Source organism: Staurois parvus, unplaced genomic scaffold (assembly GCF_062004578.1).
Source record: "Staurois parvus isolate SC_StPar_1 unplaced genomic scaffold, SC_StPar_1.0 ptg001122l, whole genome shotgun sequence".
Taxonomy (NCBI): Eukaryota; Metazoa; Chordata; class Amphibia; order Anura; family Ranidae; genus Staurois; species Staurois parvus.
This window is the reverse complement of record NW_028318918.1, coordinates 572,578-716,756: the sequence shown is the minus strand read 5'-3', so window position 1 is coordinate 716,756 and position 144,179 is coordinate 572,578. Positions and strand designations below refer to the sequence as shown.

Below are 144,179 nucleotides of genomic sequence, written 5' to 3'. Positions count from 1 at the left end.
ACCAAAAAGGCATGGGCCACTGACACTACCAGTTCTATAAAACCAAAAAGGCATGGACCACTGACACTACCAGTTCTATAAAATCAAAAAGGCATGGGCCATTGACACTATCACTTCGATAATACAAAAAGGTATGGGCCACTGACACCAATGCTCCTATAATAGTAAGAGACATAGGGGTTGATTTTCTAAAACTGGAGAGTGCAGCTGTGCATAGAACCAATCAGCTTCCAGGTCTTAATTGAACAAGCTGAAGTTAGAAGCTGATTGGCTACCATAAACAGCTGCACCAGATTTTGCACTCTCAAGTTTTAGTATATCAACACCATAGATCAGAGGTCTCCAAACTTTCTAAAGAAAGGGCCAGTTTACTGTCTTTCAGACTTTAGGGGGGCCGGACTGTGCCTAGTGAGATTAAACAATGCCTCATCTTTGGTATTAGGGGGAGAAATAGCTGGTGTCAGTGGGAGGAATAGTACCCCATTTTTGTTTTCAGTGGAAGGAATTATGCCTCATCGTTGGTGTCAGTGGAAGGAATAGTGCCCCATTGTTGACGTCAGTGACAAAAATTATGCCTCATGGTTAGTGTTGGTGGCAAGAATAATGCCTCAAGGGCCTGATAAAGGAAAGCAAAGGGCTGCATCTGGCCCTAAAGCTGCAGTTTAGAGACCACAACCATAGACTTGTGTCTTTTGGTATCATGGAAGCAGTGGAGTCAGTGGCCCATACCTTTTTGGTATTTTAACAGTGGTGGTGTCAGTGGCCTTTTATATATTATAGAAGCAATGGTGTCAATGGCCCATGCCTTTTTGGTATTATGCGAGCTGTGGAGTCAGTGGCCTATACCTTTTGGTATTACATGAACTGTAATGTCAGTGGCCTATATCTTTTTTTGGTATATTAGCAGTGGTGGTGTCATGCACTTTTGATATTATGGGAGTGGTGGCATCAATGGCCCATCCTTTTTGGTATTATATGAGCAATAATATTATTGGCCCATGCCTTTCTGTATTATGGAAGCAATGCCATTAGTGGTTCGTGTCTTTTGGTATTATAAGAGCCATGGCTTCAGTGGCCCATGCCTTTTGGTATTATAGGAGCCGTGGAAACAGTTGCCCAAGCCTTTTGGTATTATAGGAGCTGTGGAATCAGTTGCCCATGCCTTTTGGTATTATAGGAGCCGTGGAATCAGTTGCCCGTGCCTTTTGGTATTATAGGAGCCGTGGAATCAGTTGCCCATGCCTTTTGGTATTATAGGAGCTGTGGAATCAGTGGTCCATGCCTTTTGGTATTATAGGAGATGTGGAATCAGTGGCCCATGCCTCTTGGTGTTATAGGAGCCATGGAATCAGTTGCCCATGCCTTTTGGTATTATAGGAGATGTGGAATCAGTGGCCCATGCCTTTTGGTATTATAGGAGATGTGGAATCAGTTGCCCATGCCTTTTGGTATTATATGAGCCGTGGAATCAGTGGCCCATGCCTTTTGGTATTATAGGAGCCGTGGAATCAGTTGCCCATGCCTTTTGGTATTATAAGAGCCGTGGAATCAGTGGCCCATGCCTTTTGGTATTATAGGAGCCGTGGAATCAGTTGCCCATGCCTTTTGGTATTATAGGAGCCGTGGAATCAGTGGCCCATACCTTTTGGTATTATAGGAGATGTGGAATCAGTGGCCCATGCCTTTTGGTATTATAGGAACCATGGAATCAGTGGCCCATGCCTTTTGGTATTATAGGAGCCATGGAATCTGTGGCCAGTGTCTTTTGGTACTATATGAGCAGTGAAGTAAGTGGGTCATGCCTTTTGATGTTTTAGGAGCAGTGGTGTCAGTGGCTTATGGCTTTTAGGTATGATAGGAGTGGTGGTGTCAGTGGCCCATGCCTTTTGATTTCCATATACGTAAAGGAATGTTGTTATGTGACTGTAAATGGTGTACCTTCTGTAAATTTTCGGTGGAAAGAAGGTCATGGAAATATCTTCCTTTACACGGTAGAGTGTCAGTCCTACTGATGAACGGGCCACATACACAATAGATATTTTAAATTTTGTACACTTATAGAAAACAGGATTACAAGTATATTATATTATAGGTTTATGATTCGGTTAACCATTCCCTGTATTCCTGTTCACATTTTATTATAGTAAAGCGTCTAAGCACATCAGCATTGTACAGTATCATACCTGCACCAGAGTTTGGCTCCACCACATGATGAAATTTCAGTACATTTGGAAGAGAGAGAAGATTAATAATTTAGAGTCATCAATTGGTGAAAAAAAAAAGTTAAGACTGAAGCACACCCCATTATCTTAGTCCATGCAAATGGAAATATTAAGTCTTTCTGCTTGGTAGAAAACCAGGGCTGAGTTAATTTTTCCCAGCTGACCCCAACCATCTGCTGTGCATGAGATGGGACCCATACAATCAATGAACATGCTGTAGCAATTACTTATTCCCCATCTCAGGGAAGGGAGAAAGGGGAACATTAGGACGATAAGTCAGAGGGAACGGAGAAATAAAGTCTGGGGGCGCACCAGAAATAAGAGCCATTTGTATGGTCACACAGTAGGAGTGGTGTCGATGGGATGGAAAACATTGAGTGCCCTCATCATCCACAGCTGTTCAGTTCTAGACATTAAGCCGCACTAGCAGTGACTGTCGGGCTCCGCTTGGAATGCCATCCAGCTTGGGACCTTTCCAAAGCCATTTCCCAAATTGCTGGAAAGCTCAAACTCTCAGTCGACTTTGCTGTTTTTTGCTTTCACATCGGAAGTTCATTTAGTTTGCTCCATTTTCTGCCAGTGTCACAAAGCCACCTCCATTGACAGAGAAGTATGATCATGTATGATATATTCTCAGACCACCAGAGGTACCATAGTGGAAGAGGTGTCATCTTAAATCTAAACTCCAGGCAGATATACAGTTGCAAGAAAAAGTATGTGAACCCCTTGGGATTACGTGGAGTTTTGCATGAATTGGGCATAAAATGTGCTCTGAACATCATCTAAGTCACAACAATAGAAGAACACAGTCTGCTGAACATAATACTACACAAACATTAGATGTTGCCATGGTTTAATTGCACATAACATGTAAACATTCACAGTGCAGGGAGGAAAAAGTATGTAAACCTTTGGACTTAAAAACTGGTTGACCCTCCTTTGGCAGCAATAACCTCAACATTTCCTGTAGTTGCAGATCAGACCTGCACAATGATCTGGAGTCATTTTGGACCACTCCTCTTCACAAAACTGTTTCAGTGTAGCAATATTCTTGGGATGTCTGGTGTGAATCGCTCTCTTAAGGTCATGCCACAGCATTTCAATCGGGTTGAGGTCAGGACTCTGACTGGGCCACTCCAGAAGGCGTATTCTGTGCTGTTGCAGCCATTGTTTTGTTGAATTACTTGTATGCTTTGGGTCATTGTCCTGTTGCATCACCCATCCTCTGCGGAGCTTCAGTTGGCGGACAGATGGTTGTACGTTTTCCTGCAAAATGTCTTGATAAACTCTGGAATTAATTTTCCCATCAATGACAACAATCCGTCCAGGCCCTGAGGCAGCAAAGCAGCCCCAAACCATGATGCTCCCTCCGCCATGTTTTACAGTGGGGATGAGGTTTTGATGTTGGTGTGCTGTGCCTTTTTTTCTCCACACATAGTGTTGTGTGTTCTTCCCAAACAACTCAATCTTGGTTTCATCTGTCCACAGTATATTTTGCCAGTAGTGCTGTGGAACATCCAGGTGCTCTTTTGCAAACTTCAAACGTGCTGCAATATTCTTTTTGGACAGCAATGGCTTCCTCCGTGGTGTCCTCCCATGTACTCCATTCTTGTTTAATGTTTTCCTTATTGTAGATCTGTCAACAAAAATGTTAGCATGTGCCAGAGATTTCTGTAGGTCTTTAGCTGACACTCTGGGATTCTTCTTTACCTCATGCAGCATTCTGCGCTGTGCTCTTGCAGTCATTTTTACAGGACGACCACGCCTAGGGAGAGTAGCAACAGTGCTAAACTTTCTCCATTTGTAGACAGTCTGTCTTACCGTGGACACATGAACATCAAGGCTTTTGGAGATACTTTTGTAACCCTTTCCAGCTTCATGCAAGTCAACAATTCTTGATCGTAGGTCTTCTGAGAGCTCTTTTCTGCGAGGCATGGTTCACATCAGACAGTGCTTCTTGAAACCAGTAAACCCAAAACAGGTGTGTGTTTTTTAAGGGCAGGACAGCTGTCAGCAACACATCCAATATCATCACACTGATTGGAGTCAAGGTTGGCTCACTCCTGGTTCCAATGAGCTCTGGGAGAAGTCATTAAGCTAGGGCCTCACATACTTTTTCCTCCCTGCACTGTGAATGTTTACATGTTATGTGCAATTAAACCATGGCAACATCTAATGTTTGTGTAGTATTATGTTCAGCAGACTGTGTTCTTCTATTGTTGTGACTTAGATGACGTTCAGAGCACATTTTATGCCCAATTCATGCAAAACTCCATGTAATCCCAAGGGGTTCACATACTTTTTCTTGCAACTGTAAAAGATACAAACAAATGGCAACTTCCCCATTCTATGACTGGCCTTTGCAGCAAGGAGCACATGGAAGGGCGACGTATGTCAAACAACAACAGAGGAAAATTTCCAGCTCAACTTACCAAACAGCCTGAAACCAACCGAATTGTCCTGTCTAACAGTTCACGTTAAAAACAGGGGTTTAATTTGCATGCATTTACAAATTCATGCATAAGCTGCAGAGCCTCTTCACAGCACCCCAATATTCTGCAGTTCCTATCTCTATAAATGTTTAGAGCCTCTATAGTAGAAACGCATGCAAACTCATCGGCCACTTTATTAGGTACACCTGTTCAATTGCTTGGTAATACAAATTGCGTGTGATCCAATCACATGGCAGCACCTCAATGCATTTAGGCATCTAGATGTGGTGAAGATGAATTGCTGAAGTTCAAACCGAGCATCAGAATGGGGAACAAAGGGGATTTAAGCGACTTTCAATTTGGCATGGTTGTTGGTGCCAGACAGGTTGGTCTGTGTGTTTCAAAAATTGCTGATCTACTGGGATTTTCACACACAACCATCTCAATGGTTTAAGAGAATGGTCTGAAAAAGAGAAAATATCCAGTGAGCGGCAGTTGTGTGGAGGAAAATGCCTTGTTGATGTTAGAGGTCAGGGGAGAATGGGCAGACCGGTTGCTGCGACATTCAGATGGTAGGGTCTGAAGTTGGCGTAAACAACATGAAAACATGGATCCATCCAACCTTGTATCAATGGTTCAGGCTGGTGGTGGTGGTATAATGGTGTGGATGATATTTTCTTGGCACTAGCAAGGTGTACCTAATAGAGTGGCAAGTGAGTGTATAATAATGGATAGATTGAGGGCAGGTAAGCCTGGAGGGAGCCCACTCCTCCTTAAAAACATAGGGGTGCACTGGACACTCGACATATAGCACAATGGCAGCCAAGTTGTCCAGTGCATCCCCTCACCAGTAAATCAACAGTACAAACAAATGGCCCCAATCTATAACTGGCCTATGCAGCAAATCTAAACTCCAGGTAGATATAAAAGATACAAAGTAATTTACAGGCATCTGTATTCATTTTTATATGTGAGGGTCAGGGGCGGACTGACCATTTGGAAACTCGGGCACTGCCCGAGGGCCCGGGGTCAGTAGGGGGCCCCATGAGATGGGCCTCACATACTTTTTCCTCCCTGCACTGTGAATGTTTACATGTTATGTGCAATTAAACCATGGCAACATCTAATGTTTGTGTAGTATTATGTTCAGCAGACTGTGTTCTTCTATTGTTGTGACTTAGATGACGTTCAGAGCACATTTTATGCCCAATTCATGCATGGTCAGTCCGTCCCTGGTTAACAGTCTGCCTCCTTGAGCTAAACTTCAGCTTTAACTGGAAAAATTGCTGCTCCAGGCTCCTTCCAGTACTGGACACATGACTAAATCCTAAAGTACTGATCACGTCTCTGCAGAAGGGACTTAGGTAACCAACATTCTGGTGAAGTTGGCCAATTGGTGGCTTTGACTGACCTCTCATGTTGACCTTCCACGATCATAAGACTGATGATCCCGTAATTTTCCTTTTAATGGGACATCTGACATTGAAAGGAGCCCAGAGTTTCAGCAGCAAAGGCATTTCATTGCTTATTGTTCTCCGCTGTGCTTTGGAGGGAAGACAGTTGGGAGGCACGGGTCGGGATTCTGGCATAGCTTCACTTTAAGATGCAAGATCCTCCATTCTTTTAAAGAAAAAAGCCGAGGTCTTTAGGGACTACAAAAGATAGAATACTTTATTTGTAGCGGGTCTTAAAACTTGCTGCTACAGTTATTTAAACTTTATCTTCCCTCCTCGAAGTGCTGACTGCCTGTACTGGCAGAGATTCTCATTTAGCAGTAAACAATGTACCCCGGTAATGGCAGATCTGAGGATTGCGTTGGGAAATGTTTCTCTCCGTATACACACTCGGCTGATTGTCAGCTCTCGCTGGCTCCGTGTCAGCTGCTTTTTTTGTCCTGCTCTAAGCATTGGGAGCCAATCAAGGGCCACAGGTGTGGAACGCAAGTGTCACAGAGGGGCCACTAAGAACGCCTCGGCCAAATTCATGAGCTTAAATGCTACTTGCTAAATAGACAAAAGTCTAATGGCTCCGGTATGAGGACGGTCAGCAGTTCTGATCAGGTCCCCGCATGACTCCGTGTCATAACACAAAATATGAAGGTCAGGACATTCTACGGATGATGATGATTGCCTCGCACACCAACAGTCTTTAATGAGACTCTGCTGCAATGGACTATGGGAAGAATAGAAGAGCCTGCTGTCATGTACCTGTATGAGGATCACAAGGTGATGATGGTGGCCTCTTGCACGCAGGGGCGGACTGACCATTTGGAAACTCAGGCACTGCCCGAGGGCCTGGGGTCAGTAGGGGGCCCCATGAGATGCCCCTGGTACTTTTTTCATAGGCTTTTTTGAGTTTGGGCAAGGACACAGGAGCCCCATGATCCCCTATTGCCCGGGGGCCCCATGAGTTGTCAGTCCGCCCCTGCTTGCACATTTTCTGTCCGAGCACACCTGGAAGTTGAGATAGGGTCAATGGAAAGGCACAATTGCCAAGGTGTAGACACCGTGAGTGAAACTTGGGAGCTCTGGAATCCAGTGAGCAGCTGATAGTAAACAATAAAAAAAAAAACTAAGAAAGGGCACACCAGCCTAGTGCATTACCTTTAACCCTTTTACTGCCAGGTCTGTGTGTCGTACGGACCTGACAGCGGGGTGGGGGGGTTGCAAAAACTCCCGTTGTGTGCCCATCTGCAGGCCCAGAACCAACATGGCATGATAGAAGCAGAGCGGACACTCGACTGCTCTCTTCCCCCTTCCCCTTCTTCTTGCTGACCCTGAAAGCTGCATGTAAAACATCACTTCCAGGTCCCCCCTGCAATGGATGTATTGCAATGCGATCTGAATTGCATTACATTCAGTGGAGCACCACTGTTACCATCTTACTGATACCGTCTGTTATGAAAAAGTGGTTCAGAAGTCACCCGATCACTTTTACAGGACTTTGATGGTGCCGCCACCTCAACGCCCAACTTAGTTTGCATGCTTTTCTGCTCCTCCAGCCTTTGCTAGATGGTGAGGCAATGTATTGCCTTCTCACCACCTACGTTACCTCCTTGAACCCCACACTAGCTTGCCACAAGCATGTGCATTGCGTGTTGTTCTGTCTCTCCAATCTAAGCATTGATAGTGTGATCTCTTGAGTACTGTCCGTGATACTTTTTTTTATTTGCACTAACATATATATATGTTATATATATAACATATATATAGTTACTAATCGTATATATAGTAGTAGTAGGGTATAGTACTGCTTGGACCTTGAAGAAGGGGACACTCCCCGAAAGCTTGTCCTCAAATTATATGTTAGTTCAAATAAAAAAAGTATCACGGACAGTACTCAATTGTTTCTGTCGCAAATGCACTAATACGGCTACAATCACCTCAAGCATAGTGCGATCTCTGAAACTTACAGTTGTGATGAGAAAGCGATAACTCCAATCTTAGTTGGATAACGCAGGCAGTGACTCAATCCAGATGACATCTTGTAGATCTTGTGAAGTTTATTCCATAAATGGAGAGAATCTTACAACAATGAACATCGGATCGGTCAGAAGATCATAATGTGATCTGCTTCTTGACATGAGGCTAGCAGGTGAAGTGCCTTACTGGGAAAAGGGGTGGGGCTATCCATACAGCAAGAACTAAACCAGAGGAAAGGGAGGAGCAGAGACAAAATACAAAGAACACTTAAAGGCATATGACAGTCATGTGAAACATGACACATGTAGTTGCGGGACGTTTGCAGAGTGGTCCCATCCACTTGAATAGGTTGCACTCTGCCAAAAGGGGCAGAGAATATAATTCCTTCCGTGGCTGCGGAGCAAAGACCGGTCATTGCTGCTCTCTCCAAGATGACTGGTCTTGTCTCCGCCCTTCCTGTAGTTTTCGGTAGTGAGTGGGGACTTCTGGGCACCTCCTACAGCTCTTCTCTTGCACAGGCTATGCCAATGATGATGACGCCACTAATTTTACAAGCTAAAATCCGGGTTTGCAAAGGCATTTGGTGCACAAAAAGTGGATTTTTAGTCTTTCTGGCAAATAAGGAATATAAAATTTAAAGTTTTTTTATGCAAAGAGTTCAGCTTCAAAGTACAGTTATCATTTAACATGGTTCTATTGGCAAATTAGGATGCCTTCTTCCATGCCCAACCTTCTCCCCTACATCTATTAGGGGAAGCCATGAAGTCCTTGGCTCAGGGGCAGACTGACACTCATGGGGCCCCCGGGCAATAGGGGATTATGGGGCCCCTGTGTCCTTGCCCAAACTCGCAAAAGCCTATGAAAAAGGTACCAGGGGCATCTCATGGGGTCCCCTACTGACCCTAGGCCCTCGGGCAGTGCCCGAGTTTCCAAATGGTCAGTCCGCCCCTGCCTTGGCTATAAAAAATTGTTGTCAGTCGAATGATCTATTACTAGGTATTTGGGCACCTGATCTCTGCTGAAGAGAACATCAAATTTCAGATGATTTTACCACTACTATGCGATAAAGGGAAGCAAAGATGTAAAATGTTCACCTAGCTTGCTGAATAAAGTGAAGCTGTATGTGTTTTGAAGTCAACACAACTTCCCCCTATTCATTAAACTAAGGGGTGCACTGATTCGAAATTGCATAGCTGTTCCTTTATTGAAATGTCATGTAAATTCTCTCTGTGTGAATGGCCAAAATTGAATGTTCTCAGGCTATATTCTCTTTGGATCGAATGCTATTTAAAAAAAAAGAAAAAAAAACTTGTATGAATGGCGAATGTATTGCATCAGTGCCACTAGAAGGAGCTGAGGAGCATACTTATTTACTGTGATCCGCAGCACCATCTATTGGCCATAATGCAGTTTTTTTTCATGAATAACATTCGATTTGCAGAGATTTTTTTCCCCCTTCGCACAGAACAAATTTAGATGCAGTTCTGATGAATGAACAGCTATGAAATGTTTTTATAAATACATCCCTAAGTGAACATTCACTTTAAGCAAACAATCTTTACTCTTTTAGTAAATCAGCCCCAGTGTGCATGAATTTAGTTCCATCTTGTGATTCTTTTAATAATTTCTGCTGACTGGCTTTATGTTTGTGCTTGATTTACAGTCGCAACGGTATGTGTTATTTTTATTTCACGGATTCCTGCTGACTTTTAAAACTTGCTCCAGGGCATATTTAGATGGCATGGAAGCCCTGTTTGTAGGTATTGTTACATGTTAGGTGCACATAATTTACAATAGTAGCTAAGTGTTTTTTTTTAAATATGTACATAAATTTACAAATTCTGCATTATTTACTGCTGTTGGAGGCTTTAGAAAATGCCCCTATTATGCCTCATGTTTTAAAGTGTTTGAAAAAAGAACTGTTAATGAACTTCGGGCCAACAACCAATCAGATTCACCCAACCATACAGCACAAAGCAACATACCTCTTAGCTTTCACCTTGGTACACCTTTTGGACACCTTTGTATGCCTTGAACACCTTTAGACACCTTGGACACGTTTGGAGACATTGTACAGCTTTGGAGACCTTGGACATCTTTGGATACCTTGAACACCTCTGGAGACCTTGGACACCTTTGGATACCTTGGACACCTTTGGATACGTTGGGCACTTTTGGAGACCTTGGACCCGTTTGAATATCTTGGACACTTTTTGAGACCTTGGACACCTTTGGAGACCTTGCACACTTTTGGATACCTTGGACACCTTTGCATACCTTGGACACCTTTGGATACCTTGAACACTTTTGGAGACCTTAGATACCTTTGGAGACCTTGGACATCTTTGGATACCTTGGACACTTTTGGAGACCTTAGATACCTTTGGACACCTTGGACACCTTTGGACACCTTGGGAACCTTTGGAGACCTTGGAAACTTTTGGGGACCTTGGACACCTTTTAAAACCTTGGATACTTTGGGATACCTCAGACACCCTTGGATACCTTGGGAACCTTGGACATGTTTGGATATCTTGGCCACTTTATGAGACCTGTGACACCTTTGGATATCTTGGACACCTTTGGATACCTTGAACACTTTTGGAGACCTTAGGTACCTTTGGAGACTTTGGACACCTTTGGATACCTTGGACACCCTTGGAGACCTTGGACATCATTGGAGACCTTGGACAACATTGGACACCTTTGGATACTTTGGATACCTTTGGATACCTTAGACACCTTTGGAGACCTTGAGCACATTTGGAGACCTTGAACAACTTTGGACACCTCCCCACATATATTAGGTTATTAGGTCCATAGCATTCAGTTTCCATCACCATGTCACAGGACCCACAGCTGAGGGTCAGGGTGAAAAAGGTGCTTCCATTAATACAACATTATTGTTCCAATGTCACTTCCATAGCTTTGCCCAGCCTAGCACATTCCCAGATGACACACCCATTGCCAGCCTTCCACCACTCCAAGGCCTTATGCACCCCGCTAGATGACCTGTGGAAGAAGGTCAGGGAAGATGGCAACTACAGCTATTCCTCCCATGTTCTGCACCACCTCTTCTGGGTCTTCAGTCTTGCAAATGGTCCTTTGGATCAGCTTTGCAGAAGAGTACAATTTAGCAGCTCTGGCGTATCTCACTCCTATGCCCTGGACTCTGCCTGGCTCCACCCACAGCTGACATTTATATGGGCACTAACTCCACCCATTACATCACCACAGGAGAGGTTTCCAGAACCTGGTATCTAACATCTGCTTATAACTCTCCCCTACCATGCCATAGCAATAGAGCCATCCAGTGGCAGGCAAGATAACTGCACCTGTCAACACACATGTTTCATGGCATGCTAGAAAAAAGTGTATTCCTTGATAATTGCAGCTTAATGACTATTAAATTTTAGATTCAATTAAAATTCTAAACTAGTGTGTGTCAGATTTAGATGAGAATAGTTCTAAAGACTATATAAAATCTAATTCAATTTTTTTTTTAAATGTGAATGGCCATCTTTAGGGAGATTTTATTTAAAAAAAAAATGAAGGATGTACTCATGTTGTGCAAGGTTGCCTTGTACTGTCCCTGAACACAATTGCCACCTACCCACTAACCTGTGGACCTGTGGTGACTTTGTGCCAGGCCCGAGCATGCTTTCCATGGGAAGATGTCACCTGATGTCACAAGCATCCATGCCCCTTTGTAGAGATCTCTCAACTTTTGAAGTTGAGAATGAGGGACACTTAGAGGAGACAGTGACCTATGGTGCAGTAAAAATTACATATCTACCGGCCCCTTGCTCTCCTTTCCGAACCCAATCCTCCGGTACCCCACAGCAGCTGGCGGGAAGGAGAGGAGGAGAGCTGGCAGCACTGCAGGCAAGGGTACATGGGGGGGTTGGAAAGTGAAGTGGGGTGGGAACCAGGAAGGTGGGGGGTGAAATGGCACAACTGTAACTGGGGTCTGGATAAGGTGGTACCACCAGTCCTCCTGTATGGGGCCCAGGCCTGCAAGGGGGCCCAGGCAGCTGGGTGAATTGGATGTGGGCAGGAAGGGTGAGTGGGACAGTTACTGGAACCAATCCCTTGTATGGCTCTCCCTGCAGCAGCTCAAAGCTGGCTTCTTCTCCTCCCCCCGGCTGGCTTTCAGCTGCTGCAGATAGAAACATACAGGGGATCAGTTCCAGTAATTTACCAGCCCCTTTAATTCCTGAATGAGCACAATGAGTGATTGGTACCGATCACTCACGGTGCTTATTCATAACTGAAACCTAGTAAACTGTGGAGCTTTTTTATGGGAATGGGGGGGCCTTGTTAGGTTGGCTGTATGGGGCCCTGTGGTTTGGGGGGCCCTTTCAGTTTGGCTGTAAGGGCCCTGTGATTTCTAACAGCAGCCCTGACTGGAACTGATCCCCCTGTGTGGCTGACCCTGCAGCAGCTGGCGAAAGGGAGAAGGGGAGAGCCGGCAGTGCTGCGGTCAGGAGGCAGTCCATTTAGGTTGTCTTATAATACTACTGTAGCACTACCCTCTTGAGGGCCACTGAATTATTTTTGGGTTGCTCCACCCAGCCAGGCAACACACATTTTCCACAGGGTCAGTAAAACAGTCCTTGAGCTTTGTTTTGTTGTTTTTATTAGAGGTTAACAACTTGGATGGGGTCTAGGGGTATATGGGATGCCCAAGGAACTGTAGAACACGAGGACAAACTTCCTAACAGTTATGTACAAAAAGGGTGGACTGGCAATAATAAGCACTGTCCCTTTTTCTCTATGTACCTCTTCAGACCCTGGATGAATCCTCCTCTTCACCCAGGTGTGCTGAGGGTATCCCAGAGCAATGGGGTCCCAAGAGCTTGCAGTTAAGCAGTCGCAGGTGAAGACTAGTTGGGTATTGCACCTGCCCACCCTCTCCCCTTATCCAGCCCAGGGGGTGTGAGAATACTCACACTATTCTCACCTGCTAGCGTGGTGGGTTGGTGTCTGCTTTCAGGCCTTACGCTGGGCTGGCTTTTTCCCTGCTAACAGGTTGGCCTCCCAAGGAGACATTGAGGCAGTAGAGATCCTCCCATCCAGCAACCAGCCTGTAGATAGGCTCCTCTCCCTTGGGCCCTCTCCCAGGCTCTACACTCCGCATTCCTCTCAATCCATCTTCCACCCAACTCCCCTCTCTCTCCCCAGGCTCTGTCATATTTGAACAGCAGACCCAAATACTCCTGTGCATGGGGATGGACTCAATAAAGGTTATGACCAGATCACAGATGTCCTGGAATGTGCACTTCTTGCTGCCCTCAGAGGACCGGGGAGGTCAAAATGTACTGGATAGAAAGAAAATAAACGGCGTATCGGCCTAGTGCATTACCTTTAAAAAAACATTAAAGCGATAAAAGTAGGTATTGTACTCACAAACGACAATTATGTCAAAGGCACATCAAGAAAGAACAGCTTTGTCCAATCCGCACTACGTGTCTATCTGCAGTGGGAACCTTGGACTTCCAACAGGCTAACGCGTTTTGAGGACTTGCCTCTTCCTCAGAGAGGGGCTCTGAGGAGGAGGCAAGTCCTCAAAACACGTTATCGTGTTGGAAGACTCACAGATGAAAGCAGGTTCACCCTGAGCACATGTGACAGATGTGAAAGGGTCTGGAGAAGCCGTGGAGAACGTTCTGCTGCCTGTAACATGGTTCAGCATGACCGTTTTGGTGGTGGGTCAGTGATGGTCTGGGAAGGCATATCCATGGAGGGACGCACAGACCTCTACAGGCTAGACAATGGCACCCTGACTGTCATTAGGTATCAGGATGAAATCCTTGGACCCATTGTCAGACTCTACACTGGTGCAGCCGATCCTGGGTTCCTCCTGGTGTAGTGGGTTCTGGGTTCTGGGTTCCTCCTGGTGCAGTGGGTCCTGGGTTCCTCCTGGCACATGACAATGCCCGGCCTCATGTGGGGAGAGTATGCAGGCAGTTCCTGGAGGAGGAAGGAATTGATACCATTGAATGGCCCCCACGCTCCCCTGACCTAAATCCAATAGAACACCTCTGGGATGTCATGTTTCAGTCTCTGAACATCTAATGTAATGGGGGAGTGGGGTGCTTTGGACATCTATTTCTTACAGATACAACCAGCCCTTTGAGGGCAACCATAATGCTGACTGCAGCCAAAAAATCCTGAAACTGGAAGGAAGACATTAAAGGGTAGATTTACTAAACCCGGAGCACTCCTGCATGGTGTGAAGGAAGCCTTGGGGGTTAGTTACTAAAACTAGAGAGTGCATAATCTGGTGCAGTTGTGCATGGTAGCCAACCAGCTTCTAACTTCAGCTTGTTCAATTAAGCTTTGAAAATAAAACCTGGAAGCTGATTGGCTCCCATGCACAGTGGCACCAGATTTTGTACTCTCTAGTTTTAGTAACTACCCCCCCCCCCCCCCAGGCTTCCTTCACACCATGCAGGTGCAACAGATTTTCTGTGCATTCCCATGCGTCGCATGTAGGACAGCCCATTCATCTCAACATTTTCAAAATTGCGCCCCACAAAACTGCCAGGCGCTGCAACACCATTTTTTTGCCGAGCGAAAATGCACGTTAGCAGAAACGTGGGGGTACCGTGAACAATTCACGGCACTGACATGCATCTGCTAAAAGGAGGTGCATTCTGTGTATGTCAGGAAGGCACACAATTTTGCGCACATTGCCGACTTGCACAAATGTGAATGTAGGCCTAACTCAAGTCTCAGGAAAGTTTTTCTTACTTCGGTGAGCAAGAAGTTTGCCCGTCTTGAAGTTGAAGCAGCTAAAAACTTTTCTTCTAGTCCTCGAGGTCCCTCTAGCGTTGAAGCATATCAATGTAGTGGAATAAAAGCAAGATTTACCAATTAACCCCTTCCCCGCAGGAGGCGCACAGCCATTCTTGCAAATCTTGGTTCTAGTTGCAGTCTTTTGTCCTTGCCTTCTCAATATGCAGTGACAGTGATGGGATTACCCAGCTCACGTATGACCGGAACTCTGCTGTTACTGCTGGTTCCTGTGTCATAGTACATTATAAGAGGCACTATGCATATTCAGATCCAACCTTTTCAGGACAATGGAGTCAATTTACTAAGAGTTAAATAACTGAAAAAGTGCGGTAAAATAACGCATGCGGTAAATTTTTTGCAAATGTGCAATTCGCTAAGAACTTTGCGGTAAATAACTCATATCGTTATTGCGGTAATTGCCGCATATTTTCATGCGGTAATTTATCGCACAGTGGCTGGTTGTTAAGAAAGCCAGCTGTGGAGTCCTTAACCAGTTCCACGCCACCCTGTAAATACTGCTACAGAGCGGCAAAGGTGCACAAAATTACATATATATATGGGGGCGCACTGCCATTCGCAGCCTCGGCTGTCAATCACCAGGTACCTGCCGGTGATTATTCAGCAGCACCCAGTAATCACCGAGTATTTCCCATGGGGGGAGAGACCTGTGTGTAAACAATACAGATCTTTCCCCTGTCAGCTCCTGCACAATGCACAATGCTTTGTATGGCTCTGCATAGCACATCCATCCAAAGCAGTGTGCTTACAGTAATACACACACAGCACACAGTTAACCATTTGATCACCCCAGATGTTAACCCCTTCCTGCCCAGTGCCATTACTACAGTGTCAGTGCTTTTTATTAGCACTGATCACTGTATTGGTGTCACTGGGGATGACAGGGACACCAAGTCAGTTCCCCCCCAGTGTCAGAATGCCTGCCGCAGTCCCGCTATAAGTCACTGATTGCCGCCATTACTAGTATATAAAAAAAAAAATTTAAATTCCAATATCTATACTGCCATTTGTAAACACTATAACTTTAACGTAAACCAATTCATTTACACGCATTGTGATTTTTTTTTAGCAAAGACATGTCGCAGAATACATTTTGGCCAATATTTATGATGAAATTAGATTTTTTTAAGTTTTTTTATTGGACATGTTTAATAGCAAAAAGTCAAAAATGTTTTTTTCTCAAAATTGTCATTTATTTATAGCGCAAAAAAATAAAAAATGCCCCTACCCGTAAATGCGAAATCACGTATATATACATGATTTTGCGCACCCCTGCCACCCCGTAGCAGTATATCTGCTATAGGGCGGACGGAAAGTGGTTAATTACACAGGTTCTGTGGCTAATTTAATGCAAATGAGGCACCAAATGAGTTTAATTACCACCTTAATCAGCCACAGAACCTGGGTAATTCATATGTGTTTGGGTTTAAAGGGATGAGGTGGCAACCCTACCAGCCCCCCATAATGCCCTAAAAATCTAACAGTGTCCCTCAGTGCCTTCCACCCTCTGCAGAGCCCACTAATATCCCACAATGCCCCTGCAAAGCCCCCAGCCTTCTGCAAAGTCCCTGGCCCACTATTTTGCATTCCCATATTTCTATTGTGTAAGTAAAAACTTTCTTTTATTGCCAGGTCATGGAAGGCTTCAAAAGAATACACTGGGCCCTGGTCTCAATGAGGATGGGAAACACTGACATGACAGGGACATACAGTCAGGTCCATAAATATTGGGACATGGACACAATTCTAACATTTTTGGCTCTATACACCACCACAATGGATTTGAAATGAAACTAACAAGATGTGTTTTAACTGCAGACTGTCAGCTTTAATTTGAGGGTATTTACATTCAAATCAGGTGAACGGTGTAGGAATTACAATAGTTTGCATATGTGCCTCCCACTTGTTAAGGGACCAAAAGTAATGGGACGGAATAATAATCATAAATCAAACTTTCACTTTTTAATACTTGGTTGCAAATCCTTTGCAGTCAATTACAGCCTGAAGTCTGGAACACATAGACATCACCAGACGCTGGGTTTCATCCCTGGTGATGCTCTGCCAGGCCTCTACTGCAACTGTCTTCAGTTCCTGCTTGTTCTTGGGACATTTTCCCTTCAGTTTTGTCTTCAGCAAGTGAAATTCATGCTCAATCGGATTCAGGTCAGGTGATTGACTTGGCCATTGCATAACATTCCACTTCTTTCCCTTAAAAAACTCTTTGGTTTCTTTTGCAGTCTGCTTTGGGTCATTGTCCATCTGCACTGTGAAGGGGCGTCCAATGAGTTGTGAAGCATTTGGCTGAATATGAGCAGATAATATTGCCCGAAACACTTCAGAATTCATCCGGCTGCTTTTGTCAGCAGTCACATCATCAATAAATACAAGAGAACCAGTTCCATTGGCAGCCATACATGCCCACGCCATGACACTACCACCACCATGCTTCACTGATGAGGTGGTATGCTTAGGATCATGAGCAGTTCCTTTCCTTCTCCATACTCTTCTCTTCCCATCACTCTGGTACAAGTTGATCTCGGTCTCATCTGTCCATAGGATGTTGTTCCAGAACTGTGAAGGCTTTTTTAGATGTCGTTTGGTAAACTCTAATCTGGCCTTCCTGTTTTTGAGGCTCACCAATGGTTTACATCTTGTGGTGAACCCTCTGTATTCACTCTGGTGAAGTCTTCTCTTGATTGTTGACTTTGACACACATACACCTACCTCCTGGAGAGTGTTCTTGATCTGGCCAACTGTTGTGAAGGGTGTTTTCTTCACCAGGGAAAGAATTCTTTGGTCATCCACCACAGTTGTTTTCCGTGGTCTTCCGGGTCTTTTGGTGTTGCTGAGCTCACCGGTGCGTTCCTTCTTTTTAGGAATGTTCCAAACAGTTGTTTTGGCCACGCCTAATGTTTTTGCTATCTCTCTGATGGGTTTGTTTTGTTTTTTCAGCCTAATGATGGCTTGCTTCACTGATAGTGACAGCTCTTTGGATCTCATCTTGAGAGTTGACAGCAACAGATTCCAAATGCAAATAGCACACTTGAAATGAACTCTGGACCTTTTATCTGCTCATTGTAATTGGGATAATGAGGGAATAACACACACCCGGCCAAGGAACAGCTGAGAAGCCAACTGTCCCATTACTTTTGGTCCCTTAACAAGTGGGAGGCACATATGCAAACTGTTGTCATTCCTACACCGTTCACCTGATTTGGATGTAAATACCCTCAAATTAAAGCTGACAGTCTGCAGTTAAAGCACATCTGAGCTGTATTGGGGGGGGGGGCTGTACTGGGGGGGGTAGCTGCATTGAGGGGGCTCTGTTGGGGGGCAGAGTTGTATTGGTAGCCTGAGCTGTTTTTTTGGGGGAAGATCTGTCCTGAGAGGGTAGAGCTGTATTGGGATTGCTATACTGAGAGAGAAGAGCTGTACTGGGGGGCATAAATGTACTGGGGGGGGTAGAACTTTCTTAAGAGGGTATAGCTGTATTGGGGTTGCTATACTGAGGGCGAAGAGCTTTACTGGAGGGCAGAAATGTACTGGGTGGTTAGAACTTTCCTAAGAGGGTATAGCTGTATTGGGGTTGCTATACTGAGGGGGAAGAGCTGTATTGGGGGACAGAAATGTACTGGGGGGGTATAACTTTCCTAAGAGGGTATAGCTGTATTGGGGTTGCTATACTGAGGGGAAGAGCTGTACTGGAGGGCAGAAATGTACTGGGGGGGGTATAACTTTCCTAAGAGGGTATAGCTGTATTGGGGTTGCTATACTGAGGGGGAAGAGCTGTACTGGGGGGCAGAAATGTACTGGGGGGGTAGAACTTTCCAGGGAAGGTAGAGCTGAACTGGGTGGCAGCGCTGTACTGAGAGAAGTGCTGATGGGGCAGAGCTGTAATAGGGGGGAGAGCTGAAGGGGCAGAATTTGTACTGAGGGAGGGGGCTGTGCTGTGGGAGGGAATCCATATTAGTAGGAGTGGGGAGAAAGGGAGTTTTTGCTTTGAGTGGAAGGTAATTTTTTTCTTGTACTTTATCTACTGACCTATGCTTTACGAAGTGAACTCCTGACCCCTGCACTCTGTGCACTACTTACTCCTGACCCCTGCACTTTGTGTGTTACATACTCCTGACCGCTGTGTTCTGTGCATTACTTACTCCTGACCCCTGCACTTTGTGTGTTACATACTCCTGACCGCTGTGTTCTGTGCACTACTTACTCCTGACCCCTGCACTTTGTGTGTTACATACTCCTGACCGCTGTGTTCTGTGCATTACTTACTCCTGACCCCTGCACTTTGTGTGTTACATACTCCTGACCGCTGTGTTCTGTGCATTACTTACTCCTGACCACTGCACTCTGTGCCTTAGACACTTCTAACCCTTGCACGCTGTGTGATATGCACTCAAACTTTAAGCCTCAGACTGTTAGCACAATTTTGACACACACACACACTTTGCTGAAGTGTGTTGCACACGCCGCCACGGTGCAGTGGCCTCTATTCTCACAGGTCTCCAGCCAGCTGCAGATGCCCTATCCTACACATTGCAAGGGGGCCCTCTGATGGGGACACCTGATGTAGGGAGGCATTCTGATGGGGACACCTAATGTATAGGGGAACTCTTGATGTAGGGGGCACACTGATAGGGACACGTGATGTAAGAGGACACTGTGATGGGGACTCCTGATGTAAGGGAGCTTTCTGATGGGGACACCAGATGTAAGAGGGTGCTCTGATGGGGGAACCTAATGTAGGAGGTATACTGATAGGGACACCTGATGTACGGGGCACTCTAATGGGGACACCAGATGTAAGGGGGCACAGTGATGGGGACACCTGATGTAAGATGGACTCTGATGGGATCACCTAATGTAAGGAGCACAGTGATGGGGAAGCCTGATGTAAGGGGGACTCTGATGGGAGCACTTGATGGAAGGAACACAGTGATGGGGACACCTGATGTAAGGTGGCTCTGATGGGAGCACTTGATGTAAGGAGCACAGTAATGGGGACACCAGACGTAAGGGGGACTCTGATGGGTACACCAGATGTAAAGGGGCGCTCTGATGGGGACACCTGATGTAAGAGGGACTCTGATGGGGGCACCTGATGTAAGGGCTACAATTTCTGGATGAACCCTCTGCGCACTGCAACACACCCTTTCTAGCAGATTTTTTAGTTCACCTACATTGCAATACATGTTTAAGCCCGCCAAGAGCATCAAAGTAATCCCCATATCCACTGTATCCATTTACATTTGGCAGAGCTCAGTAGGGACTGGCCATAGAGGGATTACTTTGATGCGGTTGGCCAGCTTAAACATGTATTGCTATGTACAGCATGTGAACTACAAATTCCTGTTTCTTTGCAAAGTTTGCTTGAAAAGGGTGGATAGCAGCGTGCAGAGGGTTTATCCAGAGCAGCGTGCAGAGGGTTTATCCAGAACTTTTAGTGTTAACATGCGGTCACATCCCTTGAGCACCTGATGGATTATAGAGATGTAGAAGCTTTTTGGATTTAAGCACCTATATAGTATATCTTACCTGATATAAGAGGGTATGCTTTTGGGGACACCTGATGTAATGGGGACTCTAGCAGGGACACATAATGTAGGGGGGTGTTCTGATGGGGACACCTGATGTAAGGGGGCACTCTGATGGGGACAACTGATGTGAGAGCTCTGATAGGGACACCCAATATAACGGGGGGAACTCTGATGGGGACACTTAATGTAAGGTGGTGGTCTGATGGGGACACCTGGTGTAAGAGGAGACTGAAGGGGACACCCAATGTAAGAGGGCGCTCTGATGGGGACACCTGATGTTAGGGGGCTCTCTAACAGGGACACCTGATATAAGGGGGCACTCTGTTGGGGACAACTGATGAAAGGAGGCACTCTGATGGGGCCACTGATGTGGTAGGGGGCACTCTGTTGGGGACAACTAAAGAAAGGGGGTGCTCTGATAGGGACACCTGATTGAAGGGGGACACTCTTATGAGGACACCTGATGTAAGTGGGTGCTCTGATGGGGATACTTAATGTAAGGTATGGTCTTATGAGGATACCTGATGTAAGAGGAGACTGATGGGGACACCCAATGTAAGGGGGATCTCTGATGAGGACACCTGATGTAAGGGGGCACTCTTATGAGAACACCTGATGTAAGGGGGCACTCTTATGAGGACACCTGTTGTAAGTGGATGCTCTGATGGGGATACCTGTTGTAAGTGGGTGCTCTGATGGGGACACTTAATGTAAGGTGTGGTCTGATGAAGACACCTGGTGTAAGAGGAGACTAATGGGGACACCCAATGTAGGGAGGCACTCTGATGGAGACACCTGATGTAAGGGGGCACTCTGTTGGGGACAACTGATGTAAGGGGACACTCTAATGGAGACACTGATGTAAGGGGGCACTCTCTTGGGGACAACTAAAGTAAGCGGGTGCTCTTATATGGACACCTGATGTAAGGGGCACTCTGTAGGGGACAACTGATGTAGGTAAGTGCTCTGATAGGGACACCCAATATAAGAGGGTGCTCTGATGAGGACACTTGATGTATGGTGTGGTCTGTTGAAGACACCTGGTATAAGAGGAGACTGACAATGTAGGGGGGTACTCTGATGGGGACACCTGATGTAAGGGGCACTCTGTTGGGGACAACTGATGTAAGGGAGCACTCAGCTAGGAACACCCGATATAAGGGGGTGCTCTGATGGGGACACTTAATGTAAGGTGTGGTCTGATGAAGACACCTGGTGTAAGAGGAGACTGATGGGGACACCCAATGTAGGGGGGCACTCTGATGGGGACACCTGATGTAAAGGGCACTCTATTGGGGATAACTGAGGTAAGGGAGCACTCAGCTAGGAACACCCGATATAAGGGGATGCTCTGATGGGGACACCTAATGTAGGGTGTGGTCTGATGAAGACACCTGGTGTAAGAGGACACTGATGGGGACACCCAATGTAGGGGGGCACTCTGATGGGGACACCTGATGTAAGGGGGCACTCTGTTGGGGACAACTGATGTAAGGGAGCACTCAGCTAGGAACACCCAATATAAGGGGGTGCTCTGATGGGGACACTTAATGTAAGGTGTGGTCTGATGAAGACACCTGGTGTAAGAAGAGACTGATGGGGATACCCAAAGTAGGGGGGCACTCTGATGGGGTCACCTGATGTAAGGGGGCACTCTGATGGGGACACCTGATGTAAGGGGGCACTCTGATGGGGTCACCTGATGTAAGGGGGCACTCTGATGGGGACACCTGATGTAAGGGGGCATTCTGATGGGGACACCTGAGGAAAGGGGGCACTGTGATGGGGACACCTGATGTAAGGGGGCACTCTGTTGGGGACAACTGATGTAAAGGGGCACTCTGTTGGGGACACCTGATGTAAGGGGGCACTCTGTTGGGGACACCTGATGTAAGGAGGCACTCTGATGGAGACACCTGATGTAAGGGGGCACTCTGATGGAGACACCTGATGTAAGGGGGCACTCTGTTGGGGACAACTGATGTAAGGGGGCACCAAATGTAAAGGGGCTATACTCTGCTATGCAAATTGTACACTAAAGCGGCTATAAATACGCCTTAAATAAAAAATAAAATAAAAAAAGTGAGCCTCCAGGCAGTTTAAGCCATAATGTGCTTAAACTGCAAAATATAAAAATATCTGATACACGGCGCACATTTCGGGGATATTCGTTGTACTACAAGTGAGTTTTATTATAAGCTTACCTGGGGGTAAAAGTGACAACGTGGAGTTTGTATCTATCGCTATAAATATTTTTCTCAGTATATATTTTTATTATACAGGATTTATATAGCGCCAACAGTTTGCGCAGCACTTTACAATATAACGGGAGACAATACAATTACAATACATTTTACAGTACAGAAGGAATGTGAGATATATATATTGGAATCTGAGTCTGGAAAACACGAGGTTCGGACCTCTGATGGAAGAACATTTGACAGACCAGACCTCCTTGAATGTGAATTGAATACCCGGGACATAGCAGTCCTAGCATGCTGTGCTGCACCTTTGCGCTTTGTTTGGTGTAGCACATGCTCGGTCGGCGTCCTTTGTTGCCAGGCAACGCTGTGTTGTGATCTGTACACTGGGATTCATGACGCCCTCTGACCTGGAAGTGGAAAGACAGGATTGTCTCCATTCTGCTTCCCTGCACCCTTCCATTGGGTCCCTTGATTTCAGCCTTCTCTCAGTAAGTGATCTGTGGTTTTTGCTTTGCATTGTTTATTTGGCTTTTTGTGTGAATGGTCATTTATAATCAGCAATTTATCAAAACTGGAGCAGCTGTGCACGGCAACCAATCAGCTTCTAGCTTTAGCTTGATCGGTTAAGCTTTAAAAATGAAAGATGGAAGCTGATTGGTTGCCGTGCACAGCTGCTGCACCTCCTGGCTGCTCCAGTCGTAGTAAATTCCCCTCGATGTGCGTTTTTGAGTAGTGGTTGCTAGGGGCAACGTGTTACGGAGGTTTACTCCCACCCGTATATGTTTACGTTTTTTTGTCTGCGCGACGGTGATGTCATGTGACCGACGGTGGGAATTTCACTGTATTCAGTGCCCGGTCATACTGGTGCGATTTGTGAATTGATATTGCACCTAATGAATGTAAATGTCAGTGTCTTCACCTGTGCGATTTGCTGCACCGCGATTTCTAAAGTAGTTCTTGCATTTCTTTTTTTCTGTAGTTTATTGCGATTTCACATATTAGAATATAATAGAAATCGCACTGAAAATCGCAAGAGATCATTAAAAATATTTACAAGTCGCAATAAAGTCTTCAGAAATTGCGCTAAAATTGCTCACAAATCGGGCAATTTTTAAATCGCAGCGGTATGACCAGTGACTACATGTTTGTGGGTGTATTCGGTCGCCTTGAGGGTTCATTCACACCATAAGGTGCATCTGAGTGTGCGTTTTTTTTTTTGTGCATTCCTGCGCATTTAGGGCAGCCTATATATTTCAATCGGCTGCCCTACACACGTGACGCACGCAAAAATCATGTCGAAGTTCTATACATTTAGAAGGCATGAACGTACGCAGATGCATGGGGGTGCTATTAGGAATTATTGGCACCCCCCACACATCTGGCAAATGCATGTGCATTCACGGCCGCCAAAACACACGATGCCACAATACCATGTGGTTTGGTACGGCATCATTTTAAGAATTAATGGCCACTATGGGCATCTGCCGACGGCAGCGCATTTTCGTACAATGTGGGAAAACACTGCGATTTTGCACACATTCCTGCCCCCAGGGGCGGACTGACCATTTGGAAACTCGGGCACTGCCCGAGGGCCCGGGGTCAGTAGGGGGCCCCATGAGATGCCCCTGGTACCTTTTTCATAGGCTTTTTTGAGTTTGGGCAAGGACACAGGGGCCCCATGATCCCCTATGTTCCCCTTACATCATGATCCTCAGAGTTCTCCTTTAAATCAGAATCAGCAGGGTTTCCCCTTACAGTGCAAGGGGTACCTCTTTTTTGATCCCCTATTGCCCCGGGGGCCCCATGAGTTGACAGTCCGCACCTGCCTGGACTACACCAGGCATGCACAAGTCCTGCGAAAGGGGGAATTGTGACTCAGAGAAATGCCAGTAAGGGCTCAGGGTTCATTCACACCTGTGCTAGTCCTCTGAAGAGCAATCTGAAGATCGTTTTTCAGCTTGGCAGCTAATTTTCCTGTTTTAACCTCTAAACGCCCGCACCACCGTACCGCGTTCACTTGAATGGGTCGCATTCACCCACCAAAATCGACAACAAGGGGTACACTACTATACTGACAGGAACATGCCCTGTGATTTCTAATGATAGCGTTTGTTGTTTTTATATTTTACGTTCTGTGTTTCCATCCTTCTATAAAGACATCTATGCAACTGTGAGAAGCCTCAGACTGAAGCTGCCATCCCCCCCCCCCGCCCCGCATACCTGTGGCATCTCAGGAATCAGGATTGAAGTTCCCATCATCGCACAAAGGTATGTTATGTGTGATTATATGAAATATTTCCCCCCCAATGTTTAAGCTGTACACTGACTACGTCACATTGTAGCAAAGTGTCATTTCTGCAGTGTTGTCAAATGAAAAGAGAGAATCAAATATTTACAAAGATGTGAGGGGGAGACTCACTTCTGGGAGATATTGTAAATACTTTTATATGTGTATAGGGGAATGCTGAGTACTTTGATGTAAAGGGGAACACTGCAGACTGTGATGTAAAGGGGAATTCTGATGTAAGAGGGTCTCTGGTCACCAGAGCCCCACTTAAACAAGAGTCCCCAGAGTTCCCCTTACATCAGAGTCCTCAGCGTTCTCCTTTAAATCAGAATCAGCAGGGTTTCCCCTTACAGTGCAAGGGGTACCTCTGCGAACTCTGATGTAAGGGGGACACTGCGGACTATGATGTAAAGGGGAAAACTGATGTAAGGTGGTCTTTGGTCACCAAAGCCCCCGCCCTTATATCACAGTCAGCAGCGTTCCCCTTTACATCAGGATCAGCAGTGTTCCCTCTTACTTCAGAGTTCCCCTTTACATCAGGGTCTGCAGAGGTCACATTGCACTGTGAGCCTGTCACACCTGCAACAGACGGCGGGCCGCCACGATCACCTCCAAGGTGACCACACCCTCCCCCGAGTCGTGCTCAATCACTGCAAGACTCGATTCGCCAATAGAGCCACTTGATCAGCTTCTGGAGACCAGGAGCCGGAGGAGGTAGTGGGGGGGATCTGTGTGCCAAAAGTTATGTCTGTTACCTGTCCCGTCTGGCAGCATCTGTTTTGGTGCCATCTGCACTAAGTTCACTGCAAGCAGCTCAGCTGTCTGTGACAGACCTTCATTTCCAGGACCCCTTGAGACAGCTGTTAAAAAAAAAAAAAAAAATCCTATAGACGGGCACCCCTTTAGGAAGGGCAGCTGTAGGCACATGCCTACAGTGCCTATTGGGAAATCCTGCCCTGATTATGAGGGAGTTTGCTAATAGATTTGCCGTAGGGAGTATTTATAAATGCACCTAGTTCATAAATCCACCATAGAGGGTATAATAAGGGCGCTGTGCTCATAAATTAGCAATGGGGATATTATAAAGGGCCTGGACTCATAGAGTGGCTAGAGGGGGCATTACAAGCGCTGGGCTCATAGATCAGCTATGGGGGTATGACGAAGTCCCTAGACTCATAGACTAACCATAGAGGGCATTATGAAGGTTTTGGGCTCATAGGTTTGCCAGTGGGAGTGTTTCTAAAGGTAATTAGTTCATAGATTGGCCATAGGGGGTATTATGAAGGTGTTGAACTCATAAATATGCCTGGAGATATTATGAGGGTTCTGGGTTCATAGATAGCTGGGGGGGGGGGGGTATTTTGAAGGTGCTGGGCTCATAGATCGACCGTAGGGACTATTACAAAAGTGCAGGGCTCATATATTGAGCTGAGGAGTAATATTAATTACAGGTACTATGGAGTCTCTGCGTTCATATATCATCCAAAAAGAGTATTATGAAAGTTCTGGGCCCACAGATTGACTGTAGGGGGGGCATTATTTATTAATATTTAATACATGTATTACAAAGCCACTGGGTTCATAGATCATCCACATGGAGTATTACGAAGCCACTGGGTTCATGGATCATCTACAGGGAGTATTACAAAGCCACTTGGTTCATGGATCATCTACAGGGAGTATTCTGAAACCACTGGGTTCATAGATCATCCACAGGGAGTATTACAAAGCCACTGGGTTCATAGATCATCCATAGGGAGTATTTATGAAACCACTGGGTTCATAGATCATTCATGAGAGTATTACGAAGCCACTGGGTTCATAGACCATCTTCAGGGAGTATTACGAAGCCACTGGGTTCATAGATCATCCACAGGGAGTATTACGAAGCCACTGGGTTCATAAATCATCCACAGGGAGTATTACAAAGCCACTGGGTTCATAGATCATCCACAGGGAGCATTACGAAGCCACTGGGTTCATAGATCATCTACAGGGAGTATTACGAAGCCTCTGGGTTCATAGATCATCCACAGGGAGTATTACGAAGCCACTGGGTTCATAGATCATCCACAGGGAGCATTACGAAGCCACTGGGTTCATAAATCATCCACAGGGAGTATTACAAAGCCACTGGGTTCATACATCATCCACAGGGAGCATTACAAAGCCACTGGGTTCATAGATCATCTACAGGGAATATTACAAAACCACTGGGTTCATGGATCATCCATAGGGAGTATTACAAAACCACTGGGTTCATAGATCATCCACAGGGAATATTACGAAGCCACTGGGTTCTTAGATCATCCACAGGGAGTATTACGAAGCCACTGGGTTCATAGATCATCCACAGGGAGTATTACGAAGCCACTGGGTTCATGGATCATCCACAGGGAGTATTACAAAGCCACTGGGTTCATGGATCATCCACAGGGAGTATTACATAGCCACTGGGTTCATAGATCATCCATAGGGAGTATTACGAACTCACTGGGTTCATGGATCATCTACAGGGAGTATTACGAAACCACTGGGTTCATAGATCATCCACAGTGAGTATTACGAAGCCACTGGGTTCTTAGTTCATCCACAGGGAGTATTATGAAGCCACTGGGTTCATGGATCATCCACAGGGAGTATTACGAAGCCACTGGGTTCATGGATCATCCACAAGGAGTATTACAAAGCCACTGGGTTCATAGATCGTCTACAAGGAGTATTACGAAACCACTGGGTTCATGGATCATCCACAGGGAGTATTACGAAACCACTGGGTTCATGGATCATCCACAGGGAGTATTACGAAACCACTGGGTTCATGGATCATCCACAGAGAGTATTGCGAAGCCGCTGGATTCATAGATCATCCACAGGGAGTATTACGAAACCACTGGGTTCATGGATCATTCACAGAGAGTATTGCGAAGCCGCTGGATTCATAGATCATCCACAGGGAGTATTACGAAGCCACTGGGTTCATGGATCATCTACAGGGAGTATTATGAAGCCACTGGGTTCATAGATCATCCATAGGGAGTATTACGAAACCACTGGGTTCATGGATCATCCACAGGGAGTATTACAAAGCCACTGGGTTCATAGATCATTCATGGGAGTGTTTTGAAGCCACTGGGTTCATAGATCATTCATGGGAGTGTTTTGAAGCCACTGGGTTCATAGATCATTCATGGGAGTGTTTTGAAGCCACTGGGTTCATAGATCATCCATAGGGAGTATTACGAAACCACTGGGTTCATAGATCATCCATAGGGAGTATTACGAAGCCACTGGGTTCATGGATCATCCATAGGGAGTATTACGAAGCCATTGGGTTCATAGATCATCCATAGGGAGTATTACGAAGCCATTGGGTTCTTAGATTTGCTAGAGATGATATTCTGATGCTGATATTATGAGCACAACCAATATTGACCAGAGGGGTATATAGATATTCGGTTCTGTATACACTAACAGCATTCTTTGGCCTTTTTTTCTTCTTTCTTTTTCCTGTTACATTTGTTACATTGTGTCTGATCTGTCACTTCCATCTGCTATGTCTTCTCACCGTCTACTTGGCAGGTCCCAGGCTGTACTGCGGGTGTGCGGGGGGGGGGGGGGGGGGATATTGTAGATGCTATTGATGGAGGTGTGATGACAGGGCATTGGTGAAGGGGTCAGATCACACCGTGTACAGAGAATGATATGGGCACATTAATTTCCGTACTTTTTCATTCTCATTCGGTGTGCCATCTAGTGATGGTGTGGTGCAGAGCGCCACTGAATAGGGCGCTGTATCTTCACACATGGTGCTGAGAAGATCAGAGATGCTCAGATTTTGACTTTGAAACACAAACTTATCCAGCAGTATGCCGTGTGTCTGCTAGCCCTGAAATTTGTATCACTGACACCCTACACTACCATAAAATAGGTTTTCATTTCTTTCATATTCCTTTCCTTCTGCAGAATGGCGACCACGGTTCTCGGTGTGGGCACAGGAGTGTTTGTGATCTCCGCCATCTGGGTTGTCACCTTGCTGCTGTGTGTTTTGTTGTCCCGCACATCTGGGGCGGCCCGGTAAGAGCATGCCTTGGGTTCTGGTTTATTGAACCCTTTAGAACATATTGATAGACCTAAGGCAGTGTGCAGTGCTGTTCTGCAATCAGCCTTTAGCATCAGTGGCCATCAGTGTGCTTCTGCCATCACAAATCTTCCTAAGAGAAGATGACCAGAGACTGTGGATGTGCTAGAGTAGATGGTCAGAGACTGTGGAGGTGCTAGAGACGATATTTAGAGAACCCAGACATGCTAGAGAGGATGGTCAGAGACTGTAGACGTACTAAAGTCTATGGTCAGAGACCATAGATATGCTAGAGTAGATGGTCAGAGACTGTGGAGGTGCTAGAGTAGATGGTCAGAGACTGTAGACATGCTATAGTAGATGGTAAGGGACTGTAGATGTACTAAAGTAGATGGTCAGAGACTGTAGACGTACTAAAGTAGATGGTCAGAGACTGTAGACGTACTAAAGTAGATGGTCAGAGACTGTAGACGTACTAAAGTAGATGGTCAGAGACTGTAGACGTACTAAAGTAGATGGTCAGAGACTGTAGACGTACTAAAGTAGATGGTCAGAGACTGTAGACGCACTAAAGTAGATGGTCAGAGACTGTAGACGCACTAAAGTAGATGGTCAGAGACTGTAGACGCACTAAAGTAGATGGTCAGAAACTGCAGACATGCTAGTGTACTAGGGATGATAGTTAGAGACCCCAGACTAGCTAGAGTAGATGGTCAGAGACTGCAGACATACTAGAGTAGGTGGTCAGAGACCGGGGATGTGTAGAGATTTAGAGACCACAGAAACACTAAATTAGATGATCAGAGATTGCGGACATACTAGAGTATAAGGTTAGAGACTGCAGACATATTAGAGCAGATGGTCAGAGACTGTGACGGTGCTAGTGTAGATGGTCAGAGGCCACAGAAATGCTAGATTAGATGATCAGAGACTGCATATTTGCTAGAGTAAATGATCAAAGACTGTGGATGTGCTAGAGACGATAGTTAGAGACCCCAGACATGCTAGAGTAGATGGTCAGAGACTGTAGATGTACTAAAGTAGATGGTCAGAGACTGTAGACGTACTAAAGTAGATGGTCAGAGACTGTAGACAAGCTATAGTAGATGGTCAGAGACTGTAGACGTGCTATAGTAGATGGTCAGAGACTGTAGATGTGCTATAGTAGATGGTCAGAGACTGTAGATGTGCTATAGTAGATGGTCAGAGACTGTAGACGTGCTATAGTAGATGGTCAGAGACTGTAGACGTGCTATAGTAGATGGTCAGAGACTGTAGACGTGCTATAGTAGATGGTCAGAGACTGTAGACGTGCTATAGTAGATGGTCAGAGACTGTAGACGTGCTATAGTAAATGGTCAGAGACTGTAGATGTGCTATAGTAGATGGTCAGAGACTGTATACATGCTTGAGTAGATGGCCAGAGCCTACAAATATGCTAAATTAGATGGCCAGAGGCTGTCGAAGTGCTAGAGTACATAGTCAGAGACTGCAGACATACTAGGGATGATAGTTAGAGACCCCAGACAAGCTAGAGTAGATGGTCCAGGACTGCAGACATAGTAGAGTAGATGATCAAAGACTGTGGATGTGTAGATGGTCAATGACCAGAGAAATGCTAGATGAGATGGTCAGAGACTGCAGAGGTGCAAGAGTAGGTGGTCAGATACTACAGACATACTAGGGTAGAAGGTTTGAGACTGCAGATGTGCTGGAGTAGATATTCAGAGACTGCACACATAGAATAGAATAGAGACTGCGAATGTGCTAGAGTAGCTGACTGGCAATTGCAGATGTGCTGGAGCAGATGGTCAGAGACTGCTGATGTGCTATAGTAAGATGGTCAGAGAACGCAGACAACTAGAGAGGATGGTCAAAGACTGAGGAGGTGCCGGAGGAGATGGTCAGAGAATGCAGACATTTTGACATTCCTTTTGGCAACATCTATATATAAAAGTTCTGAGAAAAAATAATACAGAGAATAAAGTGTAAAAGGAATGAATGATACAGAAAGTGTAAAAGAACGAAACCCAACCGCTTACCTGGCAGAAGATGTCCTAGTGAAGATGTTCCTGGCCCTGACCAAGTACCTAGAGAGGGAAAACAATGACTACAGGCTGACAGAGCCCCGAGACCAGAACACTAAATACCAAAAGACTGCAGATTGGACACCAGAGAGACTTCACTTGTAGACCTCCAGGACCTCTCAGATGGTAGACCTCCAGGACCTCTCAGATGGTAGACCTCCAGAACCTCTCAGATGGTAGACCTCCAGGACCTCTCAGATGGTAGACCTCCAGGACCTCTCAGATGGTAGACCTCCAGGACCTCTCAGATGGTAGACCTCCAGGACCTCTCAGATGGTAGACCTCCAGGACCTCTCAGATGGTAGACCTCCAGGACCTCTCAGATGGTAGACCTCCAGGACCTCTCAGATGGTAGACCTCCAGGACCTCTCAGATGGTAGACCTCCAGGACCTCTCAGATGGTAGACCTCCAGGACCTCTCAGATGGTAGACCTCCAGGACCTCTCAGATGGTAGACCTCCAGGACCTCTCAGATGGTAGACCTCTAGGACCTCTCAGATGGTAGACCTCTAGGACCTCTCAGATGGTAGACCTCTAGGACCTCTCAGATGGTAGACCTCCAGCACCTCTCAGATGGTAAACCTACAGCACCTCTCAGATGGTAGACCTCCAGCACCTCTCAGATGGTAGACCTCCAGCACCTCTCAGATGGTAGACCTCCAGGACCTCTCAGATGGTAGACCTCCAGCACCTCTCAGATGGTAGACCTCCAGCACCTCTCAGATGGTACAATGGTGGTCAATGTGGTTCCATCTTTCTACATCCCACTGATGTGAGGAGTTCTGTACCTTTTTGCTCTTACAGATTGCTGAGTATTGTATTCTTCATCCTGGCGCTGATCGTCACTCTGGTTCTGATCTTCTTCCCGCGAGCGAGTGAGACTTCCACTGCGCAGAAGGAGTTTCAGGTATTCGGTTGGGTGGTGTGTGCACATCGAGAATATTGTCATACTGCCAATTGGTTATTGCTAGTAACAAAAGGAAATGTCTACACCTTTACCTGAAACCCAAACCAGCTTGTCCGAGGAGCTGACTCTTCGCAGACAAAGTCACCAGACAAATTAGCTTAGTTGCGGCCTAGATCCAATTGAATCTAGGGGGGTGCTGGGGTGGGCTACATCGCCCTCCCCCCGACTTCAGTCATGGTTGTGCCCCCCTTCTCAGGCTGGTCTTTCCATTGACGCTGTGCCTGGTCACTGAGTGCCTTCCCCCACCCCCGTACTCACGGCTGGAACAAGGGGAGAGCAGCCTGCAAAGGAGAAATGACAGGAGAGCGGTGGGAGGTGCAGGCTGTGCTCTCCTCTCCTGTCAGTGGATTGATCCTCCATAAAGCAGATGACACAGGATCGCTCTGACATCGGCATGTTCAGCATTTGATTCATTTCCTGGCTCCCTGCTGCTGAGAGATGAGCAGCTATTGGAGGAGATAGGTAGGTAATCCAACTGTGCACAGCCCGGTCCAAGAGTGATCCTGTGTCATCTGCAGTATGGAGGATCGCTTTGCTGGCAGGAGTGAAAGCACAGCCGACACCTCTACCTGATTTATCGGCTTTAGGTTCAGGGGGGACTTACAGGCCAGGGGGGGCTGTACACAATGAAAGGAGGGGTAACAATCATTTGTACTGAGATGAGAGGTTTGCGCAGGAGGGGGGTGGGGGCTATTTGTGCTGGGAAGGGTAATAGTGATGATGGGGGGGTGGGTGGATTTGTGGTAGGAGAAGGAATGGGGGGATATGTGCTAGGAGTAGGAGAGAGGTTGGGGGGGATTTGAGCTAAAGGGTGGGGGATTTGGGTAAGGTGGGAGGATTTTATGCTGGGAAGGGTAATTTGGAGGGGTTTTAGCTAGAGGAGGGATTTTATGAAATGTGTCCTAGGTGGGGGGATTGGGGAGGGGGGGATTTGTGCTAGGAGGGGGGATTGGAGGGGGGGTTGTGTTAGGAGGGGATTGGGGGAATTTGTGCTAGGAGAGAGGATGGGGGGATTTCTGTTAGGAGGGGAGCTGGGGGTGCAATTTGTGCTAGGAGAGGGGATTGGGGGAAATGTGTTAGAAAGGGGGGATTGGGGGGTAATTAGTACTAGGAGGGGGGGAATTTGTGCTAGGAGAGGGGATTGGGCAGTTGTGCTAGGGTGGGGGATTTGGGGGGAATTGGTGCTAGGAGAGGGCGATTGGGATGGAGAATTGGGGGGGGGAGGGGGATAATTGTGCTAGGGTGGGAGATTGTGAGGGGTTCTGCTAGCAGGAGGGATTTGGGTGGGGAAGGAGGATTTGTGCTGGGAAGGGTATTTAGAGGGGGTTGTGCTAGGAGGGGGGATTTGGGGGAGAGGATTTGTGCTAGGGTGGAAATTTTGAGGGAAAAGAGAATGCGTGCTGGGGGGGGGGGGGGTGAAGTAGAACTACAGGTGAAGTTTTTTTAATTTTTTTTTTTTTTTTTTTTTTTATGGGAGGGTGGGGGTTGCATGTAGCTGGTCTTCCCCAAGGTGCAAGTTAGTCAAGCACCGCCCTGGTGACAGGTCCTCTTTATGGTGAGATCTGGACTCTTTTAGACCTCAGACCTCTCCTCTGGCCTCCAATGCAGCCACAGACACAGAACAGTCTGACTGGCTGATTCCTTGGCCGTTTAATTGCCAGGTAAACGAAGAACCGAAACTGGAAGTGAAGAAATCCTCATTGCTTCCGGTTTCTGGGGTCATAGAAAGGGAGGAACAACATCAGTCTTTCTCTCTCTCTGTGTTAATGTTGCTTACAGAGCCTTACTCGTAGATATGAACTTACGCGTTTCGGCTTACAGAGCCTTACTCGTAGATATGAACTTACGCGTTTCGGCTTACAGAGCCTTACTCGTAGATCTGAACTTGCGCGTTTCGGCTTACAGAGCCTTACTCGTAGATATGAACTTACGCGTTTCGGCTTACAGAGCCTTACTCGTAGATATGAGCTTGCGCGTTTCGGCTTACCAAACCTTACTCATAGATATGAACTTACGCGTTTCGGCTTACAGAGCCTTACTCGTAGATATGAACTTGCGCGTTTCGGCTTACAGAGCCTTACTCGTAGATATGAACTTGCGCGTTTCGGCTTACAGAGCCTTACTCGTAGATATCAACTTACGCGTTTCGGCTTACAGAGCCGTACACATAGATATGAACTTACGCGTTTCAGCTTACAGAGCCGTACTGATAGCTATGAGTAAGACTTTGTGAGCCGTGATCCATTAGCTTTCAGCTGTATTTTGGATCACTTGATTTTTAATAAATAAATTATCAGGGTGCATCAAGCTTCCCAAATCACACAAAGTGCCGCCCTTTATCCCATGTGACCTAAAGCCTAGGCAGCTATTCTACTTCTGTCCTCTAATAATCATGCAAAATAGATATGCAGTGAAAGCTGAATGCCAGTCTTACACAGGTGTATGGCTTCCTCTGATTTCACTGCACACTGCGAGCTTTTCACAATATGCATTAGTAGCTGCAGCAAGCCAGTGAGGGGTCCACCTCATTTCCTGGCTGGAGGACATCCAGCATCATCTTGCTTTTTCCTCCCCAGCAGACTCTGGCCCGCCCCTTTCATTAATCGGATTTTAATTCTTTCACTTGTAGAGTCTCTGCATTCATTACATGTGGGTATTACCTAGTGTGGTCTGCATGCAAATACATCATCTAGGAGCACCCAGTCACTCACCTATCCAGACATTCTGATATTTGCATAACTCCTCCCAAGAGCCTGCCCACTGCTTGCATCAGAGTTGAGGGCTCTTCGGAGGAGTATGAAGGCAGGGTGCTGTGATGTTTTCAAGAAGCTATGTACAGCCCCCTGCTGGCCACCCACCAGCCAGGATCTGCCTGCACTGCCTAGAGAAGTACAGAGACCCAGTGATGACAATAGTGACAATAGAAAGGTTGTATTGGCTATAGCTGCTGATTGATGGAAATTTTTGTCCCTCGTTCAACTTCTGTTGAGCAGGTGAACCCACACACAAATTCGACTGGCCAGCAGGAACCAGCTGAATTTCAAGCAGTGCACAGCCAGCTTTATAGGGCATATAGGGAGTATTATGTCCACAGTCTCTGACCATCTCTTGTATCATGTCTACAGTCTCTGACCATCTCTTGTATCATGTCCGCAGTCTCTGACTATCTCTTGTATCATGTCCACAGTCTCTGACCAACTCTTGTATCATGTCCGCAGTCTCTGACCATCTCTTGTATCATGTCTGCAGTCTCTGACCACCTCTTGTATCATGTCCACAGTCTCTGACCATCTCTTGTATCATGTCCACAGTCTCTGACCATCTCTTGTATCATGTCTACAGTCTCTGACCACCTCTTGTATCATGTCCACAGTCTCTGACCATCTCTTGTATCATGTCCACAGTCTCTGACCATCTCTTGTATCATGTCCACAGTCTCTGACCATCTCTTGTATCATGTCCACAGTCTCTGACCATGTCTTGTATTATGTTCTGTGATTCTGCGGGGTGCTTTATTCCTGGCGACTCTCTCTAGTCCACACTGCTCATGGGGAGCCACACAGCCTTAAATTACTATGATACCCCCCCCCCCATCCCTTGGTATACTAGACAGCAGGCCATTGTACGAGGGGTAGTAGTGATATAGACATACTCCATGTGATTTATCGTTCTTCTCTGAGAGCTAATTATGAGATTTGTGTCTGCATCTCCCTTTCCATCCTCCATGCAGCACAGCTCAATAGTCCATCCATAATACATGACTCCAGCTTTACCCGCCGAAGGCCCACTAATTGGCTAATTAGAAAAGCGAAGCGTCATGTGCGGACAAACACGCCGTCCACGGGAGACTCGTTCAGCGAGGAAGCCAAGGTCAGCCTTTCATGCGGGCGCATCCTCCTGACCTTTCTTGTTGTAGCAGCATGTTTGGCAGCTCCCTGGGGCCCGGCCGTGGCGGAGGATTGGTCTGACCGTCCCCTTTTATGTTCTCACACTCTGTTTCATGTCCACCAGCTGAAAAAAAAAAGGAACTTTTATTTGGCTGCTGTTCAAAAAATGTATTTGTCATCATTATGAGCCTGAAGGCGAATTTTCCAGTGTTTTCCCCGATCATAGCGGGATTAGAAGTTGTAGTTCGGTGTGTATGGGGGGCCAACTGTCACTTCTGAGTCCATCCCTACCACAGTGGTCTAGGGTGTGGTGTGTAGATACACTCGCTATACTTCCCTAGTGCTCAACCTGTGGCATGTGGCCCTTTGGTACTTTTTGTGTGTCCCTTGGGGCCCCTGCAGGCACTAACCTATTTCCCCCAGTGTTCTGTTATAGCAGTGATTTCTAGAAGTCTCCTGTGATGTGTCTCCAGTCTATGACTGTCTCCTGAAGCATGTTCTCGATCTCCAGTTCCTACAGCATGTTCACAGTCTCTAACTATCTCTTGTATCTTGTCTGCAGTCTCTGACGATCTCTTATATTATGTCTGCAGTCTATGACCATCTCCAGTAGTATTTCCTCAGTCTCTAACCATCTCCTGTATCATGTCTACAGTCTCTGACCATCTCCTATATTATGTCCACAGTCTCAGACCATCTCTTGTATCATGTCTGCAGTCTCTGACCATCTCCAGTAGTATTTTCACAGTCTCTGACCATCCCTTGTATCATGTCTGCAATCTTTGACCTTCAACTGTAGTATTTCCACAATCTCTTATATCATGTCCACAGTATCTGACCATCTTGTGTATTATGTCTATAGTCTCTGACCATCTCATGTATCATGTTTACATTCTCTGACCATCTCCTGTATCATGTCTACATTCTCTGACCATCTTCTGTATCATGTCTACATTCTCTGACCATCTTCTGTATCATGTCTACATTCTCTGACCATCTCCTGTATCATGTCTACATTCTCTGACCATCTTCTGTATCATGTCTACATTCTCTGACCATCTCCTGTATCATGTCTACTTTCTCTGACCATCTTCTATATTATGTCCAGAGTCTCTAACCATTTCCTGTACCATGTCTACAGTCTTTGACCATCTCCTGTATCATGTCTACAGTCTCTGACCATCTCCTATATTATGTCCACAGTCTCAGACCATCTCTTGTATCATGTCTACAGTCTCTGACCATCTCCTATATTATGTCTACAGTCTCAGACCATCTCTTGTATCATGTCTGCAGTCTCTGACCATCTCCAGTAGTATTTCCACAGTCTCTGACCATCTCTTATATCATGTCCACAGTCTCTAACATCTCTTGTATTATGTCCACAGTCTCTGATCATCTCCTGTATTATGTCCACAGTCTCTGACCATCTTGTGTATTATGTCTATAGTCTCTGACCATCTCTTGTATCATGTCCGCAGTCTCTGACCATCTCTTGTATCATGTCTACAGTCTCTGACCATCTCTTGTATCATGTCTACAATCTCTGACCATCTCTTGTATCATGTCTGCAGTCTCTGACCACCTCTTGTATCATGTCTGCAGTCTCTGACCACCTCTTGTATCATGTCTGCAGTCTCTGACCATCTCTTGTATCATGTCTGCAGTCTCTGACCACCTCTTGTATCATGTCTGCAGTCTCTGACCACCTCTTGTATCATGTCTGCAGTCTCTGACCATCTCTTGTATCATGTCTGCAGTCTCTGACCACCTCTTGTATCATGTCTGCAGTCTCTGACCACCTCTTGTATCATGTCTGCAGTCTCTGACCACCTCTTGTATCATGTCTACAGTCTCTGACCACCTCTTGTATCATGTCTACAGTCTCTGACCACCTCTTGTATCATGTCTACAGTCTCTGACCACTTCTTGTATCATGTCTACAGTCTCTGACCATCTCCTGTATCATGTCTGCAGTCTCTGATCATCTCTTGTATGATGTCTGCAGTCTCTGATCATCTCTTGTATCATGTCTGCAGTCTCTGACCATCTCTTGTATCATGTCTGCAGTCTCTGACCATCTCTTGTATCATGTCTGCAGTCTCTGACCATCTCTTGTATCATGTCTGCAGTCTCTGACCATCTCTTGTATCATGTCTGCAGTCTCTGACCATCTCTTCTATCATGTCCATAGTCTTTGGAACTTCTGCCTTTCTTGCCTAGCTGAGAATTGTATTTTGCCGAATCCATGCATGAGCAAATGTGATGAAGGGCTCTGCCTGTCCTTCAGTACCCAGCAGAGACAGAACTTTGTGTTCAGTCAACGACCAAACTAAAGAACCGGCGTGTGCAGACCGAACATCATTTCCTGCACCTCCCTAATAGCACCACAGTCACACACCCGTACATACGCGGATCTACCGCAGGTCGCAGAGGATGAGCAGAGAGCTGCGGCACAACTCCACCAAAGATGGAGGAGCCAGTCAGAGGGTCAGAACCAGCAGTGATGGGACTGGAGTTCCTCTTTAAACACCAATTATCCATAGCAGCTTCTATACTTCTACCCTGACAGGTTCCATGGGAAAGGTAATCATTGGAGAATGGCCCCGGGGGGGTTCTGTAACAATTCCTTACATCACTCTGATGTTCAACACTCAGAAAATGATTTTTTGGCACCTTTATCATGGCTCTCGTTATTATTCATCGTTAATTTATATAGCGGCTTTATCTCCTGTGCCTGTTTATTAGGTAAGTGTTACAAATAGGTATGAATCACACAGAGAATACAAAGCCCCAAATATATAAAGTGAAGCCAGGAGCAGAGGAGAGGCTAGTAAATGGAATGGGCTCTTTTATATTAGCTGTTGGGAAGGGTTGAGCTGCATTTTTACCACCCTTCAACCACGCCCCATTATAGCCGGAAAAGCAGCGGGCGGGGGTATACACATACCCCAGCAGGGATCATACCCCTATGTCCTGTTTGGCGGGCACTACCCGCTGAATGAGTCGCATTCAAATGAATGGAGCTATGCTGCAACCACGTACAATGCACGCGATTGTGCCGCGGTGGTCCACATTTTGGGGGTTAAAACAGACGTGAAGAGGCAATACAATGTTTCTTCACTGCCTGACAAATGCTATCTGAAGAGCAATCAGGATTTGCTTTAGGGTCAGTTCACACTATAGACAGGGGTGTATTTACCACAAGGCATTTGCCTAGGGCGGCATTTTTTCAGGGGGGTGGCATCATTTTTCTTCCCCCAAAAGAAGGGATGGAAGAAGGGACACACACAGGACGGGGACCAGGTGGGATCTGAGAGAGGCTGCGGGCTGCTTGATGGTGTATGCAGAGCCTGATTCTTGTTCCCGGGGATGTCCGGAGCCGTGAAGGTGAGTGTCTTCTCTCTCGCCAGGGTGGGGGGTTGCCAGTGTATGGGGCGGTGGTAGTGGAAGGCTCTCTCGGGTGGAGCGGGGGTTCTGGGATGGGGTGTTGTTGGTCAATGTCAGGCTCTTATCGTGGGGAAGGGGGGTGTTTGTCAGGGTCTCTCCGTGGGAGGAGCCATTTTTTTTGTTGCCTAGGGCAGCATGAAACCTAATTACACCACTGACTATAGACACGCAGTCCAGATGCGTTCCGGATGCGTTTTTGCATGCACGTTTTTTGGCACGTTCTGATGCGTTTTTGACGCATTCCAGTGCGTTTTTATGCATTCCAGTTCATTTTGTCCCATCTTTTTCTTAAATTTAAATAGAGACATGTGCGTTCCAGTGCATTTTTGGTGCGTTCTGGTGCAATCCAGTGCATTTTTGGTACGTTCTGGTGCAATCCAGTGCATTTTTGGTGCGTTCTGGTGCAATCCAGTGCATTTTTGGTGCAATCCAGTGCATTTTGTGGTGCGTTCTGGTGCAATCCAGTGCATTTTTGGTGCAATCCAGTGCATTATTGATGCATTTTACTGCATTCCAGTACAGTTCTGTGCATGAAAAAGGCAGACTGTTCTACTTTTTTTTTTCAGCAACCGGAACGCACTGGAACTGCAAGCACTGATGTAAGCTGCAATATATTTTTGGTTTTGGGTTTAATACTGCTTTAACAACTACCGGTAGTTTTGAGTTACCAAAAAAATGATGTGGCGCTAATACCAAAATATATATGAGCAACACACAAATATAAGTGGGAATTATAAGAACATATTTTCACATAAATAAGAAAGAAATGATAAATAATCAAAATAAGCAATATACCCAATTTTTGCTTTAATATACCCAAACCTCACAGGTGCTGCCTATAATGTGAGATATAAATGTGAAATGTGATCTCCCCGAGAGCAAAAAGGTGAATAACATAAATGAGAAATATAGCAAAATTGTCAGCAAAACGTGTGTAGATAAATCCTGATAAATTCTATGAGTGGTGAAAAAATATATCCAGAATAGTCCACAAAAGGGACTAATGTGCCCAAATTGACCCTAATTGGATCTATAAGTGATAGTGAACCATCCAAATAGTCCAAATGGGACTAAAACATCAAATGTGCTTCAGTTGAAATAAATGATGACTAACGCAGGTATTCGCATGCACAGAAAGTAATCCTCAACAAAACCAAAAGAAACAATTCAAATGAAATATCAAGCAGTGTCAATAAACAACACACACATAGCCGCATGTGTAAAGTGTATATAATAAATCACATGACATGAAAGTATAAAGTCACTAAAATTGCGTATAAAAAATTTAATAAGTAAAATAAATAAATGTCCAAAATAATGTAAAACCACCATATATTCAAATGGAACAAACACCCGTGAAGGTGGGTGATAGGTGTGTATGGTGATAGGAGGGTATCCACAGATGACTGAAATGCACGCTCACCTCCTTGCCTCGACCCACACAGGGCCAAAACACTTTTAGGATCACTACTCTGGATCCTTCATGTATGAGACTCCTCTGGAATCGCGTCACTCTCCCCGTGGTGGTCTCCCCCTCACAGACAGGCTTAAATGGTGGCAAACCTCCTCTCCCGGCAGATACGTGAGATGTGGCCAGTTATCTCATTAACCACATGCCGCCCAGCCACTGTAGAAATACAGCGGCAGGGCGGCACGGCTGGGCAAAACCAAGAGTGTTTTTAAAACAGGTAGGGGGCGCGTGCGAGGCGCGCCGCCGCCCTACCTGTCCCGCCGATCACGGCCACGGGTGTCAGTCGCCGGGTAACAGCCGGTCATTACCGGCTATGTCCCGGTGATTAGCGGCAATCACTGACAGAGAGCACAGCTGCAGTAGCTGTGCTTTCTGTCAGTTCCCTGACAGCTCCTGACAGGCTGATCAATGCTCTAACCAAGATATCAGGACTGATATCAGGCTGATCAGGACAGAAGAGTTTATCTGTCCCGATCAGCGATGTTCCCTGCAGTACACACCCCACCCACTAGTAAAACACTCCCCTCACACAGTTAACCCTTTCACTGAATAATAAAGTTAACCCCTTCCTCCCCAGTGCCATTAGTACAGTGTCAGTGGGTTTTTTTTTTGCACTGATCACTGTATTGGTGTCACTGGGGATGTCAGTGACCCCAAGTCAGTTCCCCCCCAGTGTCAGAATGTCCGCCGCAGTCCCGCCATAAGTCGCTGATCGCCGCCATTATTAGATTAAAAAAAAATAAAAAATTCCAGTATCTTTCCCGCCATTTGTAAACGCTATAACTGTCACATAAACAAATTAATTTACACGTATTGGGTTTTTTGTAGCAAAGACATGTCGCAGAATGCATTTTGGCAGAAATTTATGACTAAATTTGATTTTTAAATTTTTTTTTACTGGACATGTTTTATAGCAAAAAGTCCAAAATATTGTTTTTTTTCCCTCAAAATTGTCGGCCTTTTTTTATAGCACAAAAAAATATAAACCACACAGGCGATCAATGACCACCGAAAGAAAGCTCTATTTGTGGGAAAAAAAAGGATGTAAATTTCATTTATGTACCGTATTGCATAACCGCGCAATTGTCCGTTAAACTAGCTCAGCACTGTATAGCAAAAAAATGGCGTAAATTGCAGTATCTATACCATAGTTTGTAGACGCTATAACGTTCACACAAAGCAATCAATATACACTTATTGGGATTTTTTTTACCAAAACCATGTAGCAGAATACATTTTGGCCTAAATTTATAACTAACTTTGAGTTTACTATATATTTTTTATAGCTGAAAGTAAAAAATATAGTTTTTCTTCAAAATTTTTGGTCTTTTTTTGTTTATAGCGTGAAAAATAAAAAGTGCACAGATGATCAAATACCGCCGAAAGAAAGCTCTATTTGTGTGAAAAAAGGACGTAAATTTAGTTTGGGTGCAGCATTGCATGACCGCGCAATTATCAGTTGAATTAGTGCAGCGCCGAGTAGCAAAAAGAGGCGTGGTCAGGAAGGGGGGTAAATCCTCAGGAGGGCGAGGGGTTATAGGACACAAGTAAAAGCTCTCATAGCATAATACCATTTATTGTAAAGAAGTAAAGCAACAAATCTTCCAAAATATACACTCACATTTTCCTATATCTTGGTTAGAGCATTGATAGGAAAAACCTCATGTTCTGGGTGTAGTTGCATGGGTGTACAAAGATGGCGTCCGAACCGGAAGTGTGTCACAGCGTGCCTACGCGTTGCGTCACGTTGGTCACATGACTTCCTCAGGGCTTTGAATTGCTTTGTGAGTTACCCCGGTTCACATCTGTGCGGGTGGTGCCACTGTGGATCCGCACAAAAATCCGTGCAGACGCACCACCTGCACAGAGGAATGCGGACCCGCGGGCAAGTGCCATTAATTCTAATGGCACGCCGCCCGCACTGGAAATCGCAATCGTACTGGGAACCTCAGTTCCCGTGCGGGCTGCATTTTCCGAAGAAGTGCAGGGACTTCTTCCCTGCATGTCCCGGGGCACAGAAGTCCAATTAAATGAATGGGCTCTCGTGCCAGCACAAAACATGTCCCGCAGGAACGCGGAGATGTGAACCTAGCCTTCCACCCCGGTCACACCGAGTGCGACTTTCCATGCGATTTGCCATGCCATGCGAGTTGCAAATCGCATGGCAAGTCGCACCCTATTGTCCGCACTTAAAGCCGTCACATCGGTGCGCTTCCAACTTGGTCAGAGCCGCGCCAATTTCTAAAGTAGTGCCTGCGCTGCGTCGGGTGCGACTTGCGTAGATATCTGACAAATTGCACCTTAAGTCGGAATGACATCTGACTTTGAAATCGACCGATTTCACTGGAAGTCGCACGATTTCAAAGTCGGATCGGTGTGCCCGGGACCTTAAATGCCTGTGTACATCAGCCCCCAATGCGCGGTTGTCAGAATTACCTCCATCGTACAATGTATATGTTCTCTGCCCGATACAGATTGTGGACACGTTCTTCATCGGCCGCTATGTCCTGCTGTCCGTCATGAGCGTCATCTTCCTGGCCAGCGTCTTCCTGTCTCTGGTATACTATATTCTGGAACCCGTATACGCCAAACCCCTGCGGAGCCACTGATGTACCCCAAAGCAGCCAACGCGTTCTGTGATGTCGAGGTATTTTATTCATGTTATTATATTTATATTAATATATATATTGTGTGATACAAAATCATTTCTTGTACATACAGATGTGTTTTCCATAGGAACACAAAAGATTCTTTTTTTTTTTTCCGCACTAAGACTCTCTTTCCCGGCACCTATGAAGTCACAGTATGGATTTCAGCCCGGTGCGCTGAGCTCAAACCCCAATGAGAGCCCAGTCATTGCCTCGCTGGATGTAGGAAGCAGTGTAACAGAACCGGACCCTGACTGCACTAGGGTATTTCCGTTAGACTCCCGCTTCCTTGTCCGAACACAGATCCACGGACACCACCGCTGACCATACAAAACGAAACAGCACCAGATTTGTCTTAAAACAGGAAGTGGACTGCTTTATTTTAACATAGATACAAGATATATACACAGGGCGGGGAAATACACCCAGGAACAGGAAACACATCAGCAGCCTGTCCCATCAGGGGGAAGGGCTGCCGGAAATACCCCCCCCCCCCACCAAGCCAGTACAAACACATATACCATACTAGTTTACTCCCAAGCAAGACACACAATAGAACAATGGGATACACCTTGTGGCAGTAGACAATACACAAACCCATACATCCCATATTAGTTTTGCTCCCAAGCAAGACACACAATAGAACAATGGGATGTAGCCTCATGGCAGTGAACAATGAACACCCCCCCACCCCAATATTAGAACATTCCACCTGTACCCCTAACAGGCACAGGATGACTTACACATAATAGGGATATGGGGAGCTGAGACAGGGGTCTCCCCACCTCTCCAAAGGGGGCTGTGTTCCATGGGCCCCCCACCCACAGTGACTCCCGTCACAAACAGCTACAGCTCAGCCGCCGCAGGCATGACGCTAGGTGTTTTCTCATCCATTCACCAACTCACTGGACTTCATGTGTTTATATGTTTTTAGTAATTCTTGTTTTCAGAGATTACTGTATTGTTTACATTGATGTTGTTTTATAACATACACAACCGATTTGTCACTTTATTTGTGCTTATCCATTCACTATTGAACTTGTCACTTTGCTGACACTTGTTGTTCACCAATTTTGCGCAGATTTAAATTTTTGCGTATTATGCACTTTGTCACTTCATTTTTAGCGCTGCATATATATTTTATGTTCTATTTGAAGATTGAGGGATTCATCCTTTATGCTAGCAGCTACCTTTAGTTGTTTTGTGCGCTCACTCTTATTACTTGTTTTTATATGGATTTGCGCTCTGATGGTCCGTTTTGTTGGGTATATTTCTTGGCAGTCAGGGAAAAGGTTTGTCTTGTGCTGCCCCCTCTCCGGCAGCAATGTTGGGGATGTTTAAAAGCTACTTGTCTGGTGGGCCGCCATTGCTGATTTCCTTTTGAAGATATTCGTATTTGCTAAGCCAAGACCCGGAGCGAGAATGCAGCATGGGAAGGTAGAAGTCCTGGCCTGCACCCTTCTTGTCAGTCAGTGGCTCTTTTTTTTTTTTTTTAATGTTGTCCTCTGAAGGGCAGTCTGTAGGGCAGGGGTCTCCAATCATTCTAAACAAAAAGGCCAGTTTATTGTTCTTTAGTCTGTGGGGGGCCAGACTATGGGATAGATAATGCCCCAGGGTCAATCTACATATTGGCTCAGGCTTGGTGGTCAGTGTGGCTCGTTCTTGTGTTCAGTAGGAGAAATAGTGTCCCATCATTAAAATCAGTGGGAGGAATAGGGCCCCATCGTTGGTGTCAGTGGCAGGACTAGTGCCCCATCATTGGTATCAGTGGGAGGAATAGTGCCCCATCATTGGTATCTGGGAGGAATAGTGCCCCATCATTGGTGTCAGTGGAAGCAATAGTGCCCCATCATTGGTAGTAGTGGAGGAATAGTGCCCCATCATTGGTATCAGTGGGAGGAATAGTGCCCCATCATTGGTAGTAGTGGAGGAATAGTGCCCCATCATTGGTATCAGTGGGAGGAATAGTGCCCCATCATTGGTGTCAGGAATTGTGCCCCATCATTGGTATCAATGGGATGAATAGTGCCCAATCATTGGTGTCCGTTGGAGGAATAGTGCCCCATCATTGGTATCAGTGGAAGGAATAGTGCCCCATCATTGGTATTAGTGGGAGGAATAGTGCCCCATCATTGGTGTCAGTGGCAGGACTAGTGCCCAATCATTGGTGTCAGTGGCAGGACTAGTGCCCCATCATTGGTGTCCGTGGCAGGACTAGTGCCCCATCATTGGTGTCAGTGGCAGGACTAGTGCCCCATCATTGGTGTCAGTGGCAGGACTAGTGCCCAATCATTGGTATCAGTGGGAGGAATAGTGCCCCATCATTGGTGTCAGTGGGAGGAATAGTGCCCCATCATTGGTGTCAGTGGGAGGAATAGTGCCCCATCATTGGTGTCAGTGGGAGGAATAGTGCCCCATCACTGGTGTCAGTGGGAGGAATAGTGCCCCATCACTGGTGTCAGTGGGAGGAATAGTGCCCCATCACTGGTGTCAGTGGGAGGAATAGTGCCCCATCATTGGTGTCAGTGGGAGGAATAGTGCCCCATCATTGGTGTCAGTGGGAGGAATAGTGCTCTATCATTGGTATCAGTGGGAGGAATAGTGCCCCATCATTGGTATCAGTGGGAGGAATAGTGCCCCATCATTGGTATCAGTGGGAGGAATAGTGCCCCATCATTGGTATCAGTGGGAGGAATAGTGCCCTATCATTGGTGTCAGTGGGAAGAATAGTGCCCCATTATTGCTTTAGTGGGAGGAATAGTGCCCCATCATTGGTATCAGTGAGAGGAATAGTGCCCCATCATTGGTGTCAGTGGGAAGAATAGTGCCCCATTATTGCTTTAGTGGGAGGAATAGTGCCCCATCATTGGTGTCAGTGGGAAGAATAGTGCCCCATTATTGCTTTAGTGGGAGGAATAGTGCCCCATCATTGTTAGTGGGAAGAATAATGCCCCATCATTGGTATCAGTGGGAGGAATAGTGCCCCATCATTGGTGTCAGTGGGAGGAATAGTGCCCCATCATTGGTGTCAGTGGGAGGAATAGTGCCCCATCATTGGTATCAGTGGGAGGAATAGTGTCCCATCATTGGTGTCAGTGGGAGGAATAGTGCCCCATCATTGGTGTCAGTGGGAGGAATAGTGCCCCATCATTGGTGTCAGTGGGAGGAATAGTGCCTCATATCAGTAAGAAGGGCTGGATAAAGGAGTGCAAAGGGCTGCAGTTTGGAGGCCATTGCTGTAGTGGATGCTTTTCAGAGGGCATTTGACAGGCAACCGGTAGGCATTACACCTCTTGCTCACCACCCGTATTAAACCCTCAATGTGCAGTTGTGGTATGGCGCCATTCACTAGGTGAATAGGTCACATTCAGTGAGTGGTGATGCCCACCAGATGCTGCAGGGGGTATATGTCTTGCTGGGAAGCCTCAAAGCCAAGGCTCATGTGCAGCCCCATCTGGCTGCCTGTGAAGTTTAAGTGGGGGCTGTAAAACACAGTTCAGACTCCTGTTTTTACCATCCCTAACCACAACTGCAAACGTAGCATATATCTTTTGCCATTTGTCTCGTGTCATGTATGACCCAAACTTGGACCAAATCCAAAGTAAGCTGTCCTCATGTGGCCATATTGGGTCAATGATGTCACCAACCTCCTTGCCCATATTCCACCTTGCAAGGGTGTGGACAAAGAATGCAAGCTTGGCTGCCACCTCCTGGTAGTGGAGGAGCCAATGCCACTGTGAACCATGTAGTTGGAAGACGCATCTTCCTCCCGCATACCTGTCATACCTGACTTTGGTGTGGGAATTGCTAGTGTAGCGGCCCCCCCAAGAAGCTGCTGGTGAGCTTGCTTCCTTTCCCCCTGTTAAAGAGCAGTTGCCTCCTTCGATATCCACTGGGCACTCTTCAGTGAAGAAGACACAGAGTCACACCACCAAAGGACAGCTGGACACTTCTCACCCAACTTCCTCCAGGCACTTTCCAGTGAGCTTCTCCAGACCCAAAATGATTCCAGGTCTAGGCTTTAAAAATAGGCCTTGCAGCTAAGACTCCAGCTGGGACCTCAATGTCTTCTAGGTGGCACCTAATAATCCTTTTCAGGGGTCTCCTCCTGCAGTACTGGACCCAGGATTTCTCTCACTCTGCTTCTAGTCTTAGTCTATTTAGGGGCTCTCCAGCCACCTACTGGGCACTCCAACCCCCCCGCCCACTCTGTTCCTCCTCCCACTATGATTCTAGAATCCTCGCGTTGCATTTTTAATGCGGTTTTGAGTCACATGTCTTGTAAAAAAGTTGCTGGCTCATAGTCTCCGTTCTAATTCATCCCAAAGGTGTTCTATGGGGTTGAGGTCAGGACTCTGTGCAGGACAGTCAAGTTCCTCCACCCCAAACTGGCTCCTCCACGTCTTTATGGACCTTGCTTGTGCACTGGTGCTCAGTCATGTTGGAACAGGAAGGGGCCATCCCCAAACTCTTCCCACAAAGTTGGGAGCATGAAATTGTCCAAAATGTCTTGGTATGCTGACACCTTAAGAGTTTCCTTCACTAGAAGTAGGGGGCCAACCCCTGAAAAACAGCCCCACACCATAATCCCCCCTCCACCAAACTTTACACTTGGCACAATGCAGTCAGGCAATTACCGTTCTCCTGGCCACTGCCAGACCCAGACACGTCCATCAGATCGCTAGACAGAGAAGTGTGATTGGTCACTAGAGTCCAGTGGCGGTGTGCTTTACACCACGGCATCCGACGATTTGCATTGCACTTGGTGATGGAAGGCTTGGATGCAGCTGCTCAGCCATGGAAGCCCATTCCATGAAGCTCTCTACACACTGTTGTTGGGCTCATCTGAGGCCACACCAAGTTTGGAGGTCTTTAGCTATTGACTCTGCAGACAGTTGGCGACTTCTGCGCACTGTGTGCTTCAGCATGCGCTGACCCCGCCCTGTCATGTGACGTGGCCTACCACTTGGTGGCTGAGTTGCTGTTGTTCCCAGTGGCTTCCACTTTGTTATAATCCCACTAACAGTTGAGCGTGGAATATTTAGTAGCCAGGAAATGTCACAGATGGACTTATTGCACAGATGACCACCTATCACGGGACCACGCTTGGAGTCACTGAGCTCCTGAGAGCGACCCATTCTTTCACCAGTGTTTGTAGAAGCAATCTGCATGTCTAGGGGCTTGATTGTATACACCTGTGTCCATGGAGGGGATTGGAACACCTGAATCCCATGACTGGGAGGGCAGGGCCAATACTTTTGTCAATATAATGTATGTGTAAAGTGCTACGTAAATTTTCGGTGCTATATATGTATCTGTAATAAAATAATAAGAGAATAGTCTGTATTTTCAGTTTTCTGTATGGAAATATCACCAACTCTATATATGTCTAATCATTGTTTTTTATTATGAACTTCTAGGTAAACGTCTTTCTGTCTCCTGAGGAACCAGATTGTGAGTCTATGAAACGCGTCGAGAAGGCTTCCCTCTTTCTACTGCTGGAATCTAGGTTTATGGAATATCATAGTAGGTATATATTGAGTGTAGTTGTGGTGGAGCGGGCTTTGTGTAGGGAGAAGATTTGTTGGACGCACTTCAAAATGGTCTGTTAACCTTCAATGGATGTATATTTTTATATTCTATGATTTTTTTTAAGAGTTTTTGATTAATAAAAATATATTTTATGATATTTATTGTCTGTATGGATATGTCACTCTAGCACCTTAAAGGTCCCGTTTGTATCCCATGATGAGACCTAAGTTATAGGACATTTCCAGTATTATTTATTTCAGGTACTTATATAGAGCCATCAATTTACACAGCGCTTTACATATATATTGTACATTCACATCAGTCCCTAACCCTCAAGGAGCGTACAATCTAAGGTCCCTAACTCACATTCTTTGGGAGAGTGCATGTGATCAGCACAGGGCCAATCAGCATTGTCCAGACAGAGGGTTAGGGGTCCTGCAGCCTCAGGACAATCAGAGGATAATGAAGCGTATATAATGAATGCAGGGTCCGGGGAGACCAGATCTAGTGAATGCGGGGTCCGGGGAGACCAGATCTAGTGAATGCAGGGTCCGGGGAGACCGGATCTAGTGAATGCAGGGTCCGGGGAGACCGGATCTAGTGAATGCAGGGTCCGGGGAGACCGGATCTAGTGAATGCAGGGTCCGGGGAGACCGGATCTAGTGAATGCAGGGTCCGGGGAGACCAAATATAGTGAATGCAGGGTGTGGGGAGACCGGATATAGTGAATGCAAGGTCTGGGGAGAGCGGATATAGTGAACGCAGGCTGTGGGGAGACTGGATATTGTGAATGCAGGGTCCGGGGGGAGCAGATATAGTGAATGCAGGGTCCGGGAAGAGCGGATATTGTGAATGCAGGGTCCGGGGAGACCAGATATAGTGAATGCAGGGTCCGGGAAGAGCAGATATAGTGAATGCAGGGTCCGGGGAGAGCGGAATATAGTGAATGCAGGGTCTGGGGAGAGCGGATATAGTGAATGCGGGGTCCGGGGAGAGCGGATATAGTGAATGCAGGGTCCGGGGAGAGCAGATATAGTGAATGCAGGGTCCGAGGAGAGCGGAATATAGTGAATGCAGGGTCCGGGGAGAGCGGATATAGTGAATGCAAGGTCTGGGGAGAGCGGATATAGTGAATGCAGGGTCCAGGGAGAGCGGATATAGTGAATGCGGAGTCCAGGGAGAGCGGATATAGTGAATGCGGGGTCTGGGGAGAGCGGATATAGTGAATGCGGGGTCTGGGGAGAGCGGATATAGTGAATGCGGGGTCTGGGGAGAGCGGATATAGTGAATGCGGAGTCCGGGGAGAGCGGATATAGTGAATGCGGGGTCCGGGGAGAGCAGATATAGTGAATGCGGGGTCCGGGGAGAGCGGATATAGTGAATGCGGGGTCCGGGGAGACCGGATATAGTGAATGTGGGGTCCGGGGAGAGCAGATATAGTGAATGCAGGGTCTGGGGAGAGCGGATATAGTGAATGCAGGGTCTGGGGAGAGCGGATATAGTGAATGCAGGGTCTGGGGAGAGCGGATATAGTGAATGCAAGGTCTGGGGAGACCGGATATAGTGAATGCAGGGTCCGGGGAGACCAGATATAGTGAATGCAAGGTCTGGGGAGACCGGATATAGTGAATGCAGGGTCCGGGGAGAGCGGATATAGTGAATGCAGGGTCTGGGGAGAGCGGATATAGTGAATGCAGGGTCCGGGGAGACCGGATATAGTGAATGCAGGGTCTGGGGAGAGCGGATATAGTGAATGCAGGGTCTGGGGTTTAATAACCCTTTCAAGCAGAGGTAGTGAGCCAGTCAACAGTAAATAGCTTCTAACATGCGTAGTACAAGCATAGATCTATACTCAGACAAAAAAAAACACATTAAAAAAAAACACTTTTCTATGTTTTCTAAAAAGGAATTAAAAAATAAATGCATCCTTTAAAAAAACAAAACAAAAAGAAACACCCTCCTCAAAAAAAGAAACAGAACAAAAAAATAATGGGCAGACTCGATGGACCACTCGGTCTCTTTTTCTGCTGTCACTTTTCTATGTTTCTGTTTTTTAAAGAGGAATTAACAAATAAATGCATCCTTTAAAAAAACATAGAAAAGTGTTTGTTTTTTATTTGTTTTGTGTTTGTTTTTTCGTTTTTTTTAAAGGATGCATTTATTTGTTAATTCCTCTTTAAAAAAAAGTGTTTGTTTTTTATTTGTTTTAAGAGGAATTAACAAATAAATGCATCCTTTAAAAAAACAAAATAAAAAAAACACCCCCCCTTCAAAAAAAAAAACAAAAACGGGCAGACTGTATGGACCACTCGGTGTTTTTCTGCTGTCACTTTTCTATGTTTCTGTTTTTTAACTAGTTGCCGACCGCAGATAGCCGAATGACGGCTGCACTGCGGCCGGCCAGTTCTGAGTGGACGTCATATGACGTCCTCCCAGAACGCGCTCTCCTGCGCGCCCCAGGGGGCGCGCACCCGGCGATCTCCGTGATCGCTGTGTCCTACAGACACAGCTGATCACGTCATGTGGTAAAAGGCCAATCACAGCGGCCTTTTACCACGTGATCAGCGGTGTCCAATGACACGCTGATCAGAGGGAAATGCAAGTGCCGGTTCTCGGCTGCACTTTCCTCATGCTGTCAGATCGTGAGGAAAGTACTGCCGAGAACCGGCAGTTGTCAGAGCGAGGATCGGCACCGATCATCAGGGCACTGATGATCAGTGCCCTGATGATCGGTGCCCAGCAGTGCCACCCGCAAGTTCCGCCCACCTGTGCCCAGCAGTGCGCCCACTAGCTCCGCTCACCTGTGCCCAGCAGTGCACCCACCTGTGCCACTCTGCAGTGTCACACACCTGTGCCCAGAAGTGCCACCTACCTGTGCCCAGCAGTGCCACCCACCTGTGCCCACCCACCTGTGCCCACCAGTGCCACCCACCTGTGCCCACCCACCAGTGCTGCCCACCAGTGCCACCCACCAGTGCAGCCCAGCAGTGCTGCCAGTCAGTGCCCAGGGGTTGTGCCAGTCAGTGCCGCCAGTCAGTGCCCAGCAGTGATGCCAGTCAGTGCCGTCTATCAGTACCCATCATCAGTGTCACCTATTAGTGCCGCCTATCAGTGCTGCATATTAGTGCCGCCTATCCGTGACACCTCATTAGTGTTGTCTATCAGTGCCGCCTATCCATGCCACCTCATTAGTACTGCCTATCAGTGCCCTTTAGTGCTGCCTATCAGGGCCCATCAGTGCCGCCTATCAGTGCCCATCAGTGCTGCCTCATCAACGCACATCAGTGAAGGAGAAAAAATACCTGTTTGAAAAATTTTATAATAGAAACAAAGAAACTTTTTTTTTTTTTTTTCAAATTTTTTTGCATTTTTTTATTTATAGCGCAAAAAGTAAAGCGCCCAGTGGCGATTAAATACCACCAAAAGAAAGCTCTATTTGTGAGAAAAAAATTATCAAAATTTCATATGGGTACAATGTTGCATGACCGCGCAATTGTCAATCAAAGTGCGGCAGCGCTGAAAGCTGAAAATTGGCCTGGTAAGGAAGGGGGTATAAGTGCCTGGTAGGCGAGGGGTTAAAGAGGAATTAAAAAATAAATGCATCCTTTAAAAAAACAAAATAAAAAAAATCACCCCTCCCCCTCAAGAGAAAACACACGGGCAGACCCGATGGACCTCTCGGTGTTTTTCTGCCGTCACTCTTCTATGGATGTAATCTTCCTCTCTGATACAATAAAGCCCTTTAATGTTTGCTGGGTTCTGTGACATACAATTTCCATAGTAGAAGATCCTGCTGTAATTACAGATCCAACTGGCAGGACCCAGACCAATCCAGCCATTGTATCCTCCTGTACTGTGTATATGGGGGAGGGGTGGGGGTGTACATGGGGGGGGGGGTGTATATGGAACCCGGCCACATTACACATCTCACAGCATTCCAAGAGAACGCACACCGATTTCCTGCGGCTCCAGCACGGGGTGAAAACGCATGATTTATGTGTACAATGGAGAGGTGTGAAGCCGCCCAGTTGGCCCCGTGGCCCTTATCACAACAATAGTTGAACGTTCCTGTACCCCGGGGGCAAATTCACACAAAATCAAAATCTCATTATCGCTTGTTGGCCGCTACATCAACAATGCGTATAACGACAACCGCGGGAAAATCGGGATTTTTTTTTTTTTTTTACAAAATGAAAGTCCTGTAGGCCGGAGTGTGGTTGGATGTGGTGTGTACATGTGTATGTGTGAAGGTCAACGTGCCGCCATGACCCTCGTGGATAGACGAGAGAAGGGCGTACGTTCACCGACACTGCTGATGAATGAAGGTGTGATCCCGGGAGCGGCTCTCATACACTGCGTGCAGCAAGGGTGGGCGACCTTAAGGGCCGGTTCACACTATAGAAACGCAGTCCAGATGCGTTTTTGATGCGTTTTTGCGCACATTTGACACATCCCAGTGCGTTTTTTTTATGCATTCCAGTTCATTTTTCCACCTTTTTCTTCAATTTAAATAAGGACATGTGCGTTTTTGGTGCGTTTTACCGCGTTCCAGTACAGTTCTATGCAGAAAAAATGCAGCCTGTTCTACTTTTTTTTTGCAACCGGAAGGCACTGGAACTGCAAGCGCTGATGTGAACTATGACACTGACCACCATATCACCTACTTTCTGTGCGTTTTGGATGCAGGAAAAAAGCAAATGAAATGCATGTAGTGTGAGCCGGCCCGGAGGCTCCATTCACACTTCTGCGACTTCAAAATTGTGTGATTTTCATTGTGACTTTGTATGCGTGTGACTGTGGATGAGGTTGACTGTGGATGAGGTTGACTGTGGATGAGGTTGACTGTGGATGAGGTTGACTGTGGATGAGTGTGACTGTGGGTGAGTGTGACTGTGGGTGAGTGCGACTGTGGATGAGTGCGACTGTGGGTGAGTGCGACTGTGGATGAGTGCGACTGTGGATGAGTGTGAATGTGGATGCGTGTGACTGTGGATGAGTGTGACTGTGGATGCGTGTGACTGTGGATGCGTGTGACTGTGGATGCGTGTGACTGTGGATGAGTGTGACTGTGGATGAGTGTGACTGTGGATGAGTGTGACTGTGGATGAGTGTGACTGTGGATGCGTGTGACTGTGGATGCGTGTGACTGTGGATGCGTGTGACTGTAGGTGAGTGCGACTGTGGATGAGTGCGACTGTGGATGAGTGCGACTGTGGGTGAGTGCGACTGTGGGTGAGTGTGACTGTGGGTGAGTGTGACTGTGGGTGAGTGTGACTGTGGGTGAGTGTGACTGTGGATGCGTGTGACTGTGGATGAGGTTGACTGTGGATGAGTGTGACTGTGGATGCGTGTGACTGTGGATGAGGTTGACTGTGGGTGAGTGTGACTGTGGATGCGTGTGACTGTGGATGAGGTTGACTGTGGGTGAGTGTGACTGTGGGTGAGTGTGACTGTGGATGAGGTTGACTGTGGATGCGTGTGACTGTAGGTGAGTGCGACTGTGGATGAGTGCGACTGTGGATGAGTGCGACTGTGGATGAGTGTGACTGTGGGTGAGTGTGACTGTGGATGCGTGTGACTGTGGGTGAGTGCGACTGTGGGTGAGTGCGACTGTGGGTGAGTGCGACTGTGGATGCGTGTGACTGTGGGTGAGTGCGACTGTGGATGCGTGTGACTGTGGGTGAGTGTGACTGTGTATGCGTGCGACTGTGTATGCGTGCGACTGTGGGTGAGTGCGACTGTGGGTGAGTGCAACTGGATGCGTGCGACTGTGGATGAGTGCAACTTTGGATGAGTCCGACTGTGGATGATTGCGACTGTGGATGCGGGTGCGTGCGACTGTGGGTGCGTGCGACTGTGGGTGCGTGTGACTGGGGTGCGACTTTGGCTTTGACCAAGGAAGATTGTTTGGGCTGTACAAAGTTGCATACAAGTCGCATGTACTGTAAATCATTCAGGTATGGCTTTCGTGCAACTTTGGAGGGTTGACAACTAGTGTCTGTTCATTATCCCAATCTAGTGTGATGGGCCGATGCGTTTCATCGATCGCAATATCTAATACAACACAACTAGCGTCTGTTCATTCCTGTATTATGGTACAAATGCGCACTCACCAGAAGCGTAATTGTATAAAGTGTATAAATCATGCGGGTTCACTTCACTGGTCCGGACTGGAACTCGGGGTGGGTTCTCCTTCAGGTTGGTATGGATAAATAGCCCTCAGTAGGTGTAGGCAGATCCAGTAGGCCGGAGGTCCCCGGGGCTCTGAAAGTAGCAAAGCTCCTGAAGGGAGACCAATGAGGGAGCCCCTAGTGTAGTAATTATGTAATCATTTATTAAATAGCAAAACGATTCCATAACAGAGTGCGGCAATACAGCAGCTTCAGATATGTGCAAACAACACGGACCATCCAGACAGAAAGATGGCCGCCAGGCCTCCACGTGGCGCCGGCGGCGTGACGTCACAACGTCCTAGGCTCCCTCTGACGCGTTTCGTGCGCATGCACTTCTTCAGAGGCGGAGGCCATCTTTCTGTCTGGATGGTCCGTGTTGTTTGCACAGATCTGATGTGAGCGGACGTGTGACTGTTCCCTGCGCCAACCTCCCATCTGTCAGGTGAATGTCTCAACAAACGCTAAAGACGCAAAAAACTTTTCTTGTTTTTTTGGGTTTTTTTTTTTGGACCTACAAAGACTTGGAGGTGATCAAATGTACGCAACGCAAGACACGTTTATGTATGCTTCATGTGTATTTTACATGTCCTTGCACATCAGAGTCCTCTTCACATCAGGGTCCCCTCTTGCACATCAGAGTCCCCTCTTGCACATCAGAGTCCCCTCTTCACATCAGAGTCCCTTCTTGCACATCAGGGTCCCCTTTTGCACATCAGAGTCCCCTCTTGCACATCAGAGTCTCCTCTTGCACATCAGGGTCCCCTCTTGCACATCAGGGTCCCCTCTTGCACATCAGAGTCCCCCTTCACATCAAGGTCCCTCTTGCACATCAGGGTCCCCACTTGCACATCAGAGTCCCCTCTTGCACATCAGAGTCCCCTCTTCACATCAGAGTCCCTTCTTGCACATCAGGGTCCCCTCTTGCACATCAGAGTCCCCTCTTGCACATCAGAGTCCCCTCTTGCACATCAGGGTCCCCTCTTGCACATCAGAGTCCCCCTTCACATCAAGGTCCCTCTTGCACATCAGGGTCCCCACTTGCACATCAGAGTCCCCTTTTGTACATCAGGGTCCCCTCTTGCACATCAGAGTCCCCTCTTGCACATCAGAGTCCCTCTTGCACATCAGGGTCCCCTTTTGTACATCAGAGCACATTAAAATCTTCTAGTGGGCTTCTGATGTGGCCTGCCGCCCATAGATTGGAGGTGTGAAGTGAGATCTGATTTGAAGAGCTTCATAAATTATGATGATAACTAATGTTGGCCGGCTGTGATCCTGCAATGTAGTGACCGGGCCGCAACGTGCTCCAGATGAGAGATTCAGCAGATACTGAGGCCAGGCAACTAGCATTTTCAGAAGCAGAACCCTATGATGGCTGGTTTCTATATTTCTCAATTACAAACCTGGCAGAGATTCTGTTTATTAGAACCCCCCCCCCTTGCTTGTCAGAGTCCCCTCTTGCATATCAGACCCCCTCTTGCACATCCGAGTCCCCTCTTGCACATGCGAGTCCCCTCTTGCACATCCGAGTCCCCTCTTGTACACCAGAACCCCCCTTGCACAGAGTCCCTTCTTGAACATCAGAGTCCCCTTTGCACATCAGAGTCCCTTCTTGCACACCAGAGCCCCCTTTGTACATCAGAGCCCCCTCTTGCACAACAGAGCCCCCTCTTACAGAGTTTCTAAACCTGGCCAAACACTGTAGGAGTTTCAGCCGGTTCATCAGGAATCTTTCCCGCGTGGGCGGCCCTACTGGCCCCCTCCAGCCCGGCATCCTTTATTTGACAATTTGAGCTGGGCAGAATATTGTTAGCCAAACAGCAGATGCATCCAATCAGATGCAGCCGCTGTACGGATATTCTGATGGCCGCCGCCGGTGGTTGTCAGAATACAGTTGCCAGCAAGGGGGCTTCATCCATCCATGATAGTAACGTAAATGGAGGAATTTGTAGGCTGAATGGAAAAAAAAGTTTTCGATTGAAAAGTTGGAAAGAAAGTTTGTCTGGCGTTCCACCTCACAGCTCCTGAAAACTGAAGGCTTTTTCTTCACCTTGTTGGCGGAGTCCTAAGAAAAGCACTGAAGTTAATTAGCACCCGGACCTGGCTGGGCTCCGTCTATGGAGGAAGCGGCTTTATTGATTTAACCTTCAGAGAGGCTGAAGAACAACAGAGAGCCGGGCGGGTGGCACCGATCCATGTCTGGTCTGGACTGGAATCGCACGGCCTAGCGCGGTGCTGCTTGTATCGCAGTTTTTTCTTATTGTCCAGACAAATGGCCGTTACTGACTTCTACTCTTCCTGCTTCACCTTTCATTTCCGCCTCGCCTATTGTTCCTCATATTTAATGCAGCCGAAGCCTTTCCTGGATTTTATTCCTATTTTTCGCTTCCTTTCGCAGTCTGGGACGTTGTGCAGATGAGACGATTGCACTGTCTGCCGTTAGCCAATCGGATTCCTACTTTCATTTGCACATCTGTGCAGGACAAATGGCAGTTTGTTGCTATAGGCTACAGCCAACATTAGGTGATGGAATTAATTGGTATTACATGAGAAAAATGGTCCTTGGGTGTGAAAACCGGGGAAATAAAATGTTACCAATGATCAGGCCTACTACTTTGCAGTACCGGCACCTCCAACTCACCCCAGCGGGGAGTCTCTGGGCCAGACGCCCTTACCGTTAGGGGAGATTTATTGCTGCTGCGGTGGGATTTATTCTTTAAAAGGTGTTGATGCAGGGAGGTGGGTAGGTACAGGTCAAGGGGTGATGCAGGGAGCTGGGTAGGTACAGGTCAAGGGGTGATGCAGGGAGGTGGGTACGTACAGGTCAAGGAGTAGTGCTAGGAGGTGGGTAGGTACAGGTCAAGGGGTGATGCAGGGAGGTGGGTACGTACAGGTCAAGGAGTGGTGCTGGGAGGTGGGTACGTACAGGTCAAGGGGTGATGCAGGGAGGTGGGTACGTACGGGTCAAGGGGTGATGCAGGGAGGTGGGTACGTACGGGTCAAGGGGTGATGCAGGGAGGTGGGTACGTACGGGTCAAGGGGTGATGCAGGGAGGTGGGTACGTACAGGTCAAGGGGTGATGCAGGGAGGTGGGTACGTACAGGTCAAGGAGTAGTGCTAGAAGGTGGGTAGGTACAGGTCAAGGGGTGATGCAGGGAGGTGGGTACGTACAGGTCAAGGGGTGATGAAGGGAGGCGGGTACGTACAGGTCAAGGGGTGAATGCAGGGAGGTGGGTACGTACAGGTCAAGGGGTGATGCAGGGAGGTGGGTACGTAGAGGTCAAGGGGTGATGCAGGGAGGTGGGTACGTACGGGTCAAGGGGTGAATGCAGGGAGGTGGGTACATACGGGTCAAGGGGTGATGCAGGGAGGTGGGTACGTACGGGTCAAGGGGTGATGCACGGAGGTGGGTAGGTATGGGTCAAGGGCTGATGAAGGGAGGTGGGTAGGTACGGGTCAAGGGGTGATGCAGGGAGGTGGGTAGGTACGGTCAAGGGGTGATGCAGGGAGGTGGGTAGGTACGGGTCAAGGGGTGATGCAGGGAGATTGTTAGGTACGGGTCAAGGGGTGATGCAGGGAGGTGGGTAGGTACGGTCAAGGGGTGATGCAGGGAGGTGGGTAGGTACGGGTCAAGGGGTGATGCAGGGAGGTGGGTAGGTACGGGTCAAGGGGTGATGCGGGGAGGTGGGTAGGTACGGTCAAGGGGTGATGCGGGGAGGTGGGTAGGTACGGGTCAAGGGGTGATGCGGGGAGGTGGGTAGGTACGGGTCAAGGGGTGATGCGGGGAGGTTGTTAGGTACGGGTCAAGGGGTGATGCGGGGAGGTGGGTAGGTACGGGTCAAGGGGTGATGCGGGGAGGTTGTTAGGTACGGGTCAAGGGGTGATGCGGGGAGGTGGGTAGGTACGGGTCAAGGGGTGATGCGGGGAGGTGGGTAGGTACGGGTCAAGGGGTGATGCGGGGAGGTGGGTAGGTACGGGTCAACGGGTGATGCGGGGAGGAGGGTAAGTACGGGTCAAGGGGTGATGCGGGGAGGTGGGTAGGTACGGGTCAAGGGTTGATGTGGGGAGGTGGGTAGGTACGGGTCAAGGGGTGATGCAGGGAGGTGGCTAGGTACAGGTCAAAGGGTGATGTAGGGAGGTGGGTAGGGGGGCAGAGGCAGGGGTGACCTGCTGGTGGGGAGTGCCTGCACCTACCTGCCCTGACAATGATAACCTGATTCCTGCACTTGTATTCCAAGTGCAACTTATAAAATCATAGGAAATGCCTGACTAGTTTTTCTGTGCATCACAAACACATATCCTCCACTTCAGACCCGTCAAAGCATAACCCGACAAAAGGAGGACAAGACCAAGTTCAAAATGGAGTCCACACATAATTCACAAAACAACCAAATGCGTTTCAGGGGCAAAACACGCACCCCCTTAATCAAGACTCAGTAATATTGTGTCAATGGACTCAGAAAAGCCAATACCTATCCTAAGCTGGTTTCTTGCAGTTAATTTACCGGCATAATAATGCCCCATCTAAGGTAGTAACCCTCTACAACCCCTCTGGGTGATCCATGTATATTACAAGGATTTTAACAAACTTTGTAGCAGATTCCTACCTTTGATACCCAGAAGAAATAGCTGTTTGTTTCTCCATGTCCTTTGCAGATTGATTCTGTATGGGAGGGTCTGGTTCATTGTATTCACCTGGTGAACGCTCAGGGTTCTGATTAGAAAAGCTGCAGGGTCTACATCCCTAAAAGAGAACAATATTTTTCTCTGTGTCTTTGCGGTGACCTGCATTTTCCAGTGAGGTATTCTAGTAAGTCACATTTTGCATCACACATCTAGGTATCGGTGTTGCATTGTCACCAAAATACTTTGAACTGTATGTTTGTATGGCGGAGAGGGCCGGCCTAAATTGATATTCCTAACACCCGCATGAAAAGCCCACTGCATGGGCTAACCAGGGGTGACCAGACAGCTTATACTCACCTGATTCTCCACTCCATCAGCAAACGGTGCTCCCCTGTGATCCAGCGGTGGACTGTTCCTGACATTCTCATTTCTAGAACAGGTCTATGAGCTTGATGATGTCAGAAACAGTCCACCGCACAAGACCGGAGGGGAGACAGGAGCCACAGGCACTGGTATTGTGCAGGGAGGATTAGGTAAGTATATCCCCTTTCTCCAAGAAGAAGAAGAGGAGGTTAAGGGGGGATATGATCTCCATGTATAATACATAAGGGGGGATATGATCACCATGTATAATACATAAGGGGGGGATATGATCTCCATGTATAATACATAAGGGGGGATATGATCTCCGTGTATAATACATAAGGGGGATATGATCTCCATGTATAATACATAAGGGGGATATGATCTCCATGTATAATACATAAGGGGGGATATGATCTCCATGTATAATACATAAGGGGGGGTATGATCTCCATGTATAATACATAAGGGGGGATATGATCTCCATGTATAATACATAAGGGGGATATGATCTCCATGTATAATACATAAGGGGGGATATGATCTCCATGTATAATACATAAGGGGGGATATGATCTCCATGTATAATACATAAGGGGGGGATATGATCACCATGTATAATACATAAGGGGGGGATATGATCTCCATGTATAATACATAAGGGGGGATATGATCTCCATGTATAATACATAAGGGGGGGATATGATCACCATGTATAATACATAAGGGGGGATATGATCTCCATGTATAATACATAAGGGGGGATATGATCTCCATGTATAATACATAAGGGGGGATATATAAAGGGGGGGAGGTGCAGCGCTAACTTAATAAATATACACTTAAATAGTTACACAAACCAATGTTAAGGTGCTATTAAAGTGCAAAACGGTGACTAAAATGAGTATAGTCCATAACGTGTTCAAAAGGTGTTCAAAACCCAAGAGTCTTCAAAAAGCTCCAATGCCTGGATTCGTGGATGAGGTGATAAAGGTATAAAGATTGCGCACTCACCAGATACGCAATCCAAATGCGCATTCAAAGCAGATAATCCTAGGGTCCTCATATGGATCTGGTCAGATCTGGTCACAAAAGCCCCTCGTCACTCGATGGTGTTTGCCACGCATAGAAGAAAAAAGGGGGGGCCACGCTGCAGATGTAAAGGGCTCCCAACGGAGCTCAAAGAACAAAGGAGGCCAAATAGTGTGATACCTTATAGGCAAGGGGTATTTATTCCCAAAGACACACAGTATACAGTATACATAAGGGGGATATGATCTCCATGTATAATACATAAGGGGGGGATATGATCTCCATGTATAATACATAAGGGGGATATGATCTCCATGTATAATACATAAGGGGGATATGATCTCCATGTATAATACATAAGGGGGGGTATGATCTCCATGTATAATACATAAGGGGGGATAGGATCTCCATGTATAATACATAAGGGGGGGTATGATCTCCATGTATAATACATAAGGGGGGATATGATCTCCATGTATAATACATAAGGGGGGATATGATCTCCATGTATAATACATAAGGGGGATATGATCTCCATGTATAATACATAAGGGGGGATATGATCTCCATGTATAATACATAAGGGGGGGGATATGATCTCCATGTATAATACATAAGGGGGATATGATCTCCATGTATAATACATAAGGGGGGGTATGATCTCCATGTATAATATATAAGGGGGGGGATATGATCTCCATGTATAATACATAAGGGGGATATGATCTCCATGTATAATACATAAGGGGGGGATATGATCTCCATGTATAATATATAAGGGGGGATATGATCTCCATGTATAATACATAAGGGGGGGGGGATATGATCTCCATGTATAATACATAAGGGGGATATGATCTCCATGTATAATACATAAGGGGGGATAGGATCTCCATGTATAATACATAAGGGGGGGTATGATCTCCATGTATAATACATAAGGGGGGATACGATCTCCATGTATAATACATAAGGGGGATATTATCTCCATGTATAATACATAAGGGGGGATATGATCTCCATGTATAATACATAAGGGGGGGATATGATCTCCATGTATAATACATAAGGGGGGATATGATCTCCATGTATAATACATAAGGGGGGGTATGATCTCCATGTATAATATATAAGGGGGGGGATATGATCTCCATGTATAATACATAAGGGGGATATGATCTCCATGTATAATACATAAGGGGGGGATATGATCTCCATGTATAATATATAAGGGGGGATATGATCTCCATGTATAATACATAAGGGGGGGGGATATGATCACCATGTATAATACATAAGGGGGGATATGATCTCCATGTATAATACATCAGTGGTTCATATAGTGAACTCGGTGTAGTTATTCACCCTGAGGTCATCACAGAGGACAAGGGGGCGCTCTTTACATCTGGAGGAAAAGAGATTTAATCTCCAAACACGGAAAGGTTTCTTCACAGTAAGAGCTGTGAGAATGTGGAATAGACTCCCTCAAGAGTTGGTTGTGGCCAGCTCAGTGGATTGCTGTAGGAAAGTCCTGGATTCTTTCTTGGATACACAGAACATAACTGGATATAACATTTATAGGTAAAGTTGATCCAGGGAATATCCGATTGCCTCTCGGGGGATAAGGAAGGAATTTTTTCCCTGCTGGAGCAAATTGGATCATGCTTTGCTGGGGGTTTTTTTGCCTTCCTCTGGATCAACTGTGGGTGTAGGATTAATACTTTTTTTTTTTTTTTTTTTAATGGTTGAACTGGATGGACTTTTGTCTTTTTTCAGCCAGACTAACTATTTAACTATGTAACTCCAATCCCCTAGACCAGGGGTGGTCAACTGTGGCCCTTCAGCTGTTGGTGAAGTCCCATCATGCCTCTGCCTTTGGGAGTCATGCTTGAAACTGTCAGTTTTGCAATGCCTCATGGGACTTGTAGTTCTATAGTGTTAATATTGTTGCTGTAGTGATTGGGGGGGATTTAGACCATGAAGTAGAAATTTGTACCATATTTATTGAAGATGTGGCGATTAGGGCAGAAAATATGGCCACATAAACATAAATTAAAGAGTTAAATAAGGTTAGCTGAGGGCTAAATTTTAAAATGATGGTCAACAGCTGGAGGGCCACAGTTGCCCACCCCTACCCTAGGCAAAAGGAGATGTGTGATTACAGGCCCACTGCGAGAGAAAACATTCTTTTGCCCGGAGTTGCGCTTTAAACTATCATATTCTGGGGCAGCACAGTGGCTAACTAGTTAGCACTTCCTCCTGGCAGTACTAGGGTTGTTGGTTCGAATTCCAATCACGGCACCACCTGCCTGGAGTTTCCATGTTCTGCCTGTGTGGGTTTCCTCCGGGTACTCCAGTTTCCTCCCACACTCCAAAGACATGCTGGTAGGTTAATTGGCTCCTGTATAAATTGTCCCTAGTATGTGTATGTATGAATGTGAGTTTGGGACCTTAGATTGTACACCCCTTGAGGGTTAGGGACCTTAGATTGTACGCCCCTTGAGGGATAGGGACCTTAGATTGTATGCCCCTTGAGGGTTAGGGCCCTTAGATTGTACGCCCCTTGAGGGTTAGGGACCTTAGATTGTACGCCCCTTGAGGGATTAGGGACCTTAGATTGTACGCCCCTTGAGGGTTAGGGACCTTAGATTGTACGCCCCTTGAGGGTTAGGGACCTTAGATTGTACGCCCCTTGAGGGATTAGGGACCTTAGATTGTACGCCCCTTGAGGGATAGGGACCTTAGATTGTACGCCCCTTGAGGGTTAGGGACCTTAGATTGTACGCCCCTTGAGGGATTAGGGACCTTAGATTGTACGCCCCTTGAGGGTTAGGGACCTTAGATTGTACGCCCCTTGAGGGTTAGGGACCTTAGATTGTACGCCCCTTGAGGGATTAGGGACCTTAGATTGTACGCCCCTTGAGGGATAGGGACCTTAGATTGTGCGCCCCTTGAGGGTTAGGGACCTTAGATTGGGCGCCCCTTGAGGGTTAGGGACCTTAGATTGTACGCCCCTTGAGGGTTAGGGACCTTAGATTGTGCGCCCCTTGAGGGATAGGGACCTTAGATTGTACGCCCCATGAGGGATAGGGACCTTAGATTGTACGCCCCTTGAGGGTTAGGGACCTTAGATTGTACGCCCCTTGAGGGTTAGGGACCTTAGATTGTACGCCCCCTGAGGGTTAGGGACCTTAGATTGTACGCCCCTTGAGGGATAGGGACCTTAGATTGTACTCCCCTTGAGGGATAGGGACCTTAGATTGTACGCCCCTTGAGGGATAGGGACCTTAGATTGTACGCCCCTTGAGGGTTAGGGACCTTAGATTGTACGCCCCTTGAGGGATAGGGACCTTAGATTGTACTCCCCTTGAGGGATAGGGACCTTAGATTGTACGCCCCTTGAGGGATAGGGACCTTAGATTGTACGCCCCTTGAGGGATAGGGACCTTAGATTGTACGCCCCTTGAGGGTTAGGGACCTTAGATTGTACGCCCCTTGAGGGTTAGGGACCTTAGATTGTACGCCCCTTGAGGGTTAGGGACCTTAGATTGTACGCCCCTTGAGGGATAGGGACCTTAGATTGTACGCCCCTTGAGGGTTAGGGACCTTAGATTGTACGCCCCTTGAGGGATTAGGGACCTTAGATTGTACGCCCCTTGAGGGTTAGGGACCTTAGATTGTACGCCCCTTGAGGGTTAGGGACCTTAGATTGTACGCCCCTTGAGGGATTAGGGACCTTAGATTGTACGCCCCTTGAGGGATAGGGACCTTAGATTGTACGCCCCTTGAGGGATAGGGACCTTAGATTGTACGCCCCTTGAGGGTTAGGGCCCTTAGATTGTACGCCCCTTGAGGGTTAGGGACCTTAGATTGTACGCCCCTTGAGGGATTAGGGACCTTAGATTGTACGCCCCTTGAGGGTTAGGGACCTTAGATTGTACGCCCCTTGAGGGTTAGGGACCTTAGATTGTACGCCCCTTGAGGGATTAGGGACCTTAGATTGTACGCCCCTTGAGGGATAGGGACCTTAGATTGTACGCCCCTTGAGGGTTAGGGACCTTAGATTGTACGCCCCTTGAGGGATTAGGGACCTTAGATTGTACGCCCCTTGAGGGTTAGGGACCTTAGATTGTACGCCCCTTGAGGGTTAGGGACCTTAGATTGTACGCCCCTTGAGGGATTAGGGACCTTAGATTGTACGCCCCTTGAGGGATAGGGACCTTAGATTGTGCGCCCCTTGAGGGTTAGGGACCTTAGATTGGGCGCCCCTTGAGGGTTAGGGACCTTAGATTGTACGCCCCTTGAGGGTTAGGGACCTTAGATTGTGCGCCCCTTGAGGGATAGGGACCTTAGATTGTACGCCCCATGAGGGATAGGGACCTTAGATTGTACGCCCCTTGAGGGTTAGGGACCTTAGATTGTACGCCCCTTGAGGGTTAGGGACCTTAGATTGTACGCCCCCTGAGGGTTAGGGACCTTAGATTGTACGCCCCTTGAGGGATAGGGACCTTAGATTGTACTCCCCTTGAGGGATAGGGACCTTAGATTGTACGCCCCTTGAGGGATAGGGACCTTAGATTGTACGCCCCTTGAGGGTTAGGGACCTTAGATTGTACGCCCCTTGAGGGATAGGGACCTTAGATTGTACTCCCCTTGAGGGATAGGGACCTTAGATTGTACGCCCCTTGAGGGATAGGGACCTTAGATTGTACGCCCCTTGAGGGATAGGGACCTTAGATTGTACGCCCCTTGAGGGTTAGGGACCTTAGATTGTACGCCCCTTGAGGGTTAGGGACCTTAGATTGTACGCCCCTTGAGGGTTAGGGACCTTAGATTGTACGCCCCTTGAGGGTTAGGGACCTTAGATTGTACTCCCCTTGAGGGTTAGGGACCTTAGATTGTACGCCCCTTGAGGGATAGGGACCTTAGATTGTACGCCCCTTGAGGGTTAGGGACCTTAGATTGTACGCCCCTTGAGGGATAGGGACCTTAGATTGTACGCCCCTTGAGGGATAGGGACCTTAGATTGTACGCCCCTTGAGGGTTAGGGACTGATGTGAATGTACAATATATATGTAAAGCGCTGCGTAAATTGACGGCGCTATATAAGTACCTGAAATAAATATTCTGATGTCAGCTATTGGCTCAAAACCGTAAATTTCCGTGAAGTACACGATTCCAAAAATGACAAAAAAAAAACACAGAACTTTATAAAGTTTATTAGTGATCAGAACATGGGAAATGGTAGCGTTGTTACATTGTTTTCACAAGATAAATGGCCTTTCTCTAGCTGTTGGGGCGAGCGTCGTACTGAAATCTCCAGAACGGCAGAATTTGGGGACACGCCGTACACAGACAGCTGAGCTTTCATTCAGTAAAAGCGATGATCTATTACCGCCCATCGCTGTTATTGTAACCCGGAGTTTAGGCGTTGAACAGCCTAATCCTTATTTAATGACTCCCAGTGTATTCCCCCAAAAATACCGAACCCGAGTTAACGAAGGCGTTTGCCCCCCCCCCCCCCCCCCCCGCCGTTTTAAGGCACGCCGCTGGCGAAGGACGGAGACGTTAAATGTGAAATCTATGACGTGTTTAAGAAAACAGCCTTGGTGCCAATCCTGGCAGGACAGCTGGAAGAGGTCAGAGCGAAGTTATATTAATCATCGACTCGCTCCTACCGGTCCCGGCGGGGACTCCGCGCCTTCGCCAGCCAGGTTCGCAGTCTCTTATTACAGATGGGAAAGGGAATTATACGGGCGGCTAGGCCGTCTCCGAACTTCTCTTCCTTCTCCCGCCTCCGTTGGACAGCACCTCCATCTTCGTCTGCTGGACCTGCGGAGAGAAGCGATTATTCAGAGAGCGGTCTGATCTGCTTTGTGCCGAGGAACGTTCACGCTCGATTACCTGTATGTGAGCGCCGCGTTACCGCGCAGAACGCTAAATCTTCAGAGCCCATTTATAAATAAAAAAGCATTCGCTGTGAAGATGGTCGAAGTTCTATCGCGCCCCCCGCTGGTTTCATGAGTGCGTTCAGCGGTCAGCTACGCTTGTTTTCCAGTATGTACTGAAAGATTACAGGCAATGAATGAGTTCCCGAGGAACTCCTCACAGAGAATCCTTAAAGTGGTATTGAAACCCAAAACCAAAAATGTGATCTGTTCCAGCTCACTGCAATGTGCGCGGTGCAGGGGCGGACTGACAACTCATGGGGCCCCCGGGATCATGAAGCCCCTGTGTCCTCACCCACACTCAAACTACACCCAAAAAAGCCTATGAAAGGTACCAGGGGCATCTCATGGGGCCCTCTACTGACCCCGGGCCCTGTTCCCAAATGGTCAGTCTGACCCTGGCGCGGTGATATGTAACATCTAGCGCAAGTGGGCGTGTTTACATTGGTGTGGTGTGTAGGTGGCGGTGGGCTCAAAATTTATTTGGGGGGGGGGGTTCCCTAGTGCTTGGGTATAACTTTATTAACACATTTATTTTTTTTTACTAAAATGTTATATCACATAGGCAACTGTGGCCCTCCAGCTGTTGGTGAACTACAAGTCCCATAATGCCTCTGCCTTTGGGAGTCATGCTTGTAACTGTCAGTTTTGCAATGCCTCATGGGACTTGTAGTTCTGCAACAGCTGGAGGGCCACAGTTGCCCACCCCTGCCCTAAGTGATATCATTTCTTTGTGACAGGTTTTCTTTAATGAGAAATCTTCCCACGTATATGCTCCCTTGTTGTCCAGCAGTCGATCTAGAGCAGCAATGGGCAAACTACGGCCCGCGGGCCGTATACGACCCGGCGGACCTTTTAATCCGGCCTGTGGAGCGTGATGCTGTCAGGATGTGTGTAGGCGGGGCAGCGTGACGAACGTGAGGGGAGCTAGGCTCCTCTCACAGTCCGCCCTGAAAACCGGAACGGCGCGGGAACACGGCGAGAGGAACGCGCGGAGCAAAGGTAAGTGAATGAATTACTATGGGGGATGAATTACTATATGGGGGATGAATTACTATGGGGGATGAATTACTATGGGGGATGAATTATTATATGGGGGATGAATTACTATGGGGGATGAATTACTATGGTGGATGAATTACTATATGGGGGATTAATTACTATGGGGGATGAATTACTATGGGGGATGAATTACTATATGGGGGATGAATTACTATGGGGGATGAATTACTATGGGGGATGAATTACTATATGGGGGATGAATTACTATGGGGGATGAATTACTATATGGGGGATGAATTACTATGGGGGATGAATTACTATATGGAGGATGAATTACTATGGGGGATGAATTACTATGCTTACTATGGGGGAATATTACTATACTTACTATGGATGACACATACACATCATTCATCTACTCTTGGTCCGGCCCCCGGGTCCAATATATGAACCCATTGCGGCCCTCAAGTCAAAAAGTTTGCCCACCCCTGATCTAGAGACTTCCCACGTATATGCTCCCTGGTTGTCCAGGAGTCGATCTAGAGACTTCCCATGTATGTGCTCCCTGGTTGTCCAGGAGTCGATCTAGAGACTTCCCATGTGTGTGCACCCTGGTTGTTCAAAAGTCAATCTATAGACTACCTATGTATGTGCACCCTGGTTGTCCAGGGGTTGATCTAGAGACTTCCCATGTATGTGCACCCTGGTTGTCCAGCAGTCGATCGAGAGACTTCCCATGTATATGCTCCCTGATTGTCCAGGAGTTGATCTAGAGACTTCCCACGTGTATGCACCCTGGTTGTCCAGGAGTCGATCTGGAGACTTCCCACGTATATGCTCCCTGGTTGTCCAGGAGTCGATCTGGAGACTTCCCACGTATATGCTCCCTGGTTGTCCAGGAGTCGATCTGGAGACTTCCCACGTATATGCTCCCTGGTTGTCCAGGAGTCGATCTGGAGACTTCCCACGTATATGCTCCCTGGTTGTCCAGGAGTCGATCTGGAGACTTCCCACGTATATGCTCCCTGGTTGTCCAGGAGTCGATCTAGAGACTTCCCACGTATATGCTCCCTGGTTGTCCAGGAGTCGATCTAGAGACTTCCCATGTATGTGCACCCTGGTTGTCCAGGAATCAATCTAGAGACTTCCCAGGTATATGCTCCCTGGTTGTCAAGGAGTCAATCTAGGATTTTGTTGATGAGCCTGGCGTGAGGTGCACATAACAGTGTGAAAACAAAGCAAATGGTGCCATCTGGTGTTAGTTTTATAAAAAAGAAAAAAAAGCAAGGCAGCTGAACTTCTATGGAAAGACAGAATAGGAGTTCCTTTCTGCCAATGCACTAGATTAAAACCGCAACAGGAAACCTATCCCCCAGGCACCCGTGGCCAGCTGACCCCTTTTATTTCAGTCGCTGGATCCTCACCTGGTTGCCCTGATCACCAGAGCTCATACACCTGCTGCCATAAAGCTGGCGATTGGTTCACTGCCTCCTCATCACCTTTTTTTACCCTTTTTTTTTTTCTTTTTTTAAAACATGTACTTTTTAGTTTTAGATTTAGCAAAAATGGATTAGAAGCTCAAGCTGCTGTCTGGTGACACCATGAACAGGAAGTGAGGGGAAATCTCTATAATGGAGGCACAGACATCAATGAAAACACGAGGTTATAACTTTTGTATTATATGGCAGTAAAAAATAAAAAAAGATTGAAATGTACCAAAAACACCTGTGTGTTTGGAAAGTGTTGCGTTTGAAAGGCATGAAAATTGCTTTGGGCATTTAAGTGGATCTGTCCTCGAATATTAATATACAGGGTGTCCCAAAAGCTGCCATACATCAGGAAAATGAGAAGTTGTAGCTAAATGTACCTTTATTTACAAAGTATTCAATACAAAATTATATACCTATTTATGTACCTATGTATAGGTACATAAATAATACAAATATTACATAAAATATGAGTTTGTTAGTTTTTCCTATGTATGGAGATTTTTGGGACACCCTGTAGAGCTAAGTTGACAGCTTTGCTGGGGTAGATACAAAGGAAGCAAAGGAAGGGCTGAAATAATTACCTCTCCTGGAGAAAAAGCTCCAAATATATAATATATACAAAAGACAAAGAAACTGGTCACATGGTCTGTGCTGAAAGGGAAGATTAGCCATTGTGGGCTCTTTGGCCTGCTCAGAAGGCTCATATTCCAGCCAGAGGACAAGGCATTCGACATGGGCAAGGTAAGTGACAGGTGGCAGTTCCAAGCCAACTAACCCTCCATGGCCATGAAAACAACAGCCTCAGAAGGTCACATGGTCTGTGCTGAAGGGGAAGATTCACCATTGTGGTCTCTTTGGCCAAATCAGAAGGCTCAGACTCCAGCCAGAGGACAAGGCATTGGACCTGGGCCAAGTAAGTGATAGCTGGTAGTTCCAAGTCAACCAACCTTCCATGGCCACAAAAACTACATCCTCAGAAGGCCACATGGCCTATGCTGAAGGGGAAGATTAGCCATTGTGGGCTCTTTGACCACATCAGAAGGCTCAAATTCTACCCTGAGGACAAGGCACTGGACCTGGGCCAAGAAAGTGACAGCTGGTAGTTCCAAATCAACCAGCCTTCAACGGACACAAAAACTACATCCTCAGAAGGTCACATGGCCTATACTGAAGAGGAAGATTAGCCATTGTGGGCTCTTTGACCACATCAGAAGGCTCAAACTCCACCCTGAGGACAAGGCACTGGACCTGGGCCAAGAAAGTGACAGCTGGTAGTTCCAAATCAACCAACCTTCAATGGACACAAAAACTACAGCCTCAGAAGGTCACATGGCCTGTGCCAGAGAGGGAGATTAGTCATTGTGGGCTCTTAGGGTGGAGTGTGAGCCTTCTGATGTGGCCAGAGGAAAATGCACTGGACCTGGGCCAGGAAAGTGACAGCTTGTAGTCACAAGCCAACCAGACCTCCACAGCTACAAAAACTAGAGCCTCAGAAGGTCACATGGTCTGTTCTGAAGGGGAAGATTAGCCATTGTGGGCATTTTGGCCTGATCAGAAGAACCAGCCCCCAGCCGAAGGACAAGACACTGGACCTGGGCCAGGTGAGTGACTGCTGGTGGTTCCAAGCCAACCAACCCTCCACACCACCAAAACTAGAGCCTCAAAAGGCTGGGACTGTAGAGGTAAAGCTCTAAAACACATCTGGTGCTTTAAAAGGTACTTCACCCCCTGCATTTTTTTTTTTCATTTTAACCCTCTCTTACCTGTTAGGCAGCATTGTCCTCATCCACATACTTACCTGCCCAGTGGATACAGTGTTTTACTGTTGTGATCCATTGCTCAGGCGTCACATCCTTGGTCCTGCAACACCATGTTGGTCCTCCTCAGTCTTGGTGAGCCAACAACCTTTTCTTAGTTTAGGTCCATGATGACACATGCCAGCTCCTCCCATCGACCGATGTGAGCTCCAACATTTGCAGCCTCCTGGAGTATGTAATGGGGATATACCAAGAGGCTGCAGTAGCAGGGACATGGGCAGTTGGGTGGGACCATAAAAAAAAAACTAAAAAAGCAAAAAAATATATATATCCTCCGAAGGGGGTAATATAGGGAGGAAGGCGTGAAGATCTGCTTTAAGTAGTTGAATAAGACCTTGCCAGGGGCGGACTGACCATTTGGAAACTCGGACACTGCCCGAGGGCTCGGGGTCAGTAGGGGGCCTCATGAGATGCCCCTGGTACCTTTTTCATAGGCTTTTTTGAGTTTGGGCAAGGACACAGGGGCCCATGATCCCCTATTGCTCGGGGGCCCCATGAGTTGTCAGTCCACCCCTGGACCTTGCAGTGTATCATCTTTGAGGAAACACTAAAAAATCAAGTTTCCAAGTATCATTGGGATATATGAAGGTTGTCCCTGCTAGCCTCTTCTGCACACAATTGCCTGGCTGCCATTCCCAGACAATGGCCTTAGTGCTATCCAAGCCACAGACCAGGAACAAGTATAGAGATCACGACTTTGTACTTTTATTTGCTGCATACGTGTCCTGGGTCTGTGACTCAAAGTACCGAGGCCAGGCACTTTGTATTTTCAGGAACTCAGCAGTGCAGCCTCCCCCAATATTTCTCCCCTGAGGCGTGTACTTTACATAAAACCTTATAGAACTGCATTTCCATCCCACATAAAAAGTATGTTGATCATGCAATTAAATACTCACTTCTGCCATTGCTTCCTCCAGCTGCTTGAGCTCCTCATAGTGATCCCTGGCTTCCTGCAGAGGGCGCACCATCACCTCCTCTATCTGTGGGAAGAGCTGCCAAAAAAAAAAACCCAACATGTAGTGTGTATAGAGAGAAGGAGTGTTTAATGAGGCAGAGTCAAGTACAGAGCTCCCTCTGGTGGTTAATGTACAAATCTATATATTTAATATTACAATAAAAATATGGCACGGCAAACATTTAATTATGTGTTGCATCAAAAAATAGCTTGAAGGTAAACACTGCAGTAATAATTAATTTCAGGAAATGTGATAAACGTTTTTTCTTTGACATTAGGCTCACATCTGTGCGGGTGGTGCTGCTGCGGTTCCGCACGAAAATCCACCACCCGCACAGAGAAATGCGGACCTGCGGGCGGGTGCCATTAATTCTAATGGCACGCCACCCGCATTGGAAAACACAACCATACTGGGAACCGAGGTTCCCATGCGGGCTGCATTTTCAAAAGAAGTGTAGTGACTTCTTTTCCTGCATGTCATGGGCACTGGAGTCTATTCAAATGAATGGACTCTCGTGTCCGTGCAAAATGCGGCCCGCACGGCCGCATAGATGTGAACCGGGGGTAAAGAACAACTGCTTATGTACAAGTTGTCCTTTAAGGCATGTCCCAACTGCCCAGAATGCAGCCCACCTGAGGAAATACTTACCTTTGTCCTCAATCCAGCAGTAGTAGCCATATGGTCCTGCCCAGAGCTGCACAGCCTTGCATCAGAAAGCACCCCCAATTGGTCATTTTCATCCTGAGCACCTATGCCACTGCCCTATTCATACTTTGCAGGACCACTAAAGGATGCCGTAAGTGCAACTCCCAACAGGAAAGAACGGGGCTGCGCCATGAGCAGGATGGGTCATACAGTGGAGTTCGCTTGTTCGAGGATGGAGGTATATATTTCAGCAGGTGGGCTGCCCGCTTGTCCTTTCATTAGAGTCTCAACCTCTAAATCTAAGCCTTAGTCCTCATGCACACGGGATGTTTTTACAGCGGCTGTTTTTGGCTTTTGACGCTTTTTTCTACAGCCAATAAACCCCCAGCATGTTCTCCTATGTGTCCATACACACATAGAGTGGACTCAACGTTTTTTGGCATGGACGTTTTTTGGATGGAAAAAAAAAAAAACACAAGATTAGTGGGTTTCTAGAGGAGTTTTTTAGCTGTAAAAACACTCTGACACTGAAAAATGCTGCAAAACTCGGTAAAACGCTGCAAACCAGCATTTTTGGACTTTTTTTTACCACAAAAAAAAGTTTTCATTTTGGTAAATAAAAAACGCTAAAAAAACCGCAAACGTGGGAAAACGCCGCTAAGTGCAGCAAAATGCCGCTGAACGCTAATGCAAAAATGCTAAAAAAAAGGTGAAAACCTCACATTTTTAACGTGACATTACACAGCTAACGTTACCAGCATTATCAAAACTCCCCCCCACTGTGCATGAGGACTAAAGTAGTTGTAAACCCCTCCATATACCAGTGAAGTCACTGGCATCAGGTAATACACATCAGGTAATACACAGAGATGAAACAAATCCTTTTACATAAGTTGTACCTGTTTATCTTCAGCCTCTCTACATTCATTCACAGTTCTCAATTTTAAAGCTTGTTTGAGAGTTCAGAAAGCAGGGAGGTGGAGAGCTGAAATTACACTCTGCAGAGTCACACAGTGCCCCATCACAGTTCCCCCTCAATCGCACAGTGCCCCCATCACAGAGCCCTCCAATCACACAGTGCCCAATCACAGAGCCCCCAAATCACACAGTGCTCCATCACAGTTCCCCCTCAATCGCACAGTGCTCCCATCACAGAGCCCCCCATTCACACAGTGCCCCATCACAGAGCCCCCCAATCACATAGTGCCCCATTAGAGAGCGCCCCAATCACACAGTGCCCCCATCACAGAACCCCCTAATTGCAGAGTCCCCTTTTAACATTAGAGCCCTACCTTTGGCTCCAGGCAGAGGGCAGCAGATGGTGCAGGTCTGGAGGAGGTGAACTTACAACCCTGGATTAGCATCATCAGTTGCCATGGTGCAGGTGGGCCAGCCTCCAGCATCATAATGACCAACGACAGCCAGCCTTCCCACACCATGGCTACTCAAGATGCTAATCCAGGGCAAACTGGCATCCTGTGCTCGTGGCCCCCCGGGTGCGCTGGTTGACAAACACTGATTTAGCCAACCATATAAAAGCAGCCTGTCTATTTTATCCACCTAATCCAATCACTACATTTCTCTCATACCTTCACGACCGTCTCAAACATGGGGAGCAACACAAACTTGATGAATCCAATCTGGGCTTTGGGTTTCGTGACTGTATCTCGGTCCATAAATGGTGTGACTGGAAGACCCTCCAACTTCTCCCGATCGCTCTGTAAAATACATATCATACTACTGATTCTGAATTCGATGGACCGTCTGATGACTGGGTGCCTCGTATTAACTAATTGTGCCTAAAATACAACCAACTCTGCTGTACCCGGGGTCATTTTGGAGGGGGGCAGTGAGTGGCCTTGTTCCTGGGCTAATGGAAGCTTCCAGTGAAGACCAGAATATGTGAGCGGTTTGGGTACACAGAGTGTAAAAAGAAGTGTGCACTGGTCTTGTGGGAGACACTGGGGTTCATTTACTAAGGACAAATAGACTGTGCACTTTGCTGGTGCAGTTGCACTTTGCCCCAGAGTTCAGTAAATGAGGTGAAGCTTCGTACCCAATCATATGCAAGGAAAATTAACAAAAAAAAACAATATTTTTGTTTGCACATGCTTGGACGATGGAAATCAGCAGACCTTCCCCTCACTTACTAAGCCCTTGTAGAGTGCAAGTGCACATGCAAAAGTGCGCAGTCTATTTGTCTTTAGTAAATCAACCTCACTGGCTTCCAGTTATGTGATGGGTGAGGAGATAGAGCTGTGTACATCAGGTCATGAAACAAAAGGATTCATGGAGGCAATTGGGAAAATGAAGGGAATCAGACCTTGAGCAGCATATATTATTTGATGGGCCCGGCTTGTGGAGCTCACAATCTAAAGGAAGGGGGAGGTGGTACAAAAGGTGATAGCTGTAGGCGATGTTCTGAAGGAGGTGGCTCAAGTACAGTTCTTAGGTGGAGGTGGGGTAGGCATCCGTGAATAAGTGAGTTTTCAAAGATCACCTAAAGGCAGACAGGGTGGGGGCCGACCGGACATACTGGGGTAGGAGATTCCAGAGGATGGGAGAGGCACTGGAGAAGTCCTGGAGGTGAATGTGGGAGGCGGTGATGAGGGAGCTAGAGAGCAAGATGTCTTGGGAGGAGCGGAGCAGGCAATTTGGACAATATCTGCGGATGAGGTTGGTGGTGTAGCTAGGGGCAGAGTTGTGGATGGCTTTGTAAGCTGTGGTTAGTATTTTGAATTTTATACGTTGGGTTAGTGGAGGCCAGTGAAGGGATTGGCAGAGAGGGGCAGCAGACGCTGATTGGTTGGTAAGGTGTATGAGTCTAGCAGAGGCATTCATAATAGACTGAAGGGGGGATAACCTGTGTAACAGTAGGCCAGTGAGGAGGGAGTTGCAGTAATCAAGGCGGGATATAACCAAGGCATGGATACGTTGTTTTGTGGTGTCATTGGTCAGAAAGGGGCGGATTTTGAAAATGTTGCTGAGGTTGAGATGGCAGGATTTAGCCAGTGATTGGATGTGGGGCCTGAAGGAGAGGTCAGAGTCTAGGATTACACCTAGCACCCTGGCATGAGGGTAAGGACCAATGGTTGTGCTGTTGATCTTAATGGCAAAGTCGTGAGTGGGAGATCGGGGGGGAGGAAATATTACAGCTCAGTTTTAGTAAGATTGAGTTTAAGGTAGTGGTGTGACATCCATGCTGATATGTCGCTTAGTAGATTTGTCATACGTGAGAAGATTGAGGGGGTGATCTGGGGAGTGGAGAGATAGATCTGGATGTTGTCAGCATAGAGGTGGTATTGGAAGCCATGGGAGGTTATCAGTTGGCCCAGGGAGGACGTGTAGAGAGAGAAAAGGAGGGGCCCAAGGATGGAGCCTTGGGGTACCCCAATGAAAAGAGGGAGAGGAGCAGAGGAGAAGGAGTTGTATGTGACACTGAAAGTGCGCTGAGAAAGGTACGAGGAGAACCAGGAGAGAGCAGAGTCATGGAGGCCAACTGAGTGGACTAGGAATAGAAGAGGTGTTCTGTCATCCCAATCCTCAGTACTTACTGGTGAGTCACTGACTTGGAACAACCACGCAACTAACTTGGTAATAAAGTCAGGATCAGGGTGATAGTAAAGTCTACAATTTTAACGTGTACCTGGAGTCTCTGCAATGTCAGTAAACTACAACTTCCATGGACAGCAGTTCAGTTATCTATTATGGTGTTCTGGGATACCAAAACCCCATGATCAAAAACCTGACACCACCTATTCCTGCCCAGGGCTTTTTTAAGTGGGAAAGCGGGGGAACCAAGTTCAACACTGAATGTATGTAATGGCAAGGGGTGCTGGGGTGTCCAGGAGTGTCTATTGATGCTGGCTGTTGGGGGATCTATTGTTGCTGGGGGGGATCTCCCAATGGGTGATGGGTCAATAGTTGCTGAAGGGTCAATTGTTGCTGGGTGAATCTACTGTTGAGGGAGGAGTCTGCTGTTGCTGGCTGCTGGTAAATCTATTGTTGATGGAGTGGGGCTGGGGGTGGTTTTGTTCCTGGGAGTGCTTTTGTTGCTGGCAGGAGGGGATCTATTTTACTGTTTTTTATGGTAACTTTAGCAAATTCTATACAGATTTTTTGACACCGCAAAATGATACTTGGTTCTGTATTCACTAAAAGGGGTAGTACTGGTAGGTGGTGCAACCAAAGGATGGCGCTCATAGATGGGTAGTGGGCGGAGACAAGGGGATACCTGGAAGGGGGGAGTTTCTACACCTATTCTCTGAGAGAAAAAAAACCCCTGACTATTGGACCAGAACCATCATCAGCATCCTCACTGGCCCTAGTAAGTAAAGGAGGAGGTGAGGCCAAGATCACAATTACAGAAACTTGCCACAATTTAAACAAAAAGCTTCGGGAGCTACCTAGCAGAGAATGAACCAATATGCTGTACCTGGAAAAATATTTCATCAAAGCTCTGGAGCTGTATACCACTTCCAAAAGATAAAATCAATTTTATTGTTCAACACAAGCCCAAATACTCAACCAAGAATCTTCCCACTAACATATGATTAAGCTTCAGTATGGGGCGAAACGCGTTGGTGGGAGTATCCTGGGTGCAGTGTCTGTGCTGACCAATAAGGTTGATTTGGAAGTGGTGTGCGGCTGTAGAATGAATGATGTGTGGGAGGAACAGACACTGGAGGAGTGAGCACCTGCGAGCTGGTTTGTAGGTGGTTTGCTGAAATGCAGAGGTTCTAGGTCAGGGGTCTCCAAACTATGACCCTCCAGCTGTTGAAGTACTATTTTTTTTTGGGTGTGATTTCCCAGTCTTAGCAGGTTCCCACTTCCGATAGGACCGCCTAGGCCAGGGTTGTCCAAACTATGGCTGTCGAAGTACTACAAGTCCCATCATGCCTCTGCCTCTGGGAGTCTTGCCTGTGACTGTGAGAGTCTTGCAAGGCCTCATGGGACTTGCAGTTCCTCAGCACCTGGAGGGCCATAGTTTGGAGACCCCTGTTGTAGGTGAAGCTTCATCTTTTGTGAGTGACCTGAAAATATCTGCTGTATCATGGAAGTGGTGATTTACTAGGCTTTTGGGAAATCCAGGTTTCCATTGTATGACCATGTCAGGAAAGGAGGGATCTGCTCCTGAGACTTTTTCAATCTTCAACGCCAGCCTGCAGGATCTCACTTTTTCCCAAACGCCGTTTCGATCCCCGTAGTTTGCCTTTCAGGAGATATGTGATTGTATCTTACTAGAGGCAGAGACCTTGCATGGAACAGTGTCAGGATGTGACATCCACCCACCCAGATACAACCCAGTCCCTGGTGCTCTAGAGAAGATTGAGCTGACCTGCATAAAGTACTCTTCCAGCAGACAGTCCACCCAGGGCTCAGCCACCTCCGATGGACGCACCTCGTTGGAGATATCGCAGCATTTTATCAGCATCATCTGCAACTGAAGGAGAGGAAAGAGTCGCATGGAATGCCAGAAGGCCTTCATGATTAAATAGCTTCGATCCTAACTTAATTATTACATAGTTAGTCTGGCTGAAAAAAGACAAAAGTCCATCCAGTTCAACCATTAAAAAAAAAAAAGTTATAATCGTATACCCACAGTTGATCCAGAGGAAGGCAAAAAACCCAGCAAAGCATGATCCAATTTGCTCCAATTATTTATTTCAAGTACTTATATAGTGCTGTCAATTTACATATATATTGTACATTCCCATCAGTCCCTAACCCTCAAGCGGTGTACAATCTAAGGTCCCTAATCCTCAAGGGGCGTACAATCTAAGGTCCCTAATCCTCAAGGGGTGTACAATCTAAGGTTCCTAATCCTCAAGGGGTGTACAATCTAAGGTCCCTAACTCACATTCATACATACACATACTAGGGACAATTTAGAAAGGAGTCAGTTAACCTACCAGCATGTCTTTTGGGTGTGGGAGGAAACCAGAGTACCCGGAGGAAACCCACACAGGCACAGGGAGAACATGCAAACTCCAGGCTGTGGTTGGGATTTGAACCAACGACCCTAGTACTGCCAGGTGGAAATGCGAACCATTTAGCCACTGTGCTGCCCCAACTGAATTAATATACTGTGTGAGGGCGGCAAGTTCGGGCACGGCCATGTATATGTGCGTGATCAGCCGTCTTCTGGGTTTGGAGTGCACATGCGTGTGCCGCTTGCCAACTCGTGCTGTGATTGGACACAGCGTGTATTTGGCGGCTGATTTCAGCCAATGATTTTGACTGAAATCAGCTGATTGTCTGTGACCAATCACACGTAGCGTTCTGTGTTTACAAAATACAAAACTCTGTGTACAGGGAACAGTGATCTGGCTGTTTCTTCTCCCTGCAAAGCAGGGAGCAACAACAACCAGATGGTAAAGTAAAAGCAGCACATATCACACAGATTACTCATTGTTAGGCACACAATTAACCCCTTGATCACCACCTGGATGTTAACCCTCTTCCCAGACAGTGTCATTTGTACAGTGACAATGTACAGCAGGGGTGTCAAACTCAATTTCAGCAGGGGGCTGCATCAGCCTATGGCTGCCCTCAAAAGGCCAGTTGTATCTATAAGACTAGATGTCCGGAGCACCCCTCCCCCCTTACATCAGATGTCAAGAGCCCCCCTACCACCAGAAGTCAAGAATCCTCCACCCTCTCTTACATAACAGTGCATAAAGTCAGTGAAATAAGACTTTTATATGATTCCCATCATCGTTATACTTTTTTCTGTCATACAGTCAGGTCCATAAATATTGGGACATCGACACAATTCTAACATTTTTGGCTCTATACAACACCACAATGGATTTGAAATGAAATGAACAAGATGTGCTTTAACTGCAGACTGTCAGCTTTAATTTGAGGGTATTTACATCCAAATCAGGTGAACGGTGTAGGAATTACAACAGTTTGCATATGTGCCTCCCACTTGTTAAGGGACCAAAAGTAATGGGACAATTGGCTTCTCAGCTGTTCCATGGCCAGGTGTGTGTTATTCCCTCATTATCCCAATTACAATGAGCAGATAAAAGGTCCAGAGTTCATTTCAAGTGTGCTATTTGCATTTGGAATCTGTTGCTGTCAACTCTCAAGATGAGATCCAAAGAGCTGTCACTATCAGTGAAGCAAGCCATCATTAGGCTGAAAAAACAAAACAAACCCATCAGAGAGATAGCAAAAACATTAGGCGTGGCCAAAACAACTGTTTGGAACATTCTTAAAAAGAAGGAACGCACCGGTGAGCTCAGCAACACCAAAAGACCCAGAAGACCACGGAAAACAACTGTGGTGGATGAGCGAAGAATTCTTTCCCTGGTGAAGAAAACACCCTTCACAACAGTTGGCCAGATCAAGAACACTCTCCAGGACGTAGGTGTATGTGTGTCAAAGTCACCAATCAAGAGAAGACTTCACCAGAGTGAATACAGAGGGTTCACCACAAGATGTAAACCATTGGTGAGCCTCAAAAACAGGAAGGCCAGATTAGAGTTTGCCAAACGACATCTAAAAAAGCCTTCACAGTTCTGGAACAACATCCTATGGACAGATGAGACCGACATCAACTTGTACCAGAGTGATGGGAAGAGAAGAGTATGGAGAAGGAAAGGAACTGCTCATGATCCTAAGCATACCACCTCATCAGTGAAGCATGGTGGTGGTAGTGTCATGGCGTGGGCATGTATGGCTGCCAATGGAACTGGTTCTCTTGTATTTATTGATGATGTGACTGCTGACAAAAGCAGCCGGATGAATTCTGAAGTGTTTCGGGCAATATTATCTGCTCATATTCAGCCAAATGCTTCAGAACTCATTGGACGCCGCTTCACAGTGCAGATGGACAATGACCCAAAGCAGACTGCAAAAGCAACCAAAGAGTTTTTTAAGGGAAAGAAGTGGAATGTTATGCAATGGCCAAGTCAATCACTTGACCTGAATCCGATTGAGCATGCATTTCACTTGCTGAAGACAAAACTGAAGGTAAAATGCCCCAAGAACAAGCAGGAACTGAAGACAGTTGCAGTAAAGGCCTGGCAGAGCATCACCAGGGATGAAACCCAGCGTCTGGTTATGTCTATGCGTTCCAGACTTCAGGCTGTAATTGACTGCAAAGGATTTGCAACCAAGTATTAAAAAGTGAAAGGTTGATTTATGATTATTATTCTGTCCCATTACTTTTGGTCCCTTAACAAGTGGGAGGCACATATGCAAACTGTTGTAATTCCTACACCATTCACCTGATTTGGATGTAAATACCCTCAAATTAAAGCTGACAGTCTGCAGTTAAAGCACATCTTGTTCGTTTCATTTCAAATCCATTGTGGTGGTGTATAGAACCAAAAATGTTAGAATTGTGTCGATGTCCCAATATTTATGGACCTGACTGTATATAGAATAGTACCATTTATTTTTGGAGGCACTATGGCTGCCACTGCCCGTCAATGTTGTAAAATAGGTAATGCTACTTCCGTCTTGTCTGTGCCATAATGCTGAAAGATGACAGAGGGCCATCATTATCTGGGGGCTTGTTCAATTGCTGTCATTGCCCATGGAAACCAAACCTTCTTTACCACTGCAGATTGAGATCATGAAAACAGGAATGTGGTGGCTACAGGCAACAAACATTGCCTGTTCTTTGCTTCTGTAGCACCCTCTTGTGTGCTACTAGAAACATGTAGCCAAATCTATTGTGTATGACACATGGTAACTGTGTGAGTCTGTGATTAAAGTCGGGTTACTGCAGGTCAAGGTGGATGGCTTAACAGGTTGGAACTTGCCTCCACCTGGTTCTGGAGGACCATTGGAACCTTCCAGAAGCCAGTGGGCGGAAGAGGTGGAGACCTAATCTGCATGTTTGTGGGAGTCTAACCAATCCCAGGTTTGGAGGCCCCAGCAGAGTGGTGGACCAACCCATAAATATAGGAGAGTCAGGCTAGCAGGGGAGTCGGGTGGAAGATAAAGTGCTGAGGAGACTGTTGGTGGCCTGGGAGGGGTCCCCTACGTCTAGGGGAGCTGGCCTCTAGGCTGGCTCAGGAGGGTCCATTCAGCAGTACAGGATGAACAGGATCAAGGCCTGCGAGAAGTGGGAGCAAGGAGGACAGAGTGAGGACATCAGTACACCCAGGAAGTCACAAGGGGAGAGACTGCCACATAGCTTTCAAAGGACACGCGCTTTCATCAGGAAGGGCCCCCCGACCCTTCCTGATGAAAGAGCGCACCAGGCGACGCTCGTCCCGCACATGCTCAGAAAGGAGTCACACATTGATGATGTCAGACGCTGAACGTGACCAACCTCTGACATCTTGGAGACTCTGCCAGGCTTCACCATCCATGCTACACATACACAGCAGCATCTGCTGGTGGACCTAGGCTATCTCCTTCTGGTACAGTCACCCAAACATCTGGCACAAGACGTTTTACCTCTCCACTACTTGAGCCTGCTTTTAATTTCCAAGATGTGAATTACTACTTATCTTCTTATTAAATACTTAGAGACGCTGTGTTCCTTTGTTGGAAAATGCGTGTTTCCTGGCTGTGCCAAGCTTAGGGGGGGTCCTACACTTCCATAAAACCTGCAGTTTGTAGTTGTAGACCTTGCACTCGTTCATATTTGACTTCTAGGTTGTAGATGAGCCACACTCACAGTTTTCACGTGTTCCTCACTGGAGAAGTCAAAGTTGGACACAATCTGTCTAAACGACTCCAGAATAACTCCATGGTTTGCCATGTCTGTTGCTAGAATCAGACGGATGATCGCCTGCCAGGGAGAGAATGAATGAGGGGTTCAAAAGTTACTAGATTTGTACTAAAGGTATGACCTACCTTCAAAAATAAATACTGTAAGTATGTCACACAGCCTCATAGCAAAATTAGGTGCGCTTGTCTGCTATGTGTTTATTGCCCTACTGCCCCCTCCTTTAAAGAGCACCGTACGAATTAGTAGCCATCTTACATACCTTAGTTATATATCCACAGCTCCCAACTGTCCCTGATTTCGAGGGACTGTCCCTGATTTCGAGGGACTGTCCCTTATTTGAAACAAAGTCCCTCTGTCCCTCTTTCCTTCTCATTTGCCCCTCATTTTGGTCTGATCTATACAGTGGGGATCGAAAGTTTGGGCACCCCAGCTAAAAATTTGTATTAATGTGCATAAAGAAGCCAAGGAAAGATGGAAAAATCTCCAAAAGGCATCAAATTACAGATTAGACATTCTTATAATATGTCAACAAAAGTTAGATTTTATTTCCATCATTTACACTTTCAAAATAACAGAAAACAAAAAAATGGCGTCTGCAAAAGTTTGGGCACCCTGCAGAGTTAATATCTTGTACTGCCCCCTTTGGCGAGTATCACAGCTTGTAAACGCTTTTTGTAGCCAGCCAAGAGTCTTTCAATTCTTGTTTGAGGTATCTTTGCCCATTCTTCCTTACAAAAGTCTTCCAGTTCTTTGAGATTTCTGGGCTGTCTGTCACGCACTGCTCTTTTAAGGTCTATCCATAGATTTTCAATTATGTTGCGGTCAGGAGATTGTGAAGGCCATGGCAAAACCTTCAGTTTACGCCTCTTGATGTAATCCCCCGTGGATTTCGAGGTGTGTTTAGGATCATTATCCATTTGTAGAAGCCATCCTCTCTTTAACTTCAGCTTTTTCACAGATGGCATCAAGTTACCATCCAAAATTTGCTGAAATTTTATTGAATCCATTTTTCCTTCTACTCGTGAGATGTTCCCTGTGCCACTGGCTGCAACACAACCCCAAAGCATGATTGATCCAACCCCATGCTTAACAGTTGGACAGAGGTTCTTTTCATTCAATTCTGTGCCCCTTCTTCTCCAAACGTACCTTTGCTCATTCCGGCCAAAAAGTTCAATTTTAACCTCATCGGTCCACAGAACTTGTTTCCAAAATGCATCAGGCTTGTCTATATGTTCATTTGCAAAGTTCAAACGATGATTTTTGTGGTGAGGACGTAGAAGAGGTTTTCTTCTGATGACTCTTCCATGAAGACCGTATTTGTACAAGTATCTCTTTATAGTGGAATAGTGTACCACAACTCCAGTGTCTGCCAGATCTTTCTGGAGGGATCATGCAGTCAAACGTGGGTTTTGAATTGTTTTTCTCACAATCCTGCGAGCTGTTCTGTCTGATATTTTTCTTGGTCTTCCAGATCTTGCTTTAACTTCCACTGTTCCTGATGACTGCCATTTCTTAATTACATTCCGAACAGAGGATATTGACATCTGAAAACGCTTTGCTATCTTCTTATAGCCTTCTCCAGCTTTGTGAGCGTCAACTATTTTCAGTTTCAGTTTTCTAGACAACTGCCTAGAAGAACCCATGGTGCTGATTGTTGGGGCAAGGTCAGATGAGTCTGGGCATTTAAAACCTTTGAGCTTGACATCACCTGGTCTTCCCAGACGATGATTGAGAACAATCCATGACACTGGCAGGTCTCAGCTTTGCAAAGGGGGCAGTGCATGCTATAAATTCTGCAGGGTGCCCAAACTTTTGCAGACATCATTCTTTTGTTTTCTGTTATTTTGAAAGTGTAAATGATGGAAATAAAATAAAACTTTTGTTGACATATTATAAGAATGTCTAATCTGTAATTTGATGCCTTTTGGAGATTTTTCCATCTTTCCTTGGCTTCTTTATGCACATTAATACAAATTTTTAGCTGGGGTGCCCAAACGTTCGATCCCCACTGTATAGTTGTATATAAAATGCACTTTTTATCTTTCAAAAAGTGTTTCCCAGTGCTAGACCATTCGGTCATTTTTTAAATAGCTGCATTTGTGAATTTCAAAAGCCAGTATAAAGGAAAAGTAGTGGTTAATGGGGAGCGGGGAGCAAAGCCTTAAAGCGGAACATCCCCTTTTGGGTGGAGCTCAGCTTTAAGAAACCCTTTTCGTTTCCGGCACCCCTCTGCATGAGATCTTCCCGTCAGCTGCCTGTGACTGACAGGTAGATTGTGGCTGGACCTGTTGATCTCTCGTGGAACACTGGTTGAAAAACACTGAGCTAGATGATGTGTTTCATCACATTCGTGCTGCAACACAGAGGGGCATGGACTTAACACTGTGTGACCCGGAACAGGAAATTGTTTTGTCCCTTTGCCAAACAGGGACAAGCTAGATGAATGAATACATGGACATAGTGAAATTGATCAGCTTACACCCTACAAACTACAGCCACAACGTGTGAGCCCATCAACAAACAACACAAGGAATAGGATTACTCCAATACTGGAGGGATTATAGCTGTTATGTCTACCTAAGAAACCAAAAAAAAAAGCCTGGTTTACCCAGGTGTATCTAAGGATTCAGGAACAGGCACCCGCACCTACATGGCTGTCAAATTAGGACAAATATATGTGTCCTTGCAGCCGCTGCATTCCAGTAGGCCTGAATGGGACTGCCCGCACACAGATACATGGAACACCTCTATCCTGTGAGGGCAAAGATAGCCCAATGCGCAGATGTACGCTTAGATACACCCCTGAGAACGAGGTCTTTATCAGACCCAATGGATGAAACATCTGTCAGAAGGGGAGAGGTGCAGAGGTTTGAATTGTCATTAATTGGCTCGACTCTCAGCTGAGAGTCAGGCCAGTTATTGTGTATAAAAAGGTAGCACTGAAATTGTGTCAGACACAATATGTTAGACCAGGGGTGGGCAAACTGTGGCCCTCCAGCTGTTGTGGAACTACAGGTCCCATCATGCCTCTGCGAATCATGATGCAACTGTCAGCCTTTCAATGCCTTATGGGACATGTCAGGGGCGGACTGACCATTTGGAAACTCGGGCACTGCCCGAGGGCCCGGGGTCAGTAGGGGGCCACATGAGATGCCCCTGGTACCTTTTTCATAGGCTTTTTTGAGTTTGGCCAAGGGCACAGGGGCCCCATGATCTCCTATTGCCCGGGGGCCCCATGAGTTGTCAGTCTGCCCCTGGGACATGTAGTTCCATGACAGCTGGAGGGCCGCAGTAGCCCACTGCTGTGTTAGACAATACTAGGTGATTGAGGGAAACAAATTGAACAAATGTGACAGATCCTTTTCTCTGAGTACATGGGCACTCCATCAGGCTCCTGCAATAAACGTTACCTGTCGGATCTGTTTGAAGAGTTCGGGGGACACATTAGAGAAGATGTTATTTTCTGGTTGCGCCAGGATTTGGAACGACACGGCACAGTGATGGTTCTCTAGGGGTGATATATCATTATAGCGGATTGCCAGCTCCGTGTGGGCATTGATCTGGTATCTAGTGTGGGTAAGATTAAAGAAACAGTTATACATCTTTTCAGAGTAACTAGGATGTATTCATATTCCTATCATTTCAGCTGGAGGGATAGAGCTACATCTTACGTATTGTTGTATCCGGGGTGGTCGAGATCGTGACACACGGCGGCTGTCATGAGGACTCCCAACTGTAAAAGTGGCATACGCTCCTGAATAAAGAGGGGGAATTGTTACTTTGGTCAAAGTGCAATATACCCCTATACATATATACACTATATTGCCAAAAGTATTGGCCCCGCCCTCCCAATCATGTGATTCAGGTGTTCCAATCCCCTCCATGGACACAGGTGTATACAATCAAGCCCCTAGGCATGCAGACTGCTTCTACAAACATTGGTGAAAGAATGGGTCGCTCTCAGGAGCTCAGTGACTCCAAGCGTGGTCCCGTGATAGGTGGCCACCTGTGCAATAAGTCCATCCGTGACATTTCCTGGCTACTAAATATTCCACGTTCAACTGTTAGTGGGATTATAACAGAGTGGAAGCAACTGGGAACAACAGCAACTCAGCCACCAAGTGGTAGGCCATGTCACATGACAGAGTGGGGTCAGCGCATGCTGAAGCGCACAGTGCGCAGAAGTCGCCAACTGTCTGCAGAGTCAATAGCTAAAGACCTCCAAACTTGGTGTGGCCTTCAGATGAGCCCAACAACAGTGCGTAGAGAGTTTCATGGAATGGGTTTCCATGGACGAGCAACTGCATCCAAGCCATATACCACCAGTGCAATGCAAAGCATAGGATGCCGTGGCGTAAAGCACGCCGCAACTGGACTCTAGAGCAGGGAAGACGTGTTCTCTGGAATGACCAATCACGCTTCTCTGTCTGGCAACCCGATGGACGTGTCTGGGTTTGGCAGTTGCTAGGAGAACGGTACTTGCCTGACTACATTGTGCCAAGTGTAAAGTTTGGTGGAGGGGGGATTATGGTGTGTGGTTGTTTTTCAGGGGTTGGGCTTGGCCCCCTAGTTCAAGTGAAGGAAACTGTTAAGGCGTCAGCATACCAAGACATTTTGGACAATTTCATGCTCCCAACTTTGTGGGAACAGTTTGGGGATGGCCCCTTCCTGTTCCAACATGAGTGTCCACAAAGACATGGATGAGCGAACTTGACTGGCCTGCACCTCAACCCCATAGAACACCTTTGGGATGAATTAGAGTGGAGACTGCGAGCCAGGCCTCCTCCCCCGACATCAGTGCCTGACCTCACAAATGTGCTACTGGAAGAATGGTCCAACCTTCCCATAGACACCCTCCTAAACCTTGTGGACGGCCTTCCCAGAAGAGTTGAAGCTGTTATAGCTGCAAAAGGCGGGGCCAACTCAATATTGAACCCTACGGACTAAGACTGGGGGGCCATTAAAGTTCATGTGCGTGGAAAGGCTGGCCGACCAATACTTTGGGCAATATAGTGTGTATATATATATATATATAAATACACACACAGTACTGTGCACAAGTTTTAGTTAGGTGTGGAAAACATACTGTAAATGAAGAATGCTTTCAGAACTAGAAGTGTTAATAGTTTATTTTTATCAATTAACAAAATGGAAAGTAAATGAACAAAAGAGAAATCCAAATCAAATCAATGTTTGGTGTGACCGTCCTTTGCCTTCAAAACAGCATCAGTTCTTCTAGGTAGACTTGCACACAGTTTTTGAAGGAACTCGGTGGGTAGGATGTTCCATACATCTTGGAGAACTAACCTCAGCTCTTCCGTGGATGTAGGCTGCCTCAAATCCTTCTGTCTCTTTACGTAATCCCAGACAAACATTAAAATTGGGGCTCTATGGGGGCCAAACCATCCTTTACAAAACTCCCTGTTCTTCTTTACTCTGAAGATAGTTCTTAATGACATTGGCTGTATGTTTGGGGTCGTTGTCCTGCTGCAGAATAACTTTGGGGCAAATCACACGCCTCCCTGATGGTATGGCATGATGGAACCTTCCTTCCTTTATTTCTCAGCATTGAGGACATAATTGATCCTGACCAAATCTCCAACTCTATTCGCAGAAATGCAGCCCCAGACTTGCAAGAAACCTCCACCATATTTCACTATTGCCTGCAGACACTCATTATTGTACCTATCTGAGATTGCCTCCTACAACCTGACCTTAGTAGCAGAGTTTGGCTGTTTCTCACCCAGCTTTAAGCCTCCTACACAGCTGTTGCTGTTTCAGTTAATGACTGTGTTTTAGCCCACATATAAAATTGATGATCATTAGCACCTGCTTGGTATAACTGGTTAATCATACACCTGACTCTAATCCTACAAAATCCTTCACTTTGTGCAAGTGTGAGAATTGATGCCGGTTTGAAGCCAAAGGGTGGTCATACCAAATATTGATTTGATTTCGATTTTTCTTCTGTTTGCCCAATTTGCACATTGATAAAAGTAAACAAGTAAAACATATATTTTTGAAAGCATTCTTACTTTACAGGGTTTTTTCCACACCTGCCTAAAAACTTTTGCACAGTAATTAATATAAATATATATATATATATATATATAGCATCTGCTGTTCTTATACAGTTGCAAAAAAAAGTATGTGAACCCCTTGGGATTACGTGGAGTTTTGCATGAGTTGGGCATAAAATGTGCTCTGAACGTCATCTAAGTCACAACAATAGAAGAACACAGTCTGCTGAACATAATACTACACAAACATTAGATGTTGCCATGGTTTAATTGCACATAACATGTAAACATTCACAGTGCAGGGTGGAAAAAGTATGTGAACCTTTGGACTTAATAACTGGTTGACCCTCCTTTGGCAGCAATAACCTCAACCAAACGTTTCCTGTAGTTGCAGATCAGACCTGCACAACGATCTGGAGTCATTTTGGACCACTCCTCTTCACAAAACTGTTTCAGTGTAGCAATATTCTTGGGATGTCTGGTGTGAATCGCTCTCTTAAGGTCATGCCAAAGCATTTCAATCGAGTTGAGGTCAGGACTCTGACTGGGCCACTCCAGAAGGCGTATTCTGTGCTGTTGCAGCCATTGTTTTGTTGAATTACTTGTATGCTTTGGGTCATTGTCCTGTTGCATCACCCATCCTCTGCGGAGCTTCAGTTGGCGGACAGATGGTCGTACGTTTTCCTGCAAAATGTCTTGATAAACTCTGGAATTAATTTTCCCATCAGTGACAACAATCCGTCCAGGCCCTGAGGCAGCAAAGCAGCCCCAAACCATGATGCTCCCTCCGCCATGTTTTACAGTGGGGATGAGGTTTTGATGTTGGTGTGCTTTGGCCTTTGATGTTGGTGTGCTGGGCCCATAGTGTTGTGTGTTCTTCCCAAGCAACTCAATCTTGGTTTCATCTGTCCACAGCAGGGGCGGACTGACCATTTGGAAACTCGGGCACTGCCCGAGGGCCCGGGGTCAGTAGGGGGCCCCATGAGATGCCCCTGGTACCTTTTTCATAGGCTTTTTTGAGTTTGGGAAAGGACACAGGGGCCCCATGATCCCCTATTGCCTGGGGACCCCATGAGTTGTCAGTCTGCCCCTGGTCCACAGTATATTTTGCCAGTAGTGCTGTGGAACATCCAGGTGCTCTTTTGCAAACTTCAAACGTGCTGCAATATTCTTTTTGGACAGCAATGGCTTCCTCCGTGGTGTCCTCCCATGTACTCCATTCTTGTTTAATGTTTTCCTTATTGTAGATGTGTCAACAAAAATGTTAGCATGTGCCAGAGATTTCTGTAGGTCTTTAGCTGACACTCTGGGATTCTTCTTTACCTCATGCAGCATTCTGCGCTGTGCTCTTGCAGTCATTTTTACAGGACGACCACGCCTAGGGAGAGTAGCAACAGTGCTAAACTTTCTCCATTTGTAGACAGTCTGTCTTACCGTGGACACATGAACATCAAGGCTTTTGGAGATACTTTTGTAACCCTTTCCAGCTTCATGCAAGTCAACAATTCTTGATCGTAGGTCTTCTGAGAGCTCTTTTCTGCGAGGCATGGTTCACATCAGACAGTGCTTCTTGAAACCAGTAAACCCAAAACAGGTGTGTGTTTTTTAAGGGCAGGACAGCTGTCAGCAACACATCCATTATCATCACACTGATTGGAGTCAAGGTTGGCTCACTCCTGGCTCCAATTAGCTCTGGGAGAAGTCATTAAGCTAGGGCCTCACATAATTTTTCCTCCCTGCACTGTGAATGTTTACATGTTATGTGCAATTAAACCATGGCAACATCTAATGTTTGTGTAGTATTATGTTCAGCAGACTGTGTTCTTCTATTGTTGTAACTTAGATGACGTTCAGAGCACATTTTATGCCCAATTCATGCAAAACTCCACGTAATCCCAAGGGGTTCACATACTTTTTCTTGCAACTGTACATTTATAAAAAAAAATAACAGAGGAGGAAGGTGTCTACTGAACCTGTAACTGGCAGAGATGAATCATTCCGTACATCATCTGGGTCACACAAAAGCAATGGCGGAAGTTGTGAAATGGATTGCTTCTGTAGTTCTCCTGGATACACAACTGAAGTAGATCAGCGAAAACAAAAACATACACACTTACATATATTGCATGATGTTTATTTAATTTATTACAGGTATTTATGTAATGCAGACAATTAATGCAGAGCTTTACATACTGCGCATTTCCCCCAGTATCAGCACCCAAGGAGCTTACACTCTAAGGTCCACATGCATACATGCACATACTAGGGCCAATTTTGACAGGAGCCTATTAACCTCCTAGCACAACCCACAGTTCTTCATTCTTAAAGAGTAACTCCACATTTGTTGAGAAAAAAAAAACCTTCCTCTCTGGGTGATCTCTGTACATTGCAGGGATTTTAACAAACTTTCTAGCAGATTCCTACCTTTTATTATTCTGAAGAAATAACTGTTTGTCTGTGTCTATAAATGAATGTGAGCAATTTTATAATTATCAATCAGCTGCTGCACCTGCAGGACTCTAATGAGGAAAGCGGCAGGGTTTGCATCCCTTTAAACGTAATTTCCTTTTGGGAGTATCTCACTAAAAATGACATTTTTGTTGCAGGGATGCCAAAAATCTGACTTTGTATTTTTGTGCAGGCCTCTGGGAAAATCGGGAAGCCAATCACACAAGCAGGAAATGACATTTCTGTATACAGAATGCTTCCAGGTTGCTATATTGCATCTCATTTTAAAAAAAAAATATCGGTGTTGCAGGTTGAAAAGCAAAGGTCATTTTTAATAACATTCAATTGCGATATGACTTGTGTCACAATTGTATACTCTATATTTTTTTTTTTTTTGCTATTTTTTCCCATGAAAGTGGAGTTACCCTTTAAGAAAAATAAATAAATAAACAAATAAATAAAAAAAAACCAGCAGCTACAAATATTGTGGATGCTGAATTTTAAAAATAGGACAGATACCTGTCCAGGGATTCAGAGCTGTCCTCACCTGGTCCGGCCAGTCTTCAGGTCCCCAGAATATTTACTAAGGAAAGACAGCTGTGAGTCCTTGTGACTTCACACTGAGAGACCGAGAGTGGCACTTGTGAATGGACCCGCAGCCTCTTGGGACCTGTGATGTGTTCCAAGAAGGTGGCTGGTGAGATAAGAGAACTTCTGCTCAGACCGCCTAGGCCAGGGGTATCCAAACTATGGCCCTCCAGGTGTAAAGGAACTGCAAGTCCCATGAGGCCTTGCAAGACTCTTACATCCACAGGCAAGACACCCAGAGGCAGAGGCATGATGGGACTTGTAGTACTTCAACAGCTGGATTGTCATAGTTTGGAGACCCCTGACCTAGAACCTCTGCATTTCAGCAAACCACCTACAAACCAGCTTGTAGGTGCTCACTCCTCCAGTGTCTGTTCCTCCCACACATCATTCATTCTACAGCCGCACACCACTTCCAAATCAACCTTATTGGTCAGCACAGACACTGCACCCAGGATACTCCCACCAACGCGTTTTGCCCCGTACTGGAGCTTAATCATATGTTAGTGGGAAGATTCTTGGTTGAGTATTTGGGCTTGTGTTGAACAATAAAATTGATTTTATCTTTTGGAAGTGGTATACAGCTCCAGAGCTTTGATGAAATATATTTCCAGGTACAGCATATTGGTTCATTCTCTGCTAGGTAGCTCCAGAAGCTTTTTGTTTAAATTGTGGCAAGTTTCTGTAATTGTGATCTTGGCCTCACCTCCTCCTTTACTTACTAGGGCCAGTGAGGATGCTGATGATGGTTCTGGTCCAATAGTCAGGGGGTTTTTCTCTCAGAGAATAGGTGTAGAAACTCCCCCCTTCCAGGTATCCCTTTGTATCCGCCCCTTACCCATCTATGAGCGCCATCCTTTGGTTGCACCACCTACCAGTACCACCCCTTTTAGTGAATACAGAACCAAGTATCATTTTGCGGTGTCAAAAATTCTGTATAGAATTTGCTAAAGTTACCATAAAAAGCAGTAAAATGGATCCCCTCCTGCCAGCAACAAAAGCACTCCCAGGAACAAAACCACCCCCAGCAACAATAGATCTCCCAGCAGATCGGCAACAGCAGACCCCTCCCTCAACAGTAGATTCACCCAGCAACAATTGACCCTTCAGCAACAATTGACCCATCACCCATTAGGAGACTCCCCCCAGCAACAATAGATCCCCCAACAGCCAGCATCAATAGACCCTCCTGCACACCCCAGCACCCCTTGCCATTACATACATTCAGTGCTGAACTTGGTTCCCCCGCTTTCCCACTTAAAAAAGCCGTGCGCAGGAATAGGTGGTGTCAGGTACTTCAACAGCCATAGTTTGGACACCCCTGGCCTAGGCGGTCCTATCGGAAGTGGGAACCTGCTAAGTCTAGGAACCCACACCCAAAAAAAAACCACCCTCAATAAGTGGGAGAGTGGGGGAAGGCGGCGTTAACCACCTGACAACCACCCCATAGCAGATATACTGCTACAGGGCAGCCATGCTGTGCAAAATCACGTAAATCTCTACAGTTGGCTCCTGAGCAGGGGCGGACCGACCATTTGGAAATTCGGGCACTGTCCGAGGGCCCGGGGTCAGTAGGGGGCCACATGAGATGCCCCTGGTACCTTTTTCATAGGCTTTTTTGAGTTTGGGCAAGGACACAGGGGCCCCATGATCCCCTATTGCCGGAGGCCCCATGAGTTGTCAGTCCGCCCCTGCTCCTGAGGATGTCAGTCACCGAGTTCCAGACGAAAATTCCTGGCCAGGACTCGGTGATCATCGTCGAAGCTGAGAGGGGAGAGATCTGTGTGTAAACAACTCAGGTCTCTCTCCTGTCAGCATGGACAAGCTGCTTTCTATCTCTCTGCACAGCAGAGAGATAGAAAGCAGCAGATCTCCCTAGTAAAGCAGCACACGCTTTTCACAGTAAAACACACATAGCACACAATTGACCCTTAGATTGCCCCTCATGTTAACCCTTTCCTGCCCAGTGTCAGTGCTTTTTATTAGCACCGATCGCTGTATTGGTGTCACTGGGGATGTCAGTGACACCAAGTCAGTTCCCCCAAGTGTCAGAATGCCCGCTGCAGTCCCACTATAAGTTGCTGATCGCCACCATTACTAGTATAAAAAAAAATTCCAGTATCTATACCGCCATTTGTAAACGCTATAACTTTCACGTAAACCAATTAATTTACACGTATAAGACATGGAGCAGAATACATTTTGGCCAAAATTTAGGACGAAATTTGATTTTTCAAATTTTTTTACTGGACATGTTTTATAGCAAAAAGTACAAATATATATCTATTTGTTTTTCAAAATTGTCTGTCTTTTTTAGTTTATAGCACAAAAAATAAAAACCGCACAGGGGATCAAATACACCGAAAGAAAGCTCTATTTGTGGGGAAAAAAATTATATAAATGTAATATATGTACAGTGTTGCATGACCGCGCATTTGTCAGTTAAAGTAACGCAGCGCCGTAGTGCAAAAAATGGCCTGGTCAGGAAGGGGGGGAAATCCTCCGGAGGGCGAGGGGTTAAAGCAGACCTTCCCTTTAGGGTGGAGTTCCACTTTAAGGTGAGAAAAGTGCAGTTTGGAGCTGCCATGGCTGGTCTTCTTTTGAAAATATTAGCTGCCTCACCAGGAGCGGACTGACCATTCGGGCTCTTGGGCAGTGCCTGAGGGCCCAGGGTCAGTAGGGGGCCCCATGAGATGCCCCTGGTACCTTTCATAGGCTTTTTTTGGGTGTGGTTTGAGTGTGGGCGAGGACACAGTACTTCTGAGTCATTGCCCTGGAACAAGCATGATGCAAATGAGTGTCAGAGTTCCATATTTCCATCCTTGTTCTGGGTCAGACTGAGAAAGCGTTTTAGCCAAAATGTCAAAAAAAGTCAGGAAAAGAACATTTTGAAAGAAGAGATCAACAGCAGCGGCCGCCATAGTGTTTAATATTACAGTCCCTTTAACCCCTCCCCCTCCAGAAAATCCCCCCCTCCTGACCAGGCCATTTTTTGCCATACGGCGCTGCGTTACTTTAACTGTCAATTGCACGGTCATGCAACGCTGCACCCAAATTAAATTCATGCCCTTTTTTCCCACAAATTGAGCTTTCTTTCGATGGTATTTCATCGGCTCTGCGTTTTTTTCTTTTTTTGCGCTATTACCAAAAAAAGACCGACAATTTTAAAAAAATAAATAAAATTTTTTTGAGTTTTTGCTTAAAAAAAATTTTAAAAATCAAATTTCATCATAAATTTCGGCCAAAATGTATTCTGCTCCGTGTCTTTGCTACAAAAAAATCCCAATACGTGTAGATTAATTGGTTTACATGAAAGTTATAGCATTTACAAATGGCGGTATAGATACTGGAAATTTTTTTTTGTATATATACTAGTAATGGCGGCGATCGGTGACTTTTAGCAGGACTGGGGCAGGCATTCTGACACTCGGGGGAACTGACTAACTGCTACTGACATCCCCAGTGACACCAATACAGTGATCAGTGCTAATAAAAAGCACTGACACTGTACTAATGGCACTGGCAGTGGTGTATTTAGGTTTCGTGCTGCCCTAGGCAACACAAAACGTGGCTCCCCCTTTCCCACAAAGAGACCCTGACAACGAACAACACCCCCCTCCGCCATGAAGAGAGCCTGACATTGACCAACAACACCCCAGCCCCCCCAACACCACCCAAGGGAGCAGGGGCAGACTGACCATTTGGAAACTCGGGCACTGCTCGAGGGCCCGGGGTCAGTAGGGGGCCCCATGAGATGCCCCTGGTACCTTTCATAGGCTTTTTTGGGTGTGGTTTGAGTGTAGGCGAGGACACAGGGGCCCCATGATCCCCTATTGGTGGGGGCCCCATGAGTTGTCAGTCCGCCCCTGCAAGGGAGCCTTCCACTACCACCACCCCCCATACACTGGCAACCCCCCCCCCCCACCCCAGCAAGAGATAAGACACTCATCTTCACAGCTCTGGACTTCCCCGGGAACAAGAGTCAGGATCTGCATACACCATCAAGCAGCCTGCAGCCTCTCTCAGATTCCACCTGGTCCCCGTTCTGCATGTGTCCCTTCTTCCTTTCCTTCTTTCGGGGGACGGCGCTGCTCCCCTGAAAAATGCTGCTGCCCCCCCTGAAAAATGCCGCCCTAGGCAAATGCCTTGTTTGCCTTGTGGTAAATACACCCCTACACGGAAATGCAAATCACGTATATATACGTGATTTTGCACAGCCCTGCCGCCCGGTAGCAGTATTACTGCTATAGGGCAGTGGGTGAGTGTACATAGAAGCCATTTACCAAAAATGACAGATTTCAGCAAGTTTAGCAAAGTAGGTGTCGTGTGCATCCTTTATTGATTGTCTGACAAATAAATGTTGTATACAAATAATAAAAAAAGGGGATTTTGAGGGAATTGTAATCTTTCAAAAACATAAAATAGATTTCACATAATACCTTCCCCAGGGGCGGACTGACCATTCAAACACTCGGGAACTGCCCGAGGGCCCGGGGTCAGTAGGGGGCCCCATGAGATGCCCCTGGTACCGTTCATTGGCTTTTTCATAGGCTTTTTTGGGTGTTGGTGATGACACAGGGGCCCCATGATCCCCTATTGCCCGGGGGCCCCAATGAGTTGTCACTCCACCGCTGACCTTCCCTATAGACAATCCTAATGGAAGAGGTAATGGACTGATAAGAGAACGTCCATAAATAAAGGAAAGACTTTTGGACCTACCAGCCAGCGTTTCAGTGTGATGGGGTTCATGTTAAACTCCCGCACAAGTCCAAGCTCATGATACATAAACTCCAGGCAGCTCAGCATCTGTGTGGGAGAGATCAGAGGGATTCATATGCAGGTATGTGGGCTCATCTAGAACAACTGCCTAGACCAGCCTTTCTCAACGTTTTTACCCCAGCTTGGTCCTAACAAGTACTGAGAAAGGAAAAACTGTAACTGAGATTGTGAATAAAGATGATTTATTACTGGATGTTACGGTAATCCAGGAGTCTCTCTCCAGTTTACTGTCCCTCAGACTTTAGAAGGGCCGGGCTGTGGCCAGTGAGAGTAAAAAATGCCTCAACATCATGTCTCAGACTTGGTGGTCAGTAGGAAGAAGACTAGTACCCCATCATTGGTATCAGTGGGAGGAATAGTGCCCCATAATTGGTATCAGTGGGAGAAATAGTGCCCCATCATTGGTATCAGTGGGAGGAATAGTGCCCCATCATTGGTATCAGTGGGAGGAATAGTGCCCCATCATTGGTATCAGTGGGAGGAATAGTGCCCCATCATTGTTATCAGTGGGAGGAATAGTGCCCCATCATTGGTATCAGTGGGAGAAATAGTGCCCCATCATTGGTATCAGTGGGAGGAATAGTGCCCCATCATTGGTATCAGTGGGAGGAATAGTGCCCCATCATTGGTATCAGTGGGAGGAATAGTGCCCCATCATTGGTATCAGTGGGAGGAATAGTGCCCCATCATTGGTATCAGTGGGAGGAATAGTGCCCCATCATTGGTATCAGTGGGAGGAATAGTGCCCCATCATTGGTATTAGTGGGAGAAAAAGTGCCCCATCATTGGTATCAGTGGGAGGAATAGTGCCCCATCATTGGTATCAGTGGGATGAATAGTGCCCCATCATTGGTATCAGTGGGAGGAATAGTGCCCCATCATTGGTGTCAGTGAGAGGAATAGTGCCCCATCATTGGTATCAGTGGGAGGAATAGTGCCCCATCATTGGTATCAGTGGGAGGAATAGTGCCCCATCATTGGTATCAGTGGGAGGAATAGTGCCCCATCATTGGTGTCAGTGAGAGGAATAGTGCCCCATCATTGGTATCAGTGGGAGGAATAGTGCCCCATCATTGGTATCAGTGGGAGAAAAAGTGCCCCATCATTGGTATCAGTGGGAGGAATAGTGCTCCATCATTGGTATCAGTGGGAGGAATAGTGCCCCATCATTGGTATCAGTGGGAGGAATAGTGCCCCATCATTGGTATCAGTGGGAGGAATAGTGCCCCATCATTGGTATCAGTGGGAGAAATAGTGCCCCATCATTGGTATCAGTGGGAGGAATAGTGCCCCATCATTGGTATCAGTGGGAGGAATAGTGCCCCATCATTGGTATCAGTGGGAGGAATAGTGCCCCATAATTGGTATCAGTGGGAGGAATAGTGCCCCATCATTGGTATCAGTGGGAGGAATAGTGCCCCATCATTGGTATCAGTGGGAGAAATAGTGCCCCATCATTGGTATCAGTGGGAGGAATAGTGCCCCATCTATGGTATTAGTGGGAGAAAAAGTGCCCCATCATTGGTATCAGTGGGAGGAATAGTGCCCCATCATTGGTATCAGTGGGAGAAAAAGTGCCCCATCATTGGTATCAGTGGGAGGAATAGTGCCCCATCATTGGTATCAGTGGGAGGAATAGTGCCCCATCATTGGTGTCAGTGAGAGGAATAGTGCCCCATCATTGGTATCAGTGGGAGGAATAGTGCCCCATCATTGGTATCAGTGGGAGGAATAGTGCCCCATCATTGGTATCAGTGGGAGGAATAGTGCCCCATCATTGGTATCAGTGGGAGGAATAGTGCCCCATCATTGGTGTCAGTGAGAGGAATAGTGCCCCATCATTGGTATCAGTGGGAGGAATAGTGCCCCATCATTGGTATCAGTGGGAGAAAAAGTGCCCCATCATTGGTATCAGTGGGAGGAATAGTGCCCCATCATTGGTATCAGTGGGAGAAAAAGTGCCCCATCATTGGTATCAGTGGGAGGAATAGTGCCCCATCATTGGTGTCAGTGGGAGGAATAGTGCCCCATCATTGGTATCAGTGGGAGGAATAGTGCCCCATCATTGGTATCAGTGGGAGAAAAAGTGCCCCATCATTGGTATCAGTGGGAGGAATAGTGCCCCATCATTGGTATCAGTGGGAGGAATAGTACCCCATCATTGGTATCAGTGGGAGAAATAGTGTCCCATCATTGGTATCAGTGGGAGGAATAGTGCCCCATCATTGGTATCAGTGGGAGAAATAGTGTCCCATCATTGGTATCAGTGGGAGAAATAGTGCCCCATCATTGGTATCAGTGGGAGGAATAGTGCCCCATCATTGGTATCAGTGGGAGAAAAAGTGCCCCATCATTGGTATCAGTGGGAGGAATAGTGCCCCATCATTGGTATCAGTGGGAGGAATAGTGCCCCATCATTGGTGTCAGTGAGAGGAATAGTGCCCCATCATTGGTATCAGTGGGAGGAATAGTGCCCCATCATTGGTATCAGTGGGAGGAATAGTGCCCCATCATTGGTATCAGTGGGAGGAATAGTGCCCCATCATTGGTATCAGTGGGAGGAATAGTGCCCCATCATTGGTATCAGTGGGAGGAATAGTGCCCCATCATTGGTGTCAGTGAGAGGAATAGTGCCCCATCATTGGTATCAGTGGGAGGAATAGTGCCCCATCATTGGTATCAGTGGGAGAAAAAGTGCCCCATCATTGGTATCAGTGGGAGGAATAGTGCCCCATCATTGGTATCAGTGGGAGAAAAAGTGCCCCATCATTGGTATCAGTGGGAGGAATAGTGCCCCATCATTGGTGTCAGTGGGAGGAATAGTGCCCCATCATTGGTATCAGTGGGAGGAATAGTGCCCCATCATTGGTATCAGTGGGAGAAAAAGTGCCCCATCATTGGTATCAGTGGGAGGAATAGTGCCCCATCATTGGTATCAGTGGGAGGAATAGTACCCCATCATTGGTATCAGTGGGAGAAATAGTGTCCCATCATTGGTATCAGTGGGAGGAATAGTGCCCCATCATTGGTATCAGTGGGAGGAATAGTGCCCCATCATTGGTATCAGTGGAAGGAATAGTGCCCCATCATTGGTATTAGTGGGAGAAAAAGTGCCCCATCATTGGTATCAGTGGGAGGATTAGTGCCCCATCATTGGTGTCAGTGAGAGGAATAGTGCCCCATCATTGGTATCAGTGGGAGGAATAGTGCCCCATCATTGGTATTAGTGGGAGAAATAGTGTCCCATCATTGGTATCAGTGGGAGGAATAGTGCCCCATCATTGGTGTCAGTGGGAGGAATAGTGCCCCATCATTGGTATCAGTGGGAGGAATAGTGCCCCATCATTGATGTCAATGGAAGGAATAGTGCCCCATCATTGGTATCAGTGGGAGGAATAGTGCCCCATCATTGGTATTAGTGGGAGAAATAGTGTCCCATCATTGGTATCAGTGGGAGGAATAGTGCCCCATCATTGGTGTCAGTGGGAGGAATAGTGCCCCATCATTGGTATCAGTGGGAGGAATAGTGCCCCATCATTGATGTCAATGGAAGGAATAGTGCCCCATCATTGGTATCAGTGGGAGGAATAGTGCCCCATCATTGGTGTCAGTGGGAGGAATAGTGCCCCATCATTGGTATCAGTGGGAGGAATAGTGCCCCATCGTTGGTATCAGTGGGAGGAATAGTTCCCCATCGTTGGTGTCAGTAGGAGAAATAGTGCCCCATCACCATTGATGACCAGGGAGGGGCAGGGTAGTCAGGATCAGTACCGAGACAGATTGATCCAGTGCCCAGGGCAAGGATGCAGAACTGCGCCCCTCCCCCCACTGCTAAAGCATGTAGTAGAATGGGCGTTCATTCTCTGCTCTTTCACACTGCGCCCAGGGTTGCTGCCCCTTCTGCCCACCCCTTGTCCCAGCCCCAGTCAGGATGGGAGGAGTGTGCTCACTATCACTCCCTGAATCTTTCATAGAACCAAATATTTTATTTTGGTCTATTCGTCCAAGCATTAAAACTGAGATCTTACGGCTGAAATTGTGGGATTAAAAATGGTTTTAGTCTTTATTTTGCCTCTCGTATCCTCAGTGTGCGCTAGAAAAACAAACCGGAGTCTCTGGTTGATATAGCAGAGAGTTCAGTCCGTCAGTGGGGGCCGGTGGATAAGCCCCCCGTGTGCTAATTATCTCCTCTACAGCCACGTGTTCGTATCAGATAAATAATATACTCCATCGGGACAGAACAGACTTAATTCTAATTCTCAGAAGAAGCATTTTCCAAAAGTGCTTTGTCTTAAGATAAATCTGCTTAATAATTTCCATGATCAGCACCGCCAAAGAATGGAAGAAGGATACGGAATTGGTATTTCCTGAACCCCCACCAATGAATCCCAACTTTTAAATCCATTACCAGTTATCTAATCTTCTTTCTTTGTTTTGTTTTTTTTTGCTCGTGACAGGTTCCCTTTTAATATATATAATTTTTTTTTAAATTTACATTTTTTTTATTTTGAGGCCACCTAAACGCATCGGCTCCATCTTTTATCTGAATTCATATTGGAATACGGTAAATATATACCTGGACGATGGATCCTTGGTGTGGCTGTCTAATCTCAGATCTGTCTAATAAAAGGCCACCGCTGCCGAGAATACCCACATGGAAGAAAAATATATTTGAAATATATTTTAAAAATATTCTTTCCAAATATATTGCCATATATTTGAAATGCGCCAATTTTGGCCATATTCAATATATTTAAAAATATATTTCAATAAATATATCTATACTGCATGTTGAAATGCGTTATTACAAAAATATTTGAAAAATATTTTTAAAAATACATTTCAAATATACTGTATGTCTTTAAAAATACAAATCTAAATTTTTGGAATGCATTTACAAATATATGTAAAAATATATGTTAAAATGACTTTTTTATATGTTAACCACTTCCAGTCCGGCTGTTGTGTATAAACGGCCGGACGGTGGCAGTGCAGGGTCGGGTGGCGGTTTATAAACGGCCTCCCCGCAACCTGCTTGTGCGCGCTCCCTGGGAGCACGCAGCACCGCAATCCGGTGCCCGCTGTGTCCTCCGAACACAGTGGAACACCGATCATCGGACGGGACCTCTGTGTGAGGGCCTGATCATGTGCTCACTGATTGGCCAATCAGTGATCACATGCAGAGTAGTAAGCAAGATGTCACTTGTGACATCATTACTTACTATGTGTGAAATCTGTGAATGATCACAGAGGTCACATGGTACAGGGCTATTCACAACAGCCTTGTACCATGTGACAAGCTGTGATCAATCACAGCTCACACAGTAGTTCTCAATGGCTGCAAGAATGCAGATAGAGAGAAGGAGAAATGATTGCTTTTACAGCCTTTATTGGTGTAAAAGCAATCAGTGTAAAAAAAAAAAAATCTTCTTCATCCCCCACAAGTAGTATAGTGTCACCATGGTGACACTGTACTGCTGGGGCGACAGTATGTGAAAAAAAACCCATAAATAATAATACAAAAATTAAAAAAAAATGTTTAAAAATTATAATTTTTGGTTATAAACTAATTTGAGTTATTTTGTTTTTTACTAAAAAGATAACGGAATAAATTTTGGCCAAGATTTATGATGAAATACTATTTATTTGCAAATATTTATAAGATAAACACTTTTTTTCAAAATTTTTGGACTTTTTCATTTACATAGCAAAAAAATAAAAATCCCAGTGGTGAATAAATACCACCAAAATAAAGTTTTATCTGTCTCAAAAAAATGCTAAAAAATTCATATGGGTACAGTGTTGCATGACCGCGCAATTGTCATTCAAAGTGTGATAGCGCTGAAAGCTGAAAATTGGCCTGGACAGGAAGGGGGGTAAAAGTGTCCGGACTGGAAGTGGTTAAAAAAAATCTGAAGAATATATTTAAAAAAAGTACCTGCTGATTGGCTGTATTGCTGTATCTTATATTTTGAAGGCTTATTGGCCCCTTGGGGTCGCTACATGAAGGTGAGGGGGCAATCCAGCCGGTGATGGATCCCATTTTTTACACCTGTATCACCTGTATTACCGTGGAATTTTTCAGTTTATTCAGCTGTTTGAAGATTTCACATTTGCTGTTTATTGTTGTTATTTTGTGGTGGCACATATTTTGTGGCTTAGTAGAGTCTTTTGCAGCACATTGTGTTATTTACTTTGTGGCACATTTTGATGTGTTTGTGTTAACACAAATAAGTCCCAATTAGGGACTTGAGCACAATATTTATAATTATTTATTCTGGTCACATCACATTTTTGAAACACATTTATGTGGAAGGACTTTGTGTGGTCCGAAAGTCTTGTCTTGAGTCGGGTTTTTGATCCGGACAGTCTCACCGTATATTTCTATAGGCATTATTCACGCTAGTTGTGAGTCCTTTTTCACAGCACTTTTGGAGGCATATTTTATGCCATTTATTTATCAGTCTTTTTATTTGTGATTTATGTCACTTGCCCTTAATGAAGGGACGCATGTACATCGTCTCACCATTTTCTTTAGTGTTTGATGCGTATTTTTCCTTTATATATCTGACATCATTACTTACTATTTGTGAAATCTGTGAATGATCACAGAGGTCACATGGTACAGGGCTATTCACAACAGCCTTGTACCATGTGACAAGCTGTGACCAATCACAGCTCACACATTAGTTCTCAATGGCTGCAAGAATGCAGCCAGAGAGAAGGAGAAATGATTGCTTTTACAGCCTTTATGGGTGTAAAAGCAATCAGTGTAAAACAAAAAATCTTCATCATCCCCCATAAGTAGTACAGTGTCACCATGGTGACACTGTACTGCTACGGTGACAGTATGTGAAAAAAAAAAATAATTTAAACATTTTTTTTTTAAAAATGTAAAAAAAATGTTTAAAAATTATAATTTTTGGTTATAAACTAATTTAAGTTATTTTTTTTTTTTTACTAAAAAGATAACAGAATAAATTTGGCCAAGATTTATGATGAAATACTATTTATTTGCAAAATTTTATAAGAAAAACACTTTTTCATTTACATAGCAAAAAAATAAAAATCTCAGTGGTGAATAAAGAATATATATGTATATATTCTTGCAAATTATCACATGAGACTGTCCTTTTTTTGATGTGTATATCTCATGCATTAGAGTTTATTAGAGATGTATTATATCAATGCATTAATTATGCCATTTGAGTGTATTTAATATGTAGGTACTGTGTATGGGAGCTCAACGCCATTTTTTCTTTATATTTACAATTTATTCAGGTGTATAGCCAGGTGATAGCAGCTTCCTGATTACAATTTTATTCTATCTGGGTAGCGCAGGTGGTCTACATACTACAACCCCATAGTTTGTATAGTGACTGGCTGCACTATGGAATGAGTAATAAAGAATAAGTGAAATCATTCACCGGACGATTGAAGCAGGCATGATTAACCTCCCTAGTGCTCTGATTATGTCAGTATTTCTGTGCTGAAAGCGGTACATTTTTTTGCATGGAAATATGTAGTTTTTTTTATTGTAGGCCTGTAATTTTTAGGAATAACTCACTGAAATCTGTCCAAACAAGAGTCTAGTAAACATCCCGGGGATGATAAAATTTGAAACACGAAATCATAAATTATAATTTAATAAATAATCATAAAAAATAATATAATAATAAATTAATTCAATAATATAATCAAACCAAAAACACTGAAATGTGAAATATAGCGCCAAGTTCGCACATCGCTGAGCAAAGTCGCAGAATAGTTTTCAGTGTCTGATGACGAATTTCCCCACAAATCATTATCACTCAATTCTGCAAGTGGTTCTGATTTACTATCGCTGTTCTCTAGCCGGTCTAAAACCGCTTTTGACCTAAAGGGACGCTTTTTGGACGCCATGGACGTTTCTCAGTTTCCAGGCAGAAGAACAGTCAAAATGCAGGCAGGGCGCCGGACAAAGCACTCGGGACAAAATGTATGTGAAATGGTTTGATACAGGAATGTTATACTATGTGATTTTAGTGTATTTAGTGAATGTCACTTTTACAACTTTCAAATTTCCCGCCAGTTCCGTCCCCCGTACGTCCCGACGTCGCAGGGAACGGAACCCGGAAGACGGATGCCGGCATCGGCCGGAGGAGAAGGCCGGGGACACTGCAGGGGGGACATCGTGGGAGCGCAGGACAAGGTAAGTGCAGGAAGGATCCCGGAGCAACGCCGCAGTGTATTCCCGAGTGTAGCTCGGGGGGGTTACCGCTTGTGGTGTTGAAACTTTACCCCGAGCTACACTCGGGAATACCGCCAGGGGGGTTAAATGGTGAAGTCTGGCAGACTATAGCTACGCTTGGATGAGAAGCTCAGCAGACTGTGTACCTTCAAAGTGTACGTACGTATATAAAACACACCTCGTTGTACTCCCAGTGCCAGACATCGAAGGTGGGCTTCTTCAGGGCATCGATGGTCTCCGATGATAGCGTGTACTGTGGAATCAAGGATGACACTGGCCTGTTACATATAAAAGTACAATTCACAGGGAGGGGGATTGCAAGCTATATGGTCAACAGAAGAGGCTCCATTACAGGTATTACAGTCACACTGAGCCTGGGTTCACATACATGCACTGCGGTATATATCACATGTGATTCCTCTAGGAACCACACCACACAAGATTGCTATATACTGCTGATGAGAAAAGGTATTTAGCAGTTTATATTTATTAAAATAATTACATTTCCATGTTGTGTGTACTGTGGGAGACCAGATATAGTGAATGCTGTGTCCGGGGAGACCAGATATAGTGAATGCAGGGTCCAGGGAGACCAGATATAGTGAATGCAGGGTCCGGGGAGATCAGATATAGTGAATGCAGTGTCCAGAGAGAGCAAATATAGTGAATGCAGGGTCCAGGGAGAGCGGATAAAGTGAATGCAGGGTCCAGGGAGACCAGATATAGTGAATGCAGGGACCGGGGAGACCAGATATAGTGAATGCAGGGTCCGGGGAGACCAGATATAGTGAATGCAGGGTCCAGGGAGAGTGGATATAGTGAATGCAGGGTCCGGGAGACCAGATATAGTGAATGCAGGGTCCGGGGAGAGCGGATATAGTGAATGCAGGGTCCAGAGAGAGCAAATATAGTGAATGCAGGGTCCGGGGAGATCGGATATAGTGAATGCAGGGTCCGGGGAGACCGGATATAGTGAATGCAGGGTCCGGGGAGAGTGGATATAGTGAATTCAGGGTCCGGGGAGACCAGATATAGCGAATGCAGGGTCCAGAGAGAGCAAATATAGTGAATGCGGGGTCCGGGGAGATCGGATATAGTGAATGCAGGGTCCGGGGAGAGCGGATATAGTGAATGCAGGGTCCGGGGAGACCAGATATAGTGAATGCAGGGTCCAGAGAGAGCGGATATAATGAATGCAGGGTCCGGAGAGAGCGGATATAGTGAATGCAGGGTCCGGAGAGAGCGGATATAGTGAATGCAGGGTCCGGGGAGACCAGATATAGTGAATGCAGGGTCCGGGGAGACCAGATATAGTGAATGCAGGGTCCGGGGAGATTGGATATAGTGAATGCAGGGTCCGGGGAGATCGGATATAGTTAATGTAGGGTCCGGGGAGAGCGGATATAGTGAATGCAGGGTCCAGGGAGAGTGAATATAGTGAATGCAGGGTCCGGGGAGATCAGATATAGTGAATGCAGGGTCCGGGGAGATCGGATATAGTGAATTCAGGGTCCGGGGAGAGCGGATATAGTGAATGCGGGGTCCGGGGAGAGCGGATATAGCGAATGCAGGGTCCGGGGAGAGCGGATATAGTGAATGCAGGGTCCGGGAGACCAGATATAGTGAATGCAGGGTCCGGGGAGATCGGATATAGTGAATGCAGGGTCCGGGGAGAGCGGATATAGTGAATGCAGGGTCCAGAGAGAGCAAATATAGTGAATGCAGGGTCCGGGGAGATCGGATATAGTGAATGCAGGGTCCGGGGAGACCGGATATAGTGAATGCAGGGTCCGGGGAGAGCGGATATAGTGAATTCAGGGTCCGGGGAGATCAGATATAGTGAATGCAGGGTCCAGAGAGAGCAAATATAGTGAATGCGGGGTCCGGGGAGATCGGATATAGTGAATGCAGGGTCCGGGGAGAGCGGATATAGTGAATGCAGGGTCCGGGGAGATCGGATATAGTGAATGCAGGGTTCGGGGAAAGCGGATATAGTGAATGCAGGGTCCGGGGAGACCAGATATAGTGAATGCAGGGTCCGGGGAGATCGGATATAGTGAATGCAGGGTCCAGAGAGAGCAGATATAGTGAATGCAGGGTCCGGAGAGAGCGGATATAGTGAATGCAGGGTCCGGGGAGATCGGATATAGTGAATGCAGGGTTCGGGGAAAGCGGATATAGTGAATGCAGGGTCCGGGGAGACCAGATATAGTGAATGCGGGGTCCGGGGAGATCGGATATAATGAATGCAGGGTCCGGAGAGAGCGGATATAGTGAATGCAGGGTCCGGAGAGAGCGGATATAGTGAATGCAGGGTCCGGGGAGATCAAAAGGTTTGCTCAGCGCTGAACATTGTAGTGGGGGACAGAACATGAGCCAATACAGTAACAAAACAAAACAAAACACGAGGGGGTCAAGGGCCCTGCTCTTTCGAGCTTAAAATCTAGTGTTGTCACCTTAGGACAGGAAGGGTGTTAGCAATATGGGTGGGGGGGGTATTTTTGTAGTCCTGGTCTAGGGTGACAACGCTGCTCCTTCGTTCATAGACACAGTACAGTAAGTATGTGTTGTCACCTTAGGACAGGAAGTGTGTTACTGGTAGGACCACCTGGTGAAAATAAAGAAAATCCTGAAAAAGAAAACAAATGCAGCCACCATATCAAAGGACTAGTAAGTGCAAATATAGTATATTTTAAAAGTTTAGATACACCAGACCCTTATCTATCCTTGAATTTCTGATAAAAGACGGAACATTTATCAGACTGGCACGTCTTCCAGGCCTAAAGGTATATATCTACACACCGGACATGAGGTTGTTCACTTACCTTCGGGTAGTTTGGGACATCTTTATGGGGATTCATTCGGATGACTTCCTCAGACTGGTAACACCGACAGGGGCAGTTCAGTCTGTTGGGATGATACCCATAAAGGAAAAACTGCATCATTCAGCCAAATGTTGATCAGATCAATTCAAAGGGTCAGATAACATTCTTAGAAAACATATGTTTATATATTTATATATGTATTTTATATTCACATCAGTCCCTGACCCTCAGGGGGCGTACAATCTAAGGTCTGTAACTCATATTTATACATATTAGTGCCAACTTAGACAAGAGCCAGCTACCCTACCTGTATGCTTTTGGAGTGTGGGAGGAAACCATTGTACCTGGAGAAAACCCATGCAGGCACAGGGAGAACATGCAAACTCTATGAAGATAGTGCAGTGGTTGGGATTCGTATCGACAATCCTAGTGCTGCCAGGAGGAAGTGCTAGCAATTGCGTTGGAGGCTTGAACACGGAAGAGACCATTTTACCAGACACGGTCAGTCCCTGTTGTTCACTATGACCACCTATAAGTATGTGGGCCTGCATAATCCCCCTTGCTTGCTGCCAGAGTGTCCAGGATCCCCAAAAATGGGACATTTTATTATGCAAACATTGTCCATGCTTACGTGGTTGCTGCCGTAAACCCTACCCTTTCGTGCCTCACTATTGGCCCATCACTGTGATGGGCAGTTTCATTGGCCAATAACGAGTCAGAGACCGTGTGGAAGACCACAACCAGAGTGGCTTTGGTACTGTTTGCATAATAGGGCACTACGGGAGGACGTGTCAGGCTCTGCATTTCGCTTCAACAGTAACCAGATACCGGTGCTCAAATCTCTCTTGCTGCAATCAAAATAGAATCCTGCACTTGCTGAGGTGCCGCCCTTGGTAGATCGGGGAATCTTGATACTAGCAGAAACGAACAAAACAGGACGCACTCTCCTCGTGCATTACTGTGATAATATTACATTTATTTAAAAATACAAAAACATACAAAAAGGTCATAAAGACAGAGACACGAAGTCAAAGGATGCCAGTCATGGACAGCATGGGTCCTTGGGTAAAGTGCTAACGTGTTTCGGGAGTCGAACTCCCTTCCTCAGAGCAATAGATCAAGATAGGGAGTTCGACTCCCAAAACGCGTTCGCACTTTACCCGAGGACCCGTGTTATCCACGGCTGGCATCCTTTGACTTCGTGTCTCTGTTTTTATGACCTTTTTGGCTTGTGAGTATGTTTTTGTATTTTTAAGTAAATTTCATATTTTCATGGTAATGCACGAGGAGAGTGCGCCCTGTTTTGTTCTTCTATGTATTTCTCTTGTCTTGGCAGGAGAGGAAGGGGGAAGGTTGGATCTCATAACTGGGGTTAAGCCGACCATAGATGGAGGGATTTTTTTTCCTGTAGCCGTGCGTTGCAGAAACGAAAGTCTCTGGAATCTCTCCCACGGAGCCATTGTGTTCTCCCAGTGGAGGAGCACCATCCCCAACAGGAGAACACAGTGATTACTGCTAGTGGCTATAATAGCCACTAGCAAAATTTCATGTAAAATCCGACAGCCTGGTTGTACCCAAGTTCATTGATCAATCAACTTGGGTAAATTCAGCCTGACCATACATGGTTTGAATCTCGACTGACCCAGCCTATTATTATTATTATACAGTATTTATAAAGCGCCAATAGTACGCTCAGCGCTGTACATTACAAAGGGGGACAGAACATGTGACAGAACAATACCAATACAATACGAAACATGAGGGGATTGAGGGCCCTGCTCTTTCGAGCTTACAATCTAGGCCTAGATTCAAACCGTCTATGGAAGGTTTTAGAAAGCACATAGCATCATGGGACAAAGTGCTAAAAAAAAAAAAAAATGATAGATCTTCCTAAGAAAAGCCTAACCCCCTCCCCATACACAACCATAGGCCCTAATATGGTCTTTATACATAACGGGGATCCTCATAGGCCAATAAAGAGTACAGGGATATCTATAAGAAGTTTCAAACAATCAAAAAAGTGAAGATTTGCATATAATGTCATCTGCCCGTATCTTGTGAATTGTTGACCATTTTGGTACCATTTTCACTGAAAAGTACATCTGAATTATATTTATTTATTTCAGGTACTTTGATAGTGCTGTCAATTTATACAACACTCTACATATTTTTTTATTACACATTCACATCAGTCCCTGCCTTCAAAGAGCTTACAATCTAAGGTCCCTAACTCACATACCTACACATACTAGGGCCAATTTACCTGCCAGCTTGTCTATGAAGTGTGGAAGAATACTGGAGGATCCAGAGGAAACCCACGCAGGCACAGGGAGAACATACAAGCTCCAGGCAGGTAGCGTTGTGATTGGGAGTCAAACCAACAAGTTTAGTGCTGCTAGGTGGAAGTGCTAAACACTTAGCCACTGTGCTGCCCTAGTCTGTAATGTTCTTCTTCCCCTTATAGAGCTCCACTATCAATGTTCTGGTCACAATGTGCATAATTACTGGAGTTTTGAAATCCTGTGGCAAAATCAATGTATGCACACACCTGGAAATGCTGGTTTAGGCCTGGTTCACACTAGGACAATGCAATTTTTGTTGTGATTATGTAGTATGATGCAATTTTATGTCTCTGCGTTTTTGGTTTAGGTCAATGATAACCATCTCTACTGTGATATTTCTATTATTTTATTTATTACAAGTACCTATATAGTGCCATCAATTTATGCAGCACTTTACACTAAGGTCCCTAGCTTGAATTCATACATACACATGCTAAGACCAATTTAGATAGGTGCCAATTAACCTCCCAGCATGTCCTTTGGAGCATGGGAGGAAACCCACGCAGGCACAGGGAGAACATGCAGATTCCAGGCAGCTGGAGCCATGGTTGGGATCAGGGGCGGACTGACCATTTGGAAACTCGGGCACTGCCCGCGGGCCCAGGGTCAGTAGGCGGCCCCATGAGATGGCCCTCGTACCTTTTTCATAGGCTTTTTTGAGTTTGGGCAAGGAAACAGGGGCCCCATGATCCCCTTTTGCCTGGGGGCCCCATGAGTTGTCAGTCCGCCCCTGGTTGGGATTCAAACCAACAACCCTAGTGCTGCTAGGCAGAAGTGCTAACCATTCAGTCATTGTGCTGCCCCCATAAAACCTCTTCATTTTTACTTCCTTGGTTGGCTGTGTTGTGTTCTTCAATGTATAAATGGGAAATCCACAGCCAGACTCTGTCCCACTTGATGTGGTCCTTGTAGTTGGGCTCCCTGGTGTCATAAATCTGTGGTCACTCACAAACAAGGCATATGGTCTCCTCATTGTCAAGTATACCTCTCCTGTCTCTTGCCTCCATCTTTCCTGCACTTTGACAGGGAGCAAGGATGTGTCTGGGAGGAGAGTTAGGGGTTCAAAAAAAACATTGAAATTGCTTCAAAGTCACATCAGGATCGCATAAAATGGCGTGCAATTTCTGTACGTTTCCATTGAAGTCAATGGATCCACAATTGCACTTTAATTACATCATAGTAGCATTGGAACCTTTTCCAAAATCTCGCCATGCTGAGTCTCATTGATGTGAATAGACACCATGTGATTTCCATTGTCTTGCGATTCTGTGCTACTCAAGTCACAACAGAAATTGCGCTAGTGTGAACCACGCCTTACCAAACGACAAAAAAATCTGCAGGTATGATACATGTAAGGGGGCAGTTTATTTTTGTGAAGAGGGTAAACAAATAGTTGAAGGAAAGTGACATCTCTAGACATTTAGAGAAGGGCTACAGAGGTCAAATTACAGGTTTGGGAAGACACTTTCTTTAGGTTTTCAATTCACACCCTTGTTCCCCCATTCCTCCATTTTCCCATCTTAGGTATTTCATAGGACAAGACTTTTTCTCACCTGTGGTTCTTCTTTTCCAGTTCATCCCGTAGCTTCCTCAGCTCGTTCTTACACTTGTCAATGCTGAGAACTTTCTGACCTTCAACTGCAAAGACAAAACATGAAAGGACTGAGAAGAGTCCCATTCATCATTTTCTGATGCTTACTATGATTAGGCCAAAGCGGCCTCCTTCAGGTCATTACGTATTGCTAATATGTGTCGCCAGGTGAACTGTTGTATCAAGAAGTAGCATAAATGGAAATTCCACCTGATGACTTTTTGTTTCCAAACCATAGGGAGCCAAAACAACCACACTTTGATGTATTCACAAGTCAAATGAAACACAAAAGCTTACAAGGTATTCAACTGGAGGTCAGAAGAAGATCAATTTTAGGTCAAGTGTATGAGCTAGATGTCGTGCAGTAGGCAGTGAACACACAAAGTCCAAGTGGGCACGACAATGTATTGTAGGAAATTTCAGCAAGACAAACAGTCCCAACAGGGAAGCACACCCATCCAAAGCCACTTACGACAGATACAGCGATGGAACAGTGGTTTGAAGAATTGAAGATCCCGACAGTGCCTGCCACGAGGATCTGCCTCTGCAAACACAGCTGACACTCTGATAGTTATTCCCATTTATCAGCCCTGAAGAAGGGGGAGTACCTGTTCCCCAAAAGCACGTTTGGATGTACTTATTGCTATTGTCAGTAAATGCCTTCTAGCTCACCTTTCAACTTGTATCTTATTGGACATTGGGTACTTACCTTTCCAAGTCACATGTGGAATAACCCTGAGGCCGGACTCAAAGGAAGGAGCCCAAGTCCTAAGAGGGCTCACCGCCACCACCGTTAAATTGGGCGCTAACCATTGGAAGGGATTTTTTCCTACTTGCCCACGTTATCACCCACTCATGACCAGTGATTGATCAAGTCTGTCTCTAATTACTGTCCCTGGCAGATGGGGAATCTATCCCTACGCTAGTTAACCGTAAAAAGCATGGCAAACCTGGGAGCCAGAGTCTTAACTAGACTCTGCCTGACCCAAGATGGCCACCAGAATCACATGCACCAGCATCCATTCTGAAAGCTGTCCTATGTGACCGAGGAAATCAGAGCACCAAGCACTCATCCACCCCACCCCCCGCATCTGCATAGCCACAAAGATCGAGCGCCACCTGCAGTGGGGAATACAGACTGCACCTGCCTAAAAGTGCACCTGTGAAAGAACTTAGATGGAACTAAGGAGGGGTTCGAATGGATTTAACATGCAAGCTAAATGCACCTGAAGGCATATTGCATTTGTCAATTGACACAAGCTCAAATACATTGGGGCAAAAAAGTATTTAGTCAGCCACCAACTGTGCAAGTTCTCACACTTACAAAGATGAGAGAGGACTGTAATTGGCATCATAGGTAGACCTCAACTATGAGAGACAAAATGAGAAAAAAAATCCAGACAATCACATTGGCTGATTTTGAAAGAATTCATTTGCAAATTATGGTGGAAAATAAGTATTTGGTCAATATCAAAAGTTCATCTCAATACTTTGTTATATATCCTTTGTTGGCAATGACAGAGGTCAGACGTTTCCTGTAAGTCTTCACAAGGTTGGCACACACTGTTGCTGGTATGTTGGCCCATCCTCCATGCAGATCTCCTCTAGAGCAGTGATGTAATGGGGCTGTCGCTGGGCAACACGGACTTTCAACTCCCTCCAAAGGTTTTCTATGGGGTTGAGATCTGGAGACTGGCTAGGCCACTCCAGGACCTTGAAATGCTTCTTACGAAGCCACTCCTTCGTTGCCCGAGCGGTATGTTTGGGATCATTGTCATGTTGGAAGACCCAGCCATGTTTCATCTTCAATGCCCTTGCTGATGGAAGGAGGTTTGCACTCAAAATCTCACGATACATGGCCCCATTCATTCTGTCCTGTACATGGATCAGTCGTCCTGGTCCCTTTGTGGAGAAACAGCCCCAAAGCATGATGCTGCCACCCCCATGCTTCACAGTAGGTATGGTGTTCTTTGGATGCAACTCAGCATTCTCTCTCCTCCAAACACGACAAGTTGTGTTTCTACCAAACAGTTCTATTTTGGTTTCATCTGACCATATGACATTCTCCCAATCCTCTTCTGGATCATCTAAATGCTCTCTAGCAAACTTTAGACGGGCCCGGACATGTACTGGCTTAAGCAGGGGGACACGTCTGGCACTGCAGGATCTGAGTCCCTGGCGGCGTAGTGTGTTACTGATGGTAGCCTTTGTTACGCTGGTCCCAGCTCTCTGCAGGTCATTCACTAGGTCCCCCCGTGTGGTCCTGGGATTTTTGCTCACCGTTCTTGTGATCATTTTGACCCCACGGGGTGAGATCTTGCGTGGAGCCCCAGATCGAGGGAGATTATCAGTGGTCTTGTATGTCTTCCATTTTCTAATTATTGCTCCCACAGTTGATTTGTTCACACCAAGCTGCTTGCCTATTGCAGATTCAGTCTTCCCAGCCTGGTGCAGGTCTACAATTTTGTTTCTGGTGTCCTTTGACAGCTTTTTGGTCTTCACCATAGTGGAGTTTGGAGTGTGACTGTTTGAGGTTGTGGACAGGTGTCTTTTATACTGATAACAAGTTCAAACAGGTGCCATTGATACAGGGAATGAGTGCAGGACAGAGGAGCCTCCTAAAGAAGAAGGTACAGGTCTGTGAGAGCCAGAAATCTTGCTTGTTTGTAGGTGACCAAATACTTATTTTCCACCATAATTTGCAAATAAATTCTTTCCAGATCAGCCAATGTGATTGTCTGGATTTGTTTTCTCATTTTGTCTCTCATAGTTGAGGTCTCCCTATGATGCCAATTACAGGCCTCTCTCATCTTTGTAAGTGGGAGAACTTGCACAATTGGTGGGGACTAAATACTTTTTTGCCCAACTGTATATTTCCAGTATAATGTATGATTATCTCACCTTCAACCCTTCGTTCCAGGACTGTGATCCGCTCACAGACCTCTCTCTTCAGCTCACTTATCCGGAAAGCTCTGAAGAAAGAATAAAACGCAGTCAATAGATTGTCACCACAGTTAAAAAAAATAAAATAATAAACGTAAGCATCTGGATAGTTTTCATGTGTAGCACCAATATGTGCACAGCTTTCAAATATGTTTGCAAATGCATGAATTTATTCTCATTTTAAAAGTGGGCGGTGCTTAAAGTGTATCTATGGCCATAATGTGATATCATATTTTCATTTTCACATTGTATTTCAATAATTTCTAGCCTACTTCTATTATTCAGAGTGATCTTGACGTTTATGAATATCCCCACACATTTACATCCTGGAATTCTGTGACACGTAGTCATTATGCCCTGTGGGTGGCAGTGCTGTGTCACACAGTTCACAGAGCCCGCCTTCTGAACTACAGAGGTGCTGAGAGGAGGAGTTTTGGGAGGTGGAGTCAGTACAGGAATCACCGCCTACAGGCAGCAAGGTACCATGGGATACAGTGGGGCAAAAAAGTATTTAGTCAGCCACCAATTGTACAAGTTCTCCCACTTACAAAGATGAGAGAGGCCTGTAATTGGCATCATAGGTAGACCTCAACTATGAGAGACACAATGAGAAAACAAATCCAGACAATCACGTTGGCTGATTTGGAAAGAATTTATATGCAAATTATGGATCTGGATCACGGTGCCGCGCACTCCCAGGAAGAGCGCACAGCCTGTAAATGCGGGCGCTATTTATGAACGGGAACCAGCTCCTGCACTGCTCCCGTTCGGCCGTTTATGTACCGTATTTTCCGGCGTATAAGACGACTTTTTACCCCTTGAAAATCTTCTCAAAAGTCGGGGGTCGTTTTATACCCCGGTATACGGCATACTGACACTTTTTAGGGGGGCCGCCGCCGCCGCCCCCCCCCCCCTTCCAACGGAAGGGACACTAAGTACAGGGGTGGGCAGGGGCTGTTTCTTACCTGGCTCCGGTCCCACGACGATCCGGTCCAGGAAGCGCGGCTGCTCCTTCAGTTCGGCCACTGGATGTTCGCGTGGCTGCTCGGCTCCGCCTCCTCACTGGTGATTGGCCGCCAGAACTGTAGCTCAGGAAAGGCACACAGGCAGCCAATCACCGGCGAGGGGGCGGAGCCGAGCGGCCCTGCGAAAATCGAGTGCAGGAGCAGCAGGTAAGTGTTCAGTGTAGAGGTGCTGCTGCAACCACATATGCTGTCTGCAGCAGCACCATACTAGAACAGGGTCAGCAAGTGTAATTGGTGTCAGTTCGAGGAATAGTGCCCCATCATTGGTGTCACTGATACCAATGATGGGGCACTATTCCTCCCACTGATACCAATGATGGGGCACTATTCCTCCCACTGATACCAACGATGGGGCACTATTCCTCCCCCCCACTGACACCAACGATGGGGCACTATTCCCCCCCCCCCACTGACACCAATAATGGGGCACTATTCCACCCCCCACTGACACCAATGATGGGGCACTATTCCACCCCCCACTGATACCAATGATGGGACACCATTCCTCCCACTGACACCAATGTTGGGACACTATTCCTCCCACTGACGCCAATGATGGGGCACTATTCCTCCCACTGATACCAATGATGGGGCACTATTCCTCCCACTGATACCAATGATGGGGCACCTATTCCCCCCACTGATACTAATGATGGGGCACTATTCCTCCCACTGACGCCAATGATGGGGCACTATTCCTGCCACTAATACCAATGATGGGGCACTATTCCTCCCACTGACACCGATGATGGGCCACTATTCCTCCCACCGATAACAATAATGGGGCACTATTCCTCCCACTGATACCAATGATGGGGCACTATTCCTCCCACTGACGCCAATGATGGGGCACTATTCCTCCCACTGATACTAATGATAGGGCACTATTCCTGCCACTAATGCCAATGATGTGGCACTATTCCTCCCACTGACACTGATGATGGGGCACTATTCCTCCCACCGATAACAATGATGGGGCACTATTCCTCCCAGTGACACCAATGATGGGGCACTATTCCTGCCACTAATACCAATGATGGGGCACTATTCCTCCCACTGACACTGATGATGGGGCACTATTCCTCCCACCGATAACAATGATGGGGCACTATTCCTCCCAGTGACACCAATGATGGGGCACTATTCCTGCCACTAATACCAATGATGGGGCACTATTCCTCCCACTGACACTGATGATGGGGCACTATTCCTCCCACTGATACCAATGATGGGACACTATTCCCCCCACTGACACCAATGATGGGGCACTATTCCTACCACTGACACCAATGATGGGGCACTATTCCTCCCACTGACACCAATGATGGGGCACTATTCCTCCCACTGATACCAATGATGGGGCACTATTCCTCCCACTGACACCAATGATGGGGCACTATTCCTCCCACTGACACCAATGATGGGGCACTATTCCTCCCACTGACACCAATGATGGGGCACTATTCCTCCCACTGACACCAATGATGGGGCACTATTCCTCCCACTGACACCAATGATGGGGCACTATTCCTCCCACTGACACCAATGATGGGGCACTATTCCTCCCACTGACACCAATGATGGGGCACTATTCCTCCCACTGACACCAATGATGGGGCACTATTCCTGCCACTGGTGTGCATTGGAAGAGGGGTAGTCTTATACGGCGGCAAATACGGTACATGGGCCAGACGGGAAGTAGTTAAACTAAATTATTCAAAGAACGAATGCATCTGAAACAAAAATGTACTGCGTGCACATGTCTAATGCAAATATGAAAGAATGACAATTGCAGTCCACTTAGGTCCTCTTGCAGTATTTTTTTTAAATAATCAATTACTTGACGGCATACAGTAATGTCTGCACCAAAAAAAAACCAAACTTTCTTGACGCGTTTCACCACTCCTGAATTGCTCACAAGGGTAGGGGAAGTTGTATTCTTGTAAGCAAGTCAGGAGTGGTAGGCTGTTTTTTTGGTGCAATCAGTTCATTGAATATTATAAAATACCGCAAGAGGATCTACAGTGGTTCATATAGTGAACTCGGTGTAGTTACTCACCCTGAGGTCATCACAGAGGACAAGGGGGCGCTCTTTACGTCTGGAGGAAAAGAGATTTAAACTCCAAACACGGAAAGGTTTCTTCACAGTGAGAACTGTGAAAATGTGGAATAGACTCCCTCAAGAGTTGGTTGTGGCCAGCTCAGTGGATTGCTGTAGGAAAGTCCTGGATTCTTTCTTGGATACACAGAATATAACTGGATATAACATTTACAGGGAAAGTTGATCCAGGGAATATCCGATTGCCTCTCGGGGGATCAGGAAGGAATTTTTTTTTCTGCATTGGATCGTGCTTTGCTGGGTTTTTTGCCTTCCTCTGGATCAACTGTGGGTGTAGGATTATAACTTTTTTTTTTAATGGTTGAACTGGATGGACTTTTGTCTTTTTTTCAGTCAGACTAACTATGTAACTATATGTATGAATGTGAGTTAGGGACCTTAGATTGTACGCTCCTTGAGGGTTAGGGACTGATGTGAATGTACAATATATACGTAAAGCGCTGTGTAAATTGACGGCGCTATATAAGTACCTGAAATAAATAAATAAATAAAACTATGACCTAAGTGGAGTGTGGCTGATGTTCTTTCATTACTTTTTTATAATGGAGAGTAGAGATGGACTACAATGGCCAGCGCTCAGGAAGTCCATGTACAGAAGAGGCCAGTCTTGAGCAGAGCTATGGATCTGTGTGTGTAAATGATGCAAACTTTGATCTGTGCAAGGAACCGCCGACCTGCCCCCTCCGCACTTTCCTTGGTAGTCATATATTGACGTCCTTTTTTTCCCCTTGAAAACCCAAATCCCGTACTGCGAAGTTATTTTTTAAAGATTTTCTTTGATAAAAAGGACGCATATATTGTGTATAGGGAATGGCGGGGATGCCTTTGAGTTACCAAGACTGTACAGCGGGTTAGAAAGTATAAGCAGGCATTTCAATGGTTCGCAAAAACAGAGCCATCATTTACTCTTCTGTCTTTGCTAATCTCTACCTTGAAAATTCCTCAGAGACCTGAGTCAAAATAGTCTGGAAAAAGTCTTCTTTGTCTGGAAGAAAAAAAAATATATAAGTTGGTATAAATGTTATATTATGTCCAGGGGCGGACTGACCATTTGGAAACTCGGGCACTGCCGAGGGCCCGGGGTCAGTAGGGGGCCCCATGAGATGCCCCTGGTACCTTTTTCATAGGCTTTTTTGAGTTTGAGCAAGGACACAGGGGCCCCATGATCCCCTATTGCCCGGGAGCCCCATGAGTTGTCAGTCCGCCCCTGATTGTGTCGCTATTAAATATCGCTTATTATTTTCTATAGTCAGCTAATGACTGATTTTCATACGTTCTGCTTAGTCCATTGTAAATATACTACATCAGCAGATGAAAGTAAAATTTACTGACAGAATTGAATGATTCATTGGTCATGACTCATCCCCTATCTGACGGCTAAAATGTGAAGTTTCAATCAGAGAGAGCCAACCATAAGGCGGGCTGCTACTTATAATGAGGAACCAGTAAGATGATTGGCGCTGAGAGGGAACTGTGGTGATAAAATAGACTGGATAAGCAATTATAGCGACAGTTCGGCAACTATAAAATATATACGACTGTACAAATGTAAGATTGTGAAATTATCACTTGCAGTCCATAAAGTCTATATTGGAGGCACTAGTGGGGCAGCACAGTGGCTAAATGGTTAGCACTTCCACCTGGCAGTACTAGAGTCATTGGTTCAAATCCCACCCTCAGCACCACCTGGATGGAGTTTGCATGCTCTCCCTGTGCCCACGTGGGCTTCTCCCAAGCACCCCAGCCTCCCCCCACACCCCAAAAACATGCTGGTAGGCCAATTGGCTCCTGTCTAAATCGGCCCTAGTATATGTATGAATGTAAGTTAGGGACCTTAGACTGTACACCCCCCAAGGGTTAGGGACTGATGTGAATGTACAATATATATATATATGTGCAAAGCGCTGCATAAATTAACAGCGCTATAAAAGTACCTGAAATAAATAATAGTGGTGGCAGCTCCCCAAAGAAAGCGGCACAGTGGCTTAGTGGTTAGCACGTCTGTCTTGCAGTAAATGGGTCATGGGTTTGATTCCCGACCATGGTGCCTCCTGCATGGAGTTTGCATGTTCTCCCAGTGCTTGCATGGGTTTCCTCTGGGTACTCAGGTTTCCTCCCACACTCCAAAGACATGCTGGTAGGTTAATTGGATCCTGTCTAAATTGGCCCTAGTATATGTATGTGAGTTAGGGACCTTAGATTGTACCCCCCTTGAGGGTTAGGGACTGATGTGAATGTTCAATATGTATGTAAAGTGCTGTGTAAATTGACGGGGCTATATAAGTACCTGAAATAAATAAATACTCTGTTGGAAATATAAAAGGACACAAGGGGGCACCAACCAAAGGGCAGAGGATTGAAATATCCAGGCGTACCTCGGTTTACAAATGTAATTCGTTCTGTGGGACTTTTCTTATTGAGAAAAATTCGTGATCCAAAACACGGTTTCCCATAGGAATGCGTTGAAAACCAATGAATCTGTTCCGGAGGTCAGAAAAAAGTTTAAAAAAAGTATTTTATCTGTTTAAAACTCTTTATAAAGTGCACTTTAAAGGCATAAATACTGTACAGGGACATGATTAAAAACTAATTGGTAAATGCATTGAAAACCACTTCATCCGTTCTGGAGGTAAGAAAAAAGTAAAAAAAAGTTTTATCTGTTCAAAACTATTTATAAAGTGCACTTTAAAGACATAAATACTGTACAGGGACATGATTAAAAATGAATTTGTATATGCATTGAAAACCAATTAATCCGTTCGTACTGCAAAACAAATTCGTAAACCGAGGCATTATTTTCAATAGATTTAAACCGAAAAGTACATTAACCGGGGCGTTCTTTAAAAACCAAGGTACGACTGTAATAGTCTATAGCTACTCACAAAGGAAGGAGAATGATAACATATCATTCTCCTTCCTTTGTGAGTAGCTATAGGCAATTATATTTTAATAAATGATTTTGATCCTCTGCACTTAGGTTGGCATCCCCTTTTGTCCTTTTATATTTGCTACTTATTGGTTCATTGGTTCAAATCCCAGCCACAGCACCACCTACCTGGAGTTTGCATGTTCTCCCTGTGCCTGTGCGGATTTCCTCTGGGTAATCCAGTTTCCTCCCACACTCAAAAGACATGCTGGTAGGTTAATTGGATCCTGTCTAAATTGGCCCTATTATGGGAATATATTTATTTCAGGTACTTATACAGCGCCGTCTATTTGCGCAGCGCTTTACATATATATTGTACATTCACATCAGTCCCTAACCCTCAAGGGGTGTACAATCTAAGGTCCCTAACCCTCAAGGGGCGTACAATCTAAGGTCCCTAACTCACATTCATACATACACATACTAGGGCCAGTTTAGACAGGAGCCAATTCCCATCATGCCTCTGCCTTTGGGAGTCATTCTTGTAACTGACAATCTTGCAATGCCTCATGCAGGGGCTGACTGACAACTCATGGGGCCCCCGTGCAATAAGGGATCATGGGGCCCCTGTGTCCTTACCCAAACTCAAAAAGCCTATGAAAAAGGTACCAGGGGCATCTCATGGGGCCCCCTACTGACCCTGGGCCCTCGGGCAGTGCCCAAGTTTCCAAATGGTCAGTCCGCCCCTGGCCTCATGGGACTTGTAGTTTGGCAACAGCTGGAGGGCCGCCAGTTTGACACCCGTGGTCTAAAGTCCCTAACTCACATTCATACATACACATACTAGGGCCAATTTAGACAGGATCCAATTCACCTACCAGCATGTCTTTGGAGTGTGGGAGGAAACCGGAGTACCCGGAAGAAACCCACACAGGCACATGGAGAACATGCAAACTCCAGGCAGGCGGTGCTGTGGTTGGGATTCGAACCAACAACCAGGCGGAAGCGCTAACCTTTTCGCCATCGTGCTGCCCTGTAAGGGACCTTAGATTGTACGCCCCTTGAGGGTTAGGGACCTTAGATTGTACATCCCTTGAGGGTTAGGGACCTTAGATTGTACACCCCTTGAGGGTTAGGGACCTTAGATTGTACATCCCTTGAGGGTTAGGGACCTTAGATTGTACATCCCTTGAGGGTTAGGGACTGATGTGAATGTACAATATATATGTAAAGCGCTGCGTACAATTGATGGCGCTATATAAGTACCTGAAATAAATACATAAAAGTTGATTGGGTTTACATAATCTAAAATTAGGGGTAACCCCTTTTTCTTTTTTACCTGCAGCACCGTGTTTCTTGCACCAAAAAACCAACATGCTGACATTATTGGTGCCGTTCCCGCCATTCAGTTTAGGAAGACCAATATACTATATGAACATTACCTGATCTCTGGAACACAGCTTGAGGGATGATTTGATAAGGAGAGCTGAAGAGGGTAAATGATCAGATATAAGGCTGATGTTCAGTTAGCAACAAACCAGTAACTATACAATATTTACAACATTTTATTACATTAGTGTATGAAAGAAGAGGTTTTAAATACATTCTTGCTCTGTGACTCCTCCCACCCTCAAAAAACACAATGCTGCTTTAACAATCTATAACTACATTGGAACTTCAGATAAAAAAATGTCCAGGAAGATCAAAAATGAAAACAAAAGGCCCCTGCAGTAATTCCTTATTACAACTAGATGGCACTGGCCTTCCAAGGTATAGGACATCCAGCATAATCCAACCCACTTCCTGTGAGCCCAGGTTGTCGTGGACCCACCCCTCTGGCAGTCCAGGCTCACTGTTCTACTGCAGTGAATGGTGCAATATCAATTCATGAGCGTTGCTTAATCCTGGAGGAAGAACCACCCACTGATGCTTTGGAGGAAGGAAGGACATGTGATGTCGTTGGACAAGCAGGTTGACTGCAGGATTAAAGGTATGTATAAAGCAAAAAAAAAAAAGTGGTAGGGGGCAGTATTAGCTGGCGTTCACCTTTAACAATATCTAAATGGTTAGCACTTCCACCTGGCAGTACTCGGGTCCTTGGTTCGAATCCTAACCACGACACCACCTGCCTGGAGTTTGCATGTTCTTCCTGTGCCTGCATGGGTTTCTCTGGGTACTCCAGTTTCCTCCCACACTCCAAAGACATGCTGGTAGGTTAATTTGCTCCTGTCTAAATTGTCCCTAGTATGTGTATGTATGAATGTGAGTTAGGGACCTTAGATTGTACACCCCTTGAGGGTTAGGGACTGATGTGAATGTACAATACATATGTAAAGCGCTTTTAAATAAAAAAAACAGACGCCAATCAGACACCGCTGATCACTCAGTTCTCTCTGCTCAGAGCAGCAGGGAGAACTGAGTGATCTTCGGTGTCTGATCGCTCAGTTCTCACCCTTAGAGCTAGCAGGGCACAGATGCAGCATCGGACTGATGCTGCATCCACCTAGGTAAGTATGATTTTTAATAAACTATACTTCTCTTTTAAATAAAAAACAGAGCTCTCGTGCTCTGCACAAAGTTTCACTCATGGAAAGTCTAAAGGCAAGCAGCATCTGCTCTACTGTCTCTTTGGAAAGCCCATAGTGCTCTGGGAATTCTATATCACATACTAAATCCTATATCACATACTAAATAAACTACAGTCAGGTCCATAAATATTGGGACATGGACACAATTCTAACATTTTTGGCTCTATACACCACCACAATGGATTTGAAATGAAATGAACAGGATGTGCTTTAACTGCAGACTGTCAGCTTTAATTTGAGGGTATTTACATCCAAATCAGGTGAACAGTGTAGGAATTACAACAGTTTGCATATGTGCCTCCCACTTGTTAAGGGACCAAAAGTAATGGGACAGAATAATACTCATAAATCAAACTTTCACTTTTTAATACTTGGTTGCAAATCCTTTGCAGTCAATTACAGCCTGAAGTCTGGAACGCATAGACATCACCAAACGCTGGGTTTCATCCCTGGTGATGCTCTGCCAGGCCTCTACTGCACCTATCTTCAGGTCCTGCTTGTTCTTGGGGCATTTTTCCTTCAGTTTTGTCTTCAGCAAATGAAATGCATGCTCAATCGGATTCAGGTCAGGTGATTGACTTGGCTATTGCAGAAAATTCCACTTCTTTCCCTTAAAAAACTCTTTGGTTGCTTTTGCAATATGCTTTGGGTCATTGTCCATCTGCACTGTGAAGCGTCCAATGAGTTGTGAAGCATTTGGCTGAATATGAGCCGATAATATTCCCGAAACACTTCAGAATTCATCCTGCTGCCTTTGTCAGCAGTCACATCATCAATAAATACAAGACAACCAGCTCCATTGGCAGCCATACATGCCCACGCCATGACACTACCACCACCATGCTTCACTGATGAGGTGGTATGCTTAGGATCATGAGCAGTTCCTTTCCTTCTCCATACACTTCTCTTCCCATCACTCTGGTACAAGTTGATCTCGGTCTCATCTGTCCATAGGATGTTGTTCCAGAACTGTGAAGGCTTTTTTAGATGTCGTTTGGCAAACTCTAATCTGGCCTTCCTGTTTTTGAGGCTCACCAATGGTTTCCATCTTGTGGTGAACCCTCTGTAGTCACTCTGGTGAAGTCTTCTCTTGATTGTTGACTTTGACACACATACACCTACCTCCTGGAGAGTGTTCTTGATCTGGCCAACTGTTGTGAAGGGTGTTTTCTTCACCAGGAAAAGAATTCTTCGGTCATCCACCACAGTTGTTTTCCGTGGTCTTCCGGGTCTTTTGGTGTTGCTGAGCTCACCGGTGCGTTCCTTCTTTTTAAGAATGTTCCAAACAGTTGTTTTGGCCACGCCTAATGTTTTTACTATCTCTCTGATGGGTTTGTTTGTTTTTTCAGCCTAATGATGGCTTGCTTCACTGATAGTGACAGCTCTTTGGATCTCATCTTGAGAGTTGACAGCAACAGATTCCAAATGCAAATAGCAAACTTGAAATTAACTCTGGACCTTTTATCTGCTCACTGTAATTGGGATAATGAGGGAATAACACACACCTGGCCATGGAACAGCTGATAAGCCAATTGTCCCATTACTTTTGGTCCCTTAACAAGGGGGAGGCACATATGCAAACTGTTGTAATTCCTACACCGTTCACCTGATTTGGATGTAAATACCCTCAAATTAAAGCTGGCAGTCTGCAGTTAAAACACATCTTGTTCATTTCATTTCAAATCCATTGTGGTGGTGTATAGAGCCAAAAATGTTAGAATTGTGTCCATGTCCCAATATTTATGGACCTGACTGTATACTTCTCTTTTAAATAAAAAACAGAGCTCTCGTGCTCTGCACAAAGTTTCACTCATAGAAAGTCTAAAGGCAAGCAGCATCTGCTCTACTGTCTCTTTGGAAAGCCCATAGTGCTCTGGGAATCCTATATCACATACTAAATGTTTATTTGTAAAACAAAGACTGTATACATATATTAAAATAGATTTTAAAAAACATCATTTTAAAAGGGTATAAATAAAATGGCCCCAAACCATTATAATTTCCCTTTATGGTAAGAACGTACCTCTTACTATTGGCAGGAACTGTAGTGTCTGTGGCAATGACCGATCCTTCTTTGTCCACAAGGATGATTGGTGTCTGCCTTTTGATACAGAAAAGCAAAGGATAGACATACAGTATATTTTCTATTTTAATTCAACCAGCAACTCCAGTCAATGTAATATATAAAACACATTTCAACATGCAGTGTATACTGTGTATATATATATATATATATTTATTTATTGAAATATATTTTGAAATATATTGAATATGGCCAGAATTGTAGTATTTCAAATATATGTCAATATATTTGAGAAGAATATCTTTAAAATATATTTCAAATATATTTTTCTTCCATGTGGGAAGTGTTTTCCAAAGCTTGAACCTGAAAATATATTCAATTAGCCAAATTTAAGGTAAGCCGTATATTTTTTACTTTCTAATTACCTTCTATGGCCTACATGATACAACACAGCTAGCAACTTTTTTAGGTGTTACATTATCTGGTACATATACATTGGATTACCATGGAAGTCCAGCGGAAGCACACAGAAGACGTTTCATCACATTCGAACTGCTCTGCTGACCGAAAATGACCTGCGAATTGTCAAATTATATAATTATACATAGATATGAGATCAGGAAGGGCAAAAACAAATGGGAGAACAAGGGTAAATGGTAATAAAAATAGCCTTGCAACACGTTATAGTGTATTTAAACGCAAAAACAAAAATGTGTATATTGCAGATGACCAGTATGGAGGTGTCCTGGCTATATGGGTAGCTATGCTTAGTCCTTCCACTCTATATACGAGCTGTGACAATTTAATTCCCGGAATGTACTGTAAAATAGGTTTGCTTACCTATACTCTAGTGCAGTGGTCTCCAAACAGTGGCCTGGGGGTGGATGCAGCTATCTGCTTGCTTTTATCTGGCCCTTGGAGCCTTATTCCTCCCACTGTCAGCAACAGTGCAGCATATCTCCTCCCACTGACACCAAAGATGGGGCACTATTCTTTCTATTGATACCATCAATGCGACACTATTCCTCCTACTGACACCAATGACAGGCCACTATTCCTCATTGATACCAATGATGGGGCAGTATTTCTCCCCCTAATACCAATGATGGGGCACTATTCCTCCCACTGATATCAATGATGGGGCACTATTCCTCCCACTGACACCAATGATGGGGCACTATTCCTCCCACTGATACCAATGATGGAGCACTATTCCTCCCACTGATATCAATGATGGGGCACTATTCTTCCCACTGACACCAATGATGGGGCACTATTCCTCCCTTTGTTACCAATGATGGGGCACTATTCCTCCCACTGATACCAATGATGGGGCACTATTCCTCCCACTGATACCAATGATGGGACACTATTCCTCCCACTGATACCAATGATGGGGCAGTATTCCTCCCACTGACACCAATAACGGGTCACTATTCCTCCCACTGATACCAATGATGGGGCACTATTCCTCCCACTGATACCAATGATGGGGCAGTATTCCTCCCACTGACACCAATAATGGGTCACTATTCCTCCCACTGATACCAATGATGGGTCACTATTCCTCCCACTGATACCAATGATGGGGCACTATTCCTCCCACTGATACCAATAATGGGGCACTATTCCTCCCACTGACGCCAATGATGGGGCACTATTCCTCCCACTGATATCAATGATGGGGCACTATTCCTCCCACCGATACCAATGATGGGGCACTATTCCTCCCACTGACACCAATAATGGGTCACTATTCCTCCCACCGATACTAATGATGGGGCACTATTCCTCCCACTGACATCAATGATAGGACACTATTCCTCCCACTGATACCAATGATGGGGCAGTATTCATCCCACTGACATCAATGATAGGACACTAATCCTCCCACTGACCCCAATGGTGGGGCACTATTCCTTCCATTGATACCAACGATGGGGCACTATTCCTCCCACTGATACCAATGATGGGGCACTATTCCTCCCACTGATACCAATGATGGGGCACTATTCCCCCCACTGATACCAATGATGGGGCACTATTCCTCCCACTGATACCAATGATGGGACACTATTCCTTCCATTGATACCAATGATGGGACACTATTCCTTCCATTGATACCAATGATGGGACACTATTCCTTCCATTGATACCAACGATGGGGCAGTATTCCTCCCACTGATATCAATGATGGGGCACTATTCCTCCCACTGATACCAATGATGGGGCACTATTCCTCCCACTGACACCAATGATGGGGCACTATTCCTCCCACTGACACCAATGATGGGGCACTATTCCTCTCACTGATACCAATGATGGGGCACTATTCCTCCCACCGATACCAATGATGGGGCATTATTCCTCCCACTGACACCAATAATGGGTCACTATTCCTCCCACCGAGACTAATGATGGGGCACTATTCCTCCCACTGACATCAATGATAGGACACTATTCCTCCCACTGATACCAATGATGGGGCAGTATTCATCCCACTGACATCAATGATAGGACACTAATCCTCCCACTGACCCCAATGGTGGGGCACTATTCCTTCCATTGATACCAACGATGGGGCACTATTCCTCCCACTGATACCAATGATGGGGCACTATTCCTCCCACTGATACCAATGATGGGGCACTATTCCCCCCACTGATACCAATGATGGGGCACTATTCCTCCCACTGATACCAATGATGGGACACTATTCCTTCCATTGATACCAATGATGGGACACTATTCCTTCCATTGATACCAACGATAGGGCAGTATTCCTCCCACTGATATCAATGATGGGGCACTATTCCTCCCACTGATACCAATGATGGGGCACTATTCCTCCCACTGATACCAATGATGGGGCACTATTCCTCCCACTGATACCAATGATGGTGCACTATTCCTCCCACTGACACCAATGATGGGACACTATTCCTTCCATTGATACCAACGATGGGGCAGTATTCCTCCCACTGATATCAATGATGGGGCACTATTCCTCCCACTGATACCAATGATGGGGCACTATTCCTCCCACTGACACCAATGATGGGGTACTATTCCTCCCACTGACACCAATGATGGTGCACTATTCCTCCCACTGACACCAATGATGGGGCACTATTCCTCTCACTGATACCAACGATGGGGCACTATTCCTCCCTTTGTTACCAATGAAAGGGAACTATTACTCCCCCTAATGCCAATGATGGTGCATTGTGTACTCCCACTGTTGCCAGGACATTTTCTTTTTCCCACTGGCCACAGTCCAGCCCCCCCTAAAATTTGAAAGACAGTAAACTGGTCTTTTGTGTAGAAAGTCTGGAGACTCCTGCACTAGCAGCTGTTGTTACCTTCAATTATATCACCTTGTGAAGTGACGTTCATTTCTAGACAACTGTGCCAATGCTGGAAATATTCCTGAAATTCGTTTTCCAGAACACTGCTCAGTACCTTTGTTGCGGCACATTGGATGTCCAGAATGTCATCAAATCTGTGTCCTTTTAAAGCATTTTTTTTGAAACAACCAAAAGTTGCAGGGTGCTAAAAGTTGGGGGAATAAGGTGGTTGGACAAATGGATTTCCAGACTAGGAACTTGCGGACACTTAATGCATCATGTGCAGGAGCATTGTCATGGTGGAGAGTCCACTTGTCAGGCAAGAGTTTCAGTCTTCTCCTCCAGATACCCATAACCTTTGTCCACATTTGCATCCATATTTTGTGTTTTTAGCTGCTCACTTCTTGAATCACTGAGGACATCTTCCTGCTCCGCCTTAAACCGCCTATGCCATTAAAAAACACTAGATTTCTTCATGGAATGTTCACCATAAGCCTGCTATAACAGAGCTAACGTTTCACTTGCACTTTTGCCGGTTTTCACACAAAGTTTGATGTTAATCTGCTGCTCCAGATTCCTCCTGCAAACAGCACAACACATATACGTTTTGTTTCTTCCACTACTCCGTAAAGACTGATTCCACTGGTCTGCGACCCAGGAGCGTGCAATTTAGAACATGTCAGAACAGACTTGAGAGCGAATGACTTTATGACTCACCACCATAGTGCTACGCCACCGGCATTCTGGGAATTACACTATCACACCTCATGCAGTGGAGTGCATTTATGGAGGGAGCCATGGTGGTCATATTAAGCTATTCTGATTTGGACCCCAGAAAGTCCAAATCTCTCTAAATTCTTATACATTAGTGGTTTAAAAACGCTAACTTGGAAGGAAAATAACACTGTTTGTGCTAACAGGTCAATGCACAGTAAGTGACAAGGACACTGCATTTCCAGCAAGGTCAATAGATATTTTCCATACTTGCTGAAAATGTTCTTAGCCTGAAAAATGAAAATGAATGCAGCCACCACATCCAAGGACTGGTAAGCTGCAATTGAATACATTTCTTTCATTTTGGATATAGATATCTTTTAAGGCAGCAATTCCCAGCTAAGGTTGCTTCGGAGGTTGCTAGGGGTTCCTTGAGCTATGGCTGATTGACCTTCCATATGATGGTTCCAGCATAGTTCCAGGTCTAATGCCACTTGGTAAAGCCAGTGGCAGGACAACAGAGATCTTTTTAGCTGTCCGTAAAGGTGACATTCTTCCAACATCCGACGCCCAAACCTTGGCTGAATTTATTTTAGTAGGGGTTCCCTGAAACCTAAATATTTAAACAAATGTTTCCCCATTTTCCCTTTCTCTTTTATCCTTCCCCCTCTTTCCCCTTTTACCTCTCTCTTAATTTCCATTACTCTGTTTTCTCTCATCTCTTCTTGATCCCTCTTTGATTTCACTGGAGATAGTGATCATCAGGGGCGGACTGCCAACTCATGGGGCCCCCGGGCAATAGGGGATCATGGGGCCCCTGTGTCCTTACCCACACCCAAAAAAGCCTATGAAAAAGCCAAGGAAAGGTACCAGGGGCATCTCATGGGGCCCCCTACTGACCCCGGTAGTGCCCGAGTGCTCGAATGGTCAGTGCGCCCCTGGTGATCATCCTTCAGTTCTCAACATTTTTGCAGCTATGCAGTCTTCACCCTCATCTTTTCCTCTTCTTTTTGGATGGCTCTAATGACATCACTCTGTGATGCTGCCTGTCAACCTAAATGTAGGACCCTTTACTATTGTTTACATCTTTCCATATGTGTCATGTGATATTATGTAATTTAATACATTTCTGGATTTTTTCAAATATATTCCACTGTTGTTTGTTGTACTGTCTTTAAAATCCAATGAACATTACCTGTTAAAAAAATTAAAACGAATGCTGCCACCACATGCAAGGACTTGTAAGCTGCAATATATTACACATTTTTTATTTATGGGATAGATATCTTTTAAGCCAGCAATTCTCAACTAGGGTTCCTCCAAAGGTTGCTAGGGGTTCCTTGAGATGATAATTTTTAGGTCTTGGAAAACCCCTGTTAATCCAATTAATTGGCTGTTCGTGGGAAAAATGCCCCTTGCATTGCTGGCCAATTACAGTCATGGTGTCATGCAGCTGGCTCTGTCAAGTGGTGTTGGCACTGGAATTATGCAAGTACCATCAGATGGGAGGTCAGTCAGCCACAGTTCATGGAACCCTAGCAACCTCTGGAGAAACCCCAGAGTTCCATAGAACCCTGGTTGAGAATAGTTGCCTTAAGCCAACAATTCTCAAGCAGGGTTTCTCCAAAGGTTGCTAGGGGTCCCTTGAATCTTGTATGTTTGACCTCTCATCTGATGGTGCTTGCATAGTTCCAGATCTAACACTACTTGGCAGAGCCAACAGCATGACACCAATGTTCTCTTTAGCTGCTGTGAACATGGCATTCTTATCACCACTCTAAGGTTGGACATTCTTTGCACTGATCATCAATGTAAGGAGGCATTTTCCCATAAACACCCAATGAATTTATTTTAGCAAGTGTTCCTCGAGATCTGAATATTATTTCAAGGGTTTCTCTGGGGTAAATGGTTGAAAAAGACTGCTTTAAGCTGTTAGTGGGAAAAGTGCCCCATCAATGGCCAGTAGCAAGGATGCCTCACTTGCAGTCATGGTGTCATGCAACTGGCTCTGTCAAGTGGTGTTGGCACTGGGATTATGCAAGCACCATCAAATGGGAGGTCAGTCATCCACAGCTCAAGGAACCCCTAGCAAACTCTGGAGAAACCCCAGAGTTCCACGGAACCCTGGTTGAGAATGGTTGGCTTAAGGCAGCCATTCTCAGCCAGGGTTTCTCCAGAGGTTGCTAGGGGTCCCTTGAGCTGTGTCTGAATGACCTCCCATCCAATGGTGCTTGCATAGTTCCAGATCTAACACCACTTGGAAGAGCCAACAGCATGACATCAATAATATTTTTAGCTGCTATGAACATGGCATTCTTACCACCACTGTAAGGTTGGACATTCTTCCCACTGATCATCAATGTAAGGAGGCATTTTCCCATAAACACCCAATGAATTTATTTTAGCAAGTGTTCCTCGAGACCTGAAAATTCAAGGGTTTCTCTGGGGTAAAACGGTTGAGAATGGCTACCTTAAGCTGTCAATCTCTTTTCAACGGTGACCAATATAACATTTTGCCATCAAAAGTTTTCAAAGAATATTCTGTACTCACCTTCTGCACTTTGCCGTCCACCTCCACGTAGATTGTCTTCTGTCTGTGTGTCGAAGCTGCCGATCCCATCGCTTGAACAAATCTTGTGATATTCTTCTCAATTTTCGCTTCCACAGATCTGTAAAACTCCAGGAAGCCTCAGAATCCGATTATCTCCAGATAAAGAACAGAAAAAATAGAGGAGGTGGTGACCTCACACTTCCAGTTCCTAGTGATTATTGAGGCTTTGATCACTCATCATTAGCATGGCAGAGGCACTTAAAAGGGGTAGAGAGAAAAGGTGTCATTATTTGCAGCCTAGCTCCTCCAATGCATCTGGTTGCCATGGCAGAGAGGGTGTTATAGGCCCTATCAATACAGACACCTGGGACCTAGGCATTCTCCGCTTTCCACAGAATCAGCATCTGCTTCAGGATCCGGAGATACAGGTCAGTTCCCTCTAGTGCACATCTGAAGCACAATACATCTAACATGTCCTGAACAGTAATAAATTATCTCCATTCTCCACTGCAGTCAATTAAAACCTGTCACAGAATACATATTTAGGATAACACAGTTGATTGTGGTCCTCTGGGTTTGTCAGTTTTGGGTCAAATGTAATATTTTTTTTAATTTCAGCTATACTTTTATTTTTTTTTTTAATTATATACAATATTTGTTTTACAAATAAACATTTAATGACAAAGGATTCGCATGACGGGTTAGCTCAGCGGTTAGTAGAGAGTATAGAGGATAACACGACTCCAAGTGCCCAAATCTTGCACACTGTCCAAAAAAAAGAAATCCCAGGTGCTTGCCCTCAAGTGCGTCCTTGTTCAATATGCTGAGTGTCAAAGAAATGACAAGCCGCACACCGGTGACATCACTGTGTGATGGATTTGGTAAAATGCCTATTTCGTTTCCTATTGAATATATATATATACACTTTTTTATACACATTTTTATACATATTTACTTTTATACTTTAATACTATTTCTTTCTTCATATTTATAAATGTTTAGCATGAATATATATGTTGTGTGAATATTTTCTGCCTGCTGGGCTTTGTGGTGCTTTAAGAAATCCTTGCTTAAGAAATGTCTGCTCACACGCACCGACCCCCTCCCACCGTGTGATTTCGAAGACAAAGGAATGTTTTTTCTTTCTATAAGATAAGACTTGGAAGAAGATCACACCTATACCATGACGGAGATTGTTTTCGTGTAAAGTGACCAATCAAAGACTAATATAATGCTTATGCTGTTATCACGTGATGTTCGCATCATTTTTCATATATAAACTCATGGTTTCATTTCAATAAATTAGAGAGAGGTTTTCACAGACCAAACGTGTCAGTGTGAGTTTCTTTATGTGCGCACATTCCAGAGCAAACCAGCATCATAAATTAGGACAGGAGCAGATAAGCACTGGACAATTCAGTCCTCAACTAAATCAACTGAAGTAAAAGCAACTTTACTGCAGATCCAACAGGCTGTTAATACATCCTGCCTTGAAGCTGCTCTGCGTTTCACCCTTATGGACTCCATCAGAGAGACCAGAATATGTCTGCTGTATACTGTTATTTATTTATTTATGGTACTTATATAGTGCTGTCAATTTACGCAGTGCTTTACATACAGCATGTATTATACATTCACATCAGGGTGTGGTTTGAGTGTGAGCAAGGACACAGGGGCCCCATGATCTCTTATTGCCCGGGGGCCCCATGAGTTGTCAGTCCGCCCCTGTTCATGACTACAAATCTGAATTAAATTCTGTCTTTCATATATGCCTGAATTACAGCTAATGGGTAAGAGGAGACCGAGGAAATGCTCCCTTGTGCCTGCAGCAGACTGATGACTTAAAGGGGTTGTACAGGCAGAAAGTTTTTTACCTAGTCTATGCATGAAGGGAAAAAACGTTCTGTGTGCAGCATCCTCCCCGCCCCCTAAATACTCACCTAAGCCCCCTCTCGATCCAGTGATGTGCAATGGATTCTCAGCTATCCAGGGATACCCTTTTCTAATTGGCTGAGACAGCAGTATGTGTCATTGGCTCCCGCTGTTGTCAATCACAGCAAGTGAGCCAATGAGAAGAGAGAGGAGGCGGGGCTGAGCCGCGGCTCCATGTGTGAATTGACACACGGAGCAGCGGGTGCCCCCATAGCAAGCTGCTTGCTGTGGGGGCCCCTGAAAGGAGGGAGGAGCCAGGAGAGCCTGCAGGGGACATGAGAAGAGGAGGATCCGAGCTGCTTTGTGCAAAACCACTACACAGAGAAGGTAAGTATAGATATGTTTGTTATTTAACATTTTTTCTTTTAAATATGCTTTTAGAATCAATTTAAGCTGGCCATAGATGGTTCAAATCTCAGTCGGTTCAGCGGGGACCGGCCGAGATTCGAACCATCTATGGGCAGGTTGATTGTACCCACTTCAATTGTTGTACGACTTGGGTACAACCAGCCTGTAATTTTTTTTTATGCAATTATTGCCAGCAGCTCTATATTTTATTTTTATTTATTTCAGGTACTTATATAGCGCTGTCAATTTACGCAGCACTTTACATATACCTTAGATTGTACACCCCTTGAGGGTTAGGGACTGATGTGAATGTACAATATATATGTAAAGTGCTGTGTAAATTGATGGCGCTACATAAGTACCTGAAAAAAAAAAAATAATAATATTGTACAGTCACATCAGTCCCTAACCCTCAAGGGGCGTACAATCTAAGGTTTCCCATGGTAGTAGGACAAAATATCACATCATCTATTGCTGGTTTTAATCTTAGCTTAGGCATTGTTGGATGTGGAGCTCAAAGGCTGATTTTAAATAATTAAAGGTGGAGATTTGTGAAGAATGGTACTGTTGCTGTATACTGTGGCATGTCAGAAATGCATTCATAGAGACAAGTTTCTGAAATGTTCACTTTAAGCAGTGAAATCCAGATGTTTCTTTTGAGGCCAAAACAAAACCAATTAGATAGCCAACATGAGACAAACTCTGTGTCCCAATATCTGTTGAGATAAAGCATCAGCCACACGGAGTGCGCTGCTTCCAATTAGTTCGCCAACTCAAAGGAACCCATTTGTTACAATTGTCTTCTGCCTAACAACCAGCCATTCCTCAGCAGAAGCAATTATGGAGATAATAAAGTCACCCAGGGCCCAGCAATACAGATTTATTGCTGGTGTGTGAGAGATCAGGATCAGTTGAAGCGCTTCCTCTGGTTTCCATCTGTAGTTTCCATCTTAGTACGGAACAAAAGCAAAAATTAAAAATGTTTTTTTTGTGAAAAATTTAACTTTCCACAGGAAATACTACCATTTTTTTTTAAACCTTTGGTTTATAAACAAGCCTTGGATCTATAAATGCATATTCTCCAGAGGAATGGCTCACACAGATGTACTAGAAATAACCGCTTCTTCTCTTGAAAACCCATTTACAAATCTCGTTAGTCCATCTAGCAACAATTAGACAAGCTGTAACGAGATGTAAACCTCATCACCTCAAGCTCCCGAGAGACTTGAAAGGTCAGTCGTTTCTAATGAGCCACAACCGGGAATGGAACCAACCAATAGCAGAAAATGTGCACCTTCTCTGTACATAATTACACAGCTTGTGCTACGAAGGATATAAACAGAAAGCCACTGGATGTAGAGCAACTTCTACTCACGAAAGCCAAGTCCAAGTTTCTCCACCAGTGTCAAGAATAGCCCAAGGGGCTCTTCTTTCAAAAATAGCACCTAGATCCTGGAAGTCAATTAACTGTACAGTATATAAAAGTAAAAGTATATCCAAGTAAGCTGGTGTTCAGGGGATGCATGAATATGCAGACAAGATCATCATGGTGCCTCTTGTAGCCCAAGTCATAAAAGATGTAAAGAACAAAATATATTTGTAGCACCCTCCAAGGAAGGTGCTAGGATTAGGTAGATAGGATTAGTTATGTTTTTGATAGGTAAATCCAGTTGTCACTCTGTAGGCAGAGTGGCTGTAATTACTTCTAATTAAAAGTATAGTTAGATCACTGTAAGGGATTTCCCGTGAGACGGCTGGCGAATAGACGTGTGCATGTGTACAGAAATGCGCGATCACACACACGCATGCGCACACGCACGGCGAAGATTGGCGCCAGAACGACTATTTAAAAGGTGCCTCTGCCTGTGCTGAGTGCTGACTGGTCTTCAGCTGTTCCCCATTTCCTGCTTGTTCCTGTGTGATTTCCTTGTTGCTGACCCGGCTTGTTCCTGACCTGACTCTGATTACGCTCCTGCTTGATACTTGTTCCTGACTTCGGCTCTACTCCTGACTTTGGCTTGCTTAAGATTTGGTACCTCGCTGTCCACCCGTTGATGACCCCGGCTATGAGATTGCTCCTGTCTCCCATCCCAGCTTCCTGTCTTACTCTGGTGCACACCTGGCAATCTACCATACCAGCTCTAAATATCACTACTAATCCTGAATTGGAGGTTCATCAGTCTTCCAAAGTCTCCAACTGCAAGAGCTGCAAACAACATCTGCTGGCGCTCTTGTTCCCCTGGTCCCTAGACACCCTCTGTTCCACTTCCAGTGGGGTCAGGGCTAGTGACACAAGTGAGGCCGACCTCGTCATTTCAGTCTCCAATCAGGTACGTGACAATCACTGTACTGAGTGAGCTGTGAACATCTAGTAAGGTCTGCTCTGTGAGCTCAGATGCTACTAGTCTGTCTAGCTTCCTCCTGGTAACTATATATGGTGAGCACACAGAACTCTGGCCAAGCCTAGAAGAGGGCACGTTGCCCTTTCAGGCAGTTTCTGCCATAGGCCTCAGGTGGGCTACCTGAATTGCTGAAACCTGGGTTCTACTATGATGACCGAGGGTCTGTCTCCTGAAGATCTGGTCTGGTATCACGGAGGAAGGCGTCCAGTTGCTCTTGGGCCTTGTGAGCACAGATATCCCTAAAGATCTTAAAGACTGTGTGCTAATTAACCCCCTCTGGTGCTAGGAAGTCAGCTGTGGGTTTAGCAAAGGGAATACCGGAATACAAGAGGTTCGTCCATCTGTCCACTACTACTTAAAGGGACAGTGCTTTGGAGCTCTAAAGAAGTTACTGCTGTTACTGCTACTACTTGTTGCTACTGCCTCAAAGTGTTACTAAACCCAGGACCCTGCATTCACTATATCTGGTCTCCCGCAGTACACAGAATATGGAAATGCAATTATTTTAGTAAATATAAACTGCTAAATACCTTTTCTCATCAGCAGTATATAGCAGTCTTGTAACTTCTATCAGTGTTCAGCAGAGCACTGGTTAAAGCTCGTAGGAGGAGTTTTCTTTCTGCTCTAGGAGGATGCAGAATCCTCTGACCTCCTGAATGTGACCTTTAGGGACTGGGTTCCAGTTTAACCTTGGAAGGGGTTAATTCTGAGGAATTGAGTGCTAACACCATTTTCTGGGTGGAGTGTATCATGCTCTTTCCTGCCAATCCGTGTCATCCCACTGAAGGCTTTGCAAGAGAAACACAGAACTCCAATCTTAGGTCTGTTCCTACTGCTCATCTACTGTGATCTTGATTACCTCTGGCTTCCAGACCTTCATCAGCCATCAACTGCCTAGGTTTGTGAGTACCTGAGGCCTTGCCTTGCACCCTGAGCTTAGTTAGCCTACCGCCACACAGAGGCTGTTCTGCTGCAGTGTGACCTACAGCTTAAACTCACTCTCCAAACAGTTCTAGGGACGTGAGCTCTGTACCCTCTGATAGCACTGACATTTGCAATCCTCTGACCCTATGGTTATAAGGTCTACCCCATCGGAGTCCCACTTAACTCCAGGTGAGACTGAGTCCCCTACTTTTCAGAAATGGGCCTCTACTGCAGTCAAACAAGACTGTGGCCAAATTCAACCAATTCCTCTGAGATGCTGACCACAGAGGCTCTAGGTGTTCCTTGGCACCTTCCTCTGTCAAGTCAATCTCTGATCTCCCTGTGGCCCTACAAAAAGTAGAGCTGCCGGTCGCAGTGACCAAATCTGACTCCTGACAGTCTCTCTTTATTTTTGTTTTGAATAGAAGTAGAAATATGTTCTAATGGATACTGTAATATGCATTTTCCTTCAAAGAAGCAGATCCATGATGAAAATACAGTATAGTATCCTTTCAAGTGTGCATCGTCCTCACTTGATTATCTAGGCATCCACCTGACTCCTTCTTATTCGTTGCTAATTATTATTCGCTGTTTCGCTCCTTATCTACTCTTATGCAATCTTGACAGTTCCGGCATTTGTCCTGGATAGGTCGGATCAATTCTGTGAAAATGACTATTATATGACTTTCGCACTCTACCAGTGTGGGTTCCATCACATTTTCTCTGATTACTCCAGAATAGGATCCTGCGCTTTATTTGGGCCACAGTCTCTACAGCAACCCTTTTTGTGCATAGGCTACAGGGGGGCCTAGGGGTCCCGAATATAACTAAATATTACCAGGCTGCCCTTGCTTCATGCTTCTGCTGATGTTCCTTTTTGGGTTCTTCTGGAGCTCTCCAATTGTGCCCTCGTTGCCATGTCAAGGCTTCTTTGGTTTCCATCTAACCACCGCCCTGCTACATTGAGTCTGTTTATGCATCATAGCCTACAAGTATGGGACTATGTGTGGTACTCTGGTGGTCTTATGTCACCCTTCTTGCTTCTCATAACTAACAATCCTATTTTTCCACTGGGCTTACATGGTCACAGGCATTTTCTTGGTGGGTGGCCAATGGATTCTCCCACATTCGACACTTTCTAACTTACAGGTCCTTTTCTACATGGACCTCCCTTCAGGAGACCCATGACATCACTCAGTTGGGAGTTATTTCGATTACCCCAACTACAGCACTGGTTCACTTCCCATTCCAGAAATCTACCTTTGAACATATCTACCAGCATTGCCCTGGTTCCCTGCGCCTTATTTCAGTCCTTTACACCTCTCTGATCACTTTTGGGGTTGTGGCCATCAGGGTGATGTAAACATACATGGTAGACATGCCCTAAATTGGTTGGGATTTGGTCCCGTGTATTTGGCCCCCTCTATACCATGTTTCATCTAACGTTACGCAGGGAGGCCAAGTTTGCCCTATTACACTGTCCCATACCAGGCCTGTTTGTCCACCACAAGCTTGCCTATCTTTTTCTGTCAGCCACCAGAACGATAACCCAAGCCTGGAAAAAAGTACCAGACCCCATCCAGGGGGTGCGAGATTGCATGACTGCTCTGATGCTCAATGAACAGATGTCTGGTATTCGAAATGATTCTCAGAATTAGCTTCTCAAAATCTGGGAACCGCGGCTTTCCCACCCTCCCTCCACCTAGCTTGGGCCTACTTTGACAGGTGGTCCAGATGCTCCCAAGTCCATTTCTCCTTCTTCTGCCAACTCCCCCCCCCCCCCCCCCTTTTTTTAATTTCCCTTTCTGTTACTTTCCCTATATTTCCATTTCATAGATGTGCAACTCCTCCTATCAGTCGCTCCACCGTTTCTCCTAGTCTGTCTTTTCCTTTTGGTTTAATTTTCTTCCCTACTTGTATCTACATGAGCTGCAGATGGTAAGCTTATATGGGTCTGGATGGATCCCGGGGATGCCTCGCTGTTGCGAAGGGGACCCTTCTAATTCTTCATTCCCTGTAATGTGTATTGAGTTATTATTGTGTCAGTTTTTTCCTGACATCTAATGTCTTTTGTTTTTCTGTATTACTTTCATTGTACATACCACTGCTAGTCCCTGCGTGGGCAAACTTAATGCTTACCTATTTTTCATGTTAAAAATCCAATAAAAACTATTGAAATAGAAAATAAAGTATAGTGTGGTGAACCCTGTTCTAGTCCTACTCCTCCGATAGCAACAAAGGCTTGCCACATGGTAAATCCTTTGATGTGTAGTGAGAAACGCCTGGTACAAAAGTTCATCTCACTTAATGGACTGTTTGAAAGTAATGGTTATGAGCATCCAATACAGCCAACGCTTTTCGGGGGGAAAAGACTTCTGTCTTCAGGGCTTGAGCAGTCGTCGCCCTTAGTACTGTCAGGATACACAAGTCTTCATCAAGCCTTAACACAGGTACCTCAGCGCATTGTTGTAATGCTATTAATGTTGGCTGCTCAAGCATTGAAGAAAAGAGGTGGTTTTCCTCCCTAAACGCCTTTACTGTATTTGATGCTCTTAACTAGTAATGTCTCTAAGTGTCGCAAGTAAGAAACTTTTGTACTAGGCACTCGGTTGTTTTGGAGGAACTGCAGTCTTCTGTCATTACATTATACAAGACACTATTTTGGCCCTTATCGATGTGGTGTAAACACATGGGCGTTGCAGCCTTTTTTTCTCAGCCTTTCAAAGCCCCTACACATGCAAAGACTTTTCTACTACTTGTTGTTTTCCTACATGCAGGACTCACCTGAGTGCATGTTAAAACTTTTGAAATGATCAAACTGTGCTCTATACCCATTTTATTAGGAACAGCAATAGGCCAGTAGAGGACATACTTATCTCTAAGCTTCTACTGGGTAGCAGCTGGCATCCCTCATTAACAACCCATTTTCACTGGCAGGTGCTACCCCCTCTTGAGGTAGAGTCCTCATTTCTTGGGATCAGGCAAGTAGTAGCTTAGGATCTTCAGACTGGACCAGCTTGTCTTGCCTTACAAGGATTTTTTTCCAGATCCTTTTTCTGGCACCAAGTTCTACTTTGGATATCAATTTTTCCCCGAATGGAAATTTATTTTTGCAACCCATAGTGGTTTGAGGTTGTCCCACCTCGTGCTTTGTCTCTATAGTTTGGTACTTCCTTCCCTGTTGAGTCATTTCGCCTCTGGTTGGTGAATTTTATTTAAGGTGAGAAATCATACCATTCTTCATGTCCTCCCCTCAACTGTGAAGACAGGTTGCCTTCTTAGGTGGGGATGCAGTCTTATCTAGAGTCAGTCTCAGGCATAGATCCTCCCCCATGTCTGTTAGGTCCATCATTAGCTTTGTTGCTAATTATCAGCCTGACAGTTGTACTGCTTTTGAACATCCTTTGTCCACCAATGCATAAGTACTTTGAGAGACAGACCTCCCCCCACTGATAAAGAATGGCTAAGGCCAATACCAGAGCTTTATAAGCACTTTAGGTCAGATTCTGGTCAAGATCTCTTTGGTAAAAGGCCAGAATACGAGAGTGATTTCTGGGATTGGTGTGCCTGTTTTCACAACAGGTTATAAAAATAAAAATAAAAAAGGCTTTTCTTGATTTCAGCAAGGTAGGAATCAGACTCAGAAATCCCCTCCATCCTTTAAATACCTCAGTTTCAACAGCCATGCCATTAAAGCTAGAGACTAAGCAGGGTGTAATAGAGGGCCTGTTAGGAAACGGCTAAGAGTCATCTGTTAGCTGAAGAGTCATCTGGTAGGTTCTTCTAGGATAATTTACTACGAGCATCACCATTTTCCTCTTGCTCGGTTTTCTTGATGTCCACATCTAGAATTCCCCAGTTTCAGAATGAAGACCCTATGCATCTTGATCGAGGCAACATCAGCTGAGATAATCCACTTTCCTGCTGTCTTCTCCTGCGATTGCTAGGCAGAGAGCTTGTCCTGATCTGATCTGGGTTCCTTCTTTCAAGGGAGTCAGACTCCTGCTGTTCCGCTGATCTATGCCACACAATGGCCTTCTCTGCCTGCAACCTGATAGGGTTTAGAAGGGGGTCCGTTGATTGTTCTGACTGCCCAACATGTTGAGGAGCATAGCTTTCCCCACTGACTGATTTTTGAATGGTTAGGTATTCAGACACTCCAACCTGACAAACTTGCATCTGTTGTGATAACTTTCCAGTTCCAGGGAATTGCTTGCTTGGCTGGACAGGTGCATGAGTAAATTGCAATAAGGAGCCTACTTTTTCAGATCAAAAAGATTGTTTTGTTGAATAGCTTTTGAATTAATTGCGCAAACGGTACTGCCTCAAAAGGAGGCTACAATTAAGACTCTCATGGAGAATCTAGATGTGGGATGTTTCCAGGATTTCAGTTTGAGCATGTGCTTCAAAGGAAAGAAATAAAAAAATGTTTATGTCCAGGGCCAGATCCAAGTATTCTAGGGCAGAGGGAAGGCTGAAAAGCATTTTTACTGAAATTCATCACCCAAAGGCTTGAAGACATCTGAATTACCTTGTGGATATTTTCTGATAGCTGCAAGGGAGAAGGGTCTTGCAGAAGATCTAGGTGTCAAACCAGCAGCCCTCCAGCTGTCGCAAAACTACAAGTCCCATCATGCCACAGCCTTTGGGAGTCATGCTTGTAACTGTCAATCTTGCAATGCCTCATGGGACTTGTAGCTTGGCATCAGCTGGAGGGCTGCCAGTTTGACACCCACGATAACTGACCTGAAACTTGCATGCCAGGAGTTCTGGGAAGGGCAAGTAGCGGTATGAAAACCTGTGTCAACATTGGGAGGAGAATATATATCAAAGGTTAGTGCAACAAACTAGATACGGTTGTGTGCCAATGAAAAGCACAGAAAACTGATGGCGTGGTAAATGAGCATCTTTGATATCCAGAGGCCAGGTATACCCCTCATCTCAGTGGGAATTGCTGACCTTGCCAATTCTACACAATATTTTGGAATTTGAAGGAAGCGGTTAAGGCGTTTTATATCTAGAAAAGGACAAATACACTCATTGGGCTTTGATACCGTGAACAGGTTTAAGGAGAATCTGTTGAACCTGCCTAGTGCCGATACAATGACTTCGTGGGACAAAAGATAGTTCGGGGGATTTTGTAAATCTGGGCTCAGGCAATTTTTGGTTAATTTGGGGAAAAAAAGCGGCAGACTGTTTTGTATTCTTTGAAACTACAAGTCTAGAAGGTCTGATCCAGAGAGGCAAATAGAGTGGGGGGCAGTACATCCAAGTGTCAATACTCCATTATGATGAGGGATTTGAGAAAGTCTTGCTGGGTTGGGTGGTTCAAGATTTGCACCAAAAAGGGTGGGTTGAATATAGGTTTTGAAGTTGAAGCCTAGGTAGAGCTGACAGGTGCTGTGTTTAGATGAGCTAGGGACTCCTGAAGAAAGTAGTTTTGGGACCTTACACTATGGAACTAAAACCTTCACCAAGCAGACATTTTTCAGAAAGGCATACATGTGATTAACCTTTTGCAGGCAGCTTCATTTGTCTAAGCTTTTAGCCATATTATTCCGCATGTGACTAGAGATTATAGCCATTTTGGAAATTTGATTCATAACATGGTTCTAGGCTATCCACGCAGAAAAGCAGAGCAGAAATGCAGGTGTTGTAATTCCTATGTATCAGCGTTCAATTGTTGCTCATTGTCCTAGTCCAGTTAGCTGCAATTTGACAGACAGTAATTGCAGCAGAACTGGTGGCAGGGCTGGACCTGCAATATTAAAGAAAGCCTATAAAAACATCTCAAATGCAAAATGTTAGGTCACTAGGTATAGTGAGATGTTTGTTTAGGACAGAGATAAGTATCAACTACAGATTAGAGCACTATTCTAAATTGTCCAGTGGAAAAAAGCTTGCACAGATTTTAGGGCAGTGGCCTAAACATTATTCTATCTGGTCAGGAACAGGTAATGTTTTGCAGGTCTTTGTAGCCAAAAAAGGGGCAAGTCAAGACTGGAGAGAGTTAGATTACACAATGTCAAGGTTCTTGCAGACCGACATCAGCTTTTCAATATTAGCAAGCATGCTGCATAAAAGGCAGCTCCCTTTTCAATATAGTGACAATCTGGGGAAGAAAAATCTTGGGCAGCGTCATCTACTACCGCCTCAGTCTCCTTTTTATTGACTCCTGTATCTGCATCCTCCAGAACCAGTGTATAGGGCACTTGTTGCCTGCCTGAAATAGAACTAGATGCAGAGACTAGTCTCAAGATTCAGTTCTTGCTCCAGTGCAAGGGATGCATCTTCAGTCAGAGAGTTGTGCAGGCGCAGCAAACGTTCACCTATGTTGACTACCTTTCACGTGCTCTCTGCATTAGCTACAAGTGAGGTTGTTCCCCTGTGGGGTACTCACAAAACAGGGTGCAGCATATGGGGGTGATCATGTCCAAAGCAATAAAACATGGCAAAAGAAAGCACCCAAGTGCCATTATAAGGGCTCTAGGTCAAAATGCTGGTAAAGTGTGCAAGCACTGGTGTGATCAACAACTGGTCATCCAACTGAGACCAAGCTGAGTGGTTGAGTTTTAGCAAAGTGAAAAAAGTTTACACCACAAGGTCAGATATAGGGTGACCCCATCTTACCTGTCCTAAATGAACTGTAAATTCAGGCTTCATCCATCACAGTGGGTATAATACCAAAGCAGCAGAGACTGGGCTCCATAGCAGAGACTGGGCTCCATAGCAGAGACTGGGCTCCATAGCAGAGACTGGGCTCCATAGCA

At 45.8% G+C, this 144,179-nt stretch overlaps 2 protein-coding genes across 2 annotated transcripts; one reads left to right on the top strand and one right to left on the bottom strand.

The window, feature by feature from the left end:
* The first annotated feature begins 23,031 nt into the window (after nt 1-23,031).
* On the top strand, nt 23,032-49,209 carry TMEM218 (transmembrane protein 218). The gene is made up of 6 exons (XM_089658993.1): nt 23,032-23,130; nt 24,799-24,910; nt 28,896-29,006; nt 31,902-32,004; nt 43,347-43,519; nt 48,941-49,209. Exons 3-5 carry the CDS (start codon nt 28,897-28,899, stop codon nt 43,479-43,481), a joined length of 348 nt encoding a protein of 115 aa, XP_089515119.1. The 5' UTR covers nt 23,032-23,130; nt 24,799-24,910; nt 28,896; the 3' UTR covers nt 43,482-43,519; nt 48,941-49,209.
* A 17,561-nt stretch (nt 49,210-66,770) lies between these two features.
* Nucleotides 66,771-132,100, bottom strand: PDE9A (phosphodiesterase 9A). Its single transcript, XM_089659007.1, has 17 exons — nt 131,804-132,100; nt 125,696-125,766; nt 122,023-122,066; nt 118,645-118,699; nt 114,529-114,599; nt 111,590-111,674; nt 107,695-107,776; nt 105,048-105,122; nt 96,580-96,666; nt 90,798-90,902; nt 86,476-86,558; nt 86,215-86,371; nt 82,751-82,864; nt 78,443-78,547; nt 74,694-74,822; nt 72,400-72,495; nt 66,771-67,078 (listed from the first exon to the last, which is right to left on the bottom strand). Exons 1-17 carry the CDS (start codon nt 131,870-131,872, stop codon nt 67,007-67,009), a joined length of 1,500 nt encoding a protein of 499 aa, XP_089515133.1. The 5' UTR covers nt 131,873-132,100; the 3' UTR covers nt 66,771-67,006.
* Between the last annotated feature and the right edge of the window lie 12,079 nt (nt 132,101-144,179).

Bases quoted from the DNA above. Each gene is read 5' to 3' on its own strand.
- TMEM218 (XM_089658993.1), top strand. From the start codon at position 28,897: ATGGCGACCACGGTTCTCGGTGTGGGCACAGGAGTGTTTGTGATCTCC. The intron at 29,007-31,901 runs GTAAGAGCATGC...TTGCTCTTACAG, and splicing joins CGCACATCTGGGGCGGCCCG to ATTGCTGAGTATTGTATTCT. The intron at 32,005-43,346 runs GTATTCGGTTGG...TGCCCGATACAG, and splicing joins CTGCGCAGAAGGAGTTTCAG to ATTGTGGACACGTTCTTCAT.
- PDE9A (XM_089659007.1), bottom strand. From the start codon at position 131,872: ATGGGATCGGCAGCTTCGACACACAGACAGAAGACAATCTACGTGGAG. The intron at 118,700-122,022 runs GTAATGTTCATA...TTTTTCTTCCAG, and splicing joins AGCTGTGTTCCAGAGATCAG to ACAAAGAAGACTTTTTCCAG. The intron at 86,372-86,475 runs GTAAGATGTAGC...TACCCACACTAG, and splicing joins CACCCCGGATACAACAATAC to ATACCAGATCAATGCCCACA.